This window comes from Nipponia nippon, unplaced genomic scaffold, assembly GCF_047370975.1.
Source record: "Nipponia nippon isolate SJK-2023a ecotype South Korea unplaced genomic scaffold, ASM4737097v1 scaffold_2, whole genome shotgun sequence".
Lineage (NCBI taxonomy): Eukaryota > Metazoa > Chordata > Aves > Pelecaniformes > Threskiornithidae > Nipponia > Nipponia nippon.
The window spans coordinates 123,219,501-123,362,786 of NW_028262336.1; the positions used below are offsets into that span (position 1 = coordinate 123,219,501).

The following is a 143,286-nucleotide window of genomic DNA, read 5'->3' on the forward strand; positions in this document are numbered from 1 at the left end:
GCCTGCCATCACTCCTGACCCCCACCCCACCCCCAGCATCTGCCCAGATGTACTGGATAACTTCCCTGGGAGTGGTGGGCAGCCCTGGAGCATCGCTCAAGATTTGGGCAGTGATAAGACATAAAAAGTTTTATAATTCATCCTGAAGAAAAACAGCCAAGACCTCTCTGGTCTTATTCAGGTCCAAATTCCTTACTTATGAAATGGTGGTAAAACACCTGTGATATAGCAACGGTGATCCAATGCATAGTTCTCTCACACTCACTTGACCATATGAACCACCCTCCAAAAGGAATCCTTTGCTGCTTACAAGCAGGTAGCCCAGGCAGCTCTTCCTCTCCCATCCCATTTTTTTGGATGGTACTTAACTGTTAAAGCCGTTCCACAGTCCCTCGCAGAAACGCCTGGGTTCTGTTTTCATTGCAGCACGGAGGCTGCGGTGGCTGAATGGCACTTCTAAATCTCCTTCATATGACGTCGGGCATTGCAGCAAGGCACATCCGAAAGCCCTGCTGCACATCAGGGCTCTGAGGGCAGAGCGGCGTGGGGCTTTCCTCCCTTGTCCTGGCAGCCGGTCAGATCTCAGCTGCAGAATCCATGGCAGAATTGATGGAGGGATGCAGACAAGAAGAAGGTAGTCAGGAACGATGTCATCCTTTCAATGCTGCAAATACTTTAGAGAACAAGTGCATTTAAGACTAACTAGTCCAAGCACATCTTCGACACAGAGATAAAAAAAAAATCATGTTGTTCTTGAGTTTCAAGTTCTTCTTTGGCATTCCTTACGCTTGCAGATGACACCAAGTTGGAGGGAAGAGTTAATACACTCAAGGAAGGGTGGCCATTCAGACAGACATGCTCAAGGAAGGAGACAACAAGAACCTCGTGAAATTCAACAAGAGCAAGCACAAAGTCTTGCCCCTTTGGGAAGGAAGGACTCATTGCAGTGGTGCAGACTGGGCATTGACAGCCTGGGGAGCAGCTCTGCGGAAAACGTCCTGGTGGACATCAAGGTAGGCATGAGCCAGCTGTGTGTCCTGGCAGCAACGAGACCAACAGCCTCCTGGGCCGTATGAATGGGAGCAGAGCCAGGAGATCCAGGAAAGGGATCATCCCCCTCTAGTTGGTGCTTGGTGACCACAAATGAAATGCTGCATCCAGTCTGGGGCCTCCCAGTGTAAGACATTGATCATCTGGAACAAGTTCAGGGAAGGACCACTGGGATGGTTGGGACTGGAGCACTTGGCCTGTGAGGAGAGGATGGGGGAGCTGGACTTCTTCAGCCTGGAAAAGGAACAGCTTTGGGCGCACCTGACAGCAGTCCCCAGCGCCTACGGGTGTCATCAAGAAGACAGAGCAGGACTCCTCATGATGGTGCATGGTGGGAGGATAAAAGACAACGCACATTGAAACAAGAGGTTCAGGCCAGATGTGTAACTTCTCCACCATGCGGACAGCCAAGCACGATGCCCAGAGAGGCTCTGCAGGCTCCGTCCTTGGAGGTTCTCAGGACCCAGCTGGACACATCACTGAGTGTCCTGGTCTGACCCTGTAGCTGACCCTGCTGGGACTGGTTTTTAGGTTGTGCACCAAGTCCTTGAATACCATCTCTCTCCACAACAGAGAACCCAACCCCAACCCCATGGCCGGGGTAGCCAGACGAGCATGTAGGACTATAGCTCAGTGCCTGCCTCCGTGAAGAGGCTACACTGATGTTGAGATCCCTCTTTTCCCTGAGTTACTCTGCCAGGTGGTGAGAGGAGACCGTACATTTCACTCAAACTGGGAAAGGCAGCAGCTCAATATCCTTCTCTTCCTTATGTGCTGTTTTGAGGATGTTTAGATAACAAATTACATAAATGCAACCTGCTTGCCTCTGCTATAAAGCCGAATCCATGCTAAAGAGTCCCAGAGCCGCTACTTGCTTTGTTAAATACTTTGGCATGGTGGGGGGTTCTACCTGCCTTGCTAACTGTTGCAGACAATAGATTTCCTAATGTTTCTAAGATGTGTGTATCCAGATGGACATGGGGAAATCAAAGATTCCCAAGCACAGGCCTATGAATATTGGAGGAGCAGAGCAGCGCCAGGCTGGTACCAGCCGAGGTCCAGCTACAGCTGCATCCCACAGCATCACCCCTTGGTGCTGTCCCCCCTGTCTGACCACAGCCCCATTCACCCCTGCTCAGGTGTCACCTTGTGATAACTTGTGAGCAGGTCCAAACCTTTCCAAAGGGTTGATATGGAAAACGCGACCTTTGGAGAATTCCCCAAAGCCGTGGATCCGCGTGGGAAGGGCTGCTCGCCCAACACACAAAACCAGGCAGGGTCCTGTCATCCGAGCAATTGCAAGCAGCTTCCCTGCATGCTCAGGAAAGAGAAAGCATTTCTGTATTTCACATTGCGGGGAACGTGGTTTTGCAGGAGGGCAAAAGGAGGGAGGACCCTCTATTCAGGTCGCAGTCAAAGGGAGCGGAGGGTGCTCGGCCGCCTGCCGGAATTGGCCCCGTATTGGTTACACCCCCAGCTATTTGAGGAAAAACTTGGCCTCTCAAAACTCTCTGCCTCTCTCCTGCGCCTTTGTATTCTCTAGAAGGTGAAGCGTAAGGGTATAAAAAGCTGCAAACAAGTTCCTACCTCTGGAGACCAGGCATTTACTCTAAGAAAGAAAGACCAATTGCTTCCCAGAGCATTGTCCACCCACATTAGAGAAAGGATTAAGCAGATACATTCAGCTATTCTAACAGATTTTCTTTAAACCTTGAATACGCCTCTCACACTCGGTAAGATAATCACATTAGTTTTGTCATTAAAAGATCCCTTTTATAGAAAGTACCTAAACCGCTTAAACCACCCAGAGAGGTCGCATACATTAGAAAACAACAAGACAAACGGAAGGGATTTGCTATTCCCGGTCTCAGTGTTTCGCTGCCCCTACTTTCTAAACTGGGGGATTGAACTAAAAGATTTTGCAAATCGCCAGCGGAGGGGAAAGCCCCCGAGAGCTGGGCAGCAGCCGCCCCCGCCTGCCCCCAGCAGCCCTCGCTCCCCACCGAGGAAACGCTCGCATGCAGCACTGAGGGCTATAGAAAATACATTTTCCAGTACGGAGATGACCCCATGTTACACCTGAAGCACCCCAACAGCCAGCTGGCACCCAAATGTTCACATCTGGCACCCAAAAGCCAACTGCAAGATACGCAACGGCTGGCGTAGTTCAGGACTGCCTTGCAGAGCGCAGATACGGCGTGCTCCGTGCTAAAGGAGCACGTTCTCGCTCTTCGCTGCTGTGGGTGTTTGCTGTCTCTGCATCGTGCCCCAGGGCCGGAGGGACCTCCGGCGGGGGGCTGCAGCGGGGACCGAGCAGATCCCCACCTCGGCGAGGCTCAGACTAGCAATACAAGGAGCTGTTAGCAATATAACTGATGCTATAAAGCAATTTCTTCATTGGGCTTGTATTACCGAAAGGACAGAGAGAAGGAAACTACCCTAAAGCGCGTGGATCAAATCGCTTCAGATTTGCTGGTGGAAATGAGTTGGGCTGGGGGAAGAAAAAATGAAAGGCTGACTTGGGGCTTCAATGCTCATGTCTCAGCACCTGGAGGCAGCACTGTGAAATCAAGGAATCAAAATAATACAGGAGAACAAGTCTACTGATGTCAGCAGAAGCTGCAATCAGATGCCCAGCATCTTTAAAATGATAAAATAAGGGTGGTTTGGGTTTTTTTTTAACAATAGAAGGGGAATTTTGAAAAGCACTTAAGTACTGTGAATTTATCCCGGATATCATCCTCAGTTCAGATCTTTTGCCATTGCTTCACAGCTCAGGTAACACAGGGTAACACACGTTTTCTGCTAACCTGCATTGCCAAAATAGATCATTTCAGTTTCTTAGCATGGACAGTCTTAAAGAAGCTGGATTTGTAGTCATTTTTGTAAGACCAAAGCTTTTGTTTAAAAACACACAAAGAGGCTAGGTTATAAAAAAATCTAGAGGCTACAGTAGTAACACTTGGTAACACGCTAAACACCGACACCAACGACACCATCACGGCAAATGACAGAGACAGAAGTGCAACGGGATTCAAACCAACCCCTCCAAGTGATCACTGATGAATTGGTCCTAAGGAGTAAAAATCACATACATGGTTTCAACTTCAGAAAGATTTCTATTTTCAGGAGCAGCAGCGTATTTCGGAAGGATGAGACGGACGTGTCACTCACCCGGCTCTGCGAGGGCCTGGTTTATTGTTCCAACACAAGCACAAGTCCGTCCCCACGGTGGTCTTTTAGTACAGGTCGTTCCTTCAAGCTGGTCAAGGCAGTGAGTGCAAGTATCATCGGGTCACAAGCCTGAGCAGTTTCAGAGATATTATTTTTAACTCAAACTACCATAAGAATCTTTCATTTTTTTTTTTCCTCTAAACACAGGGTTTCACAAACACCCCCCCCCCACCCCCCCCAGGTTACAGCATAGCGATGATATTCGGAATCAACGGGGGAGAGAAAAAAATGTGAGCTTGGAGCGTACGATCTCCTGGGTTCTTTCAAACCCAAGCTTACAGGTTTCACGGCACCCTCCTGGCTGCCAGAAAGACGCAATGGTTCCACCATTAGTCCTGGAAGGAGCTCAAATATCTGAGCGTTGATACATAAAGTCTTTAACGTACAGAAAGCTCTTTAGGTCATTTATGACTCCTTCCCACTCCCTTTGAGAATAGATTCACAACAGCTAAATATCCTTTTTAAGAGCAGAGGTAGAAAAAAAATAATCCCTTTATTTAAAGCATACTGACATTTGTCTGCAACCTATTTGGTGGGCAGACAGCATGGGAGACAAAACTCGATTCTCACTGTGCGTACACTTTTCCTGTGATGCAGAATCCATGTTCCAGGAGGGGCTTTCCTTTCTGTAGTCTCCTTTGATGATGCGATACTTGATGATCTTCAAAGTTAAAATTACCTACAAACACAACAAGTTGCAGAAGCTCTTTAGCTCCCTCCCGAGACGCTGCGGCCACAGCCCTGCCCGATTAACTCTTTGGGCTACACAGCCCAGTTAAAGCCTCCACTTGCCAGGTCAGGGAGTGTTACGGATCCGCCCACACCACCTCCATCATCACCGACGTGTCAGAAGCGTGTGTTTCCTTGGGACTTGCTTGCATTTTTTGCCATTACAGCTAGCTTGATTGCATTCAACATGGTCACCTATGGAGACCAACCAGTTCATAGCCCTGCTCCTCACCAGGCAGCTTAACCTCTGAAATGAGAAACTCCCAAGTAAGTGCAGGCTCAACCTCTGACATCCTGACTGCTCCGTGTGTAACTTGAGGATTACTTTAACTAGTTGTCCTCCCGCTCCACCAGGGTCAAGCACACAAGACAGCATTATTTGCAGAACTCCACATCTGCCAAGGGATAAAAATCCATGTCATCACAGAATCACAGAATGGTTTGGGTTGGAAGGGACCTTAAAGATCATCTGGTCCAAGCCCCCTGCCATGGGCTGGGACACCTTCCACTAGACCAGGGTGCTCAAAGCCCCATCCAACCTGGCCTTGAACACTTGCAGGGATGGGGCATCCACAACTGCTCCAGGCAACCAGTGCCTCACCACCCTCAGAGTGAAGGATTTCTTCCTTATATCTAATCTAAGCCTCCCCTCTTTCAGGGGTAGACACTTCAATGTCCTTGCAAAACAAAATCCAGTCCCAGAAACTCACATTTCATTATTTGAACATATTTTTATTGATACAAACTGCAGTTTCACCAGTAAGATTCATGCTTTGGGCAAATCATTCATTCTTTTTCCTTCTGCATTTTCCCCAAGGAGTAGAAAACATACATTTTTAAATTCCAGTCATTCATGACACGTGCCAAGGACGTACATAAGCCTTCGATGAAGTACGGCCCATCATCACATACCTGGAAAGAGAAACCGGCCATTTCCCATGGCTCATTTTGTTCTCACCTGCATGAAACAAGCAGGAGAGGTAACGTTTAGATGAGGTAGCCAAACACCACAGAGTCTCCCTCGGTAGCGTACAGAGATGTGTACGTAGATTTTAAGATGAAGTCTGAACGCTTAAGGCAAATACGACCTAAAGTTTCAACTACTCAACTTGAGGGGGGAAAAAAAAAAGTAAGAACAATTAAAACCAACAGAAAGCCAGTCACCTAATTCATAAGCTGCTCCAAGCAGTAAGAACCTGATCCAAAGCGCACTAGAATCAGTCTCACAGACAGAAACTGGAATAGTAAAATTAAAAAACAAACAACAAAAAATCCCCCAACAAACCCCAAACCATAAAACACTGAAGAATTTGGTTTTAAATGCAACTTCTCAAAATACAACATGGCAGGGTTGTTTTTTAAGTTTCATTAAAGGCATTTTTTTTTCCTGCTTATGAAAAGGCAGGAGGGCAGGGGAAAGAGGAATGTAAGTTTGGATTACTTATTCTGATTGAAACTACAAAATATTTTCCAAACAACAAAGCAGCAGCTGTTCCCTGAGACAGTAAGCTGGCTAGTAGGGAGAGAGAGGAGCCACAAGCCAATTGCTAGAGAGTGCTGTATACAGTGGCTGTTAATCCGGAGCATTCACAGCCCATTGCATGACCCCCCTGACGCCCTTCTCCATACAACATGGAAGTGTTTTTCCCAGAATTTGCACTGGGAATAGCACCCTGAGCAATCAGTGGGAGCAGCTGGACCAGGCTCTTGCTTGCAGTTACAAATCATTCCTGACCCCCAAATTTATATTTACTCTTGTAGATTCTGTTCCTTGCCCTGCAGTAAACCAGGACACTACCAGACGTCAGTTAACACAGAAGATACAATGGTATTTCTAAAAACTTGACTGTAACTCACTTGATTAGAAAACAATTATTTTTATTTATTTCAGAAAATTCAAGGCCACCATGTCATTATAAAGTACACGAGCAAGAGACTGGAATATGTTTACAGAAGAGTACCAAAAATTGGAACTACTGGAAAAGGGATTGCCAACAGCTTTCGGTCAACAGGTTTCAGGCAAGTTCTACATAGCTATTCCTTCTCCCCCTCTGGTTCTTCTCTGGTCTTGTTCTCTATAGTCTCTTAAGCAATTACCTTGGTCAAGAGCACGAGAGGTTCAGATTGCGGAGTCTGAACATAAATGCCATGTTTAACACAAGATGAGGGAATGCCAGGAACACTATCGGAAAGAAAAATGCACAGGAGTGTTTTAAAAGATAAAAAAATTTTAGTGTTGGGTTTGCTTTGTTCCCAGAGGATGGGAGGAGACTGGAAACAGAAAAAGCCACCTGCTGTCTTAGGAAAAGACACCACTATCAGGCGTATCATCAAAGCTGAGAAAACTTTTAACAGAATGGGAATTTTAAGGGTCTGGGGACAAGAAGCCATGCCCGAGTCTTTCTGAAACGGAGTTGTCCTTTAAACTGCAAAGAATCCTTTCTGAAGAAGGGCTTCAGTGTGAATGAAGCCAAAGCTGGAAAACGAGGGGACTGCCCCGGCCATTTATTAATGTCAAATATGCTGTCTCATGAATCAGGGCAGTTTGTCTGGTTTGGAAGCCTTACAGAAAGCCCATTGCACCTGGCTTGTTGAGCTCAGCATCAGGCTTTAGGCTGATCCAAGAGGATAGCTGCATTCTGTGTTTTGAATAGTTTGTCCCACAAACAATTTTTTTAAAAAGGCTTTTATTGAAGAGCCATCAGCAAACAGATCATGCAGAATTTGAACAATACACAGAATAGGGGGGAGGGGGAAACCCACACAAGGCACAGCCCCAATTATTTGTCACTTCATAAGATCTAGCCAGCACAAGTGTCACATTTGCTCTTCACGAGAACAGCTCCGAAAGCTTCCTGATTTGAAAAAGCTAAGTGTTTGTGGGGATACACATATACACAAAATATACCCAGAGTTTTCTTTGGCAACCATCATCAAGTGGCAGATATTTTGGGATTAGGACAAACAGCAAAGGAAGAAATAAAACCCTGATGCAGCTTGTGCGTGCTCAGCCAGCTATCAGCAGAGTGAGTCCGGGCCCAGCCCTGACCATTCAGTACAGCACAGAATGGAAAAGCCACCTAAGGCAGCTTTGATTAATAAGCTGCCAGAAAACTAAGAAAAAAAAAAAGAGAAGGAATTTCCTTCTTTTCCAGCGTTGATTCCAAAGGGTAAGCACTGTTTAGTTTCTTTAAAAACGGCACAGCCAGCTTCCCCATGCCTTCCCTACCTCTCAACCAAATATCACAGTAGGATGTGATTTCTGCTCCCCTGTTATCTCCATGCCCCTGCCATGACGACTTACAGCAGCCAAGGATGCCTGAAATTCAATCCCACTGAAGGCAGCAGGAGTTTCATCATCAACAGCACTGCCATTTAATCCACTGTATATACCAGCAGTCAGGACAATCACCTAGCACAGCGAGGAAGGCATCAAGCCTAAAACGGGAACTCTTGACTTTACCATGAAGTACAGCATTTGAGAAGAGCAGAAGAGGAAAGCAAGCCAGAGCAGGCAGCTCAATCCACACACTTTGACTAAAGTTTATTATCTGACGACGCTCTCCATCTGTCTGCCGCCTGCTTCTCTCACGGGCACAAGCAACGGTTAGCACTGCAACACAGGTGAGGAAACAGGAGTGAAATGTTCAGACAACCGTGCACTAAGGCCTGGCCCTGCTCTCACCAAAGCCAACAGAGGTATAACGGCCACAGTTGTCGCAGTACCACTTCAGTGGCTGTGCCTGGCCTTTTCAATCCACTGCTTCATGTAGCAGATTTCCAAGGCTCGAGCTTGCCGCACAGATTTGGGGTCCAAAGGGTTGCGGCTGCGTAGGTCCAGGTGATGAGCTCCGTCTGGGATCACAATTGCCACGAGGGAATCGGTGATGTTCTGGGTCACCCCCCCTGCAGACCATGGGTCCAGGCCGCCGTTGCTGTAAGGAAATACCACCGCATTAGGGTACCTCTGCACAGCAGCAGGGCTGCAGCTCACGTCAACGTATCCACGTTTACTCTCAACTAGCTTTGCATATGCACAGACAGAAACAGACCCCAGCCCTGTCTCAGTGTCGTGTGCCCACCTCTCTGCTGAGGAGCCTTCTTGACAGAGGTACGGAGCTATCAGCAGCTTAAGCAAGGCTTTAATTATTAAATGACGCTTCTGTCATTATCTGCTAATTCAGATAATAACCTATAATAGTGCCACAGCCACTGGAGATAGATCTGCTGCCACCTGTCCTTGCCATAAAAGGTTCAGGTTCCCCTGTACCAAGACATGTCCAAGTTCCCAAACCAAAGCACTTTGCTTTCCTTCTTCACAGCCTGCCATAAACTAATAACCAACTGCACCCTTTAGAGCTGCGTTTTCAGGAGGTTCTACCTTTTGCTGTCACAGCTGTGTGCCAAGCTGGTTTTGCAAAGAAATACTTGGACCTTCTGTTAGTCCCCTTATTTCTAATAACAACCATATCAAAAGAAAGCTTTTATCCTTCAAGAAACTGTCTAAAATGACTCTTCCTCTGTGACAGGACAATTTAATGCAATTTACTCCCCCTCCTCCCTCATGTCAAATCAATGAAGGATTCCTTGCCCTGTAGATCTGGCTCCACATAATGCCTGGTTCACGGAGCAAGCCAGTGGCTGAACTGGGGTGAGAGGTCTGCATCTCTTTCCTAGCTTTGGACTTCACCCAGTAATCCCTACTATATCTTATTTTCCTTTACCACAGTGTTCTTCCATGTGTGGTCCCTCTTTCTGCACAAAGAAATAAACATCCGTATACTTACGGAACTACCCAAATCTAGATCTGTTCCTCACTTAACACACTGAACCTGCCCACAAAAGGAAACCTTAGAGACAGGCTATTGTATGTCAGTGCAAATTTCTAGGAGGATCTAAGAAATTAAAACATCCTTGGAAACTAGAAAAATACCACAATGGCAGCACCAGAAAATAACAGAAATAATGAGTAAAAAAGAAGACATAATGAAGACATAACTAAGAGTAAAAACCTGATGGGGTCTGAACCAATACTTTATTTGTTTCTCCACTGAAAAAGACCAAGTATCTTGAATCTCTCTAGTTCTTTATTTTCAGCAATTCTAAATATGACTTAGGAGAAGAGAAACATTTTGTATCTGCAAAACAAAAAGCACACAGAGCTGCCCAAAAAGCAAAAAGCACTGGATTTAAAAGGTCGCCTGAATCAGCAGAGCACCTTGGCAACAGGGGGATGAGTTGCCGAGAAACCCAAGATGTACATGGACTTGGATCTTTTGGTCCCAGTCATGTGGAAACTAAGTCTGCCACAAGAAAACAACACTGTCTCTGGCTTCTCTGGGAGCTTCTGGCTGCATCCTCTGCGGCTCCTGCCAAATGATGGCACCAGAGGCGCTGACGCAGTCTGGGAAGGGACACTTGCTGAGAGGAGGGGGAATGGAGGGTTCATCACAAAATAACTGTAAGTCTTAACAGTTTTACAGATTAAGATAATTCAGTACCAACTGGAATGGATAATTTATGTGTTAAAGCTAAGCATGTGTATAAGTACTCAGTTGCCCATCTTACAGGGAGTTCCCCAATGTAAACAGAAGCAAAAGAAAAGAAAGAATAAAAAAGTCAGCCATTCCTTTCTAGCAGTGGCCAGGCCAGTAGGGCTTCAGAAAAAAAACTAACGCAAAATATCAGCATGCTAGTCCTGTTTTCAAATCATATTTCCTTGACAGCATAAATAGGGTCCTGCCTAACCCACAGCAAACAGTGCCCTTTCCTATGATCTCTTCAGAGCCTCCTCAGCCTTCCAGCCCTGCCTAGAACAAGATGTTTTACACAATCCTAGCAGCACTGTCTGTGCACCCTTTTTTAACATGCCCACTCTCCACAACTGCCAAATTTCCTTTTCTTCACTTTTTTTCCCCTCTCACCTTTTCTCTTCAGCCAGGCATTGTTCTGCCTTCTCTTCTTTTCCTCTGTTTCCTTCTTTTATGCTAACAGTCCCCCCTTCTGCACATAGCCCCAGTATCTCTCAAAACAGAACCTTCACTTTCTGCCTCTCCCCTCCCAGTACAGAACTGGTTAGGTGGGTGCCCTGACTTAGAAGCATACAACCCAGGTATGATCCATCCAGATTGAAAAATACTAATTTTAGACAGTACAAAATTTGGTGTGTGCTGTCTAAATATAACCTGGGCTGATTTTGACTACCACAGTACATTGATGATGAGACACTACCTACTGCTACAGGCTCTCTGTCACCACATGCATGAACAGTGTCAAAATGCCGTTTCCACCACTGTGCAGCACTTCCACACCAAGTACAGAGCACGTCCCAGTAAGAGGATCGGGAGTGGAAATTGCTGGAAGAGAAAGGGCAAACAGGGTTCTGAAACCCCCAATTTCTTCAAACTAGGGTTTAACCAGTGTATTACTTGCCGAGGACAGGCAAGTAATACCTGCCTGCCACCTAAGTAAGCACTCACACACACTATTTACGTACCTCCAAGAAGGTACCAAAGTGGCAACGGAGATTCCTGTGTTGATACCACACAACACAGCGTGAACCTGCAGAGTGATGTGCTGCTCACAGACGGAGAAGCAGCAATACCAGTTCAAGCATCCTGGCCAAATCCCACTGCGGCTGGATAAATCCACCCTACAGTGGTTCTCTTTAGATGGAGTATTCTTCCCTTCCTGCGCTAAACTGTTGTGCAAGTTGCCTGACACTTGAAACAGTGCTTTTTACCCCACAGGGAGCCACATCGCCTGGTAAACATCGGGATATTTTTTGTAAAGCAGTCTGTAGTGTTCGAGGATAAAAGGCTCTTATATAAAATGTACAGTGTTGACAATGTATTTGTTTGAAGAGAAACAACCCAGCTTGAGATCCAAAGCTTTGTGTGTACAGCACTACTTCTTCATTCATTTGGTTGCTTTCAAGCTTTTCTCATTTCAAGCTCCTTCAGCTGGCATAAATTCTTAAACACTTATTTAGATTTGTTTGCTTGTCTGTTGCTTACAAAGTGGATTTCTACTGTACAGAGCTGTGAAGCCTTGGAAATAAGCAACACTCTACAGAAATTAAGTTAAACCAACACTTTTTTTTTTATTAAAAAGTTTTCCAAAAAAGGGTGGAATTTCTCACTCTAGAGCAGGTATCCTGCTGGGACAGAAACAGCAAAAGACAACCAAGATGAAAACAACAGGCCTTTGGAGCCAAACAGACCAATGCTAACAGCTGAAATCCAGAGAATAATCCCCAATTCAAGTGAGGACTTTCTACTTTTAAAATACACACCTATTTACCAAGCCCAACAGACTAATTCTGAGCTTTGTTTAAAGAAATGGCAGGGTTGTTTTTTTTTTTCTTTAAAAGGCCTTGCACAATTTTAACCAGAACACAGAGGAATATACTTTCGGGAGCTGCCCACAGTGGGCAATCAGTACAGCAAGTCAGAACTCCTCAGGCATAGGCTTCAATGGGTTTATTAAATGCATCCCTACCACATTAACAACCTAATGAACAGCCAGTACTCAGCTGTTCAAAATTTTGTATCACCTCACAGCAGAAGTAAAGCTACACAAACCTCCCTTTAAAAGAAAGCAGAGTTTAATCATAAAAACAAGGGAACTGAAGGCTGAGTATAGTGCAAGCAGCATGCACTAGTTTTTGCACTAGACAAACATTTCTTTCACTTTTTGTCCACATAAAAAGGTGTTTCAGACCAACTTCTGTTGTATTACCAGTATGCCTTTCTGGAATGGAAACATCTCTTTGTATTTGGATCTTACACAAGTTTTTTGAAACTTGCCTAATTACCACTAAAAGAAAAGGGCAATTGGCAATGATAAGCAAAGCTCCCCAAGTTACTTCCCTCTCTTTTCTGTATCAAAGGGAAAGAGGAACATCGCGCCAGCCCCTCCGCAAGGCTATAACCCAGAGCAACAATTTTAGTGACCGAGATCCTGTGTTACAGCTAGAGTTTGTTTAGACTTCCCTTTTATGTGGAAAAGACAGTGCATTGGCTTCATAAGAGCTAGATGGATTTACCAGCATGGGAAATCTGGACTTTGGCCACAAGATAAGAAGGAATCCACATGGGAAGAAAATTACATTTGGCAGAATCCCAACCCAGATTCCTCATTTAGAGGCACACAGGCAGTGACAGAATAGTTGACTTCTTTGGCCACTGCAGATTGACCATTTTACTCTCAAGAGCGACACAAAGCATGCACATCAATTACTCAGCTGGAGCATTGGAGACAGGTCCTTTTGCTACTTAGGGCAGGCTCTCTGCACTGACAACCCAAATTGGTGGAAAACTCCACTCTAGAAGCTGAAACCAGGCTCACCTGAAGACAATGTTGCTGTGTGAACTGATGTTTTTCCCTCCATACATAGAAAGAATCCAAGAGGGGCGAGGCCTCACTCCCCACAGCCTGTAACACTCTTCTGAAAGTGCATCAAAGTCCCATTTCTGAGGCTCGAACATGTCATTGACACCGTCTGTGCACATGGGCATCACCATCTCAGTGCAAGCCTGAAAGAAAGAGCAGGGCAACAAGATGTATTCCCAGGAGACTGTCCAATAGCTCTTAGTGCAGTATTTAAATAAAAAAAAGCTCAAACAGGATTTGATCAGTAATTACTGTCAAACTATCAGAGAATCATTTAGGTTGGAAAAGACCTTTAAGATCACTGAGTCGAACTGTTATACCTAGCACTGCCAAGTCCACCACTAAACCATGTCCCTAAGCACCACATCTACCCGTCTTTTAAATACCTCCAGGGATGGGGACTCCACCACTTCCCTGGGCAGCCTGTTCCAATGCCTGACTACCCTTTCACTGAAAAAGTTTTTCCTAATATCCAATCTAAACCTGCCCTGGCGCAGCTTGAGGTCATTTCCTCTCATCTTACTGTTACTTGGAAGAAGAGACCGACCCCCGCCTGGCTCCAGCCTCCTTTCAGGCAGTTGTAGAGAGCGATAAGGTCTCCCCTCAGCCTCCTCTTCTCCAGGCTAAACAACCCCAGCTCCCTCAGTTGCTCCTCATAAGACTTGTGCTCCAGACCCTTCACCAACTTCGTTGCCCTTCTCTGGACACGCTCCAGCACCTCGATGACCTTCTTGGAGTGAGGGGCCCAACACTGAACACAGTACTCAAGGTGCGGCCTCACCAGTGCCAAGTACAGGGGCACTATCACCTCCCTGATCCTGCTGGCCACACTATTCCTGATACAAGCCAGGATGCTATTGGCCTTCTTGGCCACCTGGGCACACTGCCACCTCATATTCAGCCAGCTGAATGACACGCCCAGGTCCTTTTCCTTCAGGCAGCTCTCCAGCCACTCCTCCCCCAGCCTGTAGCGTTGCATGGGGTTGTTGTGACTCAAGTGCAGGACCTGGCACTGAGCCTTGTTGAACCTCATACAGCTGGCCTCAGCCCATCGATCCAGCCTGTCCAGGTCCCTCTGCAGGGCCTTCCTACCCTCCAGCAGATCAACACTTCCACCTGACCTGGTGTCATCTGCAAACTTACTGAGGGTGCACTCAATCCCCTCATCCAGATCATTGATAAAGATGTTAAACAGAACTGGCCCCAGTACTGAGCCCTGGGGAACACCACTTGTGACTGGCCATCAACTGGATTGACCTCCTTTCACCACAACTCTTTGGGCCTGGCCATCCAGCCAGTTTTTTACCCAGCGAAGAGTACGCCCATCCAAGCCATCAGCAGCCAGTTTCCCCAGGAGAATGCTGTGGGAAACAGTGTCAAAGGCTTTACTAAAGTCCACATAGACAACATCCACAGCCTTCCCCTCATCCACTAAGTGGGTCACTGTCATAGGAGATCGTGAAGCAGGACCTGCCTTTCATAACCCATGCTGACTGGGCCTGATCCCCTGGTTGTCCTGTATGTGCCATGTGATGGCACTCAGGATGATCCACTCCATAACCTTGCCTGGCACCGAGGTCAGACTGACAGGCCCGTAGCTCCCTGGATCCTCCTTCCGGCCCTTCTTGTAGGTGGGCCAGAACACAGATAACCAAGCAAAAATTTCATCTTTCACACTAAGTATCCTCCGACATCTTAGTGACATTAGCTAAAAAAGAAAAACAAATTATATCCTGGATGCAATATAGCCCCCACCATGGCAATTAATCTTAACCCACAGTTTGTTCCTACTTGCTCCCTTCCCACATGCTTTCAAGAAGCAGGCAGGGAACACACTGCAGAGTGGATGTGTTGTTTTGATCAGCCCAGCCTGCCATATTCTTTGTTACCCATATGGCATTTCCCCCCTTTCTCAGAGGACAACTTTACAACACCTGCACATCTCCTGGGGCTGTCCAGAACAAACACATAGGAGACAGTAGCCAAGAGCAGACGGTCACAACCAGAACACCAATTCTTAACACTTTGCTTCTGAAAGCAGCTGCCCTGCTCCCCAGAAGAGAGACTGTATATAACTGTTGCATGTGCTTAGTAAATGGGAGAGCAGAATGTCCTGGACCCCTGACCCCAGGGATCTGCGTTTTTGTTACCTACTTGACGGGAAAGGTTGGGTCTCCGTGAGCCACAGGATAAACAGCTTTAGTTGAAAGAAATCAGTATCAACATATCCTGACATATTTGCATGCACAAATTGGGGTAGACGGCTGGGATGGGAGCATTAGAAGACCAAGATGCTGCTGATGCACATCATTTTCTAGTCTATATGAAGAGCTGAAACTCAATTAGCTAGATAATGAAGACACCACCTAAAACTCCTGGGAAAGCCGCTTCTCTTTTGTGCCTTGCCCTCCCCACTACAATCATACTTGCTTCATGCTTACATTTGTCATCAGTACATCAATTACATCTGGTGCAATATATTTACAGTTAAATGACTTAACAATTCTCAAAAGCTCTAGCCCAAAAAAACCTCACCAAGTTGCAATTTAGAAAGGACAGAGCGCATACCTGATAGTACCAACCCAACTGGCCCAGATTCTTTGTTGCGGTCTCAGACATGTCTAAGCATGAGGCTTCTCCTGAATAATTGTAGTATAAATTTACTGCCTGAAAAACATTCTGCAGCAACAATTTGTCAGAGAGACTGGGATCCTTCAAGAACTTGCAGACTTCCTGCAACAAAGAGAGAAAGGGGAGGGGAGGCGTCTAAATCTGCAAGAAATAAAGATTAATACATGATACCTGATAGGGTATCAATTCCTTTGCAAAGTACTGTCAAGACCACTTCCAGAAAGCATCTTTCTATGCAATAATATACCCTCAGTATTATCATAAAAAGCAATATTCTATTTGTGTAGCACATGCTAATCAAACTTTACATTTCCTGATTAAAACTTTAAAAGCAGTGCAACCTTAATATTTCATTCACCAAGTTTTTCAATCCATTTCCCATTCTTTAAAACAGATAATACTTAATGAAGAGTATTTAGTTCCTTTGTAATGAAAGATAAGACATGCAAATATATAACAAAGAAGCTCCAGGAATAGATTGGGGTTCCCTGCAGTTTGCTGTAGTACAAATGGAAACATCCATGTAAATAAAGCTCTAATATTTTGAAGTCCTTTTATACAGCAGCATTGCAAAATTCTTACTATTTTGTGTTCAGAAAATATGAGGTTGTGGAACAAGGCACTGTTTCACCAGTGAAAAAATAAGAACAATCTCTGGTAGAGTTTAATTCAAAATCTTAACTGAGGATACAGTAGAGGAAAAAACCAAACAAACAGAAAACACAAGAGCTACTGCCCTCGAAAGTTTTTTTCATCTTTAAACGTTTTTTTTTTAAAGTGACAATATTCTCTTTGCCAAGGCTTTCTCCCTACCCCTGCTCCCATTGAGTTGGGACTAATACAAGAACAGTGCAGGGTGAAAGCTGTAAATCGGGAGAATCCAGCGTTACTGTCTGCAGGGAGCAAAGGCTGCACTGCAGCTCCAACGCTGCTTAAGTACGGGGCACAGGCACACAGGGACAACTCAGGGCCACTGCAAACTGTGCCTCTTCCAAGAAATTAACTTACTCTCCTTCCCTCCCCTGCATATTCTTTTCCCTCATTTTCATTGTGGTAGCTAGGAAACGGATCCCTCCCTTGTTCCCTACAGACAACGTCAGAGCACAGCTTCCACGTTTTGCCATTCCAAGTAGGTTTTATGGTTTGGCTAGCTCAGCCATCAGTTCTTAACTCGGCAATTAGAGGTTTGGAAAGCTCACTAATTCATGCAAATATACACTGCAGACGGATAGCAGAGGGCTGCAGACAGCCCCATATCTGAAGCTCAGATTGCATAGCAGAGACAGAAATCAACATTCTGAGATAGTACTGGCAGCCCACAACAGAGAACAGATAAAGCAACACACATATATCCAGCTACTCAAGCACATTTTCCCCCCTTCTCACCCTCAGAGTCAGCTTAGAGCTTCTCTTTCAAAAAAAGTACCTGAACAGCTTAACTCAGATTTCATACATCAGCATTGTCCAGACAAGCCGCAGCCTTTTCTATTTTAGGTTTATACCTCAGTCAAAGAGAGAGAGCATGGACAGTGGTGAAGATGAGCACATTTTTTAGGTTGTGTCAGATTGGTAACAAGGCAAAAATAATTTTCAAGGGGTTCATGCTGCCCGTTGCAGACAGTCACATCGGACGGATCAATGTTCCTCCCCTCCTCCATCAGGCAACTCTACACAAGGGAAATTTTTTCTTTTATATTTAACTACTGTTTAATAGCGAAAAATATTATTTTTATCTACCTTACACTGCCATACACAGTAACCCAAAGCCATGCAGGGAAATTCAGCCAGGGTCTTAAAAGAACAAAAACACTCCAAGAAAATAGAAATCTTGGAGAAAGCACTGCAGATAAACAGAACTGCACAGGCGAAAGTTTGCAAGAGTGAAAAGTGGTCCTGCTTTGAGAAGTGACCCTGCAAGGAATATGCTTATGGGGATCCACATTTTCTCCCTCACTAGGTCTCCCACATCATAAGGGCATAGGCCCAAAACTTCCTCTTTAATTACAAGCTCTGCCAGCTAAGCCTGGCATCAGAAGCTCTAATTGCATCTGCTTTTTTGTGCAACATTTCTGCTCCTCAAGAACAACTCAGCAGGACAGCTGAGTTTTTTCAGTCATCCCTGGCACTCTTCTTCTGGGCTCTTGATGCAACCTATTAGCCCTACAAGTGGCAGTCAGTCAACAAACCAGTTGATGCGCAAGAAGATACTGCCCTGGTTCTCTTTTTCAGCCATATTGGTTCTACAGAGCCAAAAATAAAGGAAAAGTTGCAGACTAGGAGAGAAGGAGAGAATTAGTTAAACCAAGTGGTCAACTCTACAAGACATTGGTTCTCAATTACCTGTATAGGCCAAGCTGGCAGAGGCTGTAAGAAGTCAGCTTTATAGGGATAGTTCACCATAGCCAAGTTTACCCATGTTTCACTCAGCCAGCTTTTCAATATAGCAGCATCCTGAAGATTTTTTAATGGGCTGCACAAATGAAATGTGCTGGAAAGCCACTGTAAACCTGCATCTTTGATTAAAAAAAATATAATGTTTAATGTATTGTACCATTAACACATAGGTCAGTTGTGCTGCTGCTAAGACATATTTCACTTAGCATAACTAATCCGGTGAAATTATTCCACATACATACAAGCATAGCAGATCAAATTTTAGTCATCACCTCTAAGTGAAGGAAAATACAACCTGCATACTACAGCGTATGGGTATGTCACAGCTAAAATAACATTATCTAAAAACACAGAGACAGATTTACAAGCCATTTGGCATTTTTTTGATAGGAAGTAACATCAGGGCAGTCTTCTTCCAATGAAAGGAAAACTTCAAACCAGCTAGCTGACAGTGCATGGACTATTAATAGATAGATCTCCTGGGACTCTCCTGGTGTTTCCTTTCATTATTTTATCTGGTCTAGAACTTGTCCTATTCAGCTCCCCTAATTTTATTTAGCTAACTCATCATACTAGGCTTTCTTTATAGGACACTGAACTCAAGTAGCAAGATTATTTTTGTTTAATTGAATTCCTTTGCTGTACAGTGAACTCCTCTGATATAGAATCATAGAATTGTTTAGGTTGGAAAGGACCTTTAAGATCATCGAGTCCAACCACTAACCTAACACCGCCAAGTCCACCACTAGACCATGTCCCTAAGCGCCACATCTACATGTCTTTGAAACACCTCCAGGGATGAAGGACTCAGCCATTTCCCTGGGCAGCCTGTTCCAGTGCCTGACTACCCTTTCACTGAAGGAATTTTTTCTAACATCCAATCTAAACCTCCCCTGGCACAACTTGAGGCTGTTTCCTCTCATCCTATCACTTGCTACCTGGGAAAAGAGACCAACACCAACCTCGCTAAAACCTCCTTTCAGGTAGTTGTAGAATTGTAGAATCATTTAGGTTGGAAAAGACCCTTAAGATCGAGTTCAACTGAGTCCCTAGCACTGAATCCATAAGGATTGCAGTAATTTTCTATACCTGATTGCCTCTGTTGGTATTTAAACTATTTTTTTAGAGTAACAACTATCCTACTTTGTCAGAAAGGAATACAAGCCTTGAGGTTCTGATCGGGAGTCAGTTCCTGTCTGACCTTAGGGATGTTTGGACCTGGATTCTGAATCACACCAGGCATGAACAAAGCTTGTGATCCAACAAAACAGACATTTAAAAAATAATGCTAAGATCATTTGACAGTTTTCAGTATTAAGAGTATAGTTTCAAAAAAATCAATACATATACAGGGGAAAGCTATATCGTAAACTCGATTTTATGAAGCCATAACACAATCCTGAAAATTACGACCCTTTGAAGAAGTATTGCTGAGGTCTCACCTGTTGAAGAAAGGTGGTTAATGGCATTCCAGGAATTCCGGATGCTTTCTGAGCAGCCTGTCCCACTTTTTTTGAAATCATTAGTCACTATGCTGAAATAAGTGCCACATGGAACCAAATCACCAAACTGCCAGATTGGGGCAGAGGCTGCCAGCGCTCTGCAAAGGGAATAAAAAGATTGTTTGGAAAACCATGCATCCTGAACCCCTGCAAACTGAACTTCCATCCTCTTGTCAATACCCTCCCCACAGCCACTATCTGAGTAGCTTTTATAATTATCTTGGACACTGAGCCCTAGGTGAACTAACCATAACGTTGCAAAACTATTCTGCATGCAAAGGCTGTTGAAGGTTATGAGTCTTGGGCTCTAGTACAAAGATATCAGTAAATACATAAAGTAGAAATTCAGACTTGCTTACTGCATTATTTTTCATTCTCATCTAGCAACTAGGTCTTTCTCACTAGGCATTGTGCAACCTTAACTGAAGAGAGCCCCTGACCACAAAAATTTACTCTCTAGCAGGTGTGATTGACACATCTGAGGGATGAGATGCCATCCAGAGGGACCTGGACAAGCTCAAGAAGTGGGCCCATGTGAACCCCTGGTATCAATACAAGCTGGGGGATGAAGGGATTGAGAGCAGCCCTGAGGAGAAGGATTTGGGGGTACTGATAGACAAAAAGCTGGACGTGAGCCAGGAAAGCCAAGAAAGCCAACCGTATCCTGGGCTGCATCAAAAGCAGCGTGGCCAGCAGGGCGAGGGAGGGGATTCTGCCCCTCTGCTCCGCTCCGGTGAGACCCCCCTGGAGCCCTGCGTCCAGCCCTGGAGTCCTCGGCACAGGAAGGACATGGACCTGTTGGAGCGGGGCCGGAGGAGGCCACCAAAATGATCAGAGGGATGGAACACCTCTACTATGAGGACAGGCTGAGGGAGCTGGGGTTGTTCAGCCTGGAAAAGAGAAGGCTGCAGGGAGACCTTATTGCAGCCTTTCAGTAATTAAAGGAGGCTTATAAGAAAGGTAGGGACAGACTTTTTAGCAGGGCCAATAGCGATAGGACAAGGGGTAATGGTTTTAAACTAAAAGAGGGTAGATTCAGACTAGATATAAGGAAGAAGTTTATTACACTGAGGGTGCTGAAACACTGGCACAGGTTGCCCAGAGAGGTGGGAGATGCCCCATCCCTGGGAACATTCAAGGTCAGTTTGGACGGGGCTCTGAGCAACGTGATCTAGTTGTAGATGTCCCTGCTCATTGCAGGGGGTTGGACTAGATGGCCTTTAAGGGTCTCTTCCAACCCAAACCATTCTATGATTCTGTTTACTTATCTTGTTTCCCAGCCTGGAATGAAGGCACTGAAGAGATTAAAGACCTGCCTCAAGTCACCAGGAAGTCTGGTGGTGCTAAAAAAGTTAGGTGCAAAATCAATATTCATAATAATTGTTTTTACAAAACAGATAGCTCTGAAAATATACACCATCCAGTACCTGCTGACCTACAGTTGTCTTTAGTAGGCAAACAGTGCCTCTTCCCAAATTCAAGGTAACTTAAGTCCTCCTCCCAATAGTGAAAAATTCAAGCCAGCCTGAATTACGGTATTTCTCCCATTGCTGTAATATTTATAGCACAGAAGTAACAAATGGCTGCTCTGTGTTTGAGCAGGATGAGTACACTCACCCAACTACCACATGGGGGTACTTCATCCTAAACCAGGCTGCAAGCATTCCTCCATAAGATCCTCCTATAGCTATGACAGGACTGTAACGGGCTCCCGCAATGGTCGTCTTTAAGTACTCAACCAGTACTGCGAAGTCTGCCAGGGCTTGTTCTGACGTCAGGTAATTCAGATGCTTGGAATCCTGAGACAAAGAAAGCAGGTTATATACAGCACTGGAGTGATTTCCAGCAGCAGTCTTTTATTTCCCATAGCAGCTGTTGAGTTCTAAATCTGTGCCTGATAACAAACGAAATATTCTTTGCAGGTGTCCCTTGAAGTGCTAAAAATCTCAGATTATAATTTTTTTAATCCTAGAATTGATAATTACAAAAATAGGATAGTTGTGTGCTTCTAGCACATCTAAATCTTACTCAGGCTGACAGTCATTGCACTGGCAAGCATTACAATAGGCAGAATTATGTTTGTATAGAACGCAGTTAAGGAAGACAAAAGACGACACTTACACTGAAAGACTCATTACCAAAGGGCAAAGATTCTCCATAATATCTATGTTCAGCAAATACTAACATGGCATTAAGTTCTTCAGCCACATCCCACATAAAACCCTGGTTGGAAGAAAACAGACATTTAAATAAGTTGAATCAATTATTTTCAAAGTCTCTATTTTCAGTCTAGTGTATTCCAACTCTTATTCTTTGATTAGAAAGATATCACTATCAAAATAGAACTATAAAGACAGAGTGCAATTTGGTTTTAAAGTACCACCGAAGTAAGAAAACACACAAACCAGACATCCACCCAGAGACAGGGACACATACAAAGAAAATATGTATATGTCAATGCTGCAAATTATTAAGCAGTATACAGGCAATCCTGCCAGAACTCCTATAGCACGAGCTTAATCCATAGGAAATAAAAAACACTACAGGAGAAAAGCAAACATTTGAGTTAGGACTGCATTACAGAAAACAAAATTTGCTTGTCAATAAACAATAATCTAGAGCATTGCAATACACGTATTTTCAACTAATAAATAACTACAACTTGTTATTACTTGTTGACAGCAGCTTGTTACCACCAGTTATGGAAACAGGCAGACAGAGATCACCTGCTGACAGAACAAAGTGTGTAAGCAGTCCTTGGTTGCTTTGAGCCCAGCACATGCCACCTCCTGTTGCATTACTGGACTTTGTATTGAAGTGGCTGAAAAATGCCCACACGCACCATTCTGCATTTGTATCAGTCAGGGAAGTAAAAGCTTCCACAGATCTTGTCAGAAAACAAGAATCATCTATCTTAGGTTTCCAGCCCCCTTCATTTCACTTCACATTTTTCTTCTGGAGAAAACAAAAGAAAATATCAAAACCTCCCATTTTACTTGGGGAATCTAAAGTACTGGGATAGGTGTGATTTGGTCCAAAATTCTACATTCTTAGCTTGAGGCACCTTATAGTGTTTCCTCTAGAAATTTTTCTTCACTACTCCAGGAAGTTAATACAAGTGCATCCCTTTGACTTCCATGGGCTTCGAATAGGACCCTGAACCCCCTAGAACTTTTTCTGTGGGTTTTTTTTTTTTCAGCTTCTTCTTTCTCCTATAACAATCATAACGACCATTACAAACTTCTCTTTAAATGATATTCTGACACCGTGTCCTTGCTCTTCCTTATTTTTCAGTAGGCCACTAGTGGAAAGAAGGACTGTCATTCAAGAATCAAGAATCTATTTTCTACATACCGTATTGTTGCAGAACCACGTGATGTCTCCTTCATTGCCTGTATAAAATAGTATTGGTCCATTGTCTTTCTTCCAGTGCTGATCTGCTACTAGATAGCGCTGCTGGAATGTAAGATTTTCATCAAATCCAAAGTGATCAATCTAAGAACAAGGAAAACCAACAACATGTTCAGAAAGGTAAAACTGAACATGGAGTCCACTGCAAATGCTGACAGTCACTTTGCCATTGAAAAATAAAAAAAGCAAGCAAGTTTTACTGAGAAAAAATATGACATTGAATTAATTTATATTCTTAGATTCCTAATACATCAGAATTCTTCTGCTTTACAAAGGAAACCAGCCAAAATTACAGATGTATACACTGAAGGAGAAATTATTTTCAGCTGTAAAAAAAGAAATCCATGCTAGTATCATTTTAACATGAGATATTATAAATATATTTAGGAAATCAGACAAATCTGCTGAGGGGTCACGAAGCATCTGATCTAATAAAACTGTATCAACAAGTAAAAAGAGTCATTGTCCTGCAATGCTTTGAGTCTTCGGAAAATTCCTTACTAGCCTTATCATTTATTAAAAAATCAACTAAAGGAAAAACTGCACCTCTTCCTTCCCTCCCCCTTTTGGCATAAGACTGAAATTTAAACAGATTTTTGTTAGAAAGTGGTTTTGGTTTTTTTTTTTTTTTTAATTCTTAGAAAATACTCATTCTCCATACTTCTTGTGCTATTGACATATTTTTCAGATAGTTTTATGGAATGTTTCTCCTTCTTTCCTTGCAATTTTCACTAATTCACATACCCTCCCCAATTTTTTCACTGCCCTATAACTATTGCAAGCCTGTACATACCACTTAACCCAATCCCCACAGTGTTAGCTTTAGTCCCTCATTAGAAATTTAGTTTCTATTCTCAAGGTCAGTTTTTCAGCTTTTAGTCGCGCTGCTTTGTATGCACTATCCCCTTTCACCCTTCCCCAAGCATTTATCCATACTGGACAGTTTATCATTTGCTTTTACAAGGTAACTCTCTGCATGGGCATAATCTTATTCTGGATAATCTTATTCTGGAATACCCGCACAGGCTTTTACAATGAAAAATTAAAAAAAAAAACCAGCCAAACAAAACCACAAAACTACTCCAGAAGAGCTATGCTGCTTAGTCACCATGTATTCACAAATCATCACTACTTTTATTCATCAGTTGAAGATGACCTGTAGTTTCCCAATTTTGACTTCCATCAGCACAAAGCATCATCTTTTCCCTTCGTATTGTTTCTTGCTGGTGGTAACAGCCTGACATCTGCTGGCTTGAGCATCTCTTCTCACCCATCTGCCTTTACACCAACAACTCTGCCAAATCTCTCAGCTGCTCCAGGAACCAACCTTTCACATTTCCTGTTTTGAGAACATCTGCAAGTTAATGTTAAAAAGCAGCAAATCACACACAAATCCAAGCACTCGCTGCTAACATAGTGACCTAACTGCTAGGCAGATTCCTCCAGGCAGCTCAGGAAAGCCTAACTCTTGACCTGCAGGATCCAGCTACTCCACACCACGTACTTATATTTGCTTTCGGTCGAAGAGAACGCAGAAACTTATTTGAGATCTACAATCCGCTGCAAAGTGTAATTTCCAAACTCTCTCAAAGCTTACTCACTCTTGGACTGAAGTGAGAGGACAGCTGTGTTGCAGCTCACTGCTAGCAGAGCAGCAGGAGCAGCTGAAGGTCTGTGCACGGTCTTGACAGACATAAGAGACAAGGTCTTCACCCTGAATAAGTTAACTTCAGTGACTGCTTCCAGACCCAAATAAAACTAATTTATCTATGTCCTCCAGTTTTGCTTAGTGGGACCATTTACTGCTTATGAGTAAGTAAGTGGTGATGTTATCACGTGCATATTTAAGGGATCTTTCACTGAATTCAAGTGCTGACAACATACGCTGGGCTTATTTGACACTTATTTTACAACTCACCTGCTCCTTTTTCATTTGCACAGTTATTAACTTCAGTTTCACTTTCTACATCAAGTGTAATCAAGAGTGATTAGATGTAGAAAGGCAGAACAAGGTCAGCAACTGAAAGTGTTTGGTCATAAGACCTTGGGACAATTAAAGAGAAGGATTAGATAAGGCATATCTAATAAAAATCACAGTATAGTTTAACGAACTCCAACACTATTAGAAAGTACAACTGATACGTCTTCTGTTCCAGTTCTGTTTGTAAAGGGGAGAAGTATCTTTTTCTATTTAACTTCTCTGGCTAGGCTGCTAGCCACAGATAGGAAAAAACAGCCTCATGTGTCCTGTCTGCCTTTTATGGAATTATCTGAAATTAAACACTTAGCTTTAAAACTTGATTCTGCATCCTTCCTGCCTGAAGCCACAATGCCAACTACAAGACTACACCACAAAAAGTATTCAGCTTTCCTGAACTACAAAGATACGTACCAAAATCTTCTCAGTGCAGGCAGCTTAATATGCAACAGACAAAAAACATACAGTGGAAGGGAAGAAAAAAAAAAAAGAAAAAATCAGAATAATTTAATGAATAGGCATCCTTTTGGCACTAGGCTGAGGTTATTCAGTGGGGTATTGTGCAGAACAAATTCTAAAGCCCATCTTACTGTTCTTATTCCACAGGAGCTGAAAAATTAGGTAGTAATATTACGATATGAATATATTTTCCCAAATGATGTCTAATTTTCTTGAGAGATGCGATTTACTATGGTTTCCTTGTGATGTGATCTGTCAGTCTACTCCCATAAAACAAACCCCAAAATCCCAGTGCTCTAGCGAGTCTGCCTCTCAATACCAAGAGGGAAAAAAGTACAGGAATTTAAGATTTATTTTGCCGGTTTTAGTAACCACAATGATCAAAGTGTCATGATTCTCCATCTCAATTCTGAGCCACGCTGTAGACTCACTTACTGCCATCAGATACATTCTTCTTTCCCATTCTTCCCTCAATCTGTAAGATTTTGATAGCCTCACAGCAGCTAAATTGCCTCTGTTCATCATACCCATAACACAAACCATGGACATGTGTAAGATCCCAGGCAGCACAGACACAAGTCCAGACTTCTGCAGGAAAAAAAAAAACCCCACAAGTACCTATTACTCAACTGAAGAGCAGGAACTCCTTTATTGCTAGATGATGGGGCTTCATATCTTGTAGTAACTTGTCTTTGCAAGGGTAAGACAGATAACACGACTAAAAAAGAAAATCTAATGTTTGTAAAGCAGACAGAGAGATGTCACAACTGCTGGTTCTTGCCAAGAAATTCAAGAAATTCTGAATCCAGAACATCAAAACACAGTTTGGAGGTGTCCCAAGGAGTAACTCCTCATAAGAGTTAAAACTGTTTGAAAATGGACAAAGTCAGAGGGAAGAAACACAAGAACCAATATAAAATTGTGAAGTGAAAGGTTTGCACACAAAGGGAAAGCCGTAGTTCAAGAACAGCAGATGGAGCTGTCGCGTAGCCAAACTGTGCTGCAGGAACACGCAGGGCTGCACATGGGAGCTGCTGCTTCTCACCCAACAAGCGCTTTCTTTCACCATCCTCTGTTGAACAGGTACGCAAACAAGTAATAAACTCCCTAAACTGTGTGAAGTATACTTTACAACTCAAACCACCCTGCTATTTTTTTTTTAGCTTTTTTTTCCGAAGTCAGATTGCATTAAAAAGTTGAACCAGAAAATTTCTTTTCCACGCTTACGCAAAAGGAGTAACACAAACGCAATGACTTTTGCAACCAGACTTAATTAGAACAGACCACAACAGCAAAAGAAAAAAGCCGTTTAGTACACATTTACAAACTTAACTGTTGGTTAAAAGTAACAGTGGTAAATGTGTACTAGCATATATGAAGCTTTCATAATTACAATTTTCATAGTTAAAATTATTTGCAGGATGTCAGCAGTAAGTACAAGGTCCTGAGCAACCTAATACAACTTTGAAACTGGCCCTGCTTTGGGTGGGAGGTTGGACCAGATGACATGCAGAGTTCCCTTCCAAAGTTAAACTACTCTAGGATTAATCCAAACCAGCTACACAGCCTGAAGTTTTAAGCTTCTGTAAACAGGACTACCTAGCAAATTTGGTTAGAAATAAGAATACAGTCATCAGCAGCAGTACAACAGCAACGTTTTACAAATGAAAGTAGGACGTACATAAAACACTGACACAGAAACAGTCATTCTGATACTAATAAAAGGAAGGATAAAAAAATAGAAAAAAGGAGTACTGAAAGAAATAAATTATTCATAAGTTTAAGGGAAGCTTTTGTCAGCTGAGGTAGGCAGGATGGGATACTTTGGAGAGCTACAGCTGTAAGGCAAAGAAAGCAAGCAACAAAATTTCAGTTCCACTTGATTAAAAATAGGAATCACCTTGTATTTTCCTGCACTTTTTTGAGCCCAAAGACTCACAAAGCATTTGGGAAAAATATAAACATGCACACGACAGATTGCTTAAGAGGCAGCCAGCTTCAGATGGAAGACTGCAGCCACTGCCCAAAGCATGGCTGCTGAGAACTGCACTCACTGAGTTTGATTAAAAACAGCAGCAGGCAGCATGAGACACTGTGCCCAAGAGGCTGACGAGAGCTCCAGACTGAAGGCTCAAGTCAGCAGCTTTGATCCTTTAGCTCAAGAGAAAAACTTTCTACCGTGAAGTGCAGCTCACTGGCTCAGGACAAGGAGCCTTCTCCAAACTGGTCCACTGAGCAAACTCCCATTGGAAGGAAGGGCCAAAACCCACCTTGCTGCCTTCCGCTTGAAACACACGGTACATTTACTTTACCTTATATGTGCACATGTATCACATGCTTTTGTTGAGCTCTCAGGGATGACTTGTTTCAGGTTGGTTTTTTTTAAATGTGCTTTTTTGTTGTTTTGGAAGTCCTTCTAAAATAAAACAAGCCACTCTGCCCACACATCTCCCCTAGGGAGGAAACAAAAAACAGCACAACAGATGTTAGTTATTCTACAGATGTTAGTTTGCTTAATATACTCCTGGAAGTATTCAGGAACTATGGCACTGTGCGAAGTACACCGAAAAAACTGGACATGTGGGCTAAAACCTACTTCCTTCTCAGCAGCATCTTAAGGTCATTAGTGACTACAGAGACAGGACAGCAAACCCAAGCCTTTACCAAAAAAAAGACTAATTCACAGAGTAGCTTCTAACCAAAAGCATTTAATGTCATTCAAGGTGGTAAATCAGCACCTGATGGTTTTATGCTTTGAGTTTCTAGCAATGTTGCAAGTGTCTGAAAGCGTTTCTGTCATGTCTCAAATTTTGATCCTCTAGGCAATAGCTTTATTTTCCCCAACTTGGATATTCCATTTGAAATCAAGTCAGTTGTTCTACTAGTGAGAAGCCAGGGGATTTTAAGAGGGGTGCTCCACCCTCCAAGCGTTCACGGAGTTGTTTTGAGTGCTCATCCTGTCTGAATTATTTCCTGAGGACAGGAAGATACAGGATAGCCTGAGGATATCCTCCTGCATGAACAGCAGTGTGGGCACTAGCCTCTTTGGGATTTCACCGATGTGTTTCTATTCCCGGCTTTACTCCTGACAGGCTGTGGGACTCCAGTCCAGTTGGCTGGCCCTATTAGTTTTGTTTCCTCTTAAAAATCTTTGCTTCCTCCATGTAAGTTGCAAGTTTATGAAGGCAGGGACAGCTTTGCCATCGTTGTACAGCATCATATTCAAGAAGCCCCAAATTTTGTTACAAGTACTACTACATATAATTAAATATTCAAGCTCAAAAAACATTGCAGCAGTAGAGCAGTATAAAAAAAATACATACTCTACACACTATTTGTGTCTTCATCGCAGGGGAGACAGAACCAGAAATGAAAGCAAATAAAAATCAGTTTTAAAAAAGTCTCCCTCCCTGACACTATTCCTGTTGCTTTGTTTTCTCCTACTGCACATTTGTATATCATAGCCTGCCAGGACTGATGCTTCATCTCACCAACAGCTGGGAAGATTCTCTCAGTTTGTCCCTGCTAATTTAGTGCAGAAGAAAAGACAAAAAAAAAAAAAAAAGACACATGAAAGTCAAGGTTAGCTTTGGTTTGTCTTTTCCATTTTACATGCAGGGAATGAGGTGTTTCCTTGCTTTCTAGGCTGATCATAGAATCATAGAATGTCCTGAGTCAGAAGGGACCCCCAAGCATCATCGAGTCCAACTCCTGTCCCTGCATAGAACAACCCAAAAAAAAACCAACACCATATGCCTGAGGGCATTGTCCTATTGCTTCTTAAACATTATCAGGCTTGGTGCTGTGACTACCTCCCGGGGGAGCTTGTTCCAATGCTCCACCACCCTTTGGGTGAAGAACCTTTTCCTAAGGTCCAACCTAAACCTCCCCTGGCATATCTTCCTGCCGTTCCCTCAGGTCCTATCACTGGTCACCAGGGAGAAGAGATCAGCGCCTGCCCCTCCTCCTTGCCTTGTGAGGAAGCTGTAGACCGTGATGAGGTCTCCCCTCAGTCTCCTCTTCTCCAGGCTGAACAGACCAAGGGACTTCAGCCACTCCTCGTACGGCTTCCCCTCTAAACCCTTCACCATCTTTGTGGCTCTCCTCTGGACACTCTCTAGTAGCTTCATATCCTTTTTGTACTGTGGTGCCCAAAACTGCACGCAGTACTCAAGATGAGGCCACATCAGTGTGGAGTAGAGTGGGACAATCACCTCCCTCGCCCAGTTAGCAGTACAGTGCTTGACGCACCCCAGGACACGGTTGGCCCTCCTGGCTGCCAGGGCACACTGTTGGCTCATGTTCAACTTGCCATCAACCAGAATCCCCAGATCCCCCTCTGCAGGGCTGCTCTCCAGCCTCTCATTCCCCAGTCTGTAGGTACATCCAGGGCTGCCATGTCCCAGGTGCAAAATCCAGCACTTGTCCTTGATAAACTTCATATGGTTGGTGATTGCCCAGCTCCCTCATTTGTCCAGATCTCTCTGCAGGGCCTCTCTGCCCTCAAGAGTGTCAACAGCTCCTCCCAGTTTCATGTCATCAGCAAACTTTGATAACAAACCATCCAGTCCTGCACCCAAGTCATTTATGAAGGTATTGAAGAGCACTGGCCCCAAGATGGATCCCTGTGGAACCCCGCTAGTGACTGGTCGCCAGCCCGATGTAATCCCATTTACTATAAACCTTTGAGCCCGACCCATCAGCCAATGGCTCACCCATTGCATTATGTGTTTATCCAGCTGTACGCTGGACATTTTGTCCAGGAGGATACTGTGAGAGACAGTATCGAAGGCTTTACTGAAGTCCAAAAAGATTACATTGACTGGCTTCCCTTGGTCAGCTAGGTGGGTAACCTTGTCATAGAAGGAAATCAAGTTGGTCAAGTGGGACTTTCCCCTCGTGAACCCGTGCTGGCTGGGACCAATGGCTGCATTGTCTTTCAGGTGTTTTTCAATAACTCCCAGAATAATCATCTATAATAATACATCAATGATACTTGTGCAAGGGACAGCAAAGACTGAAGGTTATCACCAGTCTGCAGAAATGCATAATCATTTGATGCTCTGTGGAAAACCAGGGAGATGTAAACTACACCTTCTTGCATCAGCCTACGTTAACCCACTGCCTTGAAAGTCCTACACGTAAATAATATAAGAAAATTGGAAGAGATGGACTCTATGTCATTGTAATCTTCCACACTACCCCTAAGTCAGAGGTTTTGTTCACTAGATTTAATTTTATTTCATTGATCTGTCACATGTAACAAAACATACAGACATAACCATACGTGTGCTTTTTGCCTATTAATTGATTCCAACTTCTACTAGTGATGGTCCAGCACAACTGTTACCAATTTGTCCTTGGTCAGAATTAGCTTTCAGCCAAACATGCTCCCCAAAACAAATGCAGGCTTAAGATCCTCATAAGGGAGGGATCCCTTCCATTGCAACTACGTCCTTGTGAACACACTGGCCTTTCACTAGAATCGCGCTTCATATATTTTACTGAAGCTGCTTTTACGCTGCAGAAACCATGTCACTGGCTCTTGGGAGGTTGCAACTGTTTAAGGAAGTCTGCTTTTAGCACTCATTTATCACTTCAGTGATTAAAAAGCACTGACACAGAAAGCCTCAGACAGGAACTCTGCCCCTGCCCTGAGTCACACAGTTTGGACAAGACACTTAAAAGAAAGACCGAAGAACATTTAAACAGCTACAGGATATGCTGTAGGAAAGCACTGGGCTACTCAGGTCAGCCCTTGTTAGAAACAAACGGTTCCCAAACCGTATATGATGAAAGGTTATTTTTATGCTGGGAACCTGATCAGCTAATGAGAACACAAACTAATTGGTTTCAACTTCCACAAAGTTTTGTGCTGCAACTGACACTCCAGATTCTCTTTACCATGGAAAGATGAAGTTCCTAGACACATTCAGGCTTTAACTACTTAAGTGTAAAATCCTGCACCAGTCACAGCAAGGATGCAATTCCTCATTAGAATTCCTCCAGTTGGAGAGACAGTCTGAGTAAAAAGTAAAAGAGGGTAGATTCAGGCTAGATATAAGGAAAAAAATTCTCATGATGAGGGTGGTGAAACACTGGCACAGGTTGCCCAGAGAGATGGTAGATGCCCCATCCCTGGACACATTCAAGGCCAGGCTGGATGGGGCTCTGAGCAACCTGATCTGGTTGTAGATGTCCCTGCCCATTGCAGGGGGGATGGACTGGATGGCCTTTAAAGGTCCCTTCCATCCCAAACCATTCTATGATTCTACTATGGTGATAAACACACCAAATGTTCACATCATTGATGCTTCCATTCAGGGCATTATTACCCTGGTGAAATTCTTCCACGGGACAAGGGATGGGGCAAGGAATAGGGAACAAATATATCAAAGCTATCTTACCCAAAGTGCATTATTTCATAAGGCTGAAATGAGCACAAAGAAGATACACTACACCAGCAAAAAAAAAGTTACCCTTGTGAAAGGTCTCTCAGACCCTTAACAGGCAAAGGCCCGTATTTTTTTCCATCTGCCTTCCATATTAAATTACAAATCCATCACATTTGGAGGATTAACTTCAGAGGAGAGGAAAAAATTGTACATGAACCTTCAACATGCCACAGATTAAGTACTATAAAAATACTCCAGTTTTGCTGAGTGTGTTTTGACTAGGACTAATTGTTTAAACAAAACACTTCACGAAATAAGTTTGATTTTCCCTGATCAAAATGGTTTTCGTTTGAAAGACTTCCTCAGTGTTTTTGTAAACAAGGACATGGGGAAGGAAAGCATTTCAGATTCAAGACAATATTTTGATTTGGTCAAATTCAATATTTAACACACCTCCACCCCTTCCCCAAAAAGGGCTAGAACTTTGTACTTTGCTAGATATTTTTAAAGGTTCAACTCAAATTGCAATTGTTTTACTTTCCAGATTTTCAGAGCTACAAGGAAATTTGCTCTGTTCTATCATTCTCCCAGCCTTAATTCAACCGTTATTATTTGTATTTTCTTTTCTACAGCTAATCCCACACAAGACAAGGGATCCAAGGAAGAAGAGACAGATGTAGTGAAAGCAAACAAGAAAACTGTCCTGTCATCCATCTGGATATTCTTCTAATTAGACAAAGCACAGGCAATATGGCAAAAGCTCAGTGCAGGAATGACAGTTTATTTGTATTAAAAGGCACTGAATGCCTACATAAGGTCCAGAGCTAGGGATTTTACACATGCCACTGTGGATCATTTATTTAATAGCCACCAATTCCAATGAGCATCTAAGAGGGAGGGGGGGGAAAGACAATTTCAGAAAACAAAGCATCAAAGCAGCAATTAGTCATACAGCCCTTAGGCAACAGCAAAAATACCACATAGCAACTGCTTCTCTGGCAAGCTTGCAACATATCTTAACACTGAAAAACAACTGTCTGCTTGCAGGTCTCCGAGACATCAGCAGATGGGATGACAGGGAGACCAGCAGCCTTCAGGGAAATAACATCCATGGCTCCCTGCAGGTGAAAAGTTTTTCTACAGATTGCTCTATGCAGGAACATCCAGGTCTCTTGTCACAACCATTACAAAAAGTTTTCCAGTGGCTGACAAGCTCTAGCAAACACACGGATAAGTGATGGGTCTTTATACTAGTGCAGTTAACACCCAAAATTGAGCTGGACCACAGATGCTTTCCTTCTCACAGCCAAGCAACAGTTTTCTCATCTAAATAGAGGCTCTCAGATTTTTATCCAAAAAGATTTTTCTACTTCCATTTCTATTTTTCATTTTCCACTTAAAACCAGGCAAGAACATTTTGTTATGAACTACCCTGTTCAGAACAGACTTTGAACAACTCCACAGACATTGCTAAAAGCCATTTGCCATCAGCTTGTAGGAGAGGAGCTCCTGCTTAGGAGTCCTGCTTCCATTCTGCCCCAGTAGCAGTGACTTGCAGGACTGAAAACGGTACACTTGTAGGTGGCCAGCCATTTATCACTGCATAGGAAACACTACAGAAAACCCAGCGCTTCCAGAGCAGCATGCGGTTCTGAACAGCTTTTGTGGAAGACTCGGTTTTCAGGGAGTCGGGCAGTAAGGAAAAGCAAGCTGCTGCTTTAAGGCATAAATCAAATGTTTTGTTAATGCTAGTTTTGCTTTCACCCACTTCCTCTAGTTCAGCCTGGCCTCAGTCCAAGCCCTGCTGAAGTCAAAGGGCCTGATGCCCATCACTTTTTGTTCCTGTTGTCTTGAAAGGAAGTTCCTGCATTGAAACTACCATCCAAGCCTACTTCTTACTAGCTGTTTCACACCAAGTCCCTTTGTAGGTGCTTTTAGAAAGGTTTTTTGCTTCACAATGCAAGAAAACTTACTCCCATTGGAAGCAGAATAAATTAACTAGGAATGAAAGGAGATGCACCACCAAGTGTGTCCATACCAGCAGCCAGAGGGAGAAGTTAGCACACGGTATCACAGCTCCCTGCATACTCACATCCCATGCAGGCAGACCTTTCAGTGAACCCTCTCCTCTCCTGGAAAGAGAGAAACTTCTCAGATGTTACTCTACAAACACCTTTTCCAGATAATCTTCACCTAATCACTCTCACTTTAAGCCTCACACAAGGGTAAGCTTGTATCTTGGCTGCAGGAGTGAATAATGGAAAAAGCTGTTATGTCAATTTGAAGACAGAAACAACAACCCAAAAGGATCAGAAGTTTTGTTCTTTGCTCACTATATGCATTTAGAGAACAGCAACCACACCACAACTGACAGCACTAATGCCACATGGTAGTAGTACTACAACAGTGCTGAGTACTAGAAAATATTCCAGGCACACCAGGGCTGAACTAAAGCACAGGAGACAGCAACTAAAAATTTTAAAAAAGAAAATTAACCCCCTACACCACAGGCAAGTAGGACAGTATCTACTAACTGTACTGAAAAGAAAAGCAATTCCCATTCTTCTGTCCATATTTAATTAACTGAATTCACATGCCTAGAAAATAAAGACATTAACCATTTTGCAAGCATATGGAAGATCACTAAGTGCAGCCTGGTTTTCCCCATTTTCTTACAAGTTTCACTGCTTTAGATATATATCTACAAATTCCAGAAGGTATGAAATAAAGAAAATTAAGGTATTTCTTCAGTTTTTGAAGATTTAAAATGAAATAGTCAAGTGTTACATCTAGTCTCTCACCAATTTCGCATATGTTACAAATTAACTGCACAGTCTACAATGACTTCGTATGCTGTTGGATAGCCTTAATCTCTTCAAAGTCAGATTTTGAAATCAATACAGAACACATTAGCATCAAATTCCATTTTTAATTTCATTTCCCTCCTCATCCCCCCACCTCTCCAAAAAGAAAAAAAAAAAAAAAAAGGCAAGAAATTCAGAGTTAAGACTTTGATTCAACTGCTAGAAGTTCATGGCTAATACGAACAAGTCAAAATAACTTCAGTGAAGTTAACGGGATTTATCTCATGCACATCTGGCTTGTAAACAGCTTGCTACTTCAGCCATATGCAGTTTTGTTTACTGCTTAGTCCTTTAGACTTTCTTTAATCAAGTCTATGAGAAATCTTTCAGTGGCCTATTACAGCTTTTAATAATTAAAGCTAGCGAGATAAAAAATGCTTATTTTCAGAAAGAGTAGTGATCATTGATCCTTTTTGTAGTCTCTAGTATTAACTGCTCACTTGAAGGAAGAAACTGCAGGTTGTGAGGAAATTAAGTGTTTCCTGCTTAATTGGAGAAGCTGATGTCTGCATTGTGACCCACAGATAAGTAGTGCATAAAAATAAAAATTCACTGACAAGCTGTAACAAGTACTTCCCCGTTTTCCTGTCCGCTGAATAAGAGCTATTGTTTCTGCTTATAGACCCGGTTTATAGCTTACAGCTCCTGTTTTAAATCACACTATGAAATCACAGAGTAAGAGTTGCCAAGTACTCCTGTACTATTTGATGAGTAAAACATATTCCAAGTAATTCACCTCCGAGACAAACATCAGCATCACTTCTTCTCTAACCACTGACATAACTTTTAATTGGTACCAAGGGGCTCTGTAAAAAGCACTTTGTGTTTTCCTTCACCAGAAGTTAAAAAAGTGCTATTGTATTATGGTGCCAGACATGAAAAACAACCCCATCTTTACCATTCCCGACATCTGTTACTATTCCAAGACACCAACCCGAGTCACAATAAGATGCTGAAAAAATTGCTGACCAGAATTTAAAGCGCTAACCTCAACCTGTCTTGATATCTTAAAATGAGTTTTAGGCCCACGGTTAGGAAATTACTTCATTAGCATTATACACCACTGTTGTGTGTATGTTTTTAGTGACACTCATTTACATACAACAGTGAAAATTTCAAAGACTGGAAAATACTGAGTTGGATTAAAGGTATTTGTTCTGTAATTGTAAGCTTCCTTCTTGTGAGTACAACAGATGCAACATTTAAGAGCAAAACTGCACCCTTAGTTTGGATTAATCCAAACTTACCATCTTGTCATCATCTAATCCAAATTTATCATCTTAAGATAATAAAGATGATAAATCAGACATCTTAATTTATCATCTTAAGATGATAAATTAGACAGCACTGTCATCAAAAAAGTGATCCAATCTCTTCACCTCACTTTCCTTTATTCTGCTCATTCATGCAGCGATCCAAGACTGAAGTTAAATTGTTTTTTGCTGTAGTACATTTTCAGTTAGAACAGGAAAATTATGGGATTTGCTGGCTTCCTCTAAATTGGCCCTTCCTGGAAAATAGAAAGAACCATGTCTGAAAAATATATCTTCCCTTCTCCTTCACAGTCCTTCTCAAATTCTCTTTTCCAGCTTGGAACTTGCATTCTAATTTATGCACTTGCAATCAAGGTTTTTATTTCCTATGCTCAGAACTTCAGACTGTAACACAAAATAGGGCATTAAAGACACCTGATATAGCCAGAAAAGATCAAATTGCATTACTTTTGAAACTTCATTACTTTGAAGCTTCAACATAGCTTCCTTTTACGTACACACAATATGAAGTGCAGATGTGTTTCAGAGCACAAAGACTTGCATATTAATTTACTGAGCTATGAAATACTGACATAGGTATGAAATCTAGGAAGTTATTAAATGCAATTAGAACCCATCTTGTGGAAATTGTGACACAATTGACAGATACTAGTTCAAAAGACGACCTCACTAAAGGACCAGGCTCAGTAATTTGCTGAACGTAAGTTAATTTGTACTTGTTGCATTGGTTCTTAGGCAAATTCACAGCAGTTCACAAAGCAAGTGATGTGCTTACAAAGTGTGATTGGGGTGAAGGGTCCACCAACATATTAAGTCTCACACAGCCATCAATTACCAAATTGAGTGAAGAGACACCACGTCCACTCTCTCTTCTTAAAAAGACACTTTATCACTGAGAATCCTTCAAATATCAGGACATTTACGGCATCCTCCTCTCAGCAGTACTGCACTTAAAGCACCCCAAGTTCTCGGGCTATGGTTTTTCTAATGCTGGTATGTGCATTGAAGACAGGAATGCAGAGGTGCAAAACAACACTCCCCCAAGGTCAGTAGAGCTGCCTGACTCCAGACCCTCCCCACTATGCTATAAGGTTATTTCTACTCAGGCAAAGAGAAGCAGATGGCTCTTGGGTACTTCACCAAGTCTTTCCAATGAATTTGAATTGTGGCCACTGACACAGCTGACTACAAAGCAGCCATTCGGATAGAGCTGGTCTTCCTGCAGCTCTGTGCATCCTACACATCATTCTCTCTGTAAAGTTCAGATTTGGATGGATTAATTTAACACAAGTCGCATACAACCTTTTAGCAAGCAAGCTACCAAAGCAGAAGTGAGAATAGTTTTGCCTACAAAAGTCACGCTAGTACATCAGAAGAGCTAAAAAGGAGACCAACTTCCCCAATATAAGTAGAATTTGTTGATGTAAAGGTGTGGGTGATGGCAGAGTTTCTCCTTAAAGGGCCATCTACTAATCTAGGTCAGCATGAGGTACCTTTATACTGGGGTAAAGTCACTTCTGCATTGGAGGAAAAGAGGGCTGAAAGGCTTACTTATGAAGGTGGGGGAGAGGGGGAGCAGGAATCACACCCCCCAAGCCAAAATAATAAAAGTTGTTGAGGACATACATAGTCCAGTATGCAAGCTAAGATCCTAGTCACACTGACACAGGCATTGCTTGACTTCTCATTATTCTAGACTTTAGCCCCATTGTCAGGGTTGTCTGACACTTAAAATGGTAAACAGGAAGGAGCAAGTTCAACATAAATGAGTGTTGAGCTGAACTCTGACCCTGTTACTTCTCCCTTTTTATGAAAGCAGACTTAAACATCATTGCTTCTCAGTAAAGGCTGACACTAAACCCTCAAGCAACGCTTCAGGTCTATAGGCCTTCGTGCCAAGAAGCTCCATTTAGAGACTAATTTCACACGAAAATCCTCAGCTTCTGAAATTCACTTCCCCGATGTGCAACATTAATGAATTGTTCCCAGTGCTCAAGAGGTATTTCTAAGCAACAGAATTTGTGCAAGAAATCTATTTTGACTTTTCAAAGTTTTCTTTTGTGGAAGTATTAAATATTTCAAGACTATTCAAAAAGATTTTTATAGAAGTAGGTAAAAAGAAATGTTTCCTTTGCGACAGCGTAATATTTTGCCATATTCTAAAATCACTTTTATATTACATGATTTTATATAAATCATCATTTATAGAATAATTTATATATATAACTTTACATAAATAAATAAACCATCAAAGGCATAAACAAGAATCAAAACAGGAACTTTAGGTAAAGAAGAAAGACTCAGCAGCATGGAACAGAAGTAGATGATTCATGCTGTAAGCAACTATAATGTAAATAATTAAACTTCAACAATCCTGAGAGGGTGCAAAGTATCACCGCCCCTATTAAATAGGTTAATCACGGTATTTATGTTCCACTACAGAATCATAATGTAATTACAAATTCCCAGGCAGCAGCACTCAGTGCACGTTTCATAAGGGCCGAAGTTTGCCTTTCAGTTCTGCATGCTGTGCTACTGATAAAGAGCAGTCGTATGCCCTCGGTGTGATCAGACCTCTTAGGCTAACCCTACATCTTTCAAGTGCCAGGCAGCAGCATTCAAATCTTTGATGAATACCAAAAAAATATATGAATATACACACATCTCCCACCATATTCAGCAATACTAGTAAGTCTTTGGACAAGGAAAGAAAGGATTTCAAGGCCTGGGAATAGGACCCCTCTTTCCTACAGCAGCCCCTCTCAGCCAGTATGATTTTGCTTGAAGTAGGGAAAGAGAACGTGGAAGAGACTGAAGGGAGCAAGATGTGGCATCATCTTTACAACAGGATGTCACGGGGACTCTTCCCGCTCTTCTCTCAACATCTATCTGCCTCCCAAAATCCACAGATCTCAGGTACACGGCTGCCTTGCTGGCAACCAGAGGGCACGCTGCTGTCTCTGCCGATAGCCGAGGAGAATAACCAGGTGATACCACAACCTAGAGAGGTGATGAGGTCAGAGGTGTAACAGCATAGTGACAAAGGGTGGTTCAGACCACAGCACAGAATTAGTATTGCTGATACTATGACAGCAATGTGCAACAACAGATGTGCCAGAGCAATTAGGTGTCACGCTTAGCGTTACAACACTACCGTAGGATCAGTATCCCGGCCAACATGGACCGCATGCTGCCGAAGGTATCTGCAGTATGTTACCAAAATATGCTTCAGGGCTGTTAGAAGAGTTAATGGAGGAACCCAAATCTCAAATCACTACCCAAGCGACTGAAAAGCAGTAGACAGATGCTTTCAAGACACAGGATCTATGCAGAGAGACCGCTAGAAGAGGAGTGCTCCCAAACCAGTAACACAGTCTGCAGAAGAATATACTCTCAGTGTATGGATTTGTCACTAAAACTGTTCCCAGCCCACCTCTCACACCCCTAATGACAGGGACCTTGACTCTTAAAATTATTCCGTAGCTATTCAGGATAATCTTATAAGGATTATCTGTTTTCTTCATGTCTGTTCTCTCTGAAAGTGTAATCTTCCCATTTTGCTCATTCCATCGTAACTTCACCTTCTACAAAGGTGAAACAGGAGATGTTCAATCCACGTATCATCCGAGACGCCTGTGAATTAAACACCTTCTCCTTCCCACTACTCCCTGTGTGGACCAGGGCATGAAATTCAGATGCAGGCTACAAGCCTAAGTCTAACCAAACCAAGAGAATACTAGAAAAGTTTCCTCTCCCCTTACTACACCTCGCAGTAAGGGGAACCATTACCTCCCCAGCAAAGATCAGGTACAGCACAGGCGAAGATGCAGATGTTCCCCGACACATGCAAAGGAACTGTTGACTGTTTTTGTGAAAACCTATAAACAAGCAGGGCTTGAAGTTTTCTGCAAGGGGCCACACCAGCACTTGTAGCCCTCTGTTCCGTCCACATGCTATGGATTTTGCCAACAAATTCTGAGGAGAATTGTCAGAGCAGACAGGAAAACAAAGCCCAGATTAGTGAGAGAAATCTATTCCATATTTAAAACAAAACAAAAAAACCAAACCACAACCGCTATTCGCAGTCAGGGTACAGCTGAGGCCCCTGGCCGCCTCTGCCAACGTGCTGTGCAGTATGTTTTGGAACACAGACTTAGGTGCTAGGATATGGTGCATAGATATAACACAGCAGACTACTTGTCACTTTAAATAGTTGCAACTTAACTGGGTCATTCGAGACCTGGAACATTTTGCCGAAGGGAACGAGCATTGCAGCACCTAGAAATCCTCAGAAATACAGTACTGTCCAGTCTGCGGCTGAGTGAGGCATCTGAGAGACCAAAATGCCCCCTGAATCCCCACGGAAACTCCCTGCCCGCGGCTGCGTTGAGGGAAAACCTCTCACGGGCAGGAACTGCACCAGCAGCACCTGCGAGGACCCACCCCGGGCCGGTGTCCCCTCACCCCGGGCCGCAGCAGCTCCCCCCCGGCCCGGCACCCCTCAGGAGCGCCCGGAGGTGAGCGGCGACCGCCGCCCTCGAAGCGGCCTCTTTACGAAGGGGAGCTGCCCGGGCGGGGTGCGAGGGAAGGCGGGGGCCGCTCGCCCGGCCGGCGGCGGGCTCCTACCTGCTGCCTGAGGTAGCGCGTGAGGTAGGGGGCGGTTGGCGGCGCGGCCCCCCGGCGGCGGCGGGGAGCGAACAGGGCGCCGGGCGCAGCGAGGAGCAGGAGAAACAGGAGGAGCTGCAGCATGGCTGGGAGGAGCGGGGGCCGCCCGCCGCCCCAGCGCTTTATAGCGGCCCCGCTCTCCCCGCCCGGGGGCAGCCCCGGGCCGGCCCCGCGGGGAGCGGCGGGCGGCGGGACCCAGCGGAGGGAGCGGTGCCACGCCATTGGTTGCTGGAGCACATGATCCGCCCCCTCTCGTCGCTGGGTACCGTGTGAGAACGAGGCTGGCATCCTCGCTTTTTTATTGGGTAAAGCGGGGAGGCCCCGCCTCCGGGCTGCGTCACGATTGGGTGAGCACCGCCTCGTTCCCGCCCCCAGCAGCCGGCCCTCGGCATCCCGCACTTCCGGCTGCTTGGCTCTCCTCAGGGCCGGGGCCGGGGGGTGCAGCCGGGCCGCGGGCGTCCCTTCCCCGAGGCCGGCGCTGAGGAGAGGGGGGCACGGCCCCGGTAACCGCCTTTCGGCGCTTCCCTCCCGTGCGGGCCTGAGGGCACCGAGGGGAGGCGGTGCAGTTAACCGCCGGTTCCCTTGCCCGGGTGACAGCGCTTCACCCTTTCCCTTCAGCGCGGTCCCTGCGGCCGGGCGGCGGAGACTCGATTTGGTCGGCGGGGCAGATGGGTAAGAACGGCGATACTTCAGTAGCCGAAGCGTTTCCTGGGCGTTGAGCGAAGCTGGAGTCGCCCAGGACGCGTGGCCGGGGTGGGGTGAAGCCGGGCGGCTCCGTCCGGCCTTCAGCATCCTTGTTCTGTGCCCGCGGCCGGGCTGCTCGCTGCCGGCCTCCGGGGGCGTCTCGGGGCTGGCGTGGGAGGAGGCTGCTGGTTAAGGGGTAAAAATTGCAGTGTGAGGCCTGTTACAGCTCCTCTGGTGTGTTTTGGTTTTTTCCTCAGGGAGAATTGAAGGCCATGATCCCGCTAGAGGGCACCAGGCGCCGACGGAAATCTCGGTGAGACTTCAGGCCTGTTGAAAGGCAACGCTCCATGGAGGCTGGCGGTGGGAGCACCTGGGGGGCTGCGTGGTTCCCTGGCTGGATATGTGAGTCCAGAGGTTTGTTTTGCTTATTTAAAAAAAATAAAGTAAACCAGATCTATTTGTACTGTCCTTTTTAAACTTATATCCCGATAATAATTACTGTGTTTCTGCCAGAGAGAAACAAGAGATGTAGCTCTTGCATCTGTTTGCTCTAAAGGGAGCTCTTACCAGAACCTGTGTGAATACGTACACGCTATGCTTTATCTCCCGTATTTCAGTGGAATACTTGAAGTTTCACTGCGTTTTCTGGGCTGTAGGGGTTTTTTTTTATTGTTTCTTTAGAAAGTGCAGATAACAGTATGCTTTGTTTATATAGTTCTGAGTTGAAAACCAGTTGGAATGTGAGGCACCTGCTGGTTTCTGCAAGTCCACCTTCTTGGGCAATAACAAAATCAGACTTAATTTTAATACGTTTTTTCTATATATTGGTATGTTTTTCATGTACTTTTTACTGATACCTTATACGGGAACTAAAACAAAATAGTTCTGGTCTGGCAAGAATTGAAGGCGTGCACCACTTAATATATTAGGTCAAATGAGTCTCTGCTAGTATGTGTTCTGAAGAGAGATTTTTTTTCATTTTGGTTGGCCCCCCAGTAAAGCTTTTACCTTTTTCTGCCTGTGTTTTCCTGGCCTTTCTGCCATAGGAAATATTGGGATATCCGGGCTTTTTTTTTTTCCTTCTCTGAACTACTCAAAGTAATGAGTGTAGTCCCTCACATTTTTCTAGTACTTATTTTACAGATCTTGTTTGTATCAGAATGCTGAGCACGGTGCCCCTAAGGGCTTGTAAGTTGAGATTTTTTTTTTTGTGGCAAAATATGAGCAAAATATCATTGTTGATTATTGAATGTTTTTTAACATGTAAAAGCCATACTTGAGTCTCCTTTATCTCTTTGGCCTTTTGCCTCCCCGAGGGAGTTATAGGATGAAGATGTGAAATTCACTTCCTATTCTGAGTTTATTCTGCAGCTTATGTTGAAGAGAGATGTGTGTTTAGCTATTACTGTCATAAACGTGCTGTTGCAAAGGAAGGATTTTTAAGGTGTCCTTTAATTCAGCTGTAGAGAACATTTTGGTCATTTAAGTTGGAACTCTATGATTTGAGGCACTTTAGGGTATTTTTGGCCACATGTTTCTAGCATCTGCTGAGAAAAAAAAGTTAACTTTCTAAAATAGGGGAAGTTTCTTAAAATGTGATATTTTGGACAGTATAGCAATAATAAAGGCAAGATAATTCTGCAGGAAAGTAATAATGAATAAAAATAAATTAATTCCTATTTATTTAAAGATTTAGTTCATCATTTATTTGTCAGATCCATACGGCCTCTTTGTTGAAATCAATGGTAAATGCTGTAGAGCTGTCCCTTTGGCTCAAAGGGCATGAATATAGTGGCTATTGTGAGCCCTTTTGAGATTTTCTGGGCATCCTCTCCTTTCAAAGTCATTGGTATTGAAGGTGTTTGCAGAATTACAAGTGTAGAATCATTTCAGTTGTGACTTCAGTTTAAATTAAGGAAAAAAATCGAAACTGATTTGCTGCAGTGCAGTGCTGTGCTCAAGGGTAGTTCTAATAAAGATTCCCTAAATAAAAGTGTGAATTTGCGTGATTTATCTGCAGTGGTGTGCAAATATCACAAACACTTGCTTCTTATTACATACCTTCATATTTTTTTTTCTTTTTAAAGGGCTAATTAAGGGTAATAATGGATGTTGCCTTAATTGGGCTACCATTTTCAGACAGAGATCATAATTTCCTTAGGGCTGCCTTTCAAAATGTTCAAACAACCCAACTAAAATCAGTTAGTATTAACATCTCATAAAACGAGAACGCTTTGAACCATTTTGACTTACCTGTTTCAGGTGATGCTGTGAGCACATGAATAGTGTGAGAGGACTCTTGGCTGCCTCTGTAATTTCCATCCAGAACTCCTGCTTTACCTACCCTGCCTGTCAAAAATGCTTTTCTAGGCTGATACTGGATTCTAGGAGGTAGGTCCTGTTTCGGGGTTTGTTAACTGTAACTGTCAGAGGCCTTGGGAATCTCTGGGAGCTGAACACAAGTTAAAATAAATTGATGAAAATCCAGCCATTGTACAAATAAGTGCTGATTTCAGGTATTTATGTTACTTATCACGATTTAGATCTCTTTGTATTCCAGTAGCAGCTTGTAGATCATTATGGATCAAGAGTTCTGTTGCATTCAGTGCCATGCAATATCGAAGGACAGTTTAGGAGAATAAATGATGTGTGTTAATAGCTTCCAAGTGCATCCCCTGCAGTCCATCCAGTTCTTCAGTGCTGTTACTAAGTTGGAAAGCATTGACTGAAAGCCTCTCCAAATAAAATCCTATTATTTTTTTTTTCCATTTCTTCTCATTCTATGTGTGCAATGCATCAGGTAGTCCTGTATGACTCGTCCACTTACTGTGTGTCCAGAAACATATGAGCTTTCCTTTTTAATCCCACCGTTAGGAGAAATCTGTGATGCACAGAACAACAGTAAATCCATGAATGTCAGCACTAAATGGAAGGAGCTGACTTTGTCAAGCAAGAATATCTGTTGTTTCAGATGCTGAAGCTACAGGAAGAAAAATCCCAAACCAGAATGAAATGTGAAAAATGGGGGTGCAGGGAATTCAAAATTACTCCCCAACAGGTCATTCAAAGCCCACTGTCTCTCTCCAGGTTCACAACAGGCTAGCATTTAATAAATCAGTAAAAGAAGCCAGAGGGATTCTGTCATGATGCAGCTACCTTGCTGAGCCTGTGGTAAGATGAATGCCTCAGGGAATAAAGAATAAGAAAGTATCTCATAGTTTGTAATGGAATATTTGGGACATTATAGTAGTAATACTTGCAGCTGCAGATAAGTTCTTACCTCAGCAGTGATTAACAGAAGTTAATGTATTCAATCTTTTTTGTCCTTGTACTGTCTTTTGTCAGGTTTAATTGTCTAAAATGTGGCTGCACAGGTGAAGCTAAAGATGCGAGCTACAGGTATAGATTGTCCCTAAAGATTGCTGACACTAATGATTTGTTTGACATTACTGTGTTTGGAAGTTGCTTGGATCCATTCTTTGGGGTCACCGCAGAAAATCTGCAGAGGTAAGGAATGGATTGTTTCTAACTATATAGCTGCTGCTTTTTCTTCAGCCTAAAAAAAATTGAGATGAGCCTGGATGGTGGGGAGATGCGTGGGAAGAAGCTGCTGAAGTGCTCCCTTCCAGCATTTCCTTGGTGCCCATCACCTTGAGAAAATGCTGAAGTTTGGTTTCTTCCTGAAATCTTGAAATTTTGAGATGGATTCCTTCTACATAGTAGAAGAGTTCCTCCACTTGTCTATTGAAGGCAGCTCCCACCTGCTAAGTGAGCTTCGCAGTTTGGTTGGTTGGGCTTCTTCCATGTGTCCTTCCTCCCTTATTTGAGATAATTGAATTTCTTTTGTGTAATGTCAGATTACTAAGTAAGTTAGCTTTTCCAGAGATTTAGACATATTTTTTTTCCTTAAGATTGTAGAAGAAGAATCTTAAGGTAAAGATAGAGCCTTTGGGTTTTGGCTTTCTTAACAGTTTGGATTTAAAAAGAAAGAAGGTGTGCACCTTATGACTTTTCTTCAGTATGACCAGATTTTCCTTTAGCAAGGAGGGATTTCTAATAAGGCCTGTTAGTCCTCAATGCCTGACCACCTACATTGTAAGCTTCAGACTTTCTGATATGTGAAACTGCTTAGGATGGGGTATTTGGATACACTCACTGCTTGTTTCTCAATTCTGTTATTTTCCAATGACTTGTGTTATCACTGGGTCAAAGGTGAACACTTTAAATCCCATATCAGCAGCATTAGTAACATACTCATGGCAGGCATTCTGCACTAGACTGCTACTGTCAGCTGTGAAAAACAGTTGTTTGCGTGTCTTAATACAGATACTGCTGTCGCTGTAAAGGTGCGGGCAGAAAGGATGTGTAAGCAATAGCAGCACATTGAGAGCATTATACAGCCATTGTGTTGATACAAAAATCACAGCCACGCAGGGAACACCTGAAAGTCGTGTGTGTATTAAACCTATTCAAAGGAGTTGTTTTGTTTCCTCCTATTTCACTAACAAATTAAGTGAACTAAACAATCGAATGTATAGGTTCATGGTTTCCTGTTTTCATTCTATCTTTGGTTTAAGCTACCACAGTATCTTCTCTTTAGCATGTGTCCTACCTATACTACAGCTAAAATGCTACGTAAGGCTTCCTCTGTTGGTGCAATACTTCTGTATGTTTTTACTCAAGGTGTATTCAAGAATTCAATCAGCTGTCAGGAGAAACAAACACAGATGCATCTCCAGGAGCATTAGTTGAAGCAGTGGAAACCTGTTTCATTGGAAAAAGATTTATATTTGGAGTGAAGGTAACTTTTAGTCCACGTTACTCTCTCACAATGAGTTTTTTCATTAGCTTGTAACCAGTTGGGGGCATAGACTGAGTTATCAAAACATCATGTACAACATCTTTTGGGAACTTGAGAAAATTTAGAGCTAGGACATGGGAAGGATTCTTCTCCTCTTCCCCCAGACTCCTGTGTCATTTTAAATGAGTCACATCCAAAAGTCGTCTTGAATGGCAGTAGTCAGCTTGACAGCTTGTCAGGGCTGCTTTTCAGAGAGCGTGAGCAGTGCCAGCTCCTGTGCATATCAGTAACAGCTTGGAGGCTGTAAAAAAACCCGTGTACAGTTCAAGCAAGAAACAGACTGTCTTTTCAAGCACTGCCCTACCTTTCTCATGCTGCATACTCTCCCGGTGTCTGAAATGTAAGGAGAAACACATCCCGTTGCAGCATTTTGATATTTCTGGATTTAAGAGCGTGTTTAAAAATGTTGATAAAGTACAGCTGTTCAACATATGCAACTGTGTCTCTTTTATGTGTTTCACAGACTTTGAAATATTAGTTCTTAGTAATATTTCCATAGAAACAGTCTTCTAAGTTCTCTTCAAGTGTGCTGGTGTGAGTTATTCATATTATGAAGTCTGTGAACTAAATCCTACCTGGCAGGTGTTTTTCCTCTCCCACAGGTACCGTAAGGTTTGTATCTGAGCTGAGAATTTCCTAATGCACAGCAGCTTAAGTAATGGAAGTTGGAGGACTTAATGGATTAACTTAACTGGAATTATTCACCAGGTCTCTAGGTCTGATGCCTTTACAAATATAAGTAATCCTACATATCAACAGCCTTGTGGCTGCTTCTGCACACACAAGGACCGAACACACGTACAAAGACCATTTGTTCAGCCTTTGGCTGTAGACGTTTCTGTATAGTTGTGTTCAGCCACGCATACAGTTGCACTCTCCCAGATGAAACTCAGAATCAACATAATATACTTTTTAAGACTTACCTAGAAGAGTATTGTCCTTGGCTAACAGCCTTCAGCCTCAACCTTTGCATAGACTCAGGGAGTAGGAGGGTTGTTGAATTTGAAGACAGCTATATTTGCTTTTTGGCCCCTCTGGCATTGCCAGACCTTGAGGGGGAGGTGAAAAAGAGTTTGTCCACTTCTCAAAACATTAGATAATTCCCTCTGCTTTTAATGTCATTTTTTACTTGTAATTTCTGTGTAGAGAGAAGCAGGTTCTATAAAGAATTGCAGCTGAAGCTCCTTTGAAACACTACTCTCCAAATAAATCTGAGAAGATAAAGGTTGTAGCTTATTTCCCTTTCACAGAGGTAGCGCATAGAACACATCATGCTGGCTTTGCTGGCTGAGCTGCCAAGTCACGTATCTGGTACCAGGGCGATTTGCTTCAAGTACTGCCCAGTGCCTCCTAGATAAAAGAAAAACCTTGGCCTTAGGCAGCTAGCCATTTGCACAGAGCTGCACTGGAGGAAGCCCGGAAGCACCCATTGCCCTAAAGGGAGGAAGAAATTTTCTGTGAAGTCCTTTCTTGGAATTCTTGGTTGTTTTTCCAGCTCCAAAATTCTACATAATTGCAACAAGCAAAGAACCTCTCGCTGTGATGCCCTTTATAGCCCTTGCCAGTGCTTATTTCCCAGGGACTACTGCTTTGTGTGACAGACTGTTTTGTATTCTCTTCCCTGCAGATCCTGACAAAAAGGGGAGACCTAAATTTAAGCCTGACTTAAAAGACCTGCATTAATTTTTTTTTTTCTATCACAAAATAAAGCATTGCACTAAGTTTATTTTTCTTACCCCCCCAGGGCTGTGCAAGGGAAGATGGAGGGCGTTCTGCTGCCAGCAGCATCTTGCGAAACTCTTCCAGAATTAATAGAAATACAAAAAACCTTACAGCTTGCCAGATCTTCCTGCCAAACGCTGCTGTTACTGGCTTTACTGTTATCAGCTACTTCCGTCGGCTCCTGCAGTCGGCAAAATTCAGGAGCTGTAATAACAGCTTATACTTACCTGATGCATCTTCAGCTCCAATAGATGAACCTCTCAGTGAGCTCAGCAGCTTGTCTAGCCTGAGCAGAAACTCCTGTTTTGTTCAGTCTAGTGGCAGAGAAAGTTTTTCAGGGCCCTGGCAGCAGTCCTTCAGCCTGACTTCATCTGTTGCTTGGGTAACAGCGGAAGACTTTCCCACTCTGGAAGTGGGAAAGCTGGTGAGTGAACAGCATGAACAAGAGGGGTGGCCTGTCTCTGCAGAATCGTGCGGTGTAAGACTCAACAATCAAACTCTTTGGGATTCACAGTTTTGCAGCTCTTCTGTGAAGGAAGGGGATAAAGAGGAAGGTAATGAATTGAGTTCACAGCCCAGTCAGACTGACAGTAGCTCTGCAGCTGATAAATCAGAGAGAGTGTCCTCTTCAAAGACTGAGTGTTCACATGGAAACAGTTCCAGGTTGTTACAACATCCCTTGGAATCTGGGGTAAAAAGCATTTACCCAAAGACTAATAGTAGAAATTATTCTTACCCAGAAAAATCCCACAACTCTGTTTCTTACAAGAGAGATGCCTCACCTTCTAATCACCTAAATGTAGCTGGAGTGTCTCAGACGGACTCTGTGCTTTGGGATGAGCTCCCATTCTCGGAAAGCCTAGATGAATTTTTAGCCAGAATAGAAGATGGCAAGAGTGGTGTAATATCGCCCGGCCTTGATGCAGGCAAACAGGCCCTTCTGGAAAGTAGCAAGTTGGGTGTAAATCTTAAACCGTATCCCAGGCAAACCCTAGTAGCTGGTGATTTGCCTGAAGCGAGCGTCTCGGGGAGGTTCTTGCCACCAGCAGAGAATGATAGTTGGGAGAACATACTGTTTGCTTGTCTCCAGTCGAATGCAAATCCTCCGAGTGAAGTGTCACAATGTGAGTTCTCCTCTCCTGTTTTACCTACAGCTGACAAGGAATGTGGAGCATCTCGCTTTGTACCTAACCCTCATCTACCTATTCTGTCACAGTCCTTGCCAGTTACATCAGAGCCTTCTGTTTCCGCAAGCAGATACGTGCAGTCCAAAGAAGCAAATATTGACATTTCAAAGTCAGCTTGGTCTTTTATTCATCTGCAGTGTACTGCTGAACATGGAGAAACCTCCCATTTAAAAAGGAGCGAGGCAGCTACCTGTGTGCATTCTGCACATGATAGCTGTTTAGCTGATTGTGAAAATAAAGAAAATTATTCTTCTACACCAAGCCAAAGAACAGATTGTACATTCACAGGGGCATGGGACTCTGATCCAGCAACTCCCAACAATACCAGAAGGATATATAAAAGAGAATTAAAACCATTGACAGAACTGTCAGAAAATACCTTCAAAAGTGTTAATAGGAGAGAGACACTGGGGAACAATATCTTCCCTGAAGGCAGCTACAATGCTTCTGCTGATCTCTTTGATGCAAGTACAAGAGAGGGAGCAAAACCTGTAGAATTCTTAAATAAATCATGTAATTCTTTAATACAGGAAGACACTTTGACAGAAAAGGTCACAGCTCCTGAATTGGTGCTGTATCCTGGAGATGTTCCCTGTAACAGTTCAAAACCAAGCTCATCCCTACACAGGTCCCCTCCTGCCTTTAGTAAGCACAGTACCCCGGTGACTTACTCCTTTTGTGATTCAGAATGCAATTCCGTTAGCGCTCAGGACTTTGTTCCTTATTCGCAGTCAACTCCTATGAGAAAACCTCTCCAGAAACTGTGGCCTGCTGGGGAAAGAAGCTCTTTTGTCGCTATCTTCACCCCTAAAAATCCCACTAAAATCCATTCCAAATGCAAGCGATCCAGGTCTTCCTTCCAAAACACTCTGTTGCAGCAGCTTACTGGCAGGTTAGCAAAACGTGAAAGGCCAAGTAACAGGGAAAACAAAGTAAGTAATAGCTCTGTTTCGCAGCAGTTCCTTACCAGCCAACTGCCTGCCAGCTTGGAGGAGTGGATCCCTCCATCTGCAAACAAAAGGGTGAAACCAACTGCGTCTTTAAACTTAAAAACAGCTAGCTGGGCTACTCACTTGCAATCGACCTGCGGGCACGCTGGCAGGAACCCTATTTCTGATAGCAAAGAGAACGGTGAAAATGATGCGGGCTTCAGGAGCGCGAGATTAAACCCTGGGGATGCAGCCAGGAATCTATCAACTCCTGTATCTGCAGGCATCACCAAGGCCTTGTTTTTAAACGATACGAACCTGGAAACTTGTTCCCCTTCAGAAGGCAAGAATCTCCTCTCAAGTGCAAATTACTCAGGGGGTATATTGGAAGGGGCAGCTGGCTGGTCTCCTGAGTTGTTCTTCCAAGCACGGAGTCCTTTTTCCAATAAGCCAAAATACTGAAAAAAAAAAAAAAAAAGATATTTCTATGCTGTGTTCTTTTTAATTATTTTTAAGACTTTTGGGAAGCAGCCAATAGAAGAAAAGAGCTGTTTAAAAACAGTTAAATGGTTTATATACCTCTTGGCATATGTATTCCTAGGATGTTATGTTTATTTGCAGATCTTTGTACCACAGAGATGGGGGAAAACAGAATTTGCAGTTACTTTATTTTATTGTAAATTAACTCTGGAACGTGCAATAAAAGCTTTTGTAAATGTGTGAGTATTTAATAAATCTCACTTTATCAAGTGCGGGTAGGCGAAGTGTTTTAGCCTTCAGCGTTGTCTTTTCATCACAAGAGCAGCCCTGGAGTCCACGTCCACTCTGGATTCTCCAGATGACTCTCGGTGGAGAAGGGCCAAGTTTCCATCAAGGAATTTCAAATACCGTATGGGAGCCTTGTATTTGAGCCCACTCGGGATCCTGTGGCAGTTGAGACGGGTGGAGGGGACCATCCTGAGAGGCTGGTAGCAGCTCCCAGTTTTCCTGGAGGCTTTTTCCAGTTCAAGACTGCCAGTGGCAGATCCCTGGCAGTGTCTTTCTTCCTTGCTTTGGGATCTTCCATATCGCCCACCCAGAACAGCTGCACTTAGGCTCATTGGATAGAGAAATCAGGGAGCTGCTGCTGCAAGCTTGTAGGTCGGGTCCTGCAGAAGGATGGGGGAACCTGGTGAGCATCCCATCGGTCTGAAAATGCTGACTTACAGAAGCAGGCCTAAAATTATCCACTGTGATTTTTTTTGGAGGCCCGGCATGGGAATGCACCATTCACATTGTGACGGGTGACAAGGAGACTTGGCTTGGCTCATTCCCTGCTACAAGACAGCCATCACTGCGTTTCCACGTTTGAGGCCTCGCTTCATTTCTAATGCACCTGCTAAAAGCCTCAGGCTCCGTGTTGGTTCGGAAGAGTTCTGTGTCTCCGCGTGCAAGGACCAAATGGTATCAGTACTGTAACGAAAGCGCTTTACTTTCAGGTTGTAAAGACGCCACCTCCGCCTTAGGAAATCCAAGAGGCAGAAGTTTCTGGAAGTTAGAAGAGTATTGTGGGAATGTACCATTCTGTGCTCGGCTTGTTCCTGTGTGTTTTATTTACTATCTGTGGCTAGTCACCGTTGGAGTCGGGGCTGGAAGGGCTTCTTGCATGAGCCTGAAAGGCTCCGCTAACCTCGCGCTCACTGGCCCTGACGGTGGGCGCGCACAGACCAGCCTGGTACGCAGGGCCTGCCCAGGACAGCCAAGGGACACCGCGTTTGGGATGGCTGCAAAAAGCAGACCTTGGGAATGTGAGCCGTAACCTTTGTGTGCCTTCCTGCCTCTTCTGTGAAATAAATACCTACCTGCTCCTTATTTCCAGGACACCCGGGGAAGTATGAGGGCAGATACTCTCTCACCACCTTGGCCTTCACCCACTATTTTTAGCACAGATCAGCCTTACAGAACATACAGGTAAACCTTTTCGGTTTCTCGGTCTCTGCTCTAAGTTCTGCACCTTCCAATCAAAGGCATTTCTCACTGAGGGCTGGGAGGGAGTATCTGAAATCAAACAGGCTGCTTCTGCAGCTGAGCAGGGTATTAATGAGATACGGCCTCTCCTGCTGAGGGCACGGCTGTGCCGAGGCTGCAGGCGTTCCTGCAGGCTGAAGGACGAAAACAGTTCCTCGTGGCTACGCAGCAAGTCTGCACGGTAAAGTCACTTTACAAAGACGTTTTTCCATAATAGTCAGTGTCGTTTTTTTTTTTTCCTTTTTTCACTACTTTTACTTACAGTTGAGGAAATTGAGGGAGAGGTTCAAAGCCTTGCCCACCATTAAGAGAGCGTGGAGCCTAGCGCTGGGCAGCACTGAAAGACCTCAGCCAGCAAACGGTCTTCTCTCCTCGCTGTCCCACCCAGCAAGATACTCAAGCACAACCCAAAAGTTCCTCCTGGTGTTTAAGGATGCCGCAACAGTAGGTGGCAGTGGCAAAAGGCTCAAGGTTTCTTTAGGTCCAAGCCTAGATCCCGGCAGCCCCTGGGTCCTAGACATAAACAGAAGAAAAACAAACATCCAGTTATAGCAAAAAAAAGGGGGGGGGAAAAGCAGGATTAAACATAACTTGATGACCAAAGTAACTTCAAGCATCGTACCTGTGAGCGGAGTCGCTTGTTAGGTGCTGTGCCAGTGACACCCGCCCGAACCAAACCACCGCTGCAGAATATGGCAACGCTGCGCCGTCAGCGACGCACAGATCCCTGTGCAGGGCTTCCCGGCACAGCCAGCGGGATAAGCGGTGATGGAAGCGGCCCTATCGCCTTTGTGAGCTGTTGATCACTGGCCCAGCCAAGCTTTAGCCCTGCACTTGGCAACGAAGAAGAGCACCAGAACTGCCCAGGGATGCTTCAGCTGGGATAGCGCAGGGCTCTGGGGCGAGCCCAAGTGAAGCAGCCTGTGCTTGTGCCTGCATTTACCACTGCTATGCCTGTTCAAAAGATCTTATTTATTGCAAATAAAATCCTGCTTGATGAATCTATGTTAGGGGCGAGTAGAAAAGGAGTAAGAAATACAGCCTGCCTGGAAAAAAAAAAATTATCTGCATTGATAGCTTATGTAGAAGAAATAAAGGGAAAGACAGCATTACTCATATCCAAATCACTGAGCACAGGGAAGGCAATATTGAAAGGGTTTTAAGACATCAGTGCTCAAACAAATAAAGCTTGAAACTAGTTGTTTCTACTACAGCCTCCCACATGATACAAGACTGTGGTATCACTGGCTCTTTAAGCACTCCCTTGTGATGATCCGGACAAACACCCACTTTATCACGGGGGTTAGACCGGATCCAAGCGAGGCACCAGAGACTCGATGCGGCTAGCAAGGGAACACTGCCAGAACTTCTACATCGCGTACCTGACAGCGTCTTGACATAAGATGTTTTGTCCAGCATGAGCGATTTTATTCAGCAGAGAATTCATCCACGTACGACAGTAAGCGATAGCTTTGGTGAAAGCTGATGTGATTATAATTATAAGCTTGTACAAAAAGAATAAAGCTCAGCACGTTTTAATTCTGAAGGTAAGAAAACTCCTGAAAATGCACGCTAGGTTTGTGGTTGATTCCCTATGCACAGAAATCCATAAATCAAGACTAGATTTTAAATTAGGTAGGACTGTCTGTATGATACCATTGAAATTAATGCAGGGCAGTCAGATCTCCCGTGCTTTATGCTAGAGGACTGCACACGGAGTGAGACCAAAAAGCACTGCTATGTGACAGGCCTCTGCCAGCAAGGTGACATCTTCTGGGCAGAGCTCCCCCAGTGCTCAGTAGGAAGACTTTGTACATGAGAAGGTGGAGGAGAGGCAGTAAGCTGTCTTGGTTTTGCTCCTGTAGTCTGTCAGTCTTGAATTTCTTTCCCTGGGCAGTTTGTTCCCTTTTTCCAGGGAACCTTTGTGCTCCTACAGTCCTTTTACCCACAGCAAAGCCTGGCACAGGCTTTCTGTGTTACCTTACTGCTACACCTGCTGAACAAGAATAAGGTTGCACATCCCTCCGGTTACACGCTTTTTGCAAGGAAGAGCTGCCAGTCTTCACCTGCCCCTTACCTGTCCCCAGGAAGAGCTTGGTCCGGCTTCTCCAGCCGTCACCCCCACAGGCAACACACTCCAGCCCTCCTCTCTTTCAGTAAATACTCAGTTCCCAAGCTGTCTGAGCTTTAAGGACGTTCTTCTTCCCCTCCCTTTGCCCAGTTCCTACCTAGAAGCATGGAGGGACTTTCCCCCTCTCCAAATACCTCTCTGTTTTATCTCTGACTCAAATTGCCAGCTTCCTAGGGAACGCGGAGCAGACCGTCCAGCCCTCACGTCAGACATTTCCCAAGGAAGGAGCTTCAAGGTCAGTGGAAGATGCAATAAAGGACACATGGTGTCTTCAAGCTTCACAGCTCATTTCTCAGTGTCGGTGTTAGCAGAAGTCATCCTTGATGTGGTGCAGAGCACAGGGGAGGAAACCTGATCCCCTGAATGAGTCAGAGCACAAACTTTACGTATTGACCACAAGACTAAAGGCTTAAAACGGGAGATCTTGTCCAAAAGGATTCTAGGCCTCCAGAAAGACAGGTCATTGGGGAACTCCAGTGGAAGAAAGAGTCTTCTGTGAGCATGAAAAGAGCAAGTTGAAGGCTGAAGAGAAGAACTAGCATCAAAAAAAAAAAAAAAAAAAAAAGGCACTTGGACAAAGAATAAATTCAACCAAAACATCCAAATGTCACCTTCATCCAACACAACCCGAGCATCCTGGCAGGACAAGAGCTTAACCAGCTACAGGCTTGCAAGGATGGCGAATGAACATTCTGCCTCTGTCAAAGACCCCCCTCTAGTGACTGATGCCAGCATTTCTTCGGCATTTCACACATCGCTATGAATTCTCTGGTTTTGAATAAAATTTTTCTTCTGTTCTAGTGCAAAGGGACAGTGCTCCCACGGACAGCAGCTCTGCCTTTGCTCTTGCTGTGATATCCCAGTGCTGCGAGAGCCTTGGTGTGCTGAACCCAAGCAGAAAATCCTCAGCAGCCATTCATTTGTTGGTCTGGTATTAAATCACGTCAAGTGAATTGGTTTGTCTTGTCCATGTTTTAAAGGCAACTTTGCTTTGCAGTTCAAATCAAAAAAGCAAACAAATCAAACACTTTAAACACCATGTGGAAAGGATTAAACATTTATTTACATACAGTTACATATGTAAGCAATTTCTAAGTATAAAAAGGACATTACAAATAAAGATGAAGCATCATACATTCATCATCCGGGTCATCCAAAATACATTCCTTTCTCAACCCCACTGTACCACACTTGACAAGAGGAACTTAAAAAAACAAAACAGACAGACAGACAAGCCAAATGCTTCTGACAGTCAAGGATTCACAGTTTGGCGATTTGCTAACACCTATACCCTTCCCAAAGACAGCACTACCCCAGCAACTCGAGAGCAATGGTCCGACCAACTGCAGTGCATTTTCTCCACTGAAATGGTTGTGCTTGATCAACAAGAAACACGTCCTCTCCTCATCCTTCTGGCCACGTGGTTAGGAATTGGGGTTCTTGCTAAAATTCTGTACATTGTGCTAAATTCACAATTGTTGGGGTAAAGACAGCAGAACTTTGTGGGAAAAACTCCAACCCAGGAAATTCCTTTAATGCTGCGACTTCCCTGGCATAGAACTTGCAAACAAAATGCTGCTTTTAGTGCTTAAGCAGGTTTTTAAACTACAATTCAAACTACAGTTGATGGTATAAAACGTACTTTGTTCATGCTGTAAAAAAAATTACGTGCTTCAATATTGATTTGCTAGGAATCAAAGCTGAGAGTAACTCAGGTTTTCTTCTGAGGAAATGAAGATGCCTTTATAACATCTCTAAAAATGATCATAGCTTTCAGGAAAAAGGAAACATTTTAGACTCAAAAACCTAAAGGTAATGCAGAGCACAACGAACTTGTCAGTTAGATAACATTACAAAGGGAAACAAGCCAGTAAACATAAAATTAAAATGCCTGCTGAAAGTATTAATGAATTCAAATGAGAGCTGGGTGAGTCCTTCTGTATAGATCAAAGGCAGTTCGAAAAAAAAATCTCCTGATCTGCAAATTCACAGAACAGCCAAATATGTGCAGCAGAACAGAGTGAAGTGGAAATAAAAGAGGAGCAGAAAGAGCCTTGTCCCATATTGACAGCTGAGTGACTGCAGCTGCTCCAGTCTCAGGGGGGTTTATTTTTTTTCCTTTTGTAAACAGCTGTGGGGAATGAAATGGATGTGACATATCTGCAGTGCATCTTATTATGCTAAAAACCATGGCACATTTTAAACTACTTCTCTAATATCCACAGATAAACTTGTCACTCCAAACCAGCATAGCAACAAGCTCTGGGCTTCCTCCATACTCATTAGATGGCATTTTCTCCCCCAAAACATTGGCTTAAGAAGTTGGGTTTTCCCCTTTCAGTGCTGACTGCATGTGGAGGCCAGCGGTAAGGCTTCTTCCAAACAGTCTGCAAGAGCTGAGGCAATAGCAGTGCCTGAAATTGCAGCAGCTCTCCCTGCCATAGACCAAACATTTTATTCTCACTCCATTAAAACATCAAACCAGCATTCCCCTCTCCTCCACCTCCCCCTCCATAAGGGCTTGGCTGCTGGGGACACCACAGCCATTACATTTACTAAAGCTCCTGCCAATGATGCAACCCAGACCCTCGGAGATATTCACGCCACCACCCGAGCGACAGCTCAGAATGACGCTCCTCCTCCACAGGGCCATAAGCCTCCCTGGATGGAGAGCAGCATCCACCTGCTCCCTGGCGATTTACTCACTTCCACCAAACCCCCACCGATTCTTAACATCTGAATCTTTTGTACTGGTCCCATAAGAAGGGAAACATTCCTTACAGGATGCCCCGGCTGAGAATAGAAGATGAAGTGGTGGCACAGAAGACGAGCCATGGATGCTCCTCGTTCTAGCTAAAGCAGGACTCGGATCCAGCGGTTCATGCAACCAGGCCCGTTTCCGTCTGAGACCCCCACAGTGCTTTGGTTTCCCCTTCTCACAGTGCTCCCGTAACACCAGCCTCCCTTACCAGCAGCACACCTTACAAGGCATGAGCAGTATTGGAAGAAGCAGATTCATGGATGAGAGGTACTTGAGGAATCAGGCTTTGAAAAGCTCCAAGGTTTGCATTCATCTGACACCAGACACGCCAGAGCCCTTGATCACTGCCCATGAAAGCATAAGAGTACTTTTAACATACTCTCTCCCCCAGGGAACGATGCACAGCTGAAAACATGACTGACACAGGTTTTGGCCATGTCGGGTGCCTGTGGACCAGGGGCCTCCAGAAGATGCTCGGCAGGGACACCGCTGCAGTGCACTCACAAGCGTGCATGTGCTTGGGAACTCTACCCCAAGATAAGCAGTAGGAGAAAAACCAAAGGTGCAAACGCAAAGGTGGCATCTGCTTCTTCAGTTTAATTGTAGCACTAACCAGAGCTAAAATTATCTTCTGAGCTTGCTGGAAAAGGATAATTGGTTCAACAAATGTGATCACATCCAGAAAGTGCTGGTAGCTAGTTATTAATGTGAAAACAGAGACAACCTCTGAGTACAGTACAGCCAGCTCCTGTTTACCCAGACAGATGAGCTGAGATGTTAACCCTAGTTATACTCTTAAAATCAGTCTAATTTTTTACTGACCGCATTTACAGCCTATATTACATTCATTGCTATCTCAGTTTCTGCTATATCTGGGTTATCTTTCCCTGGTTACCCAGTTGACTGTATTTGGAGGGGCAAACATTAGAGATGAGCTTTTTTTTTTGTGGATCTATGGCTCCCCACATGGAAAAAACCCCCAACCAACCAACCAACAACCATTCTCAACTCACATGGCATAGTTGTTACTTCTGGTTTAAGTTACAGCTCATTCACATGAGGGGAAAGGGTGTGATGGCATCCATGGGTGATGACAGCCGGCAATCTATCTCAGCTAGATATAGCACAGTACAGCAAAAGGAGGCTTTGGGTCAGTTTAGTGAGGTGGTGATTAGCGAGGTAAGCCAGAGCAACGCAGCGGGCTACTTTGGGAGCCTTGCATCATGGTCAGCATGATTACCCTGTTGTCTGTTTTCCTAGCCAAGATAAATCCTGAACTGAGGCAGATGAGAGATCTGTAACCTTTACGGTACATTTAACTACGGCTCGAGTGGATGATCACATTTCAAAGACATGACCGGTTCCAGTTGAGGCTGCTTTGCTTAGGATGCACTAATCACTTGTAGGAAATCACGTGAGTGTCTCCCCACCACGCATCATCATAAGAAAACAAGACTGTCCTTCAAAATGATGATCCTTCGCTGTTTGGGAACAGTAACGAGAGCAATTACTACCCACAGCAACAGAGGACAGACTTGACACAAGGAAAGACAGGTTGGCTTCAAGAGCCAAATCTGTTCAGATAAGCGAAGTTTATAAAAAAAACTAAGGGAGAAGACATTTTGATATAACATCTTTCACTCGACTTTCACTACTAGAATTGATTAGCGTATTTCTTTTGGCTCCAGTGGGTTTTCTGTTGAGCCCTTATGTACATCAACATTGCTGAGAGTTTCCATACATGCTCACTAGGAATCCACAAAGTGTCCTCTAGAAACACCTTTTCTAACTGAATAAGCTCAAAAAGGTCTTTGTTGTTTTGAACAACACAAAGATATTGAGTACTTTGATATTGAAAGCAACAAAATGCAGAAGAATCTCAGATGAGACTCAAATTCAAAGCATTCCCTATTAAAATCCAGAACAATCCAAATCTAAGTCATAGATGCATTTTTTTTAAAAGAGGATGGGATTGAGGAAATCTTGAGTAGAACCATCCCTTTCCTTTGCATTTTCTGCTCCACGTGGTCATCTTTTCACGTGCATAAATGATTCTGTAAGGGCTACAGCACTCCCTCTGTCCCGCAGCCAGGAGAGGGTTTCTGTGATAGCATCTCCAGCCATATCCGACCACGATGGCACCACAGGTCCCCAAAGGGCACTATTTTAATAGCTGGAGAATTTCACCTATTTTCCAACTGAATTCAGTCTCTGACTACAGAAATCATGCCAGCTCAACATTTCAGCCTGATTTATAGACAGTTCTTCATACTGAAAAGAAAAGACAAGTCGAAAAGCAGCTGAACAAACAGCAGTCCTTAGGGATAACAAACAAGGCAAAACCCCGCGGGTTTGACTAGAACCAATTGCATCCCTTGTCAGCAAAAGCTCAGGAAAGCCTGTTGTCCCATGTATGTGCACCCACCATGCTTCTGCATCACTAATTTCCACTTTCCCTCTTTTCAAATCACTGTCTCCTGTGTCAACCTCAGTCTGATGCTGTTATTACTGATGCTGAAGGAATTCAATAGCCATTAGCCACGAAACCTAGACTAGCGGGAGCCAACTGTTACCAATATAGCTATTTCCAAAAAGACAAACAAGCACCAGCAGGCTGACAGATTTTAAGGGCTGCCTCATGCGTTCTGCAGCAAAGAACAAAGTATCTTGTCTGACAATTTGTCATGTGTGGTTTTCATTAAATAACGATCACAAAGCCATTTAGCATTCAGCACAAACAAGTATTTGACTGCATGCTCGAACGACTTACCTGTAGATCAAATCGGGACTTCAGTGTTAGAGGTAGGAAGAGGCACCCAGTGTCCCCTTCTTTACAGAGTTCATAATTTCACTTTTTCCATCGTAACTTTGTCCTGAAGGGCATTTTTTCCCCTTGTGCTTGGTCTCTCATGGGGAACACAAATAGGAACAGAAGGGAGTCATGGCTTGTCCGAGCGCAAATACCCAATGCACAATACCAGCGAGTACTTCACACACAGTGATCTGACGCACAGAACATTTGATGGCTTACCCAAGATCAGCCTGACTGAATCAGTGGCTGAACTGGAAAAGAGTTTAGACCATCCCGTTTTCAGGAGATGCTTTTACTAATCTCTCCAAACAGGTTTGCTAGATAAAGCAAACATCTGTTGACCACCCAACATTGGCTTCTACATTGGAGCTACTCATTGTGCTAAAAAATTTCAAGAAAAGGTCTCATTATGGGACTACTATAAAAATTAATATTCACCCAGAAACAAGAAGATTACTCCATGGCTGTGAGTATATCACCCTGCAAATACATCAAAATCTAGCAACCACACTACAAGGAATGCCTTGCTCTCTTGATAGTAGAGAACATACCTAGTCAAATTTGGCCCCATTATATCAATTACGCACGACTTTTGGATGCTCGATCCAGCAAGCATCACAGAGCTTTTACTGACAGTTCTCTCAGAAATCCACTCATCTAGCGAGGAGTTGACCATAGTTGGAGAGATAATTGGGATTTGTATTTTTTTGTAATCTCCTTTTATTTTTCAAGACTTTGATCACTATGCTAGAGCACTAAGTTGTCATCAGCAGTTGATAAAGCTCCTCTTCTAGTCGGGAAGCCTTCAGCAGTGGACCAGAGTGTAGAAGGGAGATAAGCCCTCAGTGCTACAAGGAGAGGTGGGTTGTGTGCACTAGAGAGATATTCAAAGGTGTACAAAAATATCTCCTGCAGAGGAGTTACTACAATAAAATATCACTTCTTCAACAGGTAGTGGGTTTGTTAACGGCAGAAAAAGAGGCGAGCTTCAGACTACAGCTTTGGCTTATGACCGTATAAAATGTTGCACACACCACCATTGCTTCCTTTCAACTTCTTAAGTCTACACAGAATGAATTTTGAAAGGAATCCTTTCACATTTGTCCCTGAAGAAGTCTGATACTTCACTGTAACATCAGCCCAACTGCAGCACTCCACCCCGCTGCAAAAGCATATCACTGCCTGGAGATGGAGTCCTTACAAGGAGAAGATTTGCTAGCAGTAACAAGAACCAACACTTGGAAGCTGGTAGGCAGCTAGTCTCTCCACAACAGTCACCTACAGGTTAGGAAAGCACTGGAAAAAGAGACTTAGCCTTCTAGAAACCTCAAAGTGAATATCCAAGAAAATAAAGTCAGTTTGTGCTATTTGACCAGTTCAGCTTATTACATCATGATGATGCATAAGACTTCAACCTCCAGAAGTGATGCAAGGAGCACTTTAAAATGCATTTATAGTGGTGCTCAGCAGGAGTGAGAAGTACCTGCCCAGCTTTGATGCTCTTGGAAATCAGGCTGAGGAGCCCACGGGTGTTTTAGTGGGCAGTCTCCTTCCTCCTTGATTAACTCAAACAGCCCTGCCTGATTTGTTATCAATTATATGCTGACAAATCCAGCATCTAGACAGTAAGAGCTTTTACAAATTAAATACACGTAGTATTGATTTTTAACTTGAGTGTTACCTTACATGTAACACCCTGAGCCTTGCTCTAAACAACTACCTAAAAGCTGTGCAGAACCAGCTGGCTCGGAGTTGGGTGGTCTTCACAAGCTCAAATGAGGCTGCATTTGACAATCTGGGGAATGCTCAAGACAGGCATTGCTCTTCAGCACAGGCTGTACCACACGGTCCAGGCACAGCAGAAACCACCAAGTCCCACACGTTTCTAAATCCTCTGGATTACAGCATGAGCAGAGACTGAAAAGGACCAGCACAGCAGATGACATACTCCCCAACATCTCACACTGAGAGCAGCACTTAGCAAAGTGTTACCTAAATGACAAACTAGCCTTGTACCACAACTAGTCATATGACCACTAGTCATAAAAGAAGAAAGTGACCTAAAAAATAGCAAGAAAACATGAAAAATGGCAATACAACACACTGATCCCCCCCCTCTCTCTGACAGAGTCAGCTCCCCATTACAGGTCGAAGGCACAACATGACACAGCCCAAAGAAGTCTTTCCAGTAAAATGTGAAAAAGCATTTTTAAATGCCTTTTTTTTTATTGTTATTCTTTTCAAGAAGTACTTACTGGCGGCTTTTTATGTCAATACAAAAGCTCTGTTATAATCTTCAGGAAATGCCAAATAATATTAAACTGATTAACTCTAAATTACAGCATATCACAGCCACGTAATTGCCAGGAGAGATTTATCCAGATTAGCTAAACTGAACTCAAACATCTAAAAATCATTTTTCGTGTGCGCATTCACTATCTTCCAATTTTGCTTTAACGTCAACGTGTAAATTTGCAATGCATTATTTGCATATGGCACAAGAGGTATAACAACATCGCAAACTCCACAGTGCTTCCGCTTCGGTGGTTTTGTAGAAAGAAATTGCCTAAACAGTTACACATACACTGGAGTCTGAGATTAACAAAGCATCAAGTAAATGAAATGACTCTACAGCCCTGAACCTGAAAGCTACTCTTAGCACAGAGACTAGATGCCAAGAAGATACCTTCAAGAGCATCTTGGAGAGCAGTTCCACAAGGTGAGTGCTGGATGGGTCAGACAGAATGATACCACTTGCAACCCACTGCTATTTCCACTTAGCATAAAAAAAACAAACTCTACAGAATTGTACGCCTGCCTTTCAACAAGAACTGTATCTACAAGCTTTATTTTTAAGCCAGACGTATTGCAGACTGCCACTTCAAACTGTGCTCTCTTTGAACCCTTAGACACAATCCATGCACGCACAAGATTTTGGTCATGTCTGGTGTGCTTTTTCCAACTCCACCAATCATGGTTCCTAGGGCTAATTTTTTACATTAGGACATTACTAATTAGAGGAGGGACAGTTAATTTTTTTTTTTATTTATTTCTGGAACATTTTTTCATCCTGTGTTGGATATCAAAGCAGCACAGTCCTTTCCCACTATGTTCAGGCCTAGAAAAAGAGGTAACGAGATTTTTTTTCTTTAATGAACAGTGCTAATTAGTGTTTTTCCCTAACAAGTCTAAATTACACATTCAGAGGACAGTAATGTAGTAAGACTACATTTGGTCTCTGGAATATTTGCTGAACTGCTAGCACCAAAGGGAGCAACTGAGCTGTATCCATGTCTTCTTAAATCTTGAAAATGTTGATATATGTAACTTTTTTTCAATTCCATGTTCATGAAAGTGCCAGTAGATGAGAGACATAACACTGTTTCAAACACCAGAGTTATCCATGAAGACGCACAGGTAGACGCTATATACATGTCTTAAGAGCTCACTCGCTGGCAGCCCGGAAGATTGCCAGTGTAGTCCAGGGTCAGTGTTCATTATTGGGGTTTTTTTTTCTTTTTTTTTTTTTATTTTAAAAAGGACCAAACACATTGTTCTGTAAAAGAGATTTTGATCTCTTCAATATCTTCTTCAAGAGAGGCTTCTCTAGTCTCCCATGGAAGGAAATGCAATAGCTCACATTCTGCATTACACGAAGCACTTGTGCAACTCTCCTTTTCCTAACCTGCTCCAGAGACCGCAAGAAAAATGGAATTTAAACCGTGTTATATTCTGCTACGTTGCCATGCAGCTGAAGCTGTCAGCCTGCCACGCTTCCAGGTCTGCAACCTGACTCAGGGTAAGTCAGGTGAGTCAAAGTGGCAGGAATTCCCTTCAAGGAGATAAATCCCAGCAAAAAGAAATCCTCTTGGCCCATGGCAGAAGGGGAAATCACATGCCAGCTCTTTAATTAAAATTACAGCAAGTCAAGTAGCTGATACTTTTCCCCTCTCCTGGTAAGGGGGATGAGACATTGTTCACAAGGGTGTTCTGTCGTGCCTCGCTGATCAACCGGCAGGCCAAGTCCAGGAAGAGTTTTTCCACATTATCCGATTCTTTCGCTGAAGTTTCCAGATAGTACATGTCCTGCGCTTCCGAAAACTCTGCAGCTCTTTGCTGGGAGACTTCCCTCTTATCAGCTAAATCAATCTTATTACCTGCATTGATAAAAGATTTTAGAAAAGGAATTAATTTGACTTTCAAAACAAGAGAAAGATTAGTCGATAAGGGATAAAGAAGAGTTTGGTGTTGTACGTATGCATGGACAGTGGTTTTGATGTGAAACTCTTAGTGCTTGCTCTCCCCTCCATAACAGACTCCCTGATACATGTGACCAAGTTCATTTAATATCAGCTCATTTAATGGAATATGCCCTGTGAACACCCAAGTCAGTTACCTTTAATTTAGCACCAGTGCATCTGTTTGTTGCTATCAACCAACATTAAAGGATTTCCATTTTAATATCGCTTGAAAATTCTCCTGTTCTTGCTCTGAGGAGCACTTAAAATGTCAATTATAGCATGCGAGACACTGAACGTGATATTTCTCATGTCATTACAAGCTTTAAAAGAAGCCTGGCACAGAAGGCTCCTTTCCTATTTCAATATTCCCATGAAGGATTTGGCTGTTGAGGCTGACAAGGAGTGCGCTTGGGGGGCACTCGCAGAGCGAGGTGGGGAGAGAAACCAGCCCCTGCCTTTGGAGAGCTCGGTTTAGCAGAGTTGATTAATGCCTCAAGCAAGCATCTGATATGATTACACCCTATTACCGGCCACTTCACTTCAAATACGATGTTTTTGCCATAAATTAATCTTACAAAGATAACAGACCAGGACCTGTGATAACAGGGGGCTGTGTCCATGGACGCAGCAGGTTCAGGAGGAGACATCTCCTGGCCTCATTTCTACCAGCAATTTTGTGAGAACTGGTGGGAGGAAGACTGGCAAGCTGCATCTCATTGCCCTCCTCTTATCTGATATGCCCCTTCTTTCCTGATAAAGCAGTTTCTTGGACCTGCGGCATACACTGAAGTTACCTTTCTAAACAAATTATCACTCAACACAAGTGGCTTATGGGTGTCACCATCTTCAAAGTGTGTGTTATGACTGCTATCATCTATATTTTGTGCTGTAGATGCTGATAATTAACTTAATGTTCCCTAGGAATTCACATATACATTTGTTAGTCATTTATTATTTCTGCAGCATTTGTACATGTGCCATACCCTTCGCACGGAGTGTAATGAGTTTCTTGTGTGGAAGCTCCTTAAACCCCAAAGCTCACTTGCAATACCACTGGGTCATGTAAAACTCAAAAGATTTTTAAAGCCACCTTAAATGCATCTTACAATCCGCTAGATTTTTCTTTTAAACAACAAACTATTAAAGGAGATAATGACACTGCAGTATGAAACTTTTTGGCTTTCCCCAAGTTATTTTTCCATTGTTCTTTTTATATCCTTGGGCCTTTAAAAGCCAAGTCCTAACTATCGGATGCTGAAGGCAGAGCATGGAAAAGCATGGGTAGGAAAAATAACCTTCACCTTGCTTGTCACAGACAGATGCCCTGAGGTCTGCTTTACCTTGAGTTGAAGCTCTACAAATTAACATAACATTCAGTTATTTATTTTTAGTTTCCCTAAAATCCATACAAAAATATCCAGTTTTCCAGCTCTGCTCCACCTATGAATGCTACGATCCACACATCCATCACATCCTGATGTGGTTCCCAGATCTTGACCCACCGGAGACAAGACTCTGCTTGTCCCACAGCTATGGGGTACAGCAACCCACAGGCAACCCCAGCTTGAGCAGATCCTTACACATTTGCAGAGATCCGAGCTGGGAGTCACAAGGTAAACTGCTCTGTTCTTAGCTCGGTTGGTAGCTGCACCATCAACAGTTCAGTCCCGTATTGGACCAACTGGTGGGAAGTATCCACCTCTGCATGCTCTAGCCTTAGAGCTGAGACAGGACCACACTTCAAGATAGGCTGTGGTGTCCTGAACACCACTATCAGCATCTTGGGGTTATTTGCAGAAGGAATGGTCCAAGCACTGGGTTTAAGGCACCGGCTGTACCCTGTGCGCACTTACAGTTACAACTGGTTGGCGACAACATCTGCTGCACCAGTTCAAGCATCCTGCACCACCAGTTCACACAAATACCACGTTTTCCTCCTGCTAACACCTCCATCTGCCACCAACCCCCTGACACGCACAGCTCGCCCCCTCATCGCACCACCACCCCACTAGTGACGATCATCGCTTACCCACTAGCACGGTTATGACCTTATTGCTGGCATACTGCTCGATTTCTCGCAGCCACTCGGGGAGACACCGGAAGGATTCTTCACAGGTGATGTCGTAGGTCAGAATTAACGCGTTAGCACTACGATAGTAACTCTGCGTGATGGACCGGAATCGCTCTTGTCCTGCTGTGTCCCAGATCTGCAGCTTTTGGCATAATAAGGAAGGGTGGTAAAATGGAGAAAAAAAAAAAACAAAACAACTTTTTTTATTTGATAGCAGCACTATTTTGACCTAAAAAAACCCGTCAGGGTAAAACCAATGCTGGGAAAGCACTTAGCTCTTCTCCCCTTTGGCTTCCCCTCCCCCAGCATTTTTTGTTTCCATTCCTGCACTTGTGGATTGAAATGCAAGGCACAAAGTCAGCTGGCACCATAACCAAAGGCCCCTGGAAGCCGCAGGTCTGCGGGCTTTCATGCAACTTCTAGCATCTCCCTCTGCTGTGGGCAGAGCCGCTGGCCTGGAGTTACAACGCAGGCGCTGGAGGGAGAAAGTCACTTCTCCTGCCCCTGAAGTCCAACCAACAGCACCATCCATCCCAAGAAGAAATAAGAAAGCCTCTCCTCTAGCTCTCAAAGCTAGTTATAGTTATCCCGAGATGATGCACTGATGGGTGGAAAACACAGGCTTGAACAAGGAGCTCAGCTGAAGGCTGATCCAAGGACTCTAACAGGCTTCCTCTCTACAACTTCAGCCATCTCACCCAGTTGCTCACTGCCTGCCTTCCCAACACGTAGACTTGGTTGACATGTCCTTAACTATATCAAAGAGGTCATGAGTGTTTCCCAAAACCTCTGGGTCCAGGAAGACAACATACAGTTCCCAATACAAACTAAACTAATACTGGTTTTATAATTTGACCATCTGATAGTTTTTGGTGGGTCACCAAAACCTCAGTTCTTCAAAAAAGAAACAGACATCCAAAATTAAAACATTTCAACATAAAAGAGTACTTCTCTGCTTCAGCTTTTATTTTTTTAAAGCACCCCTCCCTGGAATTAAATATGCAAAAGGGTGATTTCCAGCCAAAATCCTGTGTACTTTGGGAAGAAAAAGGTAAAGTATTTGAGATTTTTTTTTCCACATATTCAGCAGCCCGCAACAGAGAAAACCTTATTCTTGCCCAGTTCCAAAGTCAAACTACGCCAGCTACTCATCATAAATGCGTTAGTTTGAAATGAGAGCTCCCAGTAGCAGCTTTCATGATTTTGGAAAAGTACATTTTTTGCAGAGAAAGTAATTTATGGCTGGCTCACAGCTCCTGGGCACCTTTGTGCTTAATCTCTTGTCATAGTTGTATTTACACGGGTGAACCTGGCACCTGCAGTTAAGTGACACACAAAACCATAAGTGAAATTACTTGCACATGAAATTCAGATAACAAACAAGTCCCTGTTAAAACAAACCAGACTCCAAACTCTGGCAGATGGAAAAAAGACAGATAATTTTGTTGTTGCTCGGCTGTTTCCCAGGAAAAACATTTACTGATTGGTCTGCTGGTTAACTCCGGCTTATATATGTTTCGCATTTATTGAGAAGATCTCCAAGCTGATAAAAACTTGATGTGAGTATGTTCTTCCACTGCTTTAATATAAGGGACATTGAAAGCAAAAGGGATTGCCCTGGGGGAGAGGGTTTCTTACTGGCTGCAGCCGTGAGTCTACCTGTGAGCTGGGTGCAGAAGGCAGGGAAGAGCCCCCGACCTCACGGCCACTGATAAACTCTTCCTTCACACAAAATGCACATCCAGCACTTCACCCCACTGATTACTTCTGCCAAATAAAATATTCCACAGCAACCATTTTACTTGGTATCATTTTTTCAGAGGAACCAGGTGCTTGACTCAGCCTGCTGAAAACCTAGATGTTTATTTTCTTGGAGCCAGCTGATGCTTCCCGCTCTCCCAACATTTGCAAATACATTTAACTTTACGCATATGAACATTTCTACCAAGTACAATAAGATCACAGGTCCATATAGCATTGCCCTCTGCAGCACTGAGGACGCTTAGCTTTCACCAGCATGATAACTGCTATCTACTTGGCTTGAATTTATGTAGCCTCTTAGCGCAGGTGTTGTATGCATTTTTGGTTTTATTAGAAAAGGCCAGGCAGATCAAAAGCCCCCTCAGCTGCACAGCGCTGTCTCAGCTCATCTGTCAGCGAGCTTTAGTAGCCACTCATATCTGATATGGCTTGCACACAGCTTTCATGCTAGCAAGTCCCTCTCCACTGACTTTCAAATGCAATTTTGAAAGCTGGAAGGTATTTTTCCCCAGAAATCTAGAATTTATTTTCAAGTCTGAAAACCTTTTCAGTAAACAGCTCTGGTCTCTCATCCGGGATCCCAGCAGACATGCAGGAGATGCTGCCCGGCACAGAAGCGGAGTCACGGCTCGGGCAGTGTGAAATGAGCTAGCAGACACAGAAGCACCTTGTTTGACTGAGATGTCATTTTCATTGCTCTGAGTCATTCCCGCTTTTCCCGCTCATTAAATGTTTATTCTCACTAGCATTGCTTACTCGAAAAGTTTTGGCTACAAGATCACTGCTGAGAGAAATCCATTTGCCTTTCAGGCTCCAGAAGGCTCATTCAAATTCCCAAATGTATCGTGCTAAGCTTCCTCCCAAGCTTGGTCATTGCGGCTGAGTTCTGGCGAGTCCAATTTACTCCACTGGTGGGGTTGGGAGAGTGACTTTGATTTAACAACTCATTATTTTCTATGTGAAATATAGCTGGTATACCAGCTACCACTTGCTAAGGCTCTGTGAAACACAAGCCAGCCCCAAGGTGATTAAGAGAGTTGCTTGGGTGGACACTGGTACATTCATCAGACGTTTGCAGGGCAGCAGGGGCTTACCACAATGACAAGTTTGCATTTATCTGGTAGAGTTTCCTCGAACCATCCTTGCCCCTGAGAGAGTCCAGTTGGCATGACTGCTCCCAACTTTCTCTTAAGGAGTTTGCATAGAATCATAGAATCGTTAAGGTTGGAAAAGACCCTTAAGATCATCGAGTCCAACCGTTAACCCAGCACTGCCAAGTCCACCCCTAAACCATGCCCCTAAGCACCACATCTACCCATCTTTTAAATACCTCCAGGGACGGGGACTCAACCACTTCCTTGGGCAGTCTGTGCCAGTGCCTGACTGCCCTTTCACTGAAAAAGTTTTTCCTAATATCCAACCTAAACCTCCCCTGGCGCAGCTTGAGGCCATTCCCTCTCGTCCTATCGCTTGCTACTTGGGAGAAGAGACCGACCTCCGCCTGGCTCCAGCCTCCCCTCAGCCTCCTCTTCTCCAGGCTAAACAACCCCAGCTCCCTCAGCCGCTCCCCATAAGACTCGTGCTCCAGACCCTTCACCAGCTTCGTTGCCCTTCTCTGGACACACTCCAGCACCTCGATGTCCTTCTTGGAGTGAGGGGCCCAACACTGAACACAGTACTCGAGGTGCGGCCTCACCAGTGCCCAGTACAGGGGCACTATCACCTCCCTGGTCCTGCTGGCCTCACTATTCCTGATACAAGCCAGGATACCATTGGCCCTCTTGGCCACCTGAGTACACTGCTGGCTCATGTTCAGCCGGCTGTCAACCACCACCCCCAGGTCCTTTTCCTCCAGGCAGCTCTCCAGCCACTCCTCCCCCAGCCTGTAGCGTTGCATGGCGTTGTTGTAACCCAAGTGCAGGACCCGGCACTGAGCCTTGTTGAATCTCATACAGCTGGTCCCGGCCCAACGATCCAGCCTGTCCAGGTCCCTCTGTAGGGCCTTCCTACCCCCCAGCAGATCAACACTTCCACCCAACTTGGTGTCATCCTCAGTCCAAGCTAGTCTTAAAACACGATTATGTCATGGGTGCAACAAGTCAAGTTCAGACAAATCCTTAGGGTGAGTTCACCTGCCCAGAAACCAGACCTCAGATATAAGTGATATTCTTAAAACTCCATCTGTACTTGACAGGGAGCCAGATGCTTAGAAAGGAGAGGTGTCTGAAGTGGATGGGATTCATCTTCCCTGAGATTGCTTTTCTCTCTCCATTGACCAGGACAATCTTAAGACAGCTGGTTTAAGCCAGGTATAAGGGAAAAAATGAATTCCACCTTCAGTGCAGTACTTAAGCCATTTACCAGCTTATATCCTCTGAGTGGCTCCCCTGGAGCTGGTTTTGGCAGAAAGAAGCATCTCTGCTGTCCAAGGAGCCTGGACAAGCAGCACCCATGTCCTGGCCGACCCCACTACACCAGCTGCCTGCTAATGAGCATTGCAACCACTGAACTAAGCACTGACACCACAGGGGCTACACATGATCCTCGCTGCTTTCCTGCCCGCTGCCCTGTCGCACTTGCACAGCGATGTGCTGAACATTAACTTGGTCTCTTTATCAGGGGAAGATATTTACACCTCTTGTCCTTCACCTGCTTAGGCTGGAAGGTCTTCTGGTCAAGGATCACCACTTGCCATAGGTTTGCACAGCTCCTCACGCAGCGGGGTGGCAGCCTGCTGACATGATCACGGCTTTTAAAATCTGTCCTAAACTTAGGAATGCACCACCTGATCTTCTTCTCAAAAAACCTCTTTACTGAAATACAGGTGAAAAAACTCAGGGTTGAAAATCTGCACGAGTCCACTGTTTCCATCCTAGCACAAGCTTAAAAATGGGTCTCAATGTCACATCCAGCTGCTGTCACACTACTGCCGCTCTCCCATTTGCTCACTACTAGATTTGATGAAGGCAGCAAGGGGGAAAACCCCGTTTTTCAGTTTGATGTGTCTGGATTTAATGCAGGCAGAGTAATTCCAGGAGCAGCTCAGGGACCCTAGACACCTTGACATTAGAGGCTTAGATAACAATACTCCTCTCTCACCACTTCAGTGCCACCACAGCTCTAGTGAGATCTCTACAAATGAACAAAGCGGCGCCAGCCAACATCTCTGGGCACTGGAACCCAACCATGAATCCCATTAAAGCGTGAGATTGGTCCCTGGTGCGTTTTGACCCAGGCAAAGTAGCTCTCTGCCAAGTGATGATCAGGCTCAGTTTGGGAGTTTGCACAGCACCAGGACAGTTTCCCAACAGTAGTTTGGTTGCAACCACCCTATTTTCTTGGTCAAAGAGTTAATAATGTGGGACATTGCCCTTCTCACTTCAACCCACGGACCAAAGTGTCAGTACTGTGACCACCTCAACTTCTCCCAAATCCACAACTCTGCAGAAGTGGAAGACGAGCCTTCGCCGTGCGGAACCACACAAGTCCAGAAGCCTGCTCTCCTCCACCAGCCATCTCAGGAGCTCGCAGGAGATGACCTTCACTGAGCACATCCCAGTGGGAATTTCTGGTTTACCAGAAATGCCTTAAGTGGAAGGTTGCACTGAAGTGCTTCTTTGTGCCTCCTCAACCCCAGCCAGACACGATCTTGGCGTCTCCTAAGCAAGGACAGGGTTTTGCAAGATCTTCCCTTTCCATTTGCTCCTTTAGAGTAGGTTCACTCCTCACATCAGGTTATGATCCTGATGGTAATTGTGGAGAGGGGTGCAAAGATCGTTAGACCCAGCACTGCCCGAGCCAGGCCAGCCAGCCCTGCGTGTCCCCACATGCCTTCCAGCAGTGAGACACCTCAGCTACAGTACCGCCACATGAGTTTACGCTGAAAACCATCAGGCTCCTACCTTTACTTTTTCACCATTTATCTCCACAGTTTTAATCATAAAGTCAACCCCAATCGTGGCTCCTTGACCTGGTGGGAAAAGCCCCTGGAAAAAAAAAAAAAAACAAAACAAGAGGTGCATCAAGTAAATTTCTGTAGCTCTCTCTGGGTGCCAATCCTCACCCTTTTCCATCCCTAAAACTATTTCTCCTTTGTCTCCTTCTCCAGACACTTGTTTCCATCACATTTAGAGAAGAAAATGTGACATTTCCCCAGCATAAAGGTTAGCATAATTCAACCCTACAGTGTTTTCACTGCCTACACATCTCTAGTCGTGTAGCAAGTCATTGGCTTGAAAGGTGGGAAAACAGGAGAAAAGGAGGATGCATACAGGGAAAAGCCCTTCTGCTTCTGTGCAGTTGGAAGAGGCAGGGGAAGGGTAGACAGAGACCCTCTGTCCCGCTTCCCAACGCCTTGAAAGAGGTGGGAGCACCCACATGGGATGAGGTGCCTTTGCTCCTGCAACCTCACACCCTCCCTCTCCCCTCCACCATGTCACAGCATGGAAAGGCATTTCTGGCAGCTCCCAGCACCCGGGTCGCATCCCTACACAGCGTTTCGGGAGAGAAGCACAGAGCCAGTTGCTACCAGTGCCACAGCAATGGCAAGGGCCGGCATAATGCTGGTGGTATTTGATTGCAGCACCATCGGAAAGGAGCAACAGCAAACCAAAACCAAAATAAACAGAGCTTTTTGATTTCTGGTGTCTAGGTCTACAAAGTCATGTTGATTTTGGGGACCATCCATCCCCTGTAGCAGCTGCGCTGCCAAAGCACAAGCAGCAGAAGCGGCCACAGATTTTGTGGTTAACCCTTTGGGGTTGACTAGCTTTATTGCCACGGGCTGTCACATGTGGTTGGAGAGTGTTTAACATCACCACGGCTTTAAAACTAAAATTAACAGTGAGGGGGAAAATTGCTGACAATTCCTAGTGGAGAGTACAACAAAAAACCCAAAAGTTATGTTTTATAGCGCATCATGTAAAACCTTCTTTTGCCCCGGATCACAGAAGTCTGGTCCTTTCCCTGTTGTTCTGCCACAAAAGAGGTCTGGTGTTTAACAGGAGACACTGGACTGACAGCCCAGGACCCAGATTACTTAATTATCTACTAAAGACAAGTAACAGGGAGAGCTTTATGCAGTGGCAGGAGGGATGGGGAGGAGAAGGCAAACGGGAGCACACCAGGAGATGTGCTGGTCCTTATAACCAGTCTAGAGCACCTCAAATCAGGAGGAGTTTTCCCAGTGGCTTTCAGAGAGGACTTTCCATCTTCAGAGAGGGATGAGCTCTCTCCAACGCAAGATCCCCAACAGGGCTAAGTACAGCACTAGATACAGATGTGCTGCTTGTGCCAGTATGTCACTATAGGTGACGCATGCACCAAGAGCATGGAAAACAAATCACTTCTGAGCTGCAATGCCAGCGAAGCCCTTGGTGCACAGCCATGAGCTCCACGTCCCAGTGCTGTCCCCACCCCGACATCCCATGTCCAAGAGGTGGCCAACCCTACCTGCGTGAAGCGACGGACTAAGCAGGTCTTCCCCACACCGGCATTGCCGATTAAAACAATTTTGAAGAGGAAATCATAATCTTCCATACTCATTTACGCAGCTGCAAGAGAAGAGAGAGAGAGCACAACACAATGTGAAACAAGGCCGTGGGGAAATGCCCTTTTATTCCTGCTGAACTTTATTCCTCCAAATATTCAGAACAAAGGTCTCTTGGCACGTACACGGCTCCCCAGATAAGGGAGAAGAGCCCTTCCCGCTTGGAGCCAGGGCATCCACGTAGTCCAACGTCACCTGCTGTGAAACCTCAGCCACATTCTGGCTTTCACACCATCTCACCTGGCTGCCTATGAATTAGAGATGCTGGTTTTCACCTTTTGGAGCAAGGCTCCACAAACCTGAGTTATCATTTCTTAAAGTTTCCCCAAATGTTTGTTTTGCTTTCAACTATGTCAGCTCCATTGGGCTTTGCCACCTTGTCCAAGGGGAACACGTAATTTATTTCTTTTAGGGCAATACGCAGAAACCCCCCAGGAGCTCCTCCAGGCGGGTGCTGGGTGCGCACAGAGGAGGGCTGCGGGGCACATGGGGACAGGACAGGGAAATTAAAATAATTTAAAAATAAAAGCAGCAGCATTTGCCTTAAGGACAGAATGAGCTCATTTGCTAAAATTGTAGTGGGGAGTCATAGAATCATTTAGGTTGGAAAAGACCTTTAAGGTCATCAAGTCCAACCGTTAACCCAGCACTGCCAAGTCCACCACTAAACCATGTCCCTAAGCACCACATCTACCCGTCTTTTAAATACCTCCAGGGACGGGGACTCAACCACTTCCCTGGGCAGGGGATGCACCACCACAAGGGTTTTTACAGAGCTGACAAAGGGAGCAAATGCAGCACAGGTGAAACAAGCTCCTCACGCTCAGCCCAAAGGCAGAGTGCCCTTTCCCACTGCCTCCAAAGATCCTTCTTTGGGAGGGTTCACTGCCCCACACCAGAAGGCCCCAGCTACAGACCCCAGTCCCACCATACAGTTGTGATAAGCTTATAGTCAAACAGTCAGAGAGTACAAGATGAAACTGAGCCAGTCTGGGTCTGCCTGGCAGGGCACGTTGAAACGGCTCTCCAAGCACCACCAAGACCTGAAGGCAAAAGGGGTGGAAGACTGACTCAGCTGCTTCACGTCTATGTGACCCTTGACCCTTCCAGCAGCCTAAAAAAAAGGGGTAACCACACCAAGTAGTGACTAATGATCTGCATCACATCAGCAGACAGTTAGCAGGGACGCAGCTGAGTCACTAGACAGACATGTCACTTTGCCTGGGCGAGTGACACAGCACAGCACTTGCCCTGCTGCTGCTTTTCTGAGCTGGAGCTCCGGGCCCCTGCAAAGTGCCAGCAAACAGCAGCAGCTGGAGCTGCCCTGAGGATGCTCTAACCTCGCCTTGCTCCGACACACAAGACCTTGCAGCTCCCTCTTATCTCTTAATACAATGAAAGAGTGGGACCTTAAAGAGCAGCCTCAAAAAAATGCCCTTTTTTATATTCTGGAGTTATTTTGTGTAATTGTTTCATATCTCCACGCCTGGCTTTCCCAGAGTGGGACTGGATAACAACAACAGTATTAAGAACATGTTGACAGTGCTCTTACAACGAAGGCTAAATGTTAATATATGGTTTCAAGCTTTCACACTACCCAGCATGAAGAAAAACATGATCATCCACTAAAAGCTATTTCAAGACTAACGAGACTTACTCAGCACTGGATAATTATTGCTGGGATGCTTCAAATCCTGGAGGGCACTGCTCCCCCCGGAGGGATTTCAATTCTATTTCTTGCACCCTAAACAATCCAACATTCAAATTTATCTTCTCAGGAAGCTTAAAAATAAACTTCCTCTGCAGATCTTTGAGCTCAGAAACACTAAATGGCTCAGACATACCCTACAGTCACGTCTGATCCCCTTCATTAGGCTCCAAGACTAATCATATGTGATAACGACCCCAAACGGGAACTGGAAAATGAGCCAAGGCTATAAAACAAAAAACACAATGATGAGATTAAACGCCAGGACCGAAGAGACAAAAAGTGGGGGCACGGGAGGGGAGAAAGCAATGGACTGAGCAGCAAGGAAGAGAGAGAAGTCGTTTGGGAGGTGGAATGAGCAGGTGAGGTTGACCATCACTGCCCTGTTATTCCCCTGTGCACCAAAACTGGTGTTTCTCCCTCCGATGTGCACACACGCTAGCCTACCACAGCGTCAGCGCTGAACATAGAAACATTGCATCAGTCACCGTTACGAAATCTTCTCCTTCTGCAAGCCGAGCCTTTCAGCCAAGTGACCTTTGCTGCTGACTCAGGCTCGCACAACCCTCCCTCTCCCCAGGGAAGATGTGTCTCAACCTCTGCCCCGCGTGCCAGGGTCAGGGAATGTGCATCTCGGCAATACCTCACACTTTGAATTATATGCCTTTAAAAAAAAAAGGGGGGGGGGGGGAGAGAAAGAAAATGCAGAGTGCAACACTGTTTGCTTGGTTTTGGGGTTCGGTGTTTGTTTGTTTTTTTCCTTTCTGTTTTCCTGTGTTTGCAGGTGCAGGGCTCTGCCTTGCATGACTGCAGGGGTTGAAGGCATTAGGGCCGCAGCTGCCTGTCCCACCCTTTGGCAGAGACAAGACCCTGCAGCAAGGGCAGGGGACGGGATGCCTGTCCATGCCTCAGCCACCCCTCACCGCATTTGTTTAAATCACAAATAGGGCTGGCTACAGCACAGAGACATGCCCTCTCATGAGATGAAACAGGAGCAGCCCCTGGGGCTGGCAGCAGGGCAGAAAGTTGGGTTTCACAGCCGTTTTTCCCAGAGGTGGTCTATACAACTCGCACCCCATCCAGCCCTCACAGCTCATCACCCCCCTGGGCTGTTCCCACCAGCCTTGCAGGGGATCATTTTTGCGGGGTTTTATTTCATTTAGGTAGCTGCTCAGCTCCACTCCACCATGCAGCCCCACGCATGGTCACTGCAGGCAGGAACGAGGAGCCAAGAGGGGTGAATCAAAGCGTGGCAACCACCCAGAGAGGTGGTCCATCTGCAGGAACACAGCTGAAGGACAGCAGGACACATTTCAGGCTTAGCTGGTTTTCTTTACTTCGGCAAGACAGTGTAGTAAATGCTCTTGGTATTTTTCAATGATTAATTCCAATTCAACCAAGAGATTGGTGAGATCCACCCCAAACAAAAGCACAAGGACCAAGGGCTTTCACCTCTCCTTCCCCTATGCAAGCTCATACAAGCAAGCGCCAGCTCCCGTGGAGACACCTGACAAAAGAGGTGCAGAAGTCATGGGCTGCCTTCTCCATACAACAAGCACCGCTGCAAAGGCAGACACGCACCAGTCCTTCCCGCTTCTCCTGGTATCTTTGTTACTAGAAACTCTCCCATAGGGTGGTCAGTAGGACTCGGTCCTCTGTTTCACCCTGCCATGGGCTCTTCACTGCCTGTAGATGTCGAACAGCAGCACAGATGATGGAGGAGAAAGACACACTCCCTCCTGCTTCTCTTCACCACAAGCCATGAGGCAAGGCATTTATCCGCAATAAATACATGCTTTGCAGAATAAGATATCCAGTTATATTTTAATTTATTCCCCTATATGACGTCCTCTCCCTGCTCCATTCACCTCTCTGCTGTCCCTGATCCACTATGGTCTACTTGACAGTGTTTATCATCACCTGAACCAATCATTTTATCTTCTTTTTGCAGTGTTTTTTTACCCATTAGTTTGGATGGGCACAGAGGGTTCCTCCTCATCTCTGATCTGCTCTGACTGTGCCATACTCAGCCTCTTTGGGTACCAACTAAGTGGCAGAAACATGAGGCAAAGGTTCAAATACTATCTGGGAGACACGAATGACTTGGGAGTGATCAAGTTCTTCAGGCGAATGAAACCACAATTCTGCCTGTCGCTCATCAGCTTTTACACTAGGACCAGCCTTTGCACAAAACAAACAGCAAATATGAGTGAGGTTTTTCACTGATAAAGAAACCTCTGGCACTTCTCTCTCGACTCCTTTTGCTGAAGGAAGACTTTCCACCTGTAAGCATGATGAGAACAGGCTCTATGATGATGATTTTGCCCCAGCTGTTTTGGCTCACAGCGCCAAAAGTAGAGTGGGAGACTTCAAAAGAGCAAGCCTTTCTCAGTTGACCACAAGGTGTGCCTAGCTCTGCCTGTCTTTTACCATCCCTGAAGATCACAAGATAATGCACGCTCAGGAAACACGATGGACAGCCTTCATCTGAAATCAAAAACCTTTCATGTCTAAAAGAATGTTTTGACGCCTTCATTTTAGAAGAACAAAACAGAAATAACCTATTGTTTCTAAACCTCCATGGTATCTCAGTCCTCTTCTGAGTTAGAGGCACAGGAGTCATGGAGTAGAAGTTCACATCTCCACAGGGCCAGGTGACAATCAGAGCAGCAAGTGTGTGACACATCATGGCATCATCTTCTCTCCTCACCAGTCTCACTCGTGGGTTTTCATTTCCTGTAGCCTGAAGAAGCATCAGAAGGCTTTGTGGGCATGTCCTCCTTACAACTCATGGTTAGGGGACCACTGTCCCCAAATCAGAACAGGTCAAATCAGAGAAGGCTTAGTGAAGCCAGGTGATGCAGACCCATGCATGGCTACACAATTATAGAATCATAGAATCATTTAGGTTGGAAAGGACCTTTAAGATCACTGAGTCCAACTGTTAACCTAACGCTACAAAGTCCACCACTAAACCATGTCCCTAAGTAACACATCTACATGTATTTGAAAGACCTCCAGGGATGGAGACTCCACTGAGCAGCCTGTTCCAATGCTTGATAACCCTTTTGTTGAAGAAACTTTTCCTAATATCCAATCTAAACCTCCCCTGGTACAACTTGAGGCCATTTCCTTTCATCCTATTGCTTTTACTTGGGAGAAGAGACCGACCCCCACCTCGCTACAACCTCCTTTCAGGCAGTTGTAGAGAGCAATAAGGTCTCCCCTCAGCCTCCTCTTCTCCAGACTAAACAACCTCAGCTCCCTCAGCCGCTCCTCATAAGACTTGTGCTCCAGACCCTTCACCAGCTTCGTTGCCCTTCTCTGGACACGCTCCAGCACCTCGATGTCCTTCTTGTAGCGAGGGGCCCAACACTGAACACAGTACTCGAGGTGTGGCCTCACCAGTGCCCAGTACAGGGGCACTATCACCTCCCTGGTCCTGCTGGCCACACTATTCCTGATACAAGCCAGGATGCCATTGGCCTTCTTGGCCACCTGAGTACACTGCTGGCTCATGTTCAGGCGGCTGTCAACCAACACCCCCAGGTCCTTTTCCTCCAGGCAGCTCTCCAGCCACTCCTCCCCCAGCCTGTAGCGTTGCATGGGGTTGTTGTGACCCAAGGGCAGGACCCAGCACTGAGCCTTGTTGAATCTCATACAGTTGGTCCCAGCCCATCGATCCAGCCTGTCCAGGTCCCTCTGCAGGGCCTTCCTACCCCCCAGCAGATCAACACTTCTGCCTGACCTGGTGTCATCTGCAAACTTACTGAGGGTGCACTCGATCCCCTCATCCAGATCATTTATAAAGATGTTAAATAGAACTGGCCCCAGTACTGAGCCCTGGGGAACACCACTTGTGACTGGCCACCAACTGGATTGAACTCCATTCACCACAACTCTTTGGGCCTCGCCAGCCAGCCAGTTTTTCTACTCAGCAAAGAGCTGGGTAAAAAAAAAAAACAAACAAAAAACAAAACCAAAACCAAAACAAAACCCCACAACAACAAAAACCAAACTATCCACAGCTGCAAAGGCTTCTCCACATTTAGGGATAAAGACTGAAACTATATTAAGCCAGAAACACTGATAATTTGCACCTCAGCTCTACCCCACCTCAAATCCTCATTTACAAGCAACTGCTTCAGTTAGGCACAGAGAAGGATCTGCAGCCTCTTCCACCTGCTCGATCTAACCAGTAGGTCAGGGTGGGTTTTGATGTAGTTATACAATTCTTAATGAACAAGTAGTTTCTGCTCTTCATCATCCAACAGCTATAAACAAAAATAAATTTACCTAAACATCTCAAGTTCAAACAGCAGCAGTTATGTATACAGATATTACATTGATCACACATGCCATATGAGCCAGGAAATTCAAAGCTAAGGCTAATATTTCAAGCATAAAATTATTCCTTGCAGGCCAGAAAATTGCAGGGAACTCAGGTCTGGACATGCTGCTGCATTACGTAACTCAGGATAAAATATTTTCATTTCCAAAGCACCTGCCAACCCAAGCGGGCTCCTGCACTCGGCAAGCACGAGCCCAGCTCATGCCCCTCTGCAACCCAGCAGCCTGGATTTCCTCCTACTCCCTTGCCGACCTTCCTCACTCCGCCTCTTCACAAGGTTTAATTTCACTTACATCCACATCACATCCACACAGGAAACATTGAGAGACTTCATCCCCACAAAAGCCTGGATCGCCCACGCCACAGCCCTGCTCTGTGCTGGTGGTGGTAGCAAAGCCACAAGGGATCTACACTCTCAGCTAGGTGGGACGTTAAAACTCTAGGGATGTCTTTCCCAAACCCAAGGAAGAAAGATTTATTGCAGGCATGTGGGAGTGGCAGAGCCCAGCATTTCCCATTTCCACCCATCACACTTGCCCTTCCAGGCAAGCAATATCCAGTTGCCTGCACACTGGCAATCCTAAACACACCTTTTCATCAAGGATGGTCCCTCATAGGAAGGGAGAAGGTCCCGAGTGCAGAAACACCATGCAATCACCAGTGTGATTTCCCAGGCAGAAACACGTACGCATCACCTACAGACTATTAGTGCACACACCTCCGTGATGCATTAGACTTGCGGTGTGCTCACACCACCACTGATAAATTCAGGCTCAGTAAGTCCATCCAGTGCTTCCAGGAGGCATCAAGCAACTACGCACGCAGTGCAGGGAGGCATGGGGCTCCCCTGTGCATCCCCATCAGCATTTAAATGACTAGCAGCTGGTCAGCCAAAGTCTAGACACGTTAAAAAAAATTGCATCCAAACTTTCCAGCTAGAAAAAGCAGTGTATTATGAAAACCTCAGCCCTACACAAAAGTTTTATTTGGAGAGATTCCTGCTCCTCAACCCTTTGCTCAGGGTATTTCTCCTATAGAAACCAAGCGAGCTGAGTAGGTGCAAGTTCTCGTATACCACAGGTATGTTTTTATCTCAGAGATATTTCTATAAAATACAGAAAAGCTGAAGTTGAGAGGTTTTGCATCAATGACTGTACAGAGCACACAGCCTTTCCCCTTCCCTCTTTGCCACCAGGGAAAATTTGCAGCTCACCAGACTATTTTGATCAGGTCATGGCTCACAGGTTACTTGGCTGCCAGTAGCTTGTGCAAGTGCCAGGGAGGAACCCACTGATCAGTGATTACAGGCACTTCACCATAAAACTGGCAGGTAAATCCAGCACCAACATCATCCCAAGGAAGAGATCAGAGCAGGAGCTCTGCTTTACTGGGCAGAAGGAGCTCCATGGAGCAGGATGCTCGGTGGTGATGCCCACGCTCAACATGAGAGGGCCCAGCCTTGCCACAGCCCATGACTGGACACCAGCTCTCCTCACTCCTAGAGATAACTGACTGCAGACTGCCCTCTTCATCTGCCTGCTTTGCTTAATGGTGGAGGTTATAGATCTCACATTTAGGAGCAATCTTGGGATTTTCACATGCTCTTGGCATCCCCTGATGGCGAAAAGGCCTTGCATCCATGCTGTCCACCGCTGGGTAGTCTTCTGGGTGGCTTTGCTAGTACTGGTGTCAAGAGCAGCATTAACACACATCATTAACCATTTTTTGTTGGATGGTGGAAGGCTGGGTGGTGTTTGGGTTGGACACATCGTTGAGGTTCTCAGTGCCACCAACGCCTCTTCAGGAAAGACCAGTCACAGCTTCTGCGGTCCAGTGTCCTCATTTAACTTTCCCACCTCCTGGAGGGAGGGGAGACTCAGTGACATTTGTAACACACCTCGGTGTTGGGAACAGCCATGGAAGTACAAAATATCACATGCAGACAGCAAGTTGTATTCCATCAAATATAGCTGAGGATTGAACTGTCAATAATCAATGATTATTCTCCTCACATAGATAAATGAACTAATCTGATTTCTGCGTTACTTAGGAAAAATGATACGCACACACACAGTACTTGCAAAATAACAAATAGAAAATTAATTTCTTTAGGATTAAAAAAAAATGCTGACATGCACATCCACAACGCCACAATAGTTGGCTGGTGACCAAACCACAAACAAGCGGCAACACGCCCAGGAAACACACCATCTTCAGAAAACTGTTTCCAAGCATAAGAACAGCCCCACACTCCATTTACTGGCAGAATCTGGGTTCTGATTGCAAAAAAGTCGGTGCAATCTTAACACATGCTTTTATAAACATCTTTCAAGACATGCCTGGACATTGAGACCCAATACTGCATGCTCAAAACAACACGCCGTTGGTTTTGGCCACATTTTAGCAAATCATGCGACCACCAAGCTGTATGCTCTGCAGCAACACATTTTTGCATGGAAGCAGTTAAAGACTCAGCCAGCACAGCAGACAGGCTGACTTCCAAGCATGGAAAACTGCATTGCCAGAAATCCAGCCAAAAATGCCGTTTTATCCACTCAAAAACAACAGCTTCTTCCCAAAGGAAAAAAAAAATAGAAAATTAGTTTTTAAAACTACAGCCAAGCATTAACTGGAACGTGTCTTGCATGGAAAAGCCAGGAAAGCTTCCCAAGTCCAGCTCTCTACAGTGGAAAATAAAGCTCCCACACCAAGACCTGACCCACTGAAATGGGGAAACCCATCAGGGCCTTAGGTGAGAATTTCTCTGCCTTTAGAAACCAGGTGCAGGATCAAGCTGAACCCCAGGTGTCTCATAGGAGCTGGGCAAGGTTTATGGGGACAGGGACAGCAGCCCTACAAGCAGAGAGGCAAGGCTAGAGGAGAAATGATTTGCCCTTGGTGCAGAAGAAAGGCTTATGCACGTTAACCAGGTAAAAGGCAAAGAAGTCTCATGATACATTAGTTTGCTGGGCTGGCATGGGGGGATTGAGTGGCGTCACAGTCGTACGTGGAGATGTTGTGACACTCAATGACAGGGCTCTGATAAAACACTTGCAAGATTAGACAGGTTGACACCAATGTTTTTGACAAGACATGAAAAAAGCTATCACAACTAAAGAACTTCAATAAAATATTTACAAGAACATCGTGACTCAAATGAGATTGCAAATACGGAGTAGCATAAGTGATAAGTATGTCATTAACCAATGACATAAGTCCCATAAATGTATTGTGAAAAATGAGTATGTACATTTGATAGTTTGGGTTATAAAAGCACATCCAAGAAATTTTTCTTAAGTTTTAACTACATTGACTCGTCTTACTGCTGTTGACCATCTTGTTTTGATTGTGCCAGAGACTGCTGTATGAACAAACTAAAAATCTGTGCTAATAAGGTTTTGTTTTATAGGAATGCTTTTTAATTAAAAAAAAAGCAGTTATTTCCATCTCTTGATTTCTGCTCAGGTTAGCTTGTGATTTACTGGGATTTACATCACTTCTCCATCAAACCTAGTAGAAGTAACAAGTAATTATGCCTCACCTAATCTCTCTTTCACGTGGCTGGGATCAGTGTCCACAGGGCTGCGGGGTCCATGCAGCATCACGCGTGATGCTCCTGTGCTGTGCCATGCTGTGTCATGCCGCGCCATGCCACTGGTGAGGCCACGTTGGGCCAGCCCAACGGTGTCCTGCAGTAGCAACCAAAAAGCTAAAAACTAACTGCTATATTAAGATGAAAGTATGCTGTTTGTTCAGAATGCACAACAGGATCCATAAAAAAAATTACTTTTGGCTCTTGGTTTTGTGGCTTGGGACAGCTATATCAGACCTAAAGGTAACTTTCCTGAAATATAATAATAAATTAGCAAAACCAGCAGTAAAGGGAAGAGGTAATAAGCAAGATAAAAATCAGAGACTCATAGAATGGGTTGGGTTGGAAGGGACCTTTAAAGGTCATCTAGTCCAACCCCCCTGCCATGGGCAGGAACATCTTTCACTACATCAGGTTGCTCAAAGCCCCATCCAACCTGACCTTGAACACTTCCAACGATAAGGCATCCAGTGTCTCACCACCCTCATCATAAAACAAAAAACCCAAAAAAACTATCTTGCACACTGTTCTTGACAATGTATTTCACCATCCATTGAGCTGATCTTACTAATATTCGGACAGCTAGACCTCCTGAGGAGCAGACACAGTACCTACCATTCCTCTATACCAGATTCAATCTGCATCCAGTATCACCAGATCTCCGAACAGGACATGCACATTCTCCTACTACAGCTACATGCATTTGCGGTGGTTCTCTTAAAATAGCAAGAATCAAAGCCAAAACTGCAAAAGCCAAGATGCTACAGCTGTAAGAACTGTACCTGCACTGTAGAAGCTGTAAAAAAATAAAAAAAAAAAAAATCATGTTCCTCTGAAGCATTTGGACTGATAACGTTTCACTGAGAGGAGCTCAACCCCTAACTAGCACCTCTCATACATTTTATGTTGCACCCTGAAGGACAGCTAAGAAGCCTTCCCAAGACAATTGCTTGAAGGAGGTCTCTTCAGGAAGGAATACAAAATTATTAGGGCAATTATTTACACAGTACAGGTAACCCATCTTCAATCAGTCGTTTGCATCTGGGTTTTGTGGGGCAGCATCTTCCTGGTGACTCAAGAGGGAGGCTGGCATCCCTACGCAACGCTTTCAGGCATGCCCTCTAATTCAAGAGTACAACCTGCTACTACAAAGTAGGATTGTTAAGAGAAAAGTTCGGTTGTTTTTTTTGTTTGTTTGGGTTTTTTGGGTTTGGGTTTTTTGGGTTTTTTTGTTTTTTTTTTTTGTTGTTTTTTTTTTTTTTTTAACTTACATGAGGAAATAAAGAAGTGATCCTGTGTTTCAGCCAGAGGCTCCCTTATCACAACCACACGTCCAACATCAGCCAGCCACACGGGAGCTGTGCATCACAGCCCTGTGCCATCACTATAGGAAGGGTGGCAATTTCCAACAGCACATTCGCATTTAGGAAAGACTTCTGCCTCTGCTATGCATTTTAAAGGAAGGTTTCTCCTCCAGAAATGATAGCTTTTTTGGACATGAAGTGATGGAAGAATAAAATAGTTAAGTATTACAGGCTCCTGTTAAGATGGCAGAGGCAATGCAATAGCATTGGCTATTTAAACCCTTACAGAGAGGGAGATGGAGAAGGTGCTGGAGAAGTTGCTAGAGCAGCAGAGGGCAGTCCGGGGAAGCTCATCTCCCAGGTCCCCATTCCCTCCAAAGATGAGCTTGAAATCCCAAACCATAGGGCTCTCTTGGCCACTAAGATCAAGTTTGGGGTGGTAGGTATAGGCTAGTCCTAGGCTGATTATTGCCCCAGTGCTCCCCAATTCATCACCTCCTTTTACTTCCAGATGGGAAGCACATTTTACCTGTAACATCACACATGCTCGGGCACCCAAGCATGTATGCTTCTGCTTCCTAACAAAACTGCACCACCAGCAAAAGGGTTGTCCCCTCTAAAAAGTTTTCCCCTCCAAAAATGCTCTCATTGGATGGAAACCCCCCAACTGGGATCAGCCAGCCCGTCTGGCAAGCGGCTGAGCTGACAGGGAATATTCTTTGCATTTCTGCAAAGAAACACTTCAGTACACTTTTAACTGCGAGTAACTGCCAGAGAAGCAGATGTTTCATGAAAACAAATTCTTCAGAGGGGGAAGAAAGTGGAAATAATAGAGACTTAGGTGTAGCTTCAGGGCTGGTTTAAGCTGATCTAAGCCCTGCTGCCTCCAAAGAGAAGGTTCCCAGCCCTGCCCGCACCCAGCCAGCTGCAGGAGGGACCCAAACCAGATGGTAAAAAAATTTTGGCGTGGGCCAGCAGAATAGATTTTACAGCCCTTGTCCCAGAATTTAATTTTTGTAAAAAAGTATCTTTACTATAACTAGTATCTCTATAATGGTCATTTCATACCATAACAACTCCTGAGTAAGATTTTTATAAGGATACCACAGGTCTCTTCAGAGAGTAAGAAACAATATTCATGTTCTGGTTAAATTTTAGCTCACACACTAACACGTAGCCTGTTTTCAGTTCCCCTTATAGTTTCAGGTGGTTACAGTACTTTTCATTTGCCCTAAACCATCACAAAAGTACAGTTACTCATCCAGGGCAGCTATCGGCTGTTAAAACCTCACTTCAGCTTTGGGCCAGCTGCAATTCGAGAGACTGCATGGATTAAATTTGACACTAAAACAAAAACCCCCAAAGCAAAAACGCAGCTCTTCAGAGGAAGCTTACTGCTCTAGGTCTCCTGCCACTACAGGGATGTTTACTCAAACAGCTTACCTAAAAGCCTGAAATCTGAAAAAATAATTAAAAAACATGTTGCAGGGGCAGGGTCTTTGAGATTTATTATTTAGACCTGATGCAGCAAGTGGTACCTCGAAGGCTAAAGCAGGCAGGCCCCCACAACACCAAGCATCGCATGTGCGTGCACTCACACACATTAAAAGACCACGTTGGTCACAGAAGCTCTCTAGACTGGATAAATCATGTCTTCACCTCTGCACACCTCTTCTCCCAGCTCAGCTACTCCTCATCTCCAGCCACACAGGTTAATAAATTATTGCAGAGATCTGCATTTGGAGAGAAGGTGAAGGCACAACCACAGCTTCTGCAGCACCAATATTCACCCTTTTCATGTTGTCAATGTTCAACAACCCTATTATGTAGTGCAAGATCTCCCAAAGCACGGTACTTTTGCTCAAAAATGTGTTCCCATCACAAACATGATCTCTCAGGGCTTTTTCAATATAGACATTGCTGTGTTATATATAATACCACATAAAAATACAGTCATTGTCCTTTACTACTGCCGATCTCCTGGCAGCAGCCTACTGAAGTTTTTACCTCTTTGGGACTAATATTAGGAAGCAGAAAGTTATTTCCTTTCATTTACTTAAAGCAAACAGTAGCCAGTCCCCCGTAGGCACCGATGTCAACATGATGTGTGCAGCCTGGGCAGTGCTGTCACTGCCCAGCTAGGGACCTTCACACTCACAGCTGCATGGTCACGGGGACACAACTTGGCACATCAGCACCGTGTTTGTGACCATTTATTTTTATTCCTTAGCAACAGAAGAGCTCTTGGGGTTGGGTTTTGGGTTTGGTTTTTTTTGTGTTGAATCTATATTTGGCACCCTGGGGGAATTCCTGAGCAGAAGATAGCAATTTTTAAAAGAGAGGATAAATGCTGGCACTCGAGCTTTCCTGACAGTAACACCACTCCCAGGCTTTTGGTTAGCGTGAAGTGCTCAGACCTGGAGCCAACGGGAGTCCTCACATAGACCAGGCATCAAGAGCCATGTCCATCACACTTTCTGCCTTTGCAAAACCTTGTCCCGACATAAGAATAGGAAAAGATTTATTGGCTCATAAAGTCTCTAAGCCATTTGTATCATGTGTAAACCAACATCTCCAAGACACTGAACCTCATCACTGTTCAGCAGCACTGACGGGTCCCACGATGGATTTTGTCCTGTGGGAGCCAGGACCCCTCAGTAATAGCACTGTCTCAAAGAGGGGAAAAAAAGAGAGACTTCAGTACAATACAGTAATTCTAAACTAAGACACCGTTCTTACCATAAATCATGGAAATATCAATATCCCCCAGCTCTCTACAGCTCCCAAGCAAACATGCAAATTAAATCCTGCCTAATCTACATGAGAAAAACAAATAACACCTGATGTTTCCCAACTCTGTTAGCAACATGGCTTTTTAAAAAAAAAAAAGATTTAATCATAGGAAGGATAGAGAAATCACATGGCTCGGTGGTTTCACTGGTTGTCATGGCAAATGAAAATCCCTGACTCTCCGACTTGTGTGTTTTAGAGGAAAGGAGACAACAAAAATGCGCTTTTTTTATGACTAGCAATGAATGTTTTCCTAATAATTGCTCGTGAACCCACGGCACACTACATATAAACAGCTGCTCCTTCCCAGGGAAAATGTTTGCTGTTTCTTACTGAGCAACTCTCAGGGATCCAGGCAATTCAGCCCCAGCAGACATTCAGGCGCGGGTAATGAGAATCATGTGCTTTTAAATGTGGTGACTTTCTTGCCTGCCAAAGGGAGCCTGAACTAGCTGGGGGGTGTGTGGGGGTGTGTGTGTGTGTGTGTGTGTGTCTCAGCTCCATGACAGCTCCACCACCGGCTCCCCAGGAAGGCCGCCGGCACGGCCAGGGGAACCTGGCAGTGGCACCAGTCCCCCACTCCCCCACTCAGCATCATTGTGGTATTTCTTGCCACGTGTCCAATAACAGGAGTTTCTTCACGTATTCTCAAATCAAGCCAAAACCACAGGTATTTGTGTGAGTTTTAATCTGCCAGACAGGTAAGAGCAGAAAGACACCCTGGTGTTTGCTCCAACACAGGCAATCCAAAGCACCTTGCACCCCGCCTGCACGACCAGCACCACACACCTTTCATTACAGTAGATTTTCTGCATATAGGCAGGAGATAATTTGGCTGTAACTTCAGGAGCAGGTCCCCACAGAGCCTGCTCCTTCCATCCACACTGCCTTTTGGTTTTGGCTGCATGCTAAAAATCTGGGAAGCTGAGGACATCCACGCAGCACACGTACATCACTCATTTCACCACCAGTTCTTATTTGGTTGGTTTTGTCTCCAGCCCTTCCCCTCCTGCAAATCTCTCTCTTCACTCCTAGGCTCCAATGCAAGGCCTTTTGTCTAGAAGGAACAACAGGACCCTAAGGAATAATGTTTATTATACTATGTTGTAAGCAATGCCCCTGTGTGGGTTAGGGTTTTTTCTGTCACCCCCATCCTCCGTGATTGCACGGGGGGGGACCAGAAGTTGCACAACCGCACACGTGTGGCTGGCTGGAAAGTGGCCCCTTCTCTAATGAAACCCACAAGCTCCTTCCCTTATATTCCCCACAAAGCAGCTGTGTATGAAACTGCACCATCGCACTCCAGCTCTGGCTGTGTACGTACACCAAGGGCCATATCTGACCAAAGTCACAGGCGTCAGCGCACATTTGCACTGCAGAGCCTTCATTGCGACCGCAAACCAAACCGGACCGTGCTCCTTCCCAAACTTCATCCACAAAACTGAGCCACAATCAAGGACACCCATGCAAATCAGCTAAAGGCAACAGGATATAACAAGGATAACTAGTTTGGATCCTTTATCTTTTGGATAAGAGGCAGAAGGAAGGAGATTCATCCTCCTCCTCTTCCTCACTGGCAGGGCTGTGGCTGCAGGACCGCGAGTGAGACGCCCACCTTCTCATTTACAGCCTGAGCATACCAAAAGGAGGTCACTTTGTATTGAGCATGAGATAAATAGATTTCCACAATAACTCTTCAGTTCAAACACTGTGAATTGTACCACAAGCCTCATACGTTAACCCTTACCCACACCGCAGAGCTGAAATGTTGAGGCTGCTGAAGTTACTGGAAATGCAGTCACAGTCCAGGGGACAAGGAAACTCAGCTCTTTCACCCAGGCAATAAGCCAAAAGCACAGAAAACAGGATTTTTCCATGCAGGACTCCAGCCAGAGTACCCCTCAGCACGCTGGTCCCACAGCATCCCTTCCCTGCAAGGGTTGCTGGCTCGCAGGCTTGGTCCTCCGGCAGCTCAGAGTCCGGAGCATTTCTGGATTGCTGTGCACATGAGTGGATGCGGGGAGGGATGGGCAAGGGAGAAAGCACGGGCCAAAGGTGAATTAAAAGACAGGCTGAGGAGAAAAGGAAAACTGAAAGAAAACCAAAACCAAGCAAGAATAATTGTCTTTAAGGTATTACACCAGAGTGGGCTGACACTGTTGGACACCACACAGTTTTAATCCTTTAAGTTGAAGGGATGTGACAGAGCAAATATTTTTCATCCCGACTAAGAGACTTTGTCCAGAGGCTAATGCCAGCCAGTTACACTCAGGTGTTCAAGATCTTGACACACAATCCTGAAAGTAAAGTGTGTTTTGGTCACAAAAAGGATCATGTTAGCAGCTTCTTAAATATACGTATATATACTTTGACATTCTTTCTTTAGAATACAGCTTATCAAAGGAGATTACATGAGCCAGGCAGACTCTGCTTATGTGGGTATGGAACATCTCACATTTGTTTGTTCCTCACAGTTCCCCAATTTTATACAAAATTATTTGGACTGCCACCATTTGCTCTTTAACAGAATGGGCAGTCTACCCAAAAACACTAATTGTAGTTCAAAACTCAACATAAGGCATTTTCATTTAGTAAAATACAGATTTGCCTCTTCACATTTCAGTTTGCCATTTGTTCCACCGAACGCAAGCGCAGCCTTGCTGCCCCCACCATGCTCCCATCAAGTATAAAGCAATGCACAAGCACCAGCTCCTATTGCACAGCAAATTGCCATTACTTATGAACAGATTTCATGTCTAGCAGAGCCCATCTAAAGCAAAGACAAGACTTCTCAAGAAGTTCTTTATTTATTTCTAGTCCCTTCTATATGTATGTCTACACTACATATGACTGAGATTGGATATCCAGGACTGTACCACAAATCAAAGAACATAATTTTTTTGTGTGTGTGTGTGTGTGCATATTTATCCTCTCAGCAGGGAAAAAAGGTAAAGACGAAAACTAGAAGTCAGAATATGAGAAGACTTTTTGGCCCTGCTGACAACAGCTTGCAGGACAGGTCCTACATGGCATTTCGGGTTTTATTCTTCCCCATGTGATAATCATTAACGCATTGCCCTGAAGTGGCACTGCAAGACCAGGCCCCCCCCCCCATCCTGCAAAGCTCTGTGCAAGGAACTTCTGCAGAAGCATTATCTTAAGACTTAACTTTGAAAGCAGATTTACAGAGTCACTGGTTTTCTCTCTGAAAACAGAGAGTTTGCAATGACTTGCACAATTTTATCCCAGTAAGCTAACTACAGCAAGAACAAGCGAATTCCAGCTTTGAACCACCTTTTCAAATTACTCTGTTCTCCAAACTATTTAGTTTCTCTCCAAGGGAAGAGAAATCTTCACTGTTAACATGTGCTGCTGCTCCTTCTAGCATAAGCACCTCTGCCTCTGCAACAGTCACATGCAGAACAACTTAAATTGAGCCAGCTTGAACAGGATACATGTACAATAAAAAGCAAAGGAGAAGCTGTGTGGTGGTGAAGAATCCAGGCTGGGTAACAAGGCTTGCAAAACTGGCTTCGGCTGGACTGGAGTATTTGCTTAGCTGGCAGTACCCTGAATTGCTACAGATGATGGTGAAAGGAAACACGTTATAGCTGTAGAAATCATAGAATGGTTTGGGATGGAAGGGACCTTTAAAGGCCATCCAGTCCATCCCCCCTGCAATGGGCAGGGACATCTACAACCAGATCAGGTTGCTCACAGCCCCATCCAGCCTGGCCTTGAATGTTTCCAAGGATGGGGCATCTACCACCTCTCTGGGAAACCCGTTCCAGTGTTTCACTACCCTCAGTGTAAAAAATTTCTTCCTTATATCTAGTCTGAATCTACCCTCTTTTAGTTTAAAACCATTACCCCTTGTCCTATTGCTATTGGTCCTGCTAAAAAGTCTGTCCCCATCTTTCTTATAAGCTCCCTTTAAGTACTGGAAGGCTGCAATAAGGTCTCCCCGCAGCCTTCTCTTCTCCAGGCTGAACAACCCCAGCTCTCTCAGCCTTTCCTCATAGCAGAGGTGCTCCATCCCTCTGATCACTTTTGTGGCCTCCTCTGGCCCCGCTCCAACAGGTCCATGTCCTTCCTGTGCTGAGGACCCCAGAGATGGACGCAGGGCTCCAGGGGGGGTCTCACCAGAGCAGAGGGGCAGAATCCCCTCCCTCGCCCTGCTGGCCACGCTGCTTTTGATGCAGCCCAGGATACAGTTGGCTTTCTGGGCTGCGTGAGCACATTGCCGGCTCATGTCCAGCTTTTCATCTACCAGTACCCCCAAGTCCTTCTCGGCAGGGCTGCTCTCAATCCCTTCAACCAAAAAAAAAAAAAAAAAGTGGTTTAAAGAAACTGTGAGGCAATTTTGGGATAGGGTTATAAAAGGAAAAAATAAAAGTTATAGGGTGAGGAGACAGGGAAAACAGGAAGCGTAGAGGATATGGGATGAGTCTGGAATAAAGATGTCTACGCGGATGCTGCTGGAGCACTAAGGCATGAGCCCAGCCAGCAGCACTGCTGAGAGGAGCATCCCTGCCTGGCACAGCAAAACAAGAGCAGGAGAAATGCAGCCCAGAAGGGACGATGCGAAGAACAAACTGGCAAAAAAACCCTATCCCTAACCTTGGCAGGACACCCACCAGCTACCTGCAGAGACAAACTCAAAAGCTTTAGGGTTACCTCTGCCAAAAGTTAGAAAATGGTCCAGTTTTAAAATTGCAAAGGAGACTTGTATTCTGGTGAGACCATGCATTGGATCTGGGAATCTGAATTCAAACACTGAGCACAAATCGGGTTCAAGGGCAAATCTCGGTGCCAGTCAACAACAGTCACTACAACCCCACCTAACCCATCCGTCTGTAATAAAACACACATTTATAAGCCACAAATAGGCTTTCGGTTCACTGTCAAAAGCACAAAACAACGCGAGACAATCAGGGAAAATTAGTTATTAAGTGTCAAGTATCCCATTTGTGGTGCAATACAAGGGGACAGGTTTGAGTACTGTTTTGGCATAGAAATGGAGGTTGACGTGTGGTAAAGACAAGCGCTCCACATCAAAAAGTCTGTAGCCTTTGGAGGGAAGAACTTCACCTCCAGTGGAGAAATCCAGGTTTCCACTGGGGGCTCGCTAATCTGCTGCTTGGTTCACGGCTCTACTTCTGCTGCTCTGCAGTAACCTCACGTACTGCCTGGGGTTACAGCTGGCAACTCCGAGTCCTCACTCAAATTGGTTTGAGTTTCTTTTCTTGACAACTAAGAACCTCTCTTCCCCCTCCCACAAAATGGGGTGAGCACTGAGTGAGACTTCCCAGGTACAATACAAGAGTTGCAGATAATGAGAGTCACACAGAAAGCACCACGTTTGCATTTCTTTGTACATTCATTACACTTAGACAGTCAATAAAGACAGTGTGTGCTCTTCGGAGCAGGTCTGTCTTCTCACATCTGCCCCAAAGCCAGCAAAATAAGGTCCAAGCATGGTTACAAACATACAAACATCACTCCCTTCACCCTCAACACAAATGCACTTTCGGGACAGATCCAGATCCTGGGTGTAATGAGCATGGAGGGATTAGGAAGCCACGATTTAAAATATAACATTGTACCAAGTTAAATTATTCATTCATTATGCCGTTACAACAACCAACAACTCGAACGTGAAACTAACTCAAACATCAGCTGGGTTATTTAAGAGCACAAGAGCAGCATTACAGACAGTATACCTGTGGCCTCTGTTTTGCGCCCTTCTCGGACTTTTCTTCTCTCTTTTGCTATTTGCTACTTACTGGTACCTTGCTGTGCCCAATATGAGCTTGCTTTATACCAGGCTGTACAGAAGGTTGTACAGACTCCAACAACATAAATAAGAGTTCTGCTTTGAGAGAATATAAATTACAATTTTTTGGTCTGTCACCTTGAAAGAGGCCTGTGGCATTTTTAAAAGGTCAGAGTTACAACCCCAAAGTGTCACTCAACATTTAACTATTGCATGGAGGGGGTGTCCAAGCACACTTTCCACTACACATGTACCCACACGTACATCCTTTAAATTTCAAAGGGAGAACAAGTCATTCTCAAACAGTACATACATTTTGACTCTTTCCTCATCATTAACTTCAAATCTGTATCATGAGAACACTTAAATCCAAGCCAGGCTGATGGCCTTGCTGTACTCTGTACTACACAAAAATCACTTAATAAGGATTATTTTCCATCTCTGAGCACTCTGTACACACAGGCAAGATGGGAAAAAGTAACAGATCAAGTGATTTGCCCAAGGTCAGAAATTTGGGAGTAGCTCCCATGTAGCCAGACCTAAGCCTCATGCTCTCTTTGTTGAGACTATTTTAGCTCTCCAGCGTCCGTCCCCCCTGCCACCCCCAACTCTGCTTTGCTTTACTATCCACAATCTCTTTTTCCTCTTCTTTTCATTCTGCAGTCTTGATACCTGCCTTCCTCTGCCCTGGTATCATGCTCTCTACATGCATTCTTGTCTTTGTCTGCCAAGAAAGGTGTAACAGGGCTGGTATTTTTCTCTGGGAACTATTTCTGGGCTGTATTCAGGGAATTCCCCCTTTTAACTAGCAAGTCTTGTATAAAAGTTACAGCTACCAAAATCGAGAAGATAATTCTTTCTTCTAGCTTCTCCCCCTACCCACTACAAAATGCTGGAGGACAGGTCACCCACGATGGCACACAGCCTTCCCTTGGGTGCCTTCTCTGTTTCTCCACGCAGACAGGCCACATCCCACTGCTCTGCAAGTGCCCAAATTCTCCCCTAGCCACTAATGCCTTAGTGCCCCCTCCATCCCCAGACTCCAGTGTAAATGCTTTCTATCCTAATTTAACATTCTGCAGGCAGCAAGTGAACTGGAAGACTCCTGGACAGCAAAAGCAGCTCTGAAGCTCCAGGAGCTGATGATACTTGTATAGGGAGCTTTCCAGCTTAAAACAGACATCACCCACCTCTTCTTAAACCCTCTCCTCCCTTTCCTCCAGAGAACAGCTCTTCCCTTCCCTAACCAAAGCCTTGCCAGCTAGCAGCTTCACCATTCGCACAGGTTATTCATGTGAAGAACCAGCTTAATCTCTGTTGGCAAGAGAGCTCTTTCCTGCAGAAGTACACTAGCGAATCCTTCTAAAGTGAAGACAGTCCCTTCAGGATTAATCCAACCCCGCATCCCCTTGCATCTCAGTTACTGTGACTGTCCGTCTCTGGCCTTAACAGATCTCTTCTTGGATCACTGGCAACCCCATTAAAAAAAAAATCCCATTAAAGGACAATTTTCCCAATTTTCCTGATTTGCATCTTCAGGGTTTCCCATTGTTCTTCCTTCCATGACTCCCCAACTCCTTGTTATTACTTTTCACATTTATTTTACAGCCTAGCCTACATCCCACTAATTATCCCCAATGCAAAAGCAGCAGTGTCACCCACTCTCTCTCTCTCATGCATGGTCACATCTCCCTGCAAACACCCACCAAGCTGTCTCCTGCTCATTACCTGGCCTTTCCCTGCCTGTTTGTGACTGTGACCTGTTGTCACCCACCAGAAAGAGCTGAGCTCTGCCAGCTGGAAACTATGTTTTGTGTTTGCAGTTATTCAGGACGCAACGATGGGCCACAGGATGCTGCAGCAATGCACAGCAGCAAGAGGCAGAAGAAGGGATCCTGCTTGGTGGGCCACCCTTAGTTTAAAGCAGCAAATCTCCCCTCTTGAGTCTTATCCAATTGTCTCTAAGTGGAAATGCCAGGCTGTTGCTTCCATGCCACTCATTTTCCTCCAGGTCTGATCCACGGAGGATGGCAATCCCTTCTGGCTCCATCAGGCTGAGATGCCGATGGTGAGTTCAAAGCACGTGGCTTAGGTTTCTTGCAAACAGCAGGAGAGCAGGGAATTATGAGGAAGGATTTGAAGCGTCACAAGACGTGTTTTCAATATTTACAAGGATTTCTCTGACTGTTTAGAGGGAGGCCTTTCCACGCAAAAGCAGAAGTGTGATGGAGAGGATCTTTACTTTCCCAGGAATGGCCAAAATAGCCATTATGAACTTGTCCTTTGCAAGAGGACAAATGACCCCAATCACACACTGAGGCACACTGGGCACCACTTCAGGGTTTGGCTAAAATGACAGATGTTCCTTTTTAAAACAAGAAGTTGGAGAGTAAAATGTCACAGCTTTGGACAAAACCCTCAAATGCCAAATGAGCTTCACAAAACAGCCTGTCCATCAGTCCTTCAGCTCCTGAGAACATCCCACACTCCCAGCAATACGCACCTCTCGCACATGAGAAATCCAGCTAGTTTCAGTGCATAACTTTTTCCAATGTATCCCTGTGTGTCACAACACATATTAAGATTCAATTAATACATTCTCCCTTTTAAAAGGGCACACAAATTACAAGCCTTTCCTTCCTAGAAGGAGATAGATACTAATTACAGGAAGGTGTTCTTCATAACAATTCTCTTCCTAAATCATACCAATTGCCTTGTCCATTTGAAAGATGCATTTGCAATATCGGAAGAAAAAAGACCCTTATTATTAGCAACGTCTGAACCACTAGCCATCAAAGTTGTTTGCATACTGGACTTGTTTTTGGGTTTTTTTCTGCATAGCACTGCTTGAATCCCTGTAACACCTTCCCAGACAAAGTGCCATTAACATGCAAAGGAAAAGTTCACACTCCTTCCCCGCAATCCTACTCGAGATAGTACACAATTAAAGTCATAAGCGAAGGTAATGAAAGAATGAAAACAAGACAGGTTGGTTACACATCATGGTAATGCTTGCAGATCAGTCTCTCCTCTCATTACCACAGTATTTCCAGGAAGAATCGATTACAGCAATATGGATGAATGGGGTCCCAAAGCTGAAAAACGTACTGGATTAAACATTAATGCAATCATTGACTGTTATCTATATATATATATATATTTAATGAAGGATGGGGCCTAGCAAAATATAGAATTGATGTGGTTTTAAATATCTAGAAAGACCAGAATCCTTTAAAATAGTCCCAGCCACACAGCATACCAAAAATATAAATTCATCCACCAGGCTACAATTATACTTTGTGTTTTGATTTTATTGTAAAGATTGGTATAAGAGTATAGTCAGGCAGGAAGCCAAGCTTCAAACTGTGCTCTATTGACTACTGATGTCTCCATAAGCCCAGGGTGCTCCAAACAGAAATACTGGTTTACCCAGACCAAGCCTAAAGATGATACAATGCAACCTCTTCTCCACGTCAGGCAAGCTTTGGATGAGCACTGCCAAACAAGCATCTGAATTCAACAAGGTCCCCTCTCCTTAAAGCATTATACACACTTTAACCCGATTTTCTAAGGAAAACAAGCGTTCACAATCATCTTGCCTAGCCAGCAGTCTCAAAAGTTACTGAAGGAAAGACTGTTTCAGCAAAATTACAAATTACAATACAATTTCTACAATTTGTGTGACCAACAGGCAGCTAGGATGCGCTTGAAATCAGCATCCGCACTGCAGCTAAGTTGGGCTGACCCTTGCCATTTTTGTTGGACTGCAGCTGGCTGGTTGCTCAGGACACAAATGCCTGCCCACCAAGAGCACATGTAGCAGCCATGCATTTCTTCTGTAGATGTTCCTGTTGTAGCTACTCATTTGTGTTACCCAGTTTCTGGACCTCTCTGTCTTGGTTTTGAGTGGTTCTGAGCCCTTGGAGCTTCAGCACTCAGCCACCAGAGTTGAAAGTGCTCAAAACCTCTCCAAAATGTGTTTCTGCATGAGACACAAAAGCTGATGAACCTCTCGTTAAAAAATGATTTGACAACTTGAGCCTTGTGTCTAGTCTATTAAAGCAGTAACATGTGATACTGGTCTGGCAGATTACACCGTACGCAGTAGCTCCTCAAAGGTAGATAAGACAAAACAGTGCCAACTAAAATGTCTGAGTTAGTCTTATACAAGGTCTGGCCTCCCTATCTAACTTCTGAGTGAGACAAGCATCTCTGAACCTGCCACCTCTCTCCAGTGAAGGTATCTGGGACATGTAATAACATTCAACTTTAGACAACCCAGCTTAGGTGCCTCTGACTCAGGGGAGATGACGAGGCTCCATCATTCAGTGAACAAACCCAACTGAACACAACAAATCCGTAGGCAAAATCTTTGCATAGGTATTTGCACTTTCTGAAAGGATTTAGAATCATAAAATCATTTAGGATGGAAAGTACCATCAAGATCATCAAGTCCAACCATTAACCTAGCACTGCCAAGTCCACCACTAAACCATGTCCTCAAGCACCACATCTACCCTTCTTTTAAGTACCTCCAGGGATGGAGACTCAACCACTTCCCTGGGCAACCTGTTCCAATGCCTGACTACCCTTTCACTGAAAAAGTTTTTCCTAATATCCAATCTAAACCTGCCCTGGCGCAGCTTGAGGACATTTCCTCTCATCTTACTGTTACTTGGAAGAAGAGACTGACCCCCACCTCGCTACAACCTCCTCTCAGGCAGTTGTAGAGAGCAATAAGGTCTCCCCTCAGCCTCCTCTTCTCCAGGCTAAACAACCTCAGCTCCCTCAGCTGCTCCTCATAAGACTTGTGCTCCAGACCCTTCACCAGCTTCATTGCCCTTCTCTGGCCACGCTCCAGCACCTCAATATCCATCTTGTAGTGAGGGGCCCAACACTGAACACTGTACTCGAGGTGCAGCCTCACCAGTGCCCAGTACAGGGGCACTATCACCTCCCTGGTCCTGCTGGCCACACTATTCCTGATACAAGCCAGGATGCCATTGGCCTTCTTGGCCACCTGAGCACACTGCTGGCTCATGTTCAAGCAGCTGCCAACCACCACCCCCAGGTCCTTTTCTGCCAGGCAGCTCTCCAGCCATTAACCCATTTAGGGTCAATGGGACTTCAGTATGAGAGTAAGTTATCTGGCTTAACTTTCAAGTCTTTTGGATGTACAGAGCAAACTCCAAGTGACTGTGCCTTTTGCCTCCAGAGGAGGAGAAGCATATGACAGACAGTCACACCAGGCTGAGAAACCACTGAAATCACGTTGTTGTACCACAGTATTTGAATGAAGACCTCCAGAAACGCACATGCTCTAGAAGAAAGAAATCCCTGGGAGCTAGCAGGGCTCTTTCTGCTCAGCTGGAATTGAACCAATATCGCAGCACCCTGGAACTGCAACAAAAATGCCATGTTTCACATGAGAGTCACTTGATCTCTAGGAATCGCTGATCACATCAAAGCTAGAAAATCGCAATTCAGGTAGTGTCATTTTGCCTTCCTGTTTTCCTGCCTGCATCACCTCCACCTCTTGCAGTATTCCTTCTCTTTTTTTGCTCTCCTCTCGCATACGGCTGCCAGCTGCAATATCCATCACGCAGCACCTCACTGATAGCTGGTGGCTGCTAAGGCAATATTTACACTGTGGTTTGCATTACAGTTTATAACATTCTTTGGAGCTCTTCCAAAGGAAAAGCCCCACATAAATCGACGTTATTATTGTCATCTACAGGCTAGGTCCAGTTAAGAATTTGCTAGCGCTCACTGTGGAGACTGCGGATATTTGAAATACCGATCAATGTGCAGCAGAAAGGCTGAGTAATAAACTTCATTAACATTGCCCGTAACACTTTTCTTCAGCGGCGTGCAATAAATCAGTGATGAATATTCAAGGCACCCCTCTGAGGTTATCTCCATTTTACAGATGGAGGCAACCAAGAGACAGAAAGTTCAGAAGTGGCTTGCCATAAACACAAAACAGATGCAGAATTCAATTGTTTTGCCTTCAAAGTCCAAAATACGTCTTTCTAGACGAAACTGCAAATTATACAGATTGATTTGCAGTGAAATTAAGGAGACTGTCATTCCCCAGAAATCACTAATGGCTATTCCCCCCCCAAGTTACAGCACTGGTTACTCACATTGCAGTAACACCTACAGATTGCAGAGGACTGCAGATTCTCACTATACAAAGTAGGGACTAACAGATAAAAGCCCTGTCCCAAAGACCTTATAATGGATAATAAAATCCAATCTATACATAAAATATAGGAACAATTAAAAAAAAAAAAAGATACGTACAACTCAAACTGCATCAGAGGCAGAACTGGGAATGGACCAGAGTGTCAGACACACATAACTGAATTCATTAAATAAGCATCACCCAACATTGCCCAGGAGGTATTTTTAAAGCCTTCTTCTGTATCTCCAAGAACTGATGTCATCAAGCAAAATGAGGAATATTGTGAAAGATGTGTTAACAAGATGGAAAGAATTTTTATGTAGTTTCACACATTTCCCAGCAAGGAATTTGACATTTAAGCGGGATGGCCTGGTTACTAATGGCTACTCTACGAATTGATGCAACGCGCTCACCGCCGCGATGACTGACAGCTGCAGTAAACAAACAATAATTCACGCCAGGTTTTTCCTCCCTGTGGCGACAGCTTTTGTAAAACTGCAGAACTTAATGAGACACTTTATTTAGTATTTATTTCACAATCAGCCTCCTTTATTCTAACAGAATTAGCCTCAGCCCACAATGAATGTTTTGCTTGGTTATTTCATTGTGCAAGTCAATACTCAATTTATTTTGAATTTCTTCAGTTGCGAATTTCTAACTGGGGGGGGTTGTTTTAAAGATGCTGGTTTTAATTATTATTCAATATCAGCTAACCACCTGCATGGCTGCAAAGTGAATCAGGCTGTGATGCTGTCCCCCAAAAAATTAATCTAGCAAAAAAGAATAATTTTAAGATTGGCTTTAGCCAAGCAGTTTCCCAATCCAGAGGCATAACAGGTTAGAGACAACACTGATATAAACGGGATGGCCATTGGCAAAAGACTGAAGGTTTACGATGAGCAAGGTAAAGTTACTAACGATGGAAGCACAAATGTCTCTGGCCATGCAGCAGCTTGAGAAGGAGCTTTAAAAATTTCCCATACTACATTCACATCTGCAGTAGAAAATTCATGAATGGTTCATAATAACCATGGCATAGGAAGGGGGGAAATCTCAAGCATCTCCAACACAGGGGTGTCCAACGTGACCCAGCAGACGCTTCTCACAGGCCACCCCTTTGAAGACACTTCTGCCAACGCTTCCTGGTGACATACGGGGACCAACTACCCGCACAGCGAAGTGCAAGTGCACCAAGACACAGTTTTACTGCAGACCTGCGACAACAGAACAGCTACTTAAAAAAAAAAACAAAAAAAACCCAACAAAAACAGGAAAGAAAGATTTCCTAGTAGAGGGAAATACTCTACATTACCAAAACTAGTTTCCAACGTTTACAAACATAATGGAAATACTGAGAAGTACCCCAGGATCACAATATGGATATATTATATATATATATAAGTTTATATATATATATATAAGTTCGTTTTCCAGTTGGGGGGGGCAAAAGAGACTTCAGAATTTGAGGTTAGTGACTGCTAAAAAGACAGTTTGTTTCTGCATCAAACACACGCTACGTCCTCGCAAGAGATGGTCAGCGCATGGCAACACCCAACAGCAAGTCACAAGGCAAGAGGAAACCTCATTCCTACAGATACCACAAAGCAGTTTCCAGCCGAGCTGCACGCTCACGCCTCCCTCTCCTAAATAGGTCAAGCAGAAATCCTGGTGCTAATAGCTTGACTCTAGAGGTTCCCCTTTGCCTGCTGAAATTAAAGAGTTAACAGAAACCTGGGTTTATTTGGGAGTTTTCTATGCGCGCACACACATCCATCCATCTATCCGAGCAAAACGCTGCTGCCATATTTTAGAAATGTGAATACTGCTGGCTTGAAGAAAATGGGCACAGTTCCCTTTTTAGAAGGAACAAATTGTTCAGAACAAGGACAAATGCAATAGAGAAATCAGGCGCCGACTTTGCTTCTGATGTTTCAAGCTTCTGGTACATGCAGCTCGCACACAGTCTCTACATGTTTGTTTTTTTTTTTAATAGACCCAACATTGTTCAAGAATCACCCCATAACTACCTAATGCTCTCAAGAGCAAATATTTACAGTGGGAATTCTTATATTATCAGATACGTAAGAAATTAGAGGGTGCCACGATCTTCTGTTGGCTACAGACGGAGACAGACACTGCCCGCAGAACTGGAACAATCGTGATGGTGCAGATATTCACTTCACTTGAGCAGATTTTAAATAGAAAACATGGAATTAGCTGCAAACTCTGTTAAAACGACCCCTTTAGAGTGAAAGCACTTTTCTGCAGTTACGCCACAGAAACAGGGATTACAGAGAAGAGGAGCAGAGCCCAAACCCATCATCACACAGGTTGAACTTGCCACTACATCTCTGGTCAACCAGGACATGGAACCTGATGCTGGAAACAGCCATCCCGGGGTCCTCAGCAGCCCAGAGACACACCAAAATCCCAAATCTGCCCTTGGGCTCCCGTGAAAGCTACAGATTACTCTAGTCTTAGCTGGGGTTTTAATCAAACTCATTACTGCAGGTTTATCTGAGTTAATACCTTTTCTGCACAGGACACGCTGCACCATGAACTTCAGGCAAGATGCAAGACTAAAAAGGCCAACATTATTTCTCTTAATCTTTTTCCCGATACACAAAAATGAACGGATACACCCACGGCAATTTCAGGATGAAAGAGAAAGGCTACCTGATTCTTGCCTCCAAATACTCCTCGTCTCAGGATGGAATAATCTGATTTCTCCAGAGGATCTAACAGGGATACCAAATGACTCAGCCCTACATTTATTTTTCAGGTATTTAAGTTAATAGCTATAAAGCAAGAACTAAAAAAAGGATTATTTCTTTTTAAGTGGCAGTCATCTCCTCTCTCAGTTAATCAAGTTCAGTAGCCGTTATAATAAAATTCGACTCTCCAGTGTTGGAGACGATGAAATTAAAAACTCCCTTCTGCCAGCAGAAAGCAACAGGAAAATAAGACCACACAGCATGGGGGCCCCTTAGGGGATTTCTTGAGGTCACTAACAAGGATTCAGGTTAAATTTATGTACAAGTTTGTCTTACTATGTTTTTAAGAAAGGGTTTTATTTTGAGTAAATAATCCCATGCTGCAGCCACAACTGTCATGAAAACACCATGCGTTAGACCCTGCAAGCATAAGAGATGGCATCACGGAGAACTTCTCACTAATTAGACATAAAGCTGGCTTCCTTTAAAAACTTGTTAGATAAAAAGCCTTGACTGAGCTATTTTCCATTACTCTAAGTTCAGGCAATGAAATTTAAATCACAGAGAAGTGCTAATGATTATTTTTCAAGTCAGCTTTTCATTACTGAAAGCATTCTTTGCAACACAGCAAACCCGAAATCTGGGGGATTTAGAAACATGGTTTCTTTTCTAATCCTGGCAAACCCTTTCACTTGTTTCTTGATTGCCAGTAAATCTGAATGTTGGCATCCACCTCTCAACTCAGGGTGTTGATCTTCACCCTGAATATGGATCTGGGATTTTTCTGGATCTCCCACCACTTTTGTATCTATGGATGAACATGTATTTGGAACAAAAGAGTGACCGCTGGAAAGACAGGAGGGCTTGACAAGTTCCTGTGACTTAAATTTCATCTGCTGCAGGGCACAGTGTAGGCGGGCTGGTTTGCTATTCAGATACACATTCTTCTTTCCACCCAACATCTTTAGTAACCTGTTCCCTATTGGCATCACGTCTTCTTCAGAGGAGTCTCCATTTATGCCCATTCACAACATTACCCGGATTCATTTGTAGCTGGGGAGTATCCGAGCTTCCAAAGGTTATTGCTGAGCATCACTAGATCAAAGAAAAGCAGAGGGGGAAGGGGAGGTGGGGTGGCTGCACTGGAGCAAGGAGAGGCTTAGGCAGGTGGAAAACAAGCACGGAGAAAGGGGATGGGAACGAGCATGTCAGCAGTTCCCCTCGAGCTGGTACTGTCTCAGTAGTGACATCCCAGGTGAAACATCCCGTATAACCCTGCACAGCTTTGCTGGGGAGCAGCAAAGCTGGTGAAAGGGCTGGAAGGCAAGCCCCGTGAGGAGCGGCTAAGGACTCTGGGTTTGTCTAGCGTGGAGAAAAGGAGGCGGAGGGGCGACCTCATTGCTCTCTGCAGCTTCCTGAGGAGGGGACGTGGAGAGGGAGGTGCTGAGCTCTTCTCCCTGGGATCCTGTGACAGGGTGCGTGGGAATGGCTCAAAGCTGCACCAGGGGAGGTTCAGACTGGACATTAGGAAGCATTTCTTCACCGAGAGGGTGGTCAGACATTGGAACAGGCTTCCTAGAGAGGTGGTCGATGCCCCAAGCCTCTCAGTGCTTTAAGAGGCATTTGGACAATGCCTTTAACAACATCCTTTAACTTTCAGTCAGCCCTGAATTGGTCAGGCAGTTGGACTAGGTGATCATTGTAGATCCCTCCCAACTGAACAATTCTAACCACTTGATTACTCTGGAGAGGGATCTCATACTTCCACAGCCAGGTAAGATCCCTCCTCCTGAAGCAATAAAAGCTCACTTTTTTTTTTCCCCCCAATGTGAGGGGCTCGGTCCAAAACACTGGAAAGCACATACAACTGATGGCTACTGCGGGATGCGAGAGTCTCATACGCAGTCGGATTCATTTTCTTCACTGTTCCCAACAAAGTGGCATCAAGGCTCAGCACCAGCCTATGGGATGGTACTTCCACAGCGATTCTCTTTTGCAAATAATAGGAGGGATTTATATCAAGAAATACTCCCACTTTAAATGCACACATGCTGCCTTTTGAGTAACTGACTTATTGCTTAATCAAAAAAGCAGAGTTTAGTTTTTGGTAACTTCATTACGGACAAGCAGCAGCACAGCGCAGCAGCGGCTCAGGCTGCTGGGGCCCTGCATTAGGTTCCTCTCTCCGTGGAGAGCATCTTTAGCAGGACAGTTACCCAAACACTGCTTGACCTCTGTACACTTTGGCATCTCTAACACCTTTTTATTTTTTTTTTTTTTTTTTTTTACACCTCCCCTTTTAAATTCACCCTGCAGGACACAGCCTTTTGAGAAACGACGTGCAAGCTCATCTTTTTTCATGCCAGCGCAGCCTTTCCTCCCCTTCCTCTTCTTTCTTCCCTTTCCCATTACTCTTTTCAAGGTCTAAAAGAAAAACACTATTCAGCTACTTAACGGTTATAGTTAACTTTTAGTTCAGCAGTACCTAGAAGAAAGCATTTCTGCTAAAAGGAAAGAAAATAAACAGGGTATCCTGTGATCTTTACAAGGACAGCAGCAGATTTCCGTGAAGCTCTATCTATATCGAGCAAGGCAAGACCTTACTGAAGGTTTTCTCCTCTGTTTGTACATGTATTCCCTAATTAGCTCAGGAAACTAATAGCTAGGTTAGTTTAAAGAGGTGGTTTAAATTTTGCCTTAAGTATATTAGGGAGCAGTGCACCTCTGCATACAGAGAAGTGCAGTGAGAACAGTAACTCCAGGCGAGGCGAGATGACAAATAGCAATTCAGTCTCAAGCTGTTCGCAACCCAAATATCTATCCCCAGCTCAACGCAACAAAGCTCTCTAATGATTTTTATCTACGCAGGGTGAAATCAAATGACATTATAACACAAATCTCACTAATTCCTTATTCAGGGCCAATGTTTAATAGCACAGATTAGTTATGAAACTACAGTAACAGCACCAGACTTTAATGTGGTCTTGCCTCTCTTTAAATAGTGACAATGATTTTAAGGGACAAGTTCATCCTTGTTCTGCCCTAATTAATTCAATGTATTAGCACCTGAGGAATATTGGACTCAACCCTCCCAGTTTAAATTCATGATTTAAGCACAGGCTGAGCAAGAGGCACCAGGGTTATATGACAAACATGACAGATCAGTTGTTTCATGCTGTAAGAGAGCCATTAAAAATAAAATGAGGATTTAGTTAGTTATTGACAGAATCACTGGGGGGGGAAGGAAGCTAAATGACTTGCTGCAAAATGAAATTACGGAAACTAGAGAGTCAGTCAAAACATTGCCTTAGGTCATCTCATCTGTCCTCCAGCCAAAGCAGGGCTGTTTGCTGAGCATCTCTGCCCCAAGGGTTGACATTTTTGGTGTCAGAAACCCGTCTGTAATACAGAAGATGATTTTATTGTCTCCTAAATCTCCTGCTCCAAAGTCTTGCAAGCATCCATGCAGGTGTCTTGGTTTAAACAGCCTCATCACTGTGAGGTATGCCCACCCTGGGCTACTTTCTGCTCTCCTGCCATGCTAGCCACCCTACTGCAACGAATCTCTCAAACTTCTGCATTGCCTGGATGGTTATTTGGCAATACGCATGAACTGGCTCCTGGCACATTCCCCACTCCTCTTTCTGTACTTGCCAAGAGCAAGGCTTGCACTCAAACTGTTGGTCCTGCCCTAAGAAAAGGCAATATACCTTAAAATTAGAAAAGGAATTTATCTAATTCTCAGCTATTATAATTTCTTGTTTGGCTATATTTTATGTAAAAATAAGAAAATGCCAACAACCCCATACCACACACACAAAAAACCCCAGCTGCAGATACACCTGCCTGGGACACGCCACAAGACTTGGAGCAAGCGCCTCAATTTGCCAACTGATGGATGCCAGCTTAGCTATCATGGCAAGGACCGAACGAGACCAGCTCCAGAGCTAAACCCAGGAGCTCTGCAGCTTGCGTTAGAGAGCCCCAATGCTCCAGCTCAGTCTGCAAGCAACATCTACCACCCACACGTGGGCCCAGGAGGAAGAGGAACATACAGCCTAGATAGCAAACAGAGGAAAGCTCTTTCCTGGGAAGGTGGCAAAGGTTCCATTTGCTCGCAGACACCTTTCTCCCACTCCTCAGTTCTCACCTTCCCTCCCCATGCCTGTTTGGGAAGCAACTGCTCAGTTCCCCCCCAAGAGCCTTCTTCATCCATCCACTTCTCCCTTCAAAACTCCAACTGCCTCACTAGACCCCAACTCCAGGCAACAAAAATCACTGTCCTCTCATAGCGCAGCTCTGGAGCAGAGAAGAAAGTGAAGCTTAAGAGGCAGCAAGTCTGTCCCAGCTCTGGCTCTTCCAGGTTCCCCTCATCTCACCAGTCTTTGGGTCCCCCCATGCATGAGGTTGGGAGACACCCAAGTGCCCCAGGAGAGCTTGAACCTCTTTCTGCAACAGTTCTGGGATGGGCAATTTAATACAGCGCAGGGCACATAGGTGATGCTGATAAAGCCAATGTACAAAGACGTGATTTCTGGCTTTGCTAAGAGGCCAATAGACAGCATCAAACTCAACTTGACTAAGAACAGGACTAAAATACAAAAAAAAACGTGCAGGGTATGACCACGAGACCATTGAACCCTGAATCCCCTTTCAGACACTGGACACTAGTAAGAAATTGGGGGAAAAAGTAAAAGACTAGAGGAAATATTCAGTGCTGCCTTCCTGGGGTAGTCTCTCTGCTGCCAGCAATTGGCATCTCAAGGACTTCTTGAATCACAGTAAATGCATACATCGCATTTCGGTCTTTGCAGGATCAGGACTCAAATTACTCAAGAGGAAAGGCCCCTTAGTTCATCTGTGCTTTTTCACAGCAATCACTCATCTATTGAATGATTTGCAGTTTTTGGTCAATTTTTATGCGTCTGTATTTCTGTCACTGCAAGGCAAAATTTCACCTTTATTAATAGTGTAGATTTCTGAGCTACACTTTTAATCTGCTCCTTGCAGTAGTATAATATAGCTTGAAAACACTAGTATGCAAGACAACATTGTCACGAGTCTCATTCAATAAGTTTGATAATTTGGAAAAATAATAAAACAAGCATAAATACTAACACATATTTGTAAAGATATATACACATACAAAGATGAAAGCAGAATTCAAAAGAGGGACATCTCAAAAATTTCATTACTTTTAAACTAAAAAATCCCTGGCCATGGATTCCCTGCTTGTTCTCCACAACTTCTGTATCAATATTTCCCAGAACAATTCCCAGGCTACGCTTTCAAATTATCACTTCATTTCCAGTGCCTTCTCTCCATAGCTAACAAAATCACTGCTGTAAAACTTCTGTTTTTACAGCCAAGATGGGAAACCCTCTATTAGATTAGCCGTTCCCTCCCTTGTAAAATAAACGGGAAAATGCCATTCCAGGAAATAAAAATGTTAAAAAAAGACCAACCAAACAAAGGCAACTCCTGCACGCAGGGTTATTCTTCCCCTTTGAGTCAGTAACAAAGAGGAAGGAAGGAAAAAACACAGATAAAATAAAAGCAGGGAGGAGGTGTGGATGCAGCACGTTTATCCCACCTGAAGAGGGGAGGCTGCAAAAGGCCGCGCATTGCATACGGACACCCCAACTACCGCCTTGGTGTTTACAAACGCTTTGATCAAACCAAACAGGGAGTTTCATTGTCCCCACGGCACTCATGTCACCCGTCCCCCAGCGCCGGGATTCCAGGGAGCCTGCCAGAGGACACACAGTGCCAGTTACACAAGAGAAGCGCAGAAGCAAATATACAGCAGAGGGAAAGGAAAAAAAAAAAAAATAAAATATCAGCTCAGCTGCACGCTCCCTTCCTGCTCGCAGAACAGCCTCCAAGTCGGGCTTTGGAGCGGATTAACTTTAAAGGGCACCGAAAGATGCTGACAGATTTGAGGCGAGCAGGACCCCGCTGCGTACACGCATTTCCCTGCCACCAGCACAAAATCAGATGCCTGGGGTCCACGAGCAATTGCAGTGATAATGTAGTTATAGAAGGGGAAAAACCTCCTGTGATGTGATGCACTAAGGGAAAAAAAATGTAGTATCTTGCACTAATATCATAGCACTGTTCAAGTAAAGATCTGAATTGCATCTCGCAAACGGCAAGGAACAGGGAAACAAATAAAAAAGCCACACTAAAGCAAAGCTCTGCTGAAACACAACATTCTTAAAAAGTTTAAAATATACGCACTTCTTGTATTTATGATGAAAGGGAAAACAGAGTGGTAGTTTGAAAGTTAAAATAAACCATCGGGCTGTCCAACCGACAGCGTTTAAGATGCACGCTCATGACATGACTTGGAAAAGAAACCTGGACCGACTGCACGCAGCTGGAATCGAGAGCCCATTTGATTCAAATCTGTCCCATTTCCCTGAAAAAAGGGGAGGAATGGGGGTGTCGCAACACAAGAAGCCGCATGAGGTAGCACACCAGCGCCCCAAAAAACCACCCTAAAACAAACCTCGCTTATCCGACTTCTTAAAAGATTGCATTTATTTTTTTTCCCCAGGGTCTCGCAGGCACTTAACGACAGCAATTAAAAATCCATCCCGTTTCCCGCTGTGGTAACGGGACAGGGCTCCCCGCCGCCGCCCGCCCCCAGGACCGCGCTATTTCGGGGCGCCCGGAGCATCCCGAAGTTGCGGGAGTTTCCCGGGGGCTGCGGGACGCGGCCGCACCGGTCGCCGGGCCCGGAGGGCGGGGAGGGGCACGCAGCTCCCCGGTATTTCTGTCATTTAGGTTTGGTTTTGGGGGGGTCCCCCCTCTTTTTAGCAATGCCGGGGGAAGGCGGCGCAGCCCCGCTCGGCAGCGCTTCTCCCCGCTGGGGAGGGCACCGTGCGGGGAAGGGCGTCGGGAGATGGGGAGGTTTGGGGAGGGGGAAGGGGGGGGGAACACACACAAAAAGAAGAGGAGCGCGGAACTCACCTGGTGTGGGATTTTTCCTCCCTCTCCACAACCATAAAACGAGGCGGGAGCCGGGAGCCGGTCACCGGCGATGGGAGAAGGCTGACAGCCGCGGGCCGCCCCACGACGGGGCCAGCGGGGCTGGGTGCGGTGCAGCCCCCCCACGCCCGGGGGTGGGCGCTGGGCCGCCCCCGCCGCGGTGCAGCCCCCCGGGGGCGGGCGCAGGGCAGCTCCCCGCGATGGGTGCAGCGGGCTTGGGCGCAAGGCAGCCCCGCTGGGGAATAGGTGCTGAGCCCCCCTCCCCGTGCAGCGCAGCCCCCCGGGACGGGTGCCGACCCACCCGCGGCGCAGGACAGCCCCCCCCCCCGCCCCCGCCCGGGATGGGCGCAGCGGAGCTCAGTGCAAGTCAACTCCCTTCGGGGCTGGCCGCAGGGCCGCCCCCGCTGCAGGGCGGCCCCCCCGGGGCTGGTGCAGGAGTAGGGCCGCCCCGGGCCGGTGCCTGGGGGCCGGAGCGGGAGCAGGAGCGGGGCCCCCCCACCGTGGCCGGCGCTGGCAGCGGCAGCGGGAGGCGGCACCGGCGGAGCACAATGAGCGGCGGCGCCCCCGCGGCCGCCCGCTGGGCGATGACATCACCCCTCTCGCCCGCCGGGGCGGGGCGAGCGGCCGCGCCGCCGCCTTCCCATTGGCTGGCGCCAGCCGGCAGCGGGGGCTTCTGGGGTTTGTAGTTTCTCGAGAGGAGACGCCGCGGCGGAGCGCGGAGCGGGAACTCCATCTCCCGGCAGGCACCGCGCCGCGCGGCCGCGGTGGGGGGCGGGAGGTGGGGGGCGGAGGTGGTGGCGGCCGCCATGTTGATGGCGTGGGATGCTTTTAGCTCGGGAGGAGCGGCCGGGGAACCGGGTTAAGATGTCGGAGAAAGAGGGAGGGTGGGAGCCAGGCGTTGGCTCAGGGGGTGGAAAGAGCCTGTACGGGGGGGCGAGAGAGAAGGAAGAGGCTGAGGGGGCGCGGCGGGGCGAGAGAGAAGGAGGAGGCTGAGGGGGCACGGCGGGTTGCGGAGGGCCCCGAAGGACATCGCGTAGCGGCCGGTTGTCCCTTGGCGCCCGCCGGCCCTCGGTGGGGCAGTGCCTCTCCGTGGCGGCAGCGAGGTGGGAGTCCGTTCCCGGGGCTCGCCCCCTTCGCAGGCCGGAGCAGGGGCTCCCTGCGCCCCCGGCAGCGGGGCCCTGAGGCGGGCGGGCCGCGGCGGCGCGGGAGCGGCGCCGGCTGAGGTGGGGCTGGGGCGGGCGGGGGGAAGGTGCCGGTCGTGGCTGTGAGGGCAGGCGGCTGCGGTGCGGGCCCGGCTGGGTGTGGAGGGGCAGGGGGCTGGGTGTGTGGCGGGGAAGCTGGGCGGCTCCGGTGGCCTCGGGGCTGTGCCCCTGGTGCCCTGCGGGGAGAGGGGCCCCGCGGGGGGGGGGTGTAGGTGCCGAGGGCTTTGGCTGGGGTGAAGCATGGGCTGGTTTGAGGAGCAGAGCCCGACTCTGGGCCTGGCCTTGGTGGGGGAGGCCCTCGGCAGGGAGCAGGCTGGGACGCGCCCTTGTCACCCAGCAGGTGACAGCCTGTGCTTGCTGATTTGGGCCTTTTTTAAGGGTTGTGGCTTCTGTCTTGACAACTGCACGAATAGCGTTTGGCTGCCGTAGGTATGTGGCTTAGTGTGACCAGCAGGAGGAGCTTTGCTCCCTCCGAAAGGCAGCTGTCCTCAGTATGACCATAGAGACATACATCAGCCTTGAGAAAGCTGACAGAATGGACAAAATGGTGCAAGACCTCTCAGCATGGTATGGGAGCAGCCAGGCTAACTTGCTTCCCTGCTTTCTTACCTGTACTTGCTGTCTAGTGGTGGCATGGCTTAGCCGGCTGTAGGTGCTGTCTGGGTCTCAGCATACCCTCTGGCTGGCTTGTAGGAAGTAGGCTAGATTTTGAGCAGCAGGTTGTAGACTTTTCTGAACATCATTCCTGTTTGTGCTTGTTTCTGTGTCGGGGAATGGGAAGTGATCCATTCAGCAAATGGGAGATCAATTAAATCTCTGTTAGGCTTAAGAGGACTGGAGTTCCCTGAAATAACGTGTGGAAGATCTTTGCTCAAAACTGGGAGGGAGGATACTCAAATTATTGCATGGTTTGTGAAATAACACCATTTCTAGTTACAGCTGATTCCTGTGAAATAAAGTGCTTTATTACTTTAAGAAGATTCTCCCTTGAAAAGAGTTGTGAAGAGTTTTGCAGGCTTGCTGGAAGTCTTGGCTGAAGTCCAGTAGTGGTATAGCTCACAAAAATTGGGGTTACAAGTTTTTATTTCATACTTTGGCTCCTCCTGGAGGTAAGTACAATGCATTGGCTCAGGATATTGCCTTACAATAACTGCATGGGTATAGTAGTTTGTTTACCCCAAGGATACATTTGAATGATGGAGGAATGGTGTCATGAGGTGTTCTGCGATGCAGTTACTTAATCTGAACCTTGAGCCTTTTGAGATTTGTTGATATTACAGCAATATGCCATTCTTTCATCTCTTTAAATCCAGCTCCCTCCAGTTGAAGAACCTGAACCAGCTGCTTGCCTTCCTGTAAAGTGCCCGGTGTCCTGGGACAGGAGGTGCTTCTCCCCACCCCCAGCTTGCCCAGTTTTGCCATATTGATCACTGAAGAAAAGAAGCGGAGGGAGTGTAATGCTCTGTTGCTGCTATAACTTTTAGGAATAGTTGCATACATCTGAAAAATTCTGAATTACAAGTACAGCCCCCATTATTTCTTTTCTACATCTGATTCTTCTCTATGCAGATACCTTTAGATTCGGTGTTCTGTGGGCGAAAAAAGGGGGTGGTGGCATGATGACTTTTGTCACAACAGTTGCCTGCTGTAGGCTTTAAGCCTGTGCTTATATCTGTGTGGCTGATACCAGGTAATGACAGTGAGTATTGCAGTGGGATAACTGGGGGGAGGGGGCTTGCTTGTCTTTTCTATAACTGGCAGGAAATGTGTGAAATCTTCACGCAAGAGATGTCTGCTGACCTAATGACAGTATGCTTTGTTCTTTAAACTGGTTTAGAAGCAATTTGTTTCACCTGCATTGATTCCCTCTCGTCCTCCCCTTCCCCCTTGTGTCAGTGCTGCTGCTCTGGGGAGGAGACAAGGATGTGTCCTGCTTTGCAGATAAATTTATTTCATTGTTTATACTGTGTTTCTTTATCTGAAGATGTAGATGCCACTGATGTCTCAGCGAAGAGCTGCTGTAGCAGATTGAAATGTAGAAAAAAGGAATTGACTTCAGAAACTACCCAAATGAATGCCTGATGCAAGAGACAAGTAAAACAGTTTTGTCTGCGTGTATAATTCACTTCCATCAGTTTGGGGGTGTCTGATACTTGTCAGTGTATGGATTATACTCATTGATCACAAGTTGTCAGAGATGTTAATGATTAAGCTTGTGTTACATGTGTCAGACTTGGATACTCTGCTCACCTGAAGGAGCTAATGACCGAGTCTCTTCTGACCCAGCAGGTGTTAATTGTAAGATCCACAAGAAGCTTACAGTCCTATTGCAGAAATAAGTGTTGTCTCAGCATTTGATATGAAAAGACTTGAGGTGACGGTAGAATTGAAAGCCTGCCTGTGGCATTTCTTAAATACATGGGTATACTCTAGTTTAATGCTGGTAATGAAAACTTCTTCCAGTGTCTGTATGGTCCTGAGCCTGTGTTTGTCTATACATGGACCACTATGCCGACATCCTATACTGCAGAAACTATGGATTGTCTTTGTTACTGAAGTGATTTTGGTCACAGTGCACTCAGGTAAGCAACAAGTCAGTGTCCTGAAGACCAGGAGAAGCAGCTGGAAGGCCCGCAGGAGGCATGCGGAAGGTGAGGATAGGTAGGAATGTGCGATGCCTTTGCTCAGAGAAGAAATTGCTTAATCTGAGTTCGTATGTAGAAACCTGGCTTCATACTCCAGCTCTCATTCTGACAAGTTCTTGCTCTTAATGAAAACTTCAGGGATTTGGATGCTCTAAATTGAGCCTTCACTGGATCGTATACCAAAGCCAGCTCAACAGTCTGCAGGAGGAATACACAAAGTTACGAGATTAAGTGTACAAATGTATTACGTGATAATGTAATTTTTAAGGCGTCTGATGATCTGCTCTCATGGTGTCGACATCCCTGCCAGTGCAGCGTGGAGAGCTGGCAGGATGTTGGGGTTGTCTTGGTTCTTGCATGTTGTCAAGCCTTACATCATGCAAATTAGCTGGATGAAAAGATTTTCATATGCATTCAGTCAGGGAGTGGAATATGGTTTCTAAGGGTGATTGATACGATCTATGCTAGTCTTGGCATGTAAGTTTTGTTTCAAAATCCCATTTTCTTAATTCTGCCAGCTATAAAACTTGGTTGTCCACGGTCCCCTTGGAGGAAGGGGGAGAGTTGAAGTGTCACTGACCAACTGCTTGCTTCAAAGCCGGTGGGGGAGGGGTGTGAACGCTTTTCACATTGAAGGTGCTGCTCAGATTCTGGAGGCTGAAGAAGCTGGTATGCAGGTTTTTTGTTTGTAATTGTCTCCCATGGAGCTATTTCCCAAAGAGTTACCGGAGCTGCAAGGTGAAAGTGAGAGAGTGAATGCAGCTGGGTAGAACACGTAAGTACTTTTGTATCATGTTAACTGTTTTCAAGTATCTTAACAATACAGAAAAATACATTGCGTCGTCGACTTTGTTCTTAAAAAGGGAGAGCTTGGAAAAACATAGGTAAGAGTGGAAGGCTTCTGTGCCTTGAGTGTTCTCCGTGACATTGTGGGGAGGCAGCCGTTAAACTGATTTCTGGAAGAACCTAGTATTCCTGCATAGCCAAAAAAGTTTGTAAAGCTTCCCTGAAAATCATTCTTGCGACTAATTATAAAGTGTTAACTTGTTTTATCTTTCAGCACAAGAAGAGCGCTCCAAGAGCAGTCAAGAACCTCTTCAGGTAGCATGGACGTGTTCTTCGACTGAAACATGGCAGCAGTTCAGTAGCACTCAACAGGAAAGGGTGTGCAGGCTGCTGCAAGTCCCTTGTTCATAAGAACCGGTATCTGAAAGAACCATTATAGTAGAGAGAAAAACTGCTTCTTCCAGATATTTTAACTCCCTTGAATTTAAATGAGAGCTCATCTAATACTGAAACAGGAAATTCCTTTTATTGTAGGTATTGGAGAAGGGCATCGGAATAGGGGGCTTAAAAGTGTGAATCAGGGCACTGTGATGGGCCTTGGAAAAACTGCGGGTAGTTTGAGTACAAGAGATTGCAGTTGTGGGAAGCTCTCTTTTGGGAAGGCACGCTAGCAGTGGGGGAAACGTGCTAAACAGGAGACTCAAAAGTTCTGCAGCTGTTTCTTACCTATGTATAGAGATACCTCTTAAGGTGGGGTGGGCCAGGGTGACCACTGAAGACCATAGGGTTGCAGGTAGGCCACATTTCTCTTGAGAGCATATATGCAACTGTCCAGAACCACCTAAGCAGCTTCAGTTTTCATCAGATAAGTATTTCCTGATTTAAAAATAATAGCTGTGCTTGGTCCTAACGCGTGCAGAGCTGTCTGGCAGATTGCAGCACTGCACTGAGGATGAGGAGCCTTCCCCACCCACGGGTTGCTGGAGAGTGGCATGCAAACATGACTCAGACGGGCTCCAGGGCTGAGTAAATCCTTCAGCTGTGTTGTAGCTTTGATATACACAACGGGTGCACCTGAATGCTTCCACGTGGAACATGAGAACACTTGGGTTGTGCTGGTTCAGGTGTACTTTGTGTGTGCACTGCCCTGTTCAGCACAAAACTGGATAAAACCCTCTATTGCATAAAGGAGGTCGAGGTGTCACGCCCGGTTTGTGCAGGGTGTGGACCTCGCTGTGTTGCCACCAATCCTGGGAAGGTCTATTTTTGTTGTGCAGTGGTAAACCTGAGTTGGTAACTGATACGTTCAGCCGATGCGTGTGCCGCTGCCAGGCAAGCAGTCCATGAGCTGGCAAATCCTCAAGCGTGGTACTACCTTTTACTGCTTTAAAACAAAAAGGGGGAGGCAGCAGGGAGTTTTTTTTGAAGGGTCATATAAACTCTACTGAAATGAAAAGCCCACTAAAAATATCATTATGGAAAGAATACATTTTGGAAACAATGAACGCTGTAACAAAGGCAATGTAAGCCTTCAGTTACGGCGGTCTTCCAACACTCTTCCTTGCCGCTGTTTACGTTTTGAGGTTTGTACGAAAAAGTGTTGGAGACCGTGAGGGTGTGAAAGTCATAAACACAGGTAAACATTTAATTTTAACAACTGGAATTTTGTGTCAGGTTATGCACCATTATTTATTTTCTAAGAAAGTCCTGCAACTAAATTGATAGGCTGGAGTCCCTGATTATGCGTGCTAGTGTTCTCGGGTTTTCCGGCTATTTGGATGCAGTGGTGCAAAATTATATGTTGTGTCCTATATGATTCAGCTTAAAATACAAGCTTTGGCAGCGTGAGTACCTAAACGACAGAGTTACAGCCGGAGCATTCCTTAACGCGCGCAAACCACTTCCTTTGGGTAAGTAACACTGCGCTGTGAAAAAGCACGCACCACCGAGGAGAGCAGCATTTGGTGGCATCTCCTGTGCCGGAATTCCCTGGGTTTGATCCTCTTCCTCACCTTGGGCTCTGGTGTTTACCCAAACTTTTAGCTTTTCTGTACTTTCTTTAGCCTGTTCTGTATCTTTCCTGATTATTTTTTGGTTTTTGCTGTTTCTCTGCAAATACCTCACTGGAAAAGTGGGAGCAACAGTATCTCGGGTTCCTGGCCAAGTTTCCACTCACATGGTTTCACTTGCTCTGTTCTGTCAAGTTATTTACATGCAGCGTCCTAAGGATGTAATTTAGTGGACTGCTAGTAAGCAGCTAACCTTTATGTCTTGGCCCCAGTCCACATAGGTCAGGTTTACACGAGGCTGCTTCCTTAGGATGAATTCCGTGGCTACTCTTACAGCCCTTGGCTTCCTCTTGCACGACTTTATGAAAGAGATCGCATTATGCTGCTCTTGCAAAGATTTTAAAATGGACAGGCGAGGATCCATCGCTTTACCTCCTGAGTTGCATGACCCAGAATCTCTTCTGAACTTTGCTCTTCATACACAAGGCCTAGGGCTCTCCAGGTGAGATGTTTTTCATGTTTTAGTGGGTCTAGAGAAGAGGTTTTTCAGCGTAGAGGTGTGAAGCTGGCTGTTTAAGCTACCCTGCTCAAAGCGGAGCTGTTGTCTTACCCTCAGATTCTGGATATATGAGAGTTGTTCTGTACCCAGTAGAGCCGCCTTGGGTGTGCATTCCCTGGAGGTGTAGTACCTCAGCTCACCGCTTTGCGCTCTCAGCAAATGAAGTCGCAGAGGCTTTGGTGGCATTGCTGGTTTAAGGAGTTTGGTGTTATCTTTTGCCCCTTGCCCTCCTGTGCCACAGTACGCCGTTCCCGCTCATGCCAACACAACTATCTGGAGCGGCACAGCGAGCTATCGGTGCCTTAATCGGGGTGTCGCGCACCTTCCCCGCCCCGTGTGTGCTTTTCTGGGGCTCGGGGTGGACGCGGAGGAGGTTTGCAGTTGTGTGGCTTTCTAAAACCAGGATCAGGTTTAGTGAGCTGGTTTAGAGCATTTGCAACACGACACTAAAAATAAGCGGCCAGGTGCACAGCAGAAGGCAGAAGTCCTCCAGCTTGTTGCTGAAGCCTCTTGACTCATTAAACCGTGCGCTAAGGATGCAGTTTGTTTTGTGGGGGAGGAGCAGCAGTCGCGTGTCCCTTGTGCAGGTGGACGCTTTTGTTAACTGTGTTTTTCTGCTTTAGGTCTTATGACCCAGCCAAACGTTTTGCTGCGTGCAGCCTTCTGACAGGGCAGCGGCAGCTCAAGAAACCCTGATGTCTGTAGCAGCCCTGGTGATTGCTAGATGTAGTCTGGACAAATCCCAGTGGAGCAGTTTACCCCCAAATTTTGCCTTTTATGACTGTTACAGAGGGTATCAATTTGTTATCTTACGATGGAACTTGTTTCTTATGCTTCAGGAGTTGTATGTTACCCCTGCACACCTAGCCAAATATCCCTTTTGTATTTAATGGCAGAGCCGATCTGCAAAAAGAGAATTGGGCACTAAAATGTTTCACATATGATAGATGAAAAGCCTAAGCACAGTTTTCCATGTCAACATTTTTGCAGTGCTCCTGATACGGGTGAAGTCAGCTTCGCCACTGCAAACTCTCTTGCAATGCAAATATGATTTACTGCCTCCGCTCTGATGACGGTGAATGTTGTCCTCTGATGGGGATGATGTGGTGGCAGCTGTTTTAAAGTGACACATGCAGTGGCTTCACTGCGCTTGCTCTGCTTTAGTGAATGTCAACTAAAAGAGTAATTGTGTCCCCTAAGAGTTAGGTTATTGCTGTTGTTAACCTTTCTGGAAAAACAAATGAGGAGAAGTAGAGGCAGATGCAGTCCTCGCGGGAATTGGCAGGAGGGTGTTGCAGAGCCAAGGGGGTCCTACGTCTCACCGGGGATGAAGGGCAGTCGCGCTTTACTAGCTCCTATGGGTGAGGTCCATTTAGCCTCCTGCAAATTCCCGCCCATGGAAAGCTCCTTGTATCCCCAGGGTAGATTGTGACTGGAGCCACTGCTGTCCCAGTGCTACCGCCTGGAAACGAGTGGGTGAGGAAAGAGAGTTTATTTTAGCAGGCACTCTGGTCCAATGAAAAGAAATGAATTTGCTTACTTGTCATTATAAATACTTAAACATATGAATTATTGATTTATAAATTAAATATTTCATAGTGTAAGTATATTTATAAATACATACCTGGATATAGATGTGTATATATAAATGTGTATATATAAATGTATAAATTTAAATACATTTATATATTGTATATATTAATAATCTATAATTTAACAATTTATAAAATATGAATTAATAAGCCAGGGGAATCACAGACAAATAGAGGACGTCTGTGTTGCCAACAGACTCCTGGGATGGAGTAGCTGTTCCTTCTTGAGAACAGATCGAACGTGAACGTCTGGTCCCCAACAAATACAGTTTGTGTGCATCATCTTGTTTGTTAAAATTTCTAATCATGTCTGTCTTTTAACCTCTCATCCTTGAGAAGGGTATTTGGCCGTGGATTAACCTTGTCATGAGTACCGAGGCATGTGACGTGCTTGGCCATGGCAGCAGGTATGCGTGGGGTCTCTCACAAGTTTCTGTCAACGCTTAAGTGCCGCGGCTCTCCAGGATGGATAACGTTGCTGCCATTCGTTCTGAGCGGCGTTGCAGCCTCCTTCATGTGGGTTTGCTGATATCGCAAATATCCCAGCCTTTTGCTATAGTTGGTTCTCTATTGAAGGTAAATTTAGGTAAAAATCATGACAGCTAAGATCCTGGGTTTGGAATATGCCTGCCTCCCTGTAATGTTCAGTCATGCTCTCTGGTACGGGTGGATCTGCTTCTTGGGTCCAGTCGATCTGTCAGTCGTACTCCTCCCAAAGGAAACGTGCACCTGCATTTTCCCTGCACTGTGGTAGTGCTTTCTGTGCCCAGCCTCCAGGTACTGTGCACCTCTGTGGGATGCAGCGGGATGGCTGCCCCAGGCTTCCCTGAATTCCCTGCTCAGCAGTTAGTGACAGAGCAGGGAATGCAAGGCATTATTCCGTTCATGTCCACCACCCACAAATGGCATTTGGTTTTGGTCACTGCTTTGTTTCTAGCTAATACATAGGTGTTAAGGGAGGCTTTGTGCCGACAGACAGGTTTTCCAAACTTTGGGTTTTTCTGTAGTGTCTTCATGTCACCCATACATAGTACATCTCACTCGGTGCTCAATGAGTAGGTTATGCCCTGGTGTGTGTGAGAGGCCCTGGGATAATTCCCCATTTGTTCAGCTGTGTGGAGCTGGTGATTCCGGTGGCTGCAGAATTGTGGTTATTGCATCCCATCATAAAGAAGAAAAAAGAAAGCTTGGAGGAAAGAGCCCTCCTTTGCTTCTTGTCCATTGGGATGTCCTGAACAGCTCCAGAGCTGGTGCAGGGGTCTGATCGGATGCTGCCCTCCATCTGTCCCCTGCCCGGGGTGGTGGGACAGCAGCACCCTGTGGTGGAGGTGAGGGGACACTGGTCTCAAGAGGTGCCGTCTTCTGCCTTTGTCACTTTCTGTCCCCATGGCTTCCATGTCCCCCTTCCTGAAGCTCATTCCCGTTCTTGTTTGAAAATAGCTGCTCTAATAAGTGTGGGCCTTTAGCCCAAGCAGTCCTTAGATACAGGAGGCCTGGATGTGTCTTGGTGTGCCATCGGATGAACCTTTTTTCATGGCTGACTGTGGAAAAAAGCTGCTGGTCCTTACATAGTTTGTAACAGAGGGGGCATTAATGTGGACAAGGTCCAAGAAATACCTTTGTAGAGTCTTGTGCGTGACCTCTGCTAAATTTGACAAAGAAGCTTATGTGACTTGGTCTTCTCTTTGGAGGTACTGTGATCAAATATTCTCCCCTGCCCCCATCGTGGTAATCTTGCATTAGGGTTTTGCAGTCCTCTGCTAAGTAAGAAAGCCCTGGTGAGCTCGCAACGTGAAGGTGGCTCTACGCTTTTTTCCAAGGGTCCTTCAGAGCAAGTGTTGATGGGAAGAACATGTTTGTGACTCATTTCCATTTTTCTTTTAGTAGACGTTTCAGCTACATAAACCCCAGAGAATCCCTACATATGTTCCATGTAACTTGCAATCAATTACATTTCTCCACTTTGTACAAATATGACCGGTTTTATGCAAAGGCATGTAAATGATGTTTCTTAGTAGGCATTTCTTTTATGTTTTATATTACAGCTGCATGTATCTACATTAGATAGGTCAGGAATATTGGAATAACAAATGTTAAAATTGGGTCATAAATCACAAGACTTAGTTTGAGCTCAAACTTCAGAGGACCTGGATCCTCTCCTGGTACATTCAGTGGGCAAATCACATACACCTCAGGGCTGTGTTTTGCACTGGAGGGGATCAGTGTGACTAGCTGGCTGCTGTTACTCTGCTTCAGTGTCTCTTGTCTGTGGGGGATAATATTCCTTCTGGTTCCCATTGAATCTCTGAGGGGGAAAATAACTCTTAAAATGTAGCTGAAAAGTGCTCTCTGTGTGCCGAGTTCCTTATTTTTTAACCTTTGCATTTTAAAAATGTAAAGTAGCACCTTCCATTTCCTAAACTGATGACACCTGAGGATAAATAGATCTCTACAGCCAATTGCCTCAAATACCTCAAAGACGAAGTGCTGTTTTGCAGATAGGCAGTGAAGATGCAGACCCCCAGTATTGCTGGGAACCAACCAGTCACCACTTAAATACAATAGTGCAAAACCTTTTCAGCAGGCTGAGCACACCTAGCCCTTCTTACAATGTTATGCCTACAGTATTATGTCTAAAAACCCTTGGAAACTAGTTGACAACATTTTAAAGAGGAGATTGAAACACTTAACAGTACTTCTGTAGGGTTCCCCCCCATTTTAATGCACTAGTAAATGTAGCTGACTACCACTCCCACTTTAATAAGGATTATCCTGGAGGCTATCTGCAGATAAAATGTAATTTCTTGAACCTTCTCGGCACATCAGTTTTAACTCCTCATATCCATTTACACATCCAGTTTTGTGGCATCACTGAATATGTTCACTTTTTGAAGTCCAAGACATGAAGTGGCTTTGTGTTATTTCTTTAGAAAACAGTAAAAATCATAAAAGGAGCCCTGATTTTCAAAACAGGAATGTTAGATTTGCATTTTTTTTTTTTAATAAAATGAATGCATGCTTATAAATTCAGTGTTCGGGCAGGGTTTGTGGTGGACTAGCCCATCTGTTTTGCCCGCAAAGCAGCAAAGAGAACAGGGATCGTGTTAGGAAGAGAAGGATTTATGACTGCTATCTTCTCCCCCATCGCAGCCTCTCTAGCGGTGTGGCTGGAAGCTTAAACCCAGGCTGGATGCAGCTGCGAGTGGGGCGAGGGAATGGCAGAGTGCCCCCTTGCAGAACCCTGGCACCCCGTAATGCTGATGGGCAGAGCGAGGCTTGCGGTCCCGCCATCGCCCCAGCTCCCCGCCACCTGCGTCACACCTCCAGTTGAAGTCTTCAATGCATCCAGATACTACGTGGCGCTGCAAAATGCGTGTCAGAGGCGTTGATCTCTGCTAGCTTTGAAACTAGAGAGGCTGCTGCAGCTGCTAGTCCACTGTACCTGTGGGTCTCTACCAGCAGAGGGGGGCTGGAAGACCGTTTATACATTGCTTTAATGTTTAAACACTTCACAGGCTGAATATTGAGCCTGATGGCCTTAGTGCTTCCTTTATTTCCTAATCCTCCAGTTATCTTTAGTTAGTAATTACAAGACATTAAGTATTTAACAAAGATTTTCATCTGAACTTTTCCTCGCTGTTTATTTTGCTTTGACATTGTTCTTCCAGATGAGAATAACCAAACATTATAATGAAATTTAGGAAGACAAGTTTGAGATACTGTTGCTATTGATTGGGAGCTGCTTCAGTCTAGGACCAAAGTAGTTGAAAGAAATAACTCTGTGAATAAGTTGTCAGTGTTCTCGCATTTATTAGGGATTGAAACTCGAGACACTAATAGCGAATGGAATTCATCTCGCCGAATTTCAGCCATCTAACAGACGCCCGGTCCGTGCTGCGGCTTTCCTTACGCCCTGTGGCCAGGACTGCGCGCACCCCAAGCTTGATCCATCCAATGCCTCTTATCCTAATTTAGGAATCTAACTTCGCAGAACACAATCTAGCAGGAGCCTGATCCCAAACATTATTTGTGCGTGTATAATTATTCTCGTGCGGAGTCCCACTATGTGTGACAGTTAATGACTAGACAGTTAATTATGTGAGTACCTATTACGCAGGAATGGGCTCAGTTCTCGTGCTTGTGTTACAGGGAGACTCATTTGTCTCTTGAGGTGTCTGTTCCTTTCTCTTGACTACAGAGGGAGCAGAGGCTAGGCTGGCTCGAAGTTAGGGTTGTAACCTACACATCGAGCTTAGACACATCTCGTCCGCTGTGTCCACAGGCTGGTGTTACTGATATTGGGTAATACTCTTGCTCAGCTTTAATGGTCTGTAGACACTTAATAGATTTTATGGCTCTGATTTCACATCCAGTGGCATAAAGCGTGAGAGTTACTTACGTAATTAGTAGATAGTCATTAACTTTTCTGAAATCAGTAGAATTCCACATGGGAGCAATTGCACAAGTATAAGTACTTCAGGCTGTTGTTGACTGGAGATCTGTTAGGAAGCTGTACATAATAAAAGGTAGTAGTAAGTGATGCTGGAAAATTTATCATCTTCTAATATATAGTGATTTATATTCTGTATTAGATGTTCTGTTGAGAATTCTCCTACACATATTTAAGTAGTTTTAAAAGGTTTGAACAAACATTAAAGAATTCCTGTCCTTGATTTCAGTTATTTTACCACTCAGGACCTATGTTTTCAAAACAGAATTCCTATCTAAAGTTCTTCAATTTTCAAAAACGCTGAGTACCAGCAGTCTTCATTTTGAACTCTTTCAGAAGTATAGCACAGATGAGGCCTTAGTATCTACTAGAGGAGGTAACATTCCTCTCCGTTTGCAGAAACAGAGCAAACTAGTGACGAACTCAAGCAAAAGATTGAAGAGGCATCTTCCATAATGGCTACAAAGAGCAGATAACCTCTGGCCTTCCCTTCCCCAAAACACAGGCAGTACCAAACACACGTGAGTAAGATTTGCATCCTCCTCTTCTGCAGGGATCAAGCCTTTTGAACCAGTTTCCAAAACTGTCCATGGTGCAAGAAGGGTGTTTGATGTATTTAAACGCAGAGAAATGCCACAAGAATGATTATAAAGGATTAGAGGAACAGGGTCAGGAGGATAAGACAAAGTTATTGCAGACACGGGGGTGTATTCGTGACACCGGCATCTGCTGTGGCTCTCCCAGAACAGTTTCCAGTCTACACCAGACTGTATAGAGCTTTCTGCAGGCTTTAGGTGTGCACAGCACTTGAGCTCTGCTGGAGTTGAATAACATGGAAAATCTTGTGTGTGATTCCTTGCTGTAATGACCTGTTAGTACACATATGGGCTGTCAGGTTATGGAAATGACACGATTTATGAAATAGCCTCTTCCTGTTTGCAATGATGCAGTGAAATATTGAGTCATCTCTAACCCTTTAGCCTGCCCTGTCCAGGCTCCTCCTTGTTTGCTATCTGTCCCCTGGGATTTGGTTTGATGATACCGGACAACAGTTTTTATTTGAAGTAGTCTCAGTTTTATCAGTTTTGGATGAATTACTGCCCTTTCCTAGGGCATCATCACTGCTGATTTGAATTATAATAAATTGCTAAAAAATGAGCTGTGCGTAGTTTGGGTTAAATTAATGAATCGTTGATTTGGGGGATTAATTACTTGCATTTACTTCATGCCAAGACACCTAACTCTCATCCCATAGTGTAATGAGTCCAGGGGCCCAAGAAGTTCTGGATTCAGCTGGAAAGTAGATATCGCAATGCTCTACCGGCTTGTATTTCACTGCCTTTTGGAGCGAGCTCCTAATGCCACTGAAACCTCAGCAGTCTGACATCTGACCCTTCAAGGGCTGAAACGGAGTAGGTGTCTGAAAACAGCACATAAGTTCTTTCCTCAGGTTTGCACAGTTGGGTATTTTATCCTTTCTCAACAGAATATAGCAGGGGCTTAGGCAGAGCAGGTTGGATGGTCTATCTTATTCATGGTGGCTTAGTTGAGTTTAACTTTGACTCTGCAAACGTAATGTCTTGGCTCAAGAGCTACGTTTTCAGTGGCTATGCAGTCTGATGGGTGTGCTGACAAATAGCTGGAGACCGCGGAGCTATGTTGTCGTTCCTTTCTGCCAGTGAGACGTTCCTGTTCACCTCTTGGACAGTGTCATAAGTCTTTTTATTGGTCTTGGCTATCACTGGACCCAGCTGATCCAGCGTGAACTCATACATAATCTATATGCCAGTTGTAGAGCCATCATGCCTTCCTAAAACCAAGTCTTTTTTAGATACTATCCCACAGAGAAAGAGGACAGAAGATGGAACAAGCCAAATGACATCAGTGGGGTAAAAGAGCCAACAATTTTCCAGATTTGAAATGCAGCGCCTTTGGATATTGACAATTTACAGTTGCTTTGTCAAGACACAGTATTTTGGAAAAATCTTTGACAAGGAAAATACGGGTGCGACATGGTGTTTTTTCTTGTGGACCATTTTAATGTCTATGCTCAGCTTTCCCAGTGGGATCTTTCTTAGAGCAGGAATTTGTCACCACCTGCTTGATTTGGATGACCCTTCTGCCAAAATCAACAAGGAACAAATTGACAGGATCTGTGATTCTATGACAGGATGGACTTTAGCAACAGGGAAATTGTGACACGTTTGAGGAGAACACACGCTCAGAGGAGGGGCTGCTTCAGTTTCAAAAAGCAGCAGCTTATCAGCAAAACAAGCTCTACTCTTTCCTGCAGATGTCTTGTCTCTGCCTTGCAGCAGTGCTAAGAGAGGTTTCGTCTTGTGAGAAGCCAAGAGAAAGAGATTTACTATAGTGAGAACATCTACGCACGTGCTATTTAAACTCCAGTCATTCTATTGAGTTGAACTAAGACAAGCATTAACACCAGCTGGCACCGTAATGATGAGAAGTCTTTGCCGTTATTACAGGGTTTGTTTTTCTACTGAATCAACACATGCTGCAGCTTCTACGACAAAGGAAGGAAGTGCACATTGGTACAACAGCACACGAAAATATCATTCATTGCCCTCCTGCTGACTGGTCATGGGTGGCTCGGGCCAGACGTGTCAGTCTTCCAAGACAAATCAACGGTGCAAAACCTAGTGCATGAAAAACACCATTTTTTTTAATACACAAAGATCAATCTTAAGGCAGCGGAGATCTAAGCAGTGCACAGAGCAATTTTATCTTTCAGAAATCTTACTGAACGCATGTAGCCAGGAGTCTGAGACTTGGCAGTGATGATGCCACTTCGCTCCTTCTCCTCGCTCTTCCCTGAAACACTACAACCAAAATTAATAGCGCACCATGTCTTCCCAAGCCTGAATATTCACTCACACATGAAGAGAAGAACATGGGAGGCTTGATAACTAGAACAAGAAAACTTTAATTGTTTAGCTATGAGTGGAATGTCCTCTTATAAAATGCCAAAGAGCCTGTGTTTTTTAGGTCAAAAACTAACAAGATGAGCTGTGAGCTCTTATTACTTCTTCTGTTCCTTCACAGTAAAAATCTGGAGTGCTTTAAAAATGGTAAGAACATGACAGTGATTGACAAGAAAAGAAGGGATGTAAGGAGATACTGTGCTGAAGAAATTTTAATTATTTTTATTAAGCACAATTGATGCTGATGTAGGTCTCGCATTTGCAATCTCAGCCAGAAGCCAGGGCTAAGTTTTCTCAACCAAGACCCTTACACACTCTGCCTTTCACCCTTGTGGAAGAACACCCGATTTGGTAAAATCCCGGAGTGACTTTAAGGAGACAGATCCTAAGAAATTAAACAGCTGCCTGAAATTTTTATTTTTAACTTTTCCTCAGTGAAAGCATGTCTTATTTTTAGTGGGTGTGCAGTGCATGCGTAAGGCTGCTTCCATCATTTTTATTCCTGGATCCATGCACTAGTGGATCCCCAAGCGTATGGGTTTGGTTCCAGTCAGGTGTGGGCACGCGACCGCATTTCCATTGAATTATGAACTATCTGTGGTATGGAGTTCAGACGGGTTTTATAACAGCTGGTAGCTGATATCTGATCTGACATAAGGTGACGATGGCACTGAGAGACAGTAGCTGTAATCGCATTAAGCGTGTCAGGACAAAACTAACAAAACTTCTACAGACATTTTAACTGACGGCATGAGTGAAAGCTGGATCTGCACCTTGGATAGTGGGTTAGGGCACATCTGGTCGGATACTAAGGACCCTAATGTTGGATTTATTGTGTCATTAAGCCAGAGTTAGAGAGGAGAAGGGTTAACCGTATCTTTTTTTAGTTGCTAAAAATGGAAAGCGCTCTGTCACTGGTCTGCTCTTCCCAGTGAAAAAGCCAGTGCTATTTGAAAACTGCTGTTGGAGATGATTCAACCATCATCTATCTACATGTTAAATCTTCAAAAAGATTCTGTGTTATTGCACGGTGATGGCAAAGAACAACATAAAACTGCTAACATGTATTAACAGGGAGATTTAAAGAAGATGTGGCACGGGCATTTGTATAACTGTACTTTGTTGAGCTGAGCACAGGTACAGTTCTTGTCTGCTCGGATCTTTTAACTGGCATGAGACCAAAATATACATTTAATATTCAACAGCCACCTATGCCCAGTAATGACAGGGTCCTCCGGTGACATGATAACTATGTCAATAAAATATTAGTTAAATAGTAGCTGGGTTTTTCTGGTTAAAAGAAAACGAGATCTTCATTAAATTCTAAGGTAAGGTTAAAAAAAAGAATTACTTCTTTCATTATGTAATCTGGTTATCTGCTGTGTTAGCTTGGTGACTGGATAATTTGAGTCTGCTAATTTATAGACTTAACTGAAATTGCAGCCTAAATCATATAAAATAGAGAGCATTGCTTTGTTTTTAATCAGTTTGGTGAAATTGTAAGTAAATTAGGTAAGTAATGTGCTTTGTGAGATTCACGTTTGTGCATTGATCCCTTTTATGCAACCCAACATGGGACACAAGCCGCGTTTACTTCATCAGACCGCAGCCTGGGTCGCGAGCTCTGAAGGCACACAGCAGCTCTGGTGTGAAATCACCAGCCTCTTGCGTCTGTCTCCAAAGCGACTACCTACATCCCCTACATTACACAGGCCGTAACATCCCCGATAACAAAGACCGTGATCGTTATCTTTCTTACAATACTGAGAATGTAGCTGTTTATAAATTATAAATATGCTTATGCGCTATGGATTTGCCAGCGTGCCTTCATTCACCTGCCTAAGTCAACAGAAGACACACAATCACCAAATATATTCCCCTATAATGAGCACCTACCTGTGTACACAGTCGCTTTGAAACAGGACAAAGTAGGTGATTATGTAGAGCATCTAACCAACTGCCGCAGGGCACAACAGCCACCGCCGCTGGGCCGCCTGTTTCAGCCGGCAGGGGTAGTACCTGTTCTGCTCATTTTTACCAAGCGTCGTGTTCCCTGGCACATGATATATAATAAAACGCACCGGGTGGTGGTCGGCCCCAGGGAGGAAGGCGGCCCCTGTCTTGTTTTGGATGCTGCAGCCATGGTTGGAGCCGTGGAAAGGGGGCGAGGTGCTTCTCTGTGGTGCAGTTGAGCACGATGAGTTGGGTGAACCATCTTAAGAGCAGGATGGGACAGACGGAAGCATTTGAAAGAGAGAACCTGCCCTACTAGGAGTTAATTTGGAAAATTTCTGTTTCTGTTCTGCCTCACTTGAAGTGTTCTCTATTTTTTTAAAAAAAGTATTCCTTTCTGTTCTAATAAAATGTGATTTCTAGAGTTAAGAGCTTTGTGGTTTGGGACATTTGCTTCAAGGGAAAACTGGAGGTAGGTCCACCTCAAGGATCTGATGACTCTACCAGAGTGCTAATATCATTATATATGTTTATTACCTTCAGAATGAATTTGCCTGCCTTTAGCTGCCTTGGAGGATTATAATGTGAATTCCTTAGTTAATTGCTGAAAACTGCATTCCACTGCCCTGTGTGTAATGTATTGATTTGCACACGCACGAGGCAAGAGTAAATTGCAAAACATTGTGATTTGAATTTAAACCCATTGCTAAACTTTGGCCTGGAAGCATCGAGTTGCATTCGCATTTACACAAGCTGAGTCCAGAGGTAAAGAGCAATATAAGGGCAAGGCAAAGGGCTCATAAAGCACCGCAGCGGAGCTAACTTCTTGGGCTATAGCATTTGGATTTTTCCCCTTTTCAGTGCTTGCGGGGTCCTTTATAACAGACACAGAGCTTGAACAAAGCGTATTTGCTGCCCCTCTACTTATTTATGGGCTAGCATGTAATTTTTGCAGTGTTTCACATAGTACGAGCGAAACAAATAGGTACCTGCAGACTTCCTTACTCCTGTGGCGGAAGCAGCGGGGGGGGAGAAGGGCAAAAGGAGAAGGCAGAATTTCTGCTACCAGGAGGAAAAAGCGGATAGAGACAATCGCAAAAGATTTTATGGAAGCAGCCTACTAATGTGCCTGCTTACCGCTGAGTTCTGCTGCAGTTCACCAGCTCATCAGTATGTATATATTCTGGTTATCTGCCATATTAACTTGGTGACTGGATAATTTGAATCTGCTAATTTACTGACTTAACTGAAATTGCAGCCTAAATCATATAAAATATAGAGCATATATATATATATATATACACACAGATTATCAGTTGTATTATGGGGCTAGCTTCTGGCTCCTTTCACAGCACTGAAGTGGTTAATTAGACACAGAAATACACGACTTTCACCCTTTGTCTAAATATATTTAAAATGATGCCAAACTACCCAAATACAGTATTGTCTCATATAAACCCAACTCAAAGCAAGAACTGATCACGACCAGGCCAGTAACCTGTCCCAGTTCCTATCTCACTTGGCACATCTCCGAGCAGTGATTCTCACAGTACATCCCAATATACCAGCTGCTCCCAGCGTAAAGAGAACGGTTTGGTAATTCATTATGGATTGTTTATGATTGACAATATTTACTGTAAGTACCTTTTGGACAAATACAGTGCTGCAAACAGACGGGGATGTTAGGCAGCTGTACGTTTCCTACAGCGTGCAGATAAACTGTAGTTGCAGTTTTTTCCCTGCTAGCAACTCGGTCAAAAGGGATTGTAAAAGCACTTGGGAATTAGCCCAGGACTTTCATGATGGCCTTGACGAAGAACATCGTGAGTACTTCTTTAAACATCCCCGCTTAGGTCAGCCAGTGAAGTGTTTTACTGTAGAGTCGATGGCGTCCTTAAAAAGATTACACTTCAGTTCAGCGTTACTGGCGCTCAGACGGAAAGGCGAGGGCTTCAGACACCACCAGTATGTGAAAAAGTCATCGTGCTTTTATCATTTTGTCTTGCAGCCTTGGGGAGCAGGCTGTCGGGCACCGATCCGCTGCAGGGCCCCTCCTTCAAGGCCATATCCCCCGTCCCCTCCATGTCCCCCACACCAATGTGCCGCCGTTGCACTGATGTGATGAGCGGGTTGTACTCAGACCATGGGTGAAGGAAGTGCCGGGTCACCTGGCCCTTGGGCAGGAGTCCTGGGGCAGGGTCTGCGCGGCGCCGTGGCTTCACGTGCCCCATCCCACCCCCCCTCCAGGCACTTCCCACCTCCTCAAAACCTTTGCAGCACAGCCAGGGTAGCTCTCCTCTTCATATATTGAAATAATCACTCTGCTACAACCAAAATAGGATGTTTTCTATCCAAGAACTGTGGATGGTGGCGTGTGTGTGCAACTTGGTGGCGTGTGTATGCAACTACATAGCTTTGGGGATCCTCTGGAGATGGATGCAGGCAGGACGCTCCAGCTTGGAATTCCTCAAGAGCAGCATAAAAGGTGCATGATCATGTCCTTCTGCTTATTCTGGCCCTGTAGGAGATGAAGCTATGTGTCATATGCTCGATATTAAATGGACTAAACAGGTCACTTGGTTTCTCTTTAATTCTTTTAATCTTCTTACAAGATACAGAGTAGGCTTAAGTCAAAAACCGTTCCTTAATGTAAAGGGTTGAGGGGGACAGTTGCTCGCTTGGCTGTTTTGTGATGATGACAGCGGTTCCCAAGAAAGACTGGGTTTGCAGAGCGCCGATACTCCTCTGCCGAGCACGTTTATGCCTCCTTACTTAATATCCATAAAGATTCCCAGGAGACAATTACAATCATAGCAGTAGGAAGAGTCAGACTGTAGTTAAACCTTCCAGCCCACACATAGTAACAGGAAAATCCTGTTTGAAGAACAAGGGAAGATTCCGGGTAAGAAGAGATCATGTGCTGATAACGCTGCAGTCCCCCCACCCTCTGTATGGTTACTCCGGTGTAAGTGGCCGCAGAGTCTGTCCCACTATGGGTCTTTATATTTTTTCATATTCTTTTATACAGGAGGGCTGTCTTAGGGTGGGATAAGGAAAGATGGGTTTCTCGGAAGCATTTCTGCAGTTGAGCTAGCAACAATTTTATTTAATGACCACAAAAGCTCAGGTCACTGCAAAAATAATTGTTTTCTGACCCAGGCACGGGTTTTCTTGTCCAGACTGAAAATTAGAGAGGGAAGAGATGTGTTGTTAGGGAGACGCATAGCAGTGCAAGCCATCCGGCACGGGAGTGGGAAAAGAGAGGGTGCCTGTTTTGGCCCCTGCTCGAGGTTCTGTGAGCGTTAATGCTGCAGGCACACAGCTGTGTTCAGTAAGTGAGGGGTAAAACGCCATCCTGAGCCCAGATTTGCACTTCTCAAGAGAAATGCTGGAAACCTTCTGCGATACAGTACACACAAAAAGATTTTTCACCACAATAAGAAGCTATCATTGGTCTAGCAGTGTAAGCCGAACCCCCAAAACTGACACTTCCAGGCAAGTGAGAAGAGATTTTTAGCCAGGGATCACAGCATTTCTTCCCAGAAAATTGCCCGGAGGAGCAGTAGCAAATTCAATTCATGAAGCTTCCTTCTAATCTAACGGAAAGAAAGACCACCACCCATCTTATCTAATGACTTCAGGGAAAACTACTTTGCATCTCACAGTCAAACCATGCATTTTCTGGTGGACAGTGTGCTTTTGTTAAGGAAAAGCTGAAGCTTTGCTTTTAATAAAAAAAAAGCAAACACAAATATATATTTTTTAAAAATCCCTTGCAAGTCTTTGCCAACATTTCAATTTTTTTGCCACAACAGGTAACAAAGACATTAGCAATTGGCAACACAAAATTGTCTGAAAAAAATCTTATCAAACCTATAGACATCCTTGTATGGCTAAGAAGCCACGTGAAGAGGGGAAAAAAGCTCTAAAGATGTCCGCTTGAGTAGGGCTTTTGTCTCACATAACAGTCCCATAAGCAAAGCAGCTGAAACTTCTACAGGGTTGGTGCAAAACTGGTTGTGTAACTGTACTCGGAAAATATTTATCAGTGATTCCCAGGCAGAAGAGAGCCGTGCCCCTGCAGGGGTCCGTCTTGGGTCTGCTTCCATAAACACATTAAGGAACAGCTCTTCCTTTTCAGAGCTTGGTGTTCACATTGCCTTTTTTTTTTTTCCCCCAATTGATTTTTACAGTGTTAGTGCAAAGATCAGATGCTTCTCTGCGAGTCAGATCCTCGCTCACTGCAAGCATGCAGTTGTGCAGGCTGTAAATTCATTATGTAAATTGTTTCCAGCATTTCTAGTGGGCTAATGTAAGGCGTGTGACTTTAATACCATCAATAAGAAGCAGGATCTGACGGGTTTGGTCTTTGGAACTAACAAATTAAAGACCAGCTGTCTCCAGTTCCTTCAATTTGGAGCGGAAAAAAAGTTATTTGTAAGCATTTGGAAAATAACAAGGAGAGAAGTAGCAGCTACCATGGATTCATCGGGTAGAAATTATATCAGGTAGAAATCGCAATCAAATTTCTTTCTATGATAAGGTAACACAAACCATAAATAAGCAAAAAGCAGTAGATATCAGATATCTGGACTTGAGTGAAATTTTTGTCTTGTGGTGCATTCTCATAAGCAAACTAGCTGAAACTCCTATAGGGTCAGTAGAAATCAGGTTTCATACATTGTCAGCGCAGAAAGGTGGCTACTGGGGTCTATCCTCATTTGTTTGATGTTTTCACTAACAATACGAATGATGGAATAGAAAACACATGTATGACATTTGCTGATAGTGCAAAACTGTAAAGGCTGCAGTATAATAGAGGATGGAATTCAAATTCAAAACAACCTTGAAAACCGGAGCGATGCTTCGAAGACTGAAACTCGATGGGGACCAGCACAAAGTTGTACACTAAGGCATGAACCATCAGGCACACAGATCGAGGAGGAGGAGGAGCTGGTGAGCAGTTGGTTTTCCCAAAAGGATCTGGGAGGTAAAATGGATCACAACACGCCTTCCCGTCATGCCCTGCCGCTGCTTTCCGTGGCAGAAATGGCAGTTGCATGGATATGGCTGGAATAGGTCTTTACCCTGGTGTGGATCCATGTGCCATCGCTGTTCGGAGTGGGGACCACAACCAGAAGTCTAGAGCCTTTCAGTCTCTTTACAGTTTACTCCACAGAGTTAGCAGGCTAGAAACATTTCTAAAAAGGGATCTAGCAAAAGCAGATACATTCTCCCACATCAGCTTCAAAACATTTAGTAAGCTGGTGCAATGCACAGAAGCACAAAAACACAGAGTGTCCTGCAGCCAGACAGAGCCGTGATGGGGCCAGGGGAGGCAGGGGGGCTGTAATTCTGTAGGGGCTGTGTACTTCTTATCAGACCACCCTGTAACATAACAAAAAGGTCAGTCCATGACTTGAGCGGAGACCAGGCTAGCTGCAGTCACAAATACAACCTAAATACTACTTCACTACATGGAATTTACTCACAAGGCTCTCGGGTGATGACTTGCTAAAGGTGGACGAGAACTTGGCTCGCCCAAACACTGTTGCGGACTATCCCATCTATCCCATATTCGTTGCCATTTATCCCATATTCATAGACATCCATCCTATATTCATTGAAAATACTTGTAGAAGTGGGTGTTGTTACAGAAGGAAGAGTTGAACTCCCAGATCCGAACAGCAGAAGCGTGGTTGAGAGAGGGATGGATTAAATACCGGACTGATAGTTTGCATAAATGGGAAAAGTCAGAGTGAGGTTTACAACTCCTACAGAGGGAATCCTCTTGAATTTGTGTATAGAAAAGGTATTTTAGTAGTTATACAGCTTAATGTCAAGTTTTAACGAGCAGTTCCAGCACCATGCATAAACAAAGCCTAAATGTTGTGAGTCCTTCACCGCTGTAGTTACTCAGTGATATCTGTGCCAACGGCCACCGGCTACCCACGGGTAGGGACGGCCAGGCAAATCTGAAACAGCGGGGGATCTTTTCCAGGTTAATTCCACGGTGTTACGTGACTGCATGCTTTATCAGTCAGAAAACCAGCTGCCTCCTCGGCGGCTGTACTGCAGCAAGGGACAACTGGTGGAGCGTGATGCGATGTGATAGGAGTGGGTTTAGTTAAACGAAGAGTCTCTCCCATTATCTTTCTGAAATACGGTTGACAGAGAGGCTTGCTGGTGTTGCCCCTCTCAAAAAAAAAATTACACTCTGAAGCAAAACGTTTTGAAAATATAATATACTTTAGTAAACATACCTTTAACTCTCTAGGTATGAGTTCCAGCTAATCACAGCTGCTTTCCTTTGAGCCGCCAGTCTGCTTCTAGGGAAGGCACAGGGAGCAGCCCAGCACAAATGTGAATTATTTATGTTCCTGCTGAAAGCACGAGTCTTGTCACTAGAGCCTTGCTTGATTGAACGGATCTGCAGAGACAGTAGCAACCCAGAACCTTGCCCAGCAAAATGTCGCCCAGTCACAGGTAGCACAGAGCAGTAAGGAATATCTGCCTGCGTAACCGAAGATGACAGAGAAGTGCCAGAGTAAAACATATCTGGGTTTTGAGTCCTTCAGTCTCCCAAGACCCACCACGATGTCAGTTCAGAAGGTGAGCTGGTGGCATGTCAACTTGGGTACTGGTAACAATCTAGCTGTGACAACACGGGATTTCGAAAGATTACACAAGCCTTTGTGGGAAGTCGGCAAGTCTTTAGCACCAGGAACACAACAAGCTGCTGCAGTCAGGCTTTTACCGGTAGCCCAGCTAGTTTGGGTCAGTGTAAATAAAGAGGTGGTTCCCAAAAGGCTACTGTCACATCTTTGGGTGTTATAGCCACATACCAAATACCGGGGTTGATAATACTGTCCAAAATATTTCAGAGATCTGGTTTTTATGCCATGGTATTTAGTGTAGATTGACAAAGGCAGGAATATGTGGATTCAACAGTTTCTTCCCTATCTGTCGTCAGCTGTCGTTTGATCCTGGCTCGCTGCTGTTTGCAGTCTGTCTGCCTTCTTGTAAAGATGAACTCATCACAATGAAAATGTTAGGGAAATTACAAGCTGCCAGGACTATCTTGCAAAGCTTTGAAAGGCAATATAGGTTAGTACATTTGTCTAGACATACTAAACATATTTTTCAGTGTGTCAGTATTTGAATTTTTCCTAATTATCAACCTATCAAATTATTTTTTACTAAATATATTCAGTTTGTCTTAAGAATTTCTGAGGCTGTGAAACCCAAACCATATCAGAAAAGTTACAATCTGCAGCATTTCGTAAGTACAGAAATGTTAGTAGATGGTTCCTTCATCATGCATCTCCAATTCAGCCTCATTACCACCAGATACTGGAAGAGCAAACTGCAATTTTTTGTGCTTTCCCAAGTCTGTAATTCCAGTGTTTCCTACATTTCGACCTTATGAACAAAACTAGGCTCTCCGCATTTGGAGTAACGTAGGTGCTTAGCTCTAAACGGGAGATAATCCAGTTATAAAAAGCTTATGGTTATTTGGTCTGAGGTCACCAAAGTACAATCCTACATGTGAATAAAAGTGAGGGAAGCTGCATGGGACCTGTGTAACCTAGACAAGGAGTAATCTGACTGGCAGGTGACGGAGGTTTGGTTTATATTCAGAAGTTTTGCTGATTTAGCAACAGCAGGACTATAACAACATTCACCAATCAATACAGCTTTGCTGGTGAAAACTGCAGATGTAGTTTCAATGGCAAAACATCCTTTGCAGTTCTGATATAAGCAATACATAGTTATTAAAGCAATTTAAATTGGATCCCGTCCCTAGGAGGGTTTACCAGCTCTTCTGCTGTAGCTACACTGGCAAACTTTCTATTCGAGGCTGTTCTACAGATCAGTTACTGAAGAGTGCGAGGCTGATGACAGCAAAGCTGCTCTGGAGGCTTGACGAGAGGGTAAAGCTTTTCGCCCTTTGGGAGGAACCGCAGAGAAACACTGTCTGCTTCCTTAAGTGAATCTCGGCTGGAGAACAAAGGACTTCAGCTCGTGTACAGAGAGGCAATTTACATCTCATTAAACCAATATTTAAAAATCTACACTGTGTTTGTTTCTTTAGTGTTTGTGTTTTTCATTCCCAAACATGTCAAAAAGGATGCATTTTCAATTAATTTTTTTCACTTTTCCAGAATGAAAAGCAGCAAGAACATTTCGGGGTGCCTAGAGATCCTTTTTTCCTATCCTTGCCTAGCTGTAAAACAGCGTAAAGCAATTTTATGAAACTTCCCAAGAAAATTCAGCTCAAGCATAAACACAAGTAGGAGTATTTTCAAGTACAGCTACAGATGTTTTGTAATGTAATAAATTCTTGAAAGACCTTGATATATTTTCTCGTGTAGTACTATAATTTCACAACTATCCAGCAAAACTTCTTTAATTATCAGTTGCTGGTGATTCTCAAGCCAAGCGTGCTACATGTAGGTATAGTCTAGAGGCTTTTCAGTGGGTTTTATACCAGCAAAACCCCCAGCTGCAGCTGTAAAAAAGAAAAACCAACCAACTTCAACTGACAGCTATGTCAACTGGGAGAAGAAGAGGTGGGACATAGTTGTACCAGAAGCATTTCTAACTAATGATTTCGGAAAAGCTATGCTTTTGATAGGAGGTGGTTTCAAGAACACATCACGAAGCGTGCTTTTGCAGGCATAGATAAATCCACACTCTGCACATATTGCTGGTACGACGTAATTCCTGTAATAATAAACAACTTTTCATTAGAGAGCCCAAGATTCAACAGGCATTTCTGTTGCCACTCTTAACGAGCTGTTTCAAGAATTGCTTACAGCATGGAGCGCTCCCACAACTCATCAGCATGGGGGTCTCACAGGCAGCTTCTCGCTGACAGCCCGTAGACCTTGCTGAGGTTCTTCTCGCTTCATACCAAGACCAGTAAAGACAAACTAATAATATCCTAAAATACTGGATCTGCTCAGGCACGCAGGGCGTACTCGATGTCAGGGAGCCGGGCATGTTCTGGAGGGTAGCAAACTGCTTCGCCTCGCATCAGGCTGGGTCCTTTGGCGATTAGTAAAGAGCAAATCTGGTTTTGAGGGTGGCCTTGGACCACGTGACATCCTCATCAAGGCAGTTTTGCTTGTATTGTTGGTTTTGCTCCTGTAATTAGTATGAACGAGCATTCTAACTTACAAATATAGTCGTTTTGGGAGGAGCTAGACTTCCCAACCCCCATGTTTCTTCCCTAGGAACAGAACAATATGTACTGTTTTTGCCAAATAAACTGGGTTTACATTATGGCTCGATTCCTGGTAAGTAATTAATATTCTTCATGGACAGCGTGTCTTCAAATAGCTAGCTAATATTTGCACCGAGAAAAAGTCTTACAGTCCCAGCTTCGGGCGGCCGGAGACCAGAAACTTTAGTTTCATATTCTTATCTTGTGGTAACACACTGTAAAGGCAACGTGGTTTGTACAAAGTACGGCATTTCGAGGCATACAGGAACAAACATAAACATACAATTCAACGGGCAAATAAAAGATGCTGTTGCGTTTCCTGTCCCCTCTTCCCTGTTTTGAAGGTCACATTTTTCAGAAAGGGGATACAAATACCAACGTAGAAATGAGAATACGTTTTTATCCAGGTAAAATGGCAAACAGCAGTTTTTACCAGCAACTTGCCAGGTCTCCGTTTTTGCTATCTTGCTGCCGTATTTGCAGAAAAAAAAATATATATATGCATACATATATATATATACACACACACATAAAGTTTTGAGGGAGGTATATATAATTTGCATTTAAAAAATTATCTCACAGAATGTGTTTTTCCAAGTCTATTTTAATGAAGCATTCACCCATGGCCTACTTTCAAGTGCCGACAGTTCTCCACAGTTAGTAAGTAATACGCAGTGGGAGGAAGGAATGGCTATACCTTAAAATGCTTTGCAAGCACGTTAACTTCCACCTTTGGGCAAATCTCAAGACCAAGAGCAGGTTCTGTTACTTTCGACTGTACCAGCTCTCTCCTCTTAGCGTAGCGACAAGGAGAAAGGCCGCTCTGTTTAGACCTAAAGGCACCGGTGCGAGGGGCGGGCAGTTACAAGGCGCAAGACAGATGGGTGTCTGGAGAAGCAGGGAGGCCAGGGTCACTCGCTGAGGCAAATGAATTCCCACCAGGTAGGGGAAATCCTGTGTCTTGGATCAACGGGCACGGAGCAGCGTGGGCGCTGACACCGGCCCTCCCGGCTCCTCGTGGCACAGCCACCCGGGATGGGGACAAGGCCGCGCTTCGCTGACGGGCAATGCGAGCGCTGCGGCCCGCACTGGCACGACTCGCTTCGCCGGGGCGAGTGGTTTCTCCGGTGCGGGGCTGCCGCCAGGCACCGCCGCCGCTCTCCCGGCGCCAGGGGGCCGTTCCGGGGGGGGGCGGCTGAGGCCGCCGAAGGCCGGCGCTAGGCCCCAGGCCCGCCCGGGGGCGGCGGGCAACGGCGTTACCACGCCAACGGCTGAGCCAATAGCGGGAGGGGGCGGGGCTAAGGGCGGGGCCGCGCAGGCACAAGTCAGGGCTTGGCGGAGAGGCGGGATTGCGCGGGGGGAGCCAATCAGAGCTCGGGGCGGCGAGGGAAGGCGGTAGGAAGAGCAGGGCGGGTTAGGAGCAGGGGAGTAGGGAAACAGCCAATTGCAAGTCGGGACGCCGGGGCGAGAGCGGGGCTTTAGGGCAGGAGCCAATCAGGAGAGGGAGGGCGGTCCTAGCCAATCAGGAGTGGCTGTGGTGACGGTTGAGCCAATCGCGGGCCGAGCAGGCGGGGCGCCAGCCAATCGGGGCGCAGTCAGGGAACAAAAGGGGCTTTCCAAACCGCCGGCCCCTTTCCTCAGAACAATTTCAGATGACGCAACGGTCGGAGGAAGCGGTTTGCGAACCGTAGCCGCCGCCGCCATTTTGTGAGCGCTGAGACTGAGTCGGCGGCGGCTGAAGGAGCGGCAGCACCGACGGCAGCAGCACAGCCAGCGGGAGCCGCAGCCCGGAGGATGCGGTAGAGGAGCCCAGCGGCAGCGGCGGGGGGGGCGGCATCGCTCGGCGGCGGCGGCGGCAGGGGATCGCGGGGAGGGGGCTCTCGGTCGGTGGGTCGGGTCCTGGTGCGGGCCCCGGTCGGAGAAGCATGTCGGCCCCGGAGAGCAGCGCTGGTAGCAGCGAGGCCCGGGAGGACGCGTGCCGCGATTACCAGTCGTCGCTGGAGGACCTGACGTTCAACAGCAAGCCGCACATCAACATGCTGACCATCCTGGCCGAGGAGAACGTGCCCTTCGCCAAGGACATCGTCTCCCTGATCGAGGCGCAAATCGCCAAGGTTTTTATATTCCACCGACTACTACTCCTACCTATACTGCTGGGGGGACCGGCCGGGGCAGCGGGCTAGGGCGGCCTCGGGGGCTAGGAGGAAGGGCGCGGGGGAGAAGGCCTGCGGAGGGGCGCGGGCGGAGCCCGGCAGCGGCGGGCCGAGAGGAGGGCAGAGGGGACAGGGAGAGGCAGCGGAGCGGGGGGGCGAGAGGGCCTGGGAGAGGGGAAGCGGGGCGAGAGAGAGGGAGAGGCGCGGGGGGAGGCAGCGGGCCGGGTGGGGTGAGGAGGAGGAGGCCAGCGGCGGGGTGGGGATAGCTGGGCTTGGGCGGGGGGGAGCGGCGAGGCAGCGGGGTTGAGGGGACGTGGGGGGGGGGGGGGTGGCTGAGCAGGGGGCGAGCAGGGAGGGCAGGCTTTGGAGGGAGCAGAGGGTGCTGGGGAGTCGAGGTGCTCCGGCCGGGGCAGCGGGGAGAGAGGGCCAGGAGCCTGGGGTCGCTGCGGGGGAAGCAGGCGGAGAGAAGCGTGGCTCAGGTGGGATCAGGGAGATCGTCGGGGGGGGGGCTCCTCCTTTTATCGCTAAGCTTAAGGCTGCTGCTTCTACCCTCCACCCCATAGGGAGCAGGGGACTCGAGGGAGGGGAACAGCCCCCGCACCACCCCCCTGTTCGTAGTAGGGGAGGGTTTGGGACTCGCCCCACCAAAAGCTCGGGGAGGGCAGCGTGGCTCGCGATTTAAGCCCCGTGTAAATATCAGACACAACATGGCGGCCTGGCAGTGACTGGGCAGCAGCACCTCGCCCTTGTAGCTGGGTTTTCCCCCTACATGGAGCCAGTATCCAGTGTCTCGAATCTGGTGTCTAAACCCTTGCATTTAGCGATTTCGACAGTAGGTGAATATTGCGATCATTAGAGAGGGCCTGACTGGGAGATTTGGTGGAGGGTTGGGATTTTTCTTTTGCGGGGTAGTTTAAAGGAATGAAAATAAGGTTAAGTTTATAGAACGCAAATTGTCCACTTCTGAAGGGCTAACAATAATGACTTTTAAGTATCAGTTAATGTAAGGCTATTTTCCCAGTGCGGTCCCTGTGAGATATTAATTTTGGGGGGGTGGGACACCCTTATCTTATAGAAAAGTTTGTGGGTGAAAGGTGATCATCTGCTCCGGATAGAGAAGCGTGTGTGGCGGTGATGGGGGTTGTTTTGCTCTGCCTGATTAGAGAAAATTCTGTGGGCTTGGGATAATCTCTTTAGATTTCAGGTGATCTGTGCCCTGAGTAGTGCTAGTGTTGTGTGCGTATTTAATTTATTTTGGCTAGAGAAGTTTATTGGTTGAGGATGGGGAAGAAGAAATTCTCCCTGACTGTAGAAACTGCAGCAGCCTGTAGGATCCTAACATGGCGTCTGAAAGGCACATGATATAAAAAGAAGGGAAAGAGGAGGCTCCCTTTGAGCCCAACCCAGGCAGTTGCTGACATCAGTCAGCCACAGCACATGGATGGGGGTTTACAGCACATTTTTAACGAGAGCGTTTTGTACGAAAAGGGTTCTTCTTTCGATCCCCCCCATTCGTGCCAGTCAGTCACCCCTCCCCCGTTGTTTCCCTTGCTCCCTCTGATCTCAGGTGTTCAAAGGCTTTTTTCCTTTGGCTTTAAATCGTGGTTTATAATGGTGAGAATTGTACTATCTAATGATGGGGAGGGAAGGATCTCTTGAGTTATTTAATCTCTCTTTCTATCAATGCAGGATGGCTTTTTAGTGTTCCGCAGACCTCTTCCAGTCTAGTTTTAAATGCTGCCAGTGGCTGAGTTTTGCCATTCCCTGGGGAGGTGACCTCATAATCTCACCATTATATCTCCTAAAGGGCAGTGGATGTGTATAAAATGATTTGTGATAAATATCAATGCTGTCAAATTTTTTTTTTTCATTTCTGGGTGATTTAGAGCCTGCCCTGAAGTGTGTTTTTTTTTTTAAAGATGTCTTAAATCCTGTATCAATGGTTAGTTTTGCCTAGTTACTGTTTGTGACTGTGGTTTATTCAAGGCAAGTTTTAGTTGTTTTTGGGAAAGTGATCTCCTTTACTAAGCCACTTTTAAAAAGTGTTGCCTGGAGACAGTTTGTTTAGTGTAAAACTTGAGTGGTCTGCTTTACAATTTAATAAATGGTTCTGAAATGTGTGACTGGTATTATAAAATTTGTAAATAAAAAGTGTGAAATATGTATTTGTCTTCTTATTTACCATTGTATAGTGCAGAACTTGTTTCCAAGACCCGTTTTGTATACAAGGTTGTTTTTTAAGTTTGTGACTTGGGGTTCAATTGCCAGATATGATTTTAAACTTGAAATCTTTTAGGAAACTAATAAAAAAGAGCCACACATTTCCAACAATAGCTTTCCTACATTATTTGAAGGACAATTTGAAGGAACAGTGGGAATTCTGTAATGAAGTTTTTAATAATATGCGGATGAGCTCAGAGTTAGTGTTCGTCTGTGTTCTGGTGATTATGCGTCGCCTCCCTGCCTTTTGGTTAGGGTCATGTGGGCATCTTTCTTGCTAGGGGATACTGCATAGGCCGCCTGAAAACAAAATACATTCAAGTCTGGGGTTCCCTTTTGTGGTTACTGGAATACGAGCTAGATACCTTGACACCATAAACATTTCCAGAAGAGAAGACTTAAATATTCCAACCATATTTAAGTCATGGTTCTTAAAATGTGGCACCTTGAGTAGCTTATAGCAGGGTACGCTGCTGAGCTGCTCGTTCTGTGCCATAGTTTGAAGTAGGCTTCCTTCCTAGATTACGGTGCTTCCATGTATGATTACTTTTAACAGTCTGATGCATAATGAAAGTGACAGTTGAACTTGTTACAATGCCTTCGCCATTAAATGATTCCCCAGTGTCTCAAACTTGAAGCTTAGCTGAGTATAGTGAGCTACTTCCATACATTGGTGAAATGGAAGAACGTAACATACTACGTCAGTAGTTCTATGGCATAGGTACTTCTGAGATAGCTCTTTGTTTCCCTAACAGCTGACTTTAAAAGTCAGAAATGGTGCACTATCATCTTTTTATAAAAGAAGGCATTCAGAACTTAGTGTTTTTAATGTGTCATTGTGCAGGCTGCTTTAAAGAAGAAACCAGTATTCCACAGACATTTTAATGTTGAGTAGCTGTAGACCCACAGTCTTTGATTTCTGAGACTAGAGAGGTGCCTTTATTCTAACACTGTTGCATGTTAGCTTGTATACAGCTCAGTATTATGTCATAGTGTAAGATAGGCTTTTAATGTGCTGCAATTAGTTTTAGCTAATGTAACGGCATTTTTCTGTCCTTTTATATACACTACCTGCCTGTTCTTACTTTTTTCAGTATGCTCAAAGGCAGTGACCCCCTCTGCCCCCAACTAACAAGGAGTTCTGCCCTTTTCAATATTAAGTTTCAGGTCATGGCAAATTAATACACATTTAAGGGTGAGGAAACATTGTGATTTGCCCATATAAAAGTATTGTTAACTCGGTGCCCTTCTGTGAACCACCTTAAAGGGAAAGGAATTAAATCTAAAATTGTAAAGCAAGAGCACTTCCACACACTTGTCTGGACAATGGGCCTGCGAAGTCAGGTGTTGTTAATTAACCTAGTAGCCTGTCCTGTTTAAAATGAGCAGTGAGTGAAGTTATTCTGGTTTTATCCCGAGCTTACCAGATGGTGAATGGGACTGATTACGAGTGGATGCTCTTCTATGAGGATCACGGTCAACACATGGCTTGTGGTGTTGTCTTTCATGTTGTCCTCTTCAACAAGTCTGTGTACTTGCTGATGTTTTCTGGAACTTTGCTGTGCCTTCTGCTTTCTGAAAGCTGATGGTGGGCATTGAAATCGCCTTGATTTGGGCCAGTAGTGCTTTGTGTACATCGGAAGTTGCTGTAGAGGTCCAGTGTCACCACACTTCTATCGCACAAACTTGCTACAAGTTTTGAAAACTGATTTAAAAAAACAAACAACCAAAAAAAACCCAGCCAAAATCAAAAACCAAACAACAGAAAACGAGCCTCCTCTTGTAGCAAAGATGTGTCCAGAGTTTGAAGACTCCCTTCTGTGAAAATCGTGGTTGCAGTTCCTGAGCTTGTCTGTGCACTTACCCGGTCGACTAGATGATTGAGTTTTGTCTGGATTTTGAACTTTGTTCTGACTGTGCATTTTTGCATGCACTCTGGAAATCTGAACTGTTGTGATCTACAAGTGCCAAGAGAGAATGGGACTCCTTGCTCCGTCCGTTTGGATTACGATGAAATAGTTGCGACCTATTCTGCGTGTAGTTTATGAAAAGACTGTGATACTCGACATGTAATCTACGGCTGCAGAAGTTCACTAATTTGGGCTATTTGCCAGAAGTCTGATTTGTGTTCTGTGAAATCCAGAAAAACAAGCATTCTGGAGGTTTGAATTATAAAGTATTTTTTAGAAGTTCCTTGAAGTGCTAAGGATGGTTTCCTGCTGACGTAAAGTTACTTTCTCAAGTGGGTTTTGAAAGGTTACGCTCAGTACACTAGCAGCAATACTGTCTTGTGGGCTTCTTTTTTCCTTCTTTTTTTTTTTTTTTTTCCTTTTTCCAAAGCTTTGATACGCAAACAAGATAACCTAAGGTGTTCCTTTTTTGTGTGATAGACCCACTGCATTATACTTTGAACGGAGTATCGATTTTCCAGATTAA

General features: G+C 45.0%; 4 protein-coding genes across 14 annotated transcripts in view; 2 read left to right on the forward strand and 2 right to left on the reverse strand.

Moving 5' to 3' along the window:
- Positions 1–6,874: 6,874 nt before the first annotated feature.
- PRCP (prolylcarboxypeptidase) lies at positions 6,875–41,233 on the reverse strand. Of its 4 annotated transcripts, XM_087758568.1 has the most exons (11): positions 40,942–41,080; positions 28,095–28,235; positions 24,502–24,684; positions 23,289–23,429; positions 22,056–22,157; positions 21,552–21,733; positions 19,875–20,032; positions 18,379–18,551; positions 15,976–16,140; positions 13,363–13,550; positions 6,875–8,948 (listed from the first exon to the last, which is right to left on the reverse strand). In XM_087758568.1, exons 3-11 carry the CDS (start codon positions 24,526–24,528, stop codon positions 8,744–8,746), a joined length of 1,341 nt encoding a protein of 446 aa, XP_087614694.1. In that variant the 5' UTR covers positions 24,529–24,684; positions 28,095–28,235; positions 40,942–41,080; the 3' UTR covers positions 6,875–8,743. The 4 variants fall into 4 exon arrangements, with proteins under 4 accessions (XP_087614694.1, XP_087614696.1, XP_087614695.1 ...); XM_087758570.1 differs by lacking the exon at positions 24,502–24,684; XM_087758569.1 differs by lacking the exon at positions 28,095–28,235 and having other exon boundaries at positions 40,942–41,052.
- Positions 41,234–41,363: 130 nt separating this feature from the next.
- Positions 41,364–51,112, forward strand: DDIAS (DNA damage induced apoptosis suppressor). 2 transcript variants are annotated; one of them, XM_009470386.2, is made up of 6 exons: positions 41,364–41,652; positions 41,922–42,078; positions 43,927–44,055; positions 45,010–45,171; positions 46,348–46,465; positions 48,270–51,112. In XM_009470386.2, exons 3-6 carry the CDS (start codon positions 43,943–43,945, stop codon positions 50,823–50,825), a joined length of 2,949 nt encoding a protein of 982 aa, XP_009468661.1. In that variant the 5' UTR covers positions 41,364–41,652; positions 41,922–42,078; positions 43,927–43,942; the 3' UTR covers positions 50,826–51,112. The 2 variants fall into 2 exon arrangements, with proteins under 2 accessions (XP_009468661.1, XP_087614995.1); XM_087758869.1 differs by having other exon boundaries at positions 41,922–42,066.
- A 4,428-nt stretch (positions 51,113–55,540) lies between these two features.
- Positions 55,541–109,675, reverse strand: RAB30 (RAB30, member RAS oncogene family). Of its 3 annotated transcripts, none has more exons than XM_087757453.1 (5): positions 109,093–109,675; positions 73,599–73,699; positions 72,050–72,133; positions 66,345–66,528; positions 55,541–64,231 (listed from the first exon to the last, which is right to left on the reverse strand). In XM_087757453.1, the coding sequence occupies exons 2-5, from the start codon at positions 73,689–73,691 to the stop codon at positions 63,981–63,983; spliced, it is 612 nt and encodes a 203-aa protein (XP_087613579.1). In that variant the 5' UTR covers positions 73,692–73,699; positions 109,093–109,675; the 3' UTR covers positions 55,541–63,980. The 3 variants fall into 3 exon arrangements, with proteins under 3 accessions (XP_087613579.1, XP_087613580.1, XP_087613581.1); XM_087757454.1 differs by lacking the exon at positions 109,093–109,675 and adding an exon at positions 83,296–83,315; XM_087757455.1 differs by lacking the exon at positions 109,093–109,675 and adding an exon at positions 75,540–75,556.
- Positions 109,676–138,153: 28,478 nt separating this feature from the next.
- PCF11 (PCF11 cleavage and polyadenylation factor subunit) overlaps positions 138,154–143,286 on the forward strand; it is a 21,082-nt gene continuing 15,949 nt past the window's right edge. For 3 of the 5 annotated variants that reach the window (XM_087756200.1, XM_087756201.1, XM_087756202.1), the window contains exon 1: positions 138,154–138,591. In XM_087756200.1, coding sequence (XP_087612326.1) covers positions 138,403–138,591 — 189 coding nt within the window. In that variant the 5' untranslated portion in view covers positions 138,154–138,402. Of the gene's footprint in view, positions 138,592–142,269; positions 143,013–143,286 lie in introns of all 5 variants that reach the window. The other 2 variants (XM_087756204.1, XM_087756205.1) reach the window with 2 other exon arrangements.

What these genes read in the sequence shown, in the direction of transcription:
- RAB30 (XM_087757453.1), bottom strand. Translation starts at nt 73,691, where the DNA reads ATGAGTATGGAAGATTATGATTTCCTCTTCAAAATTGTTTTAATCGGC. An exon ending in TAGTCCGTCGCTTCACGCAG is followed by an intron (nt 72,134 to 73,598) that starts GTAGGGTTGGCC and finishes TTTTTTTTCCAG; the next exon opens with GGGCTTTTCCCACCAGGTCA. An exon ending in TAAATGGTGAAAAAGTAAAG is followed by an intron (nt 66,529 to 72,049) that starts GTAGGAGCCTGA and finishes TTATGCCAAAAG; the next exon opens with CTGCAGATCTGGGACACAGC.
- PRCP (XM_087758566.1), bottom strand. Translation starts at nt 41,202, where the DNA reads ATGGCGTGGCACCGCTCCCTCCGCTGGGTCCCGCCGCCCGCCGCTCCC. An exon ending in CGCGCTACCTCAGGCAGCAG is followed by an intron (nt 23,430 to 40,941) that starts GTAGGAGCCCGC and finishes CCTTGTTCTTAG; the next exon opens with ATTGATCACTTTGGATTTGA. An exon ending in TTGGTAATGAGTCTTTCAGT is followed by an intron (nt 21,734 to 22,055) that starts GTAAGTGTCGTC and finishes TCTTTGTCTCAG; the next exon opens with GATTCCAAGCATCTGAATTA.
- DDIAS (XM_009470386.2), top strand. Translation starts at nt 43,943, where the DNA reads ATGAATAGTGTGAGAGGACTCTTGGCTGCCTCTGTAATTTCCATCCAG. An exon ending in CTGATACTGGATTCTAGGAG is followed by an intron (nt 44,056 to 45,009) that starts GTAGGTCCTGTT and finishes GTCTTTTGTCAG; the next exon opens with GTTTAATTGTCTAAAATGTG. An exon ending in ACCGCAGAAAATCTGCAGAG is followed by an intron (nt 45,172 to 46,347) that starts GTAAGGAATGGA and finishes TTTTTACTCAAG; the next exon opens with GTGTATTCAAGAATTCAATC.